The 144,179-nt window shown below is 40.8% G+C and overlaps 1 protein-coding gene and 1 long non-coding RNA gene across 2 annotated transcripts; one reads left to right on the forward strand and one right to left on the reverse strand.

Moving 5' to 3' along the window:
- The first annotated feature begins 19,173 nt into the window (after window positions 1–19,173).
- Window positions 19,174–38,577, forward strand: cndp1 (carnosine dipeptidase 1). The gene is made up of 12 exons (XM_006796006.2): window positions 19,174–19,311; window positions 19,598–19,708; window positions 21,684–21,827; window positions 22,491–22,653; window positions 29,664–29,752; window positions 30,304–30,501; window positions 30,587–30,671; window positions 34,844–35,004; window positions 35,367–35,531; window positions 35,625–35,766; window positions 37,451–37,598; window positions 38,222–38,577. Exons 2-12 carry the CDS (start codon window positions 19,598–19,600, stop codon window positions 38,298–38,300), a joined length of 1,485 nt encoding a protein of 494 aa, XP_006796069.1. The 5' UTR covers window positions 19,174–19,311; the 3' UTR covers window positions 38,301–38,577.
- A 5,330-nt stretch (window positions 38,578–43,907) lies between these two features.
- On the reverse strand, window positions 43,908–70,391 carry LOC102799611 (uncharacterized). The gene is made up of 3 exons (XR_437106.2): window positions 70,007–70,391; window positions 58,388–58,451; window positions 43,908–44,267 (listed from the first exon to the last, which is right to left on the reverse strand). It is a non-coding gene; the product is annotated as an uncharacterized LOC102799611 (long non-coding RNA).
- Window positions 70,392–144,179: the final 73,788 nt, after the last annotated feature.

Here is a 144,179-nt window from a genome sequence, read left to right on the forward strand (position 1 = left end):
AATTAATAAATTCAGTTCAGTTTTATTTATATTTCACCCAATCACCACAACAGTTGCCTTAAGACACTTTACATTATAAAGTGACCTTTATAACAGGTTACTTGTTCTGACCTGTCTCCCCAATGTGATGTTTGTGTAATGTATGTATGGTTGGTACGGGGCCGATTCCATTGCAGGTAACTGCATTTATTAATTCATAAATACCTTACAATTATTCAAAGACCTTCAAGAAATCATCAAACTAGTTAATGTTAAAGAAATATTCAGTTATTATCATTTTTATTATTTAATATTATTTTAGTAACAGACTTCTGACTCTTAGTCAGCCTTTCTACAGGGCTCGTAAATTTCTCTTCAGCACTGTAGGACAGGCTGACTAAGAGTTAGAACTCTGTCACTAACTAATAATTTTTTTACCCCTCTTTTTAAATCCTTGGTTCCTTGTCCTGTGATTCTCAGATTCTGACAGTTAATGACTCAGGTGTTGACTCATTTAAACTAACCTTTTGTAAGGCAGAATAAATTAATATGCTGGTCAATTATTAAACAGGAATTATTTAACAGGGACTTGGAAGAGATATCAAATATTTATAATCATGCATATTTCACTGTTTTAGTCTTTGGTGAAGTTGTAGATATATTGTTCTTTGTGATTGTTTTTATATTTAAATAATGATTTTTAGTTTGTTTGGGAGCAGACAGTCTAAGGACATAACAAGACTGAAACTCTGCTTCCTGCTCCTGGTTTTGGGGGGTTTAATAAATTTTGACAGAGTTCTAGAAATGAGAGCTGCACAATCTAAAGTGGGATGGATGCAGTCTCTCTTTACAAGACCAGGTTTTCCCCAGAGAGTTTACCAATAATCTAAATTATCTAATAAAGCCCACATCAGTTTTTTGGACACCACTCAAACAGCTATCAAAGTAAATATTTGGTATAATCACCTTTATTCTTCACAACTTGAAGCTTCCATATCATTTCTTAAAGTGTGAAATTCTCCCAAAAAATTCAATTCAGAATTTGTGTAGTTCTCTGGGTATGATAGTCTGCCCACACAAGTCTGAGATTGTCCATTACTGTAAATTGTACCACAACTGCCCAATCTAACCGGCAGTATAGTTTTTAACTAATGTGGAATTATGAAAAGATAATAATTCCACATTATTAAAGACATTTCTCTACGTAAAATAACCAGATAACAGAAAATCATTTATACTGAAATTTCCACTGAAATTTTAAAAAATGAACATGAATTATAACCAAAATGTCAGGTATAAATTTCCAGTTTATGAAATGTTGCTTGCCTTACTTTTGAAAATAATCTCTTATCTTCCTCCCCAGTGCTCCCTCTCTTATATTTGTCATGCAATGGCATTCTTTTTCTTCCTGAAAAATACAGCAACTATACTTATAGCTAAGAAGACAGACTGTGTGCTAAAGTGCATGGAACTATTTGTTTGTGTTAATTTTTTTTGAAGCTTTTTGAAGTTACATACCACCTGGGCAGTGTTACTCAGTTTTTAAGTTTTTTTTAACTTTAAGCGTCTTGAGGTAACTGTTGTGAAATGTGGCTATATAAGTAAAAACGAATCGAACTAAATAGAATACTTGCTCATCTTTGCTAGAGCTATTTAGATGCTCAAGTACCATAACTACAAATTTATAGTGGCATAAACACATGCTGTTGTCATAACATGGGCAATAATAAATGAAAATAACTGTGCACAGGAGACTAGCCTATCAGACTAGACTTTAGAGTTGTTCACTAATGGAAAAGTGAACGTCATTATATAATGAGGTACAGCTAAATGTTTTCTAATCAGTATATTATACCTTTAAAATAAAATGTAATCAACTCATTCTTTGAAGTTTTTTTGTTTTGTCACTGGTGTCACTGTCTCTTGGTCTGCCACTTTTTGATAAGTGTTAACCTGATCGGCTTCAAACTTGAATTGATCGGCTGCCTGATAGGTCCACAGTTGAATTTGAGGTTAACAGTCTAATCATATTCTGATTATTAAAAATAACCTACTTTTCTTGTCACATAATAAAAAGGCATACAATTCTGTATTCACACAAAGTTACACAGTTCAAATGTATATGAAGGTATAATACACTGATTAGAAATCATTTAGCTGTACCTCATTATATAATGACTGAAGCTTTTGTATGCTCCCTATCTCCTCCTAGACAAGTGGACCAATTTTGATGACACTTTGCTCAAAGACTACCAACTTCTGCATTTTAAAGAAATCCCATAATGAAATATATTTGTTCAGTTCAACTGTGCACCGAATGAAACTAAACGCCAGCATTCACTCATGCTCTGGAAGTGTAAACAGCAGTAAATGCTAAATATTGAATGTTGTGGTGCAGCACCCAGGACCGACAGCCCACAATGTGCTTTGAGGTAGCAGCCAAGAAAGGTGTAGTTTATGTCTATGGACAGTGAACACCCGTGTGCACACCTGTGTGGAGCAGTGCGCTTGTATTCAAAAGGTTTCCCCATGTAACGGTCTGCTAGAGGGTGTAGGGAGCCATAGCCCCGTCCCCCAGGGCATGAAGCAGGCATGGAGGAGATTCAGGTCCTAGACATCCAGAGGTGAGAGCCCAAGGAGGACCACAGAAGGGGCATCCATGCCACCCTCCTGGGAAGAGCTGAGCCCCAGACGAGGGGTCACCCAGCAGCGATGGAGCAGAAGTCAGAGGGGGCTGCACTGGCGTGCCTGCCGGCTCTGCTGGCAGCCAGCTGTGCCAGAGTGAACAGAGCCGCAGGCCTAGAGGCCGGAGGCCTGAGGGCCCCCTATGCCCCGGAAGAGGCCTGACCAAGAGGAGTTAATATTTTCAAAAGAAAATGTCACCAAGGTTCAGACATTAACCAAGCTATCCAGCTTTGTGGTGCATCTCCTCCCGGTGTGCGATTCATCATGTATTTCTGCAATGTGGTTAAATTCTGCAGTGCTTCATAAATGTCTCCTCCACTTGTATATCCATCTGTTATGAATGTACAACATGTTTCTCCTATCAATTTGCATACTCCTCCTTGCGATGCAGTTATCAATTCCAAAGTCAGTCTGTTTTGCAATACCATTGTCCTTATGGCCTTTTGCTCCTCTGCTAAAGCTGTCCCAAGGGTCTGGGTCCAGTTTATGTGTCTCAGTAGTGCATATCTACATGAGTTCCAACTTTCCCAACCCCGATCAATGGGAACAATCCTTATAAGAACTTGGCTCCGGGTCCCCAGATACGAAATTCCCAGGGACCTCACTCAAATCCGTGAGCCCTGTGCTTGCACTCTGTACGTCTCTCTTTGTCTTTGATCCTGGATGGTGTTCAATTCTTTCCATGAAGAAAACATGATCAGACAATTTCATGAGTGCACATAGACCACCCCACTGTGCTGGTAAAGATGGATAAGCCTTATGTCCACATAAGAAATACCAGTCTGCTAACACCCTCGTACCTCTAGGTGTTGGTGCGATCGTTGAGCATTTGGTCACATTCTGTCTTCCCTCAGTAAGTGTCGTTTGGTATGAGGAGTCAAATGCACAGTCTGCTGCTCGCTGTATTTCATCACTCGCACACCTGGCATTCATCAGACACGTCAGGCACTTAATTCTGTTCAACCGAGGGCAAAAAGAATAGGTGGCGTTACACAAATTCCATGGCAAATCCCCAACTTGGACTGACCCATTGCCTTTCATACTCATGAGTAACTGGCCTGCTTCCAGTTTGTTTAGCAGTATTATGTCCGGCAGCGGGTCAGATACTTGGGATCTGGCTAGCAGGTCTGTCGTACCAGAGCAATCCGATCGTTAAGTCTGACGTCACTCGCCGTGTCTGGACCTAAACTCCGCTGCAGGTCCATATATCAAACGATTACTATGCCATTACTGAGAGTTGAAAAACTGTCTAAAGTCTTTCATCTTTAATAAAATGATCACCGTTCTGCTTTACCAGGTGTAACAATTGAGTTTAACATCCAGGCATCCATGAAAACGGAATTTATGACATTTAACGGAGTTAGAGGTTAGCAGGAAGTTAGCTCACTAGCTTCTATCTAAATACAATATAGCATGTCCTATATGTATGTCCTGACTGGAAACAAATTAAAACGTACAGCTCTGTTATCACTTCCAACAAAAATGACAGAAAACTAAACAGCAGTGACGTTTGTAGGGTTACTGAAGTTTGGCTAGCTGGTAATAATGATGTCCTACGTGACCGCTAGGGACACAGCTATGTTAGCATAATATAAACAAGCTAACTTTTTTTCCACTCGATAAAAGTTAACGTGAGTGTTCTCGGTGGTCAGGAACAAATGTAATCACATGGCAGGATGCTGTAAAAGGACCAAACTTCAGCCAGGAGAACAACTGAGATAATCCATCCACAATACAAGGTTAGTCATTCATATACTGCTGCATGGGCTGGGCTGTAGTTACATCCTAAGGTTTTAAAAACTGAGCTTAAATAAATGATTAGCGGTAATAAAAGCCGAGGGAGGTCAACAGTGATCACTGACTGTTTTAGGAGCTTTTTGAGATTAAATAGAAGAAAATACATAACATTAAACATGTTAACAACACAAAAGCCATATTAAACGCAGACTACTTTAGGCCCGTAAGTAGGATTCGTCACGTCATCACTTAACGACCGGATTGACCTTCCCAGCTACTGGTGAATCAACCTTCCATTCACGTTCAGGGGAGTTTAAAAGTTGGCAGTGTTCCAAGTATGTCTTACTCCTGGGTGTGGTTTGCTTTGTCCCAGTGCGCTCCTGTCAACCCACTCAGGGCTAACAGGCTCAAGCAAGTGCACAGCACATCCCTAGCCATTCTAAATGGGTTCTGGATCTGTTGGTTTCTTCACCAGGATTGAGATGGAAGGCCCTAGAGACTTTCTCCCCCCCTTGTACCCTGGACTTTTCACCATTACCCAGAGTCGGCCAGGAAGTGTGTTACCTTCTTGCAGTGCGCTTGATGTATCCAAATGGGCCTCTCAACAATCTTCACTGCTCTGGGCATCGTTAGCAGCACCTCACAGGGACATTGCCACTGCGGACTGGACCAGCAGTCTAAGTCTTAGCCTAAGTCTTAGCTTTACTGTCCCATTAGTTCTTTCTACCAACCCTGCACTTTGTGGGTGATATGAACAGGGATGTTTTAATGTTATCCCTAGATGCTGTGCCATTAACCCAATCACTTCATTTACAAAGTGTGGGCCATTATCACTATAAATGGTCTCCGGAATCCTGTGTTCCGGGATTATATTCTTACATATTGCTTTGGCAACCGAAATAGCATCTGCTTTCCTAGTTGGGATGATTTCTACCCACTTTGACAAGAGCACACTATCACTAGACAGTACTTATAGTTATTACAGTTGGACAGCTCTATAAAGTCCATGTGAATAACTTGAAATGCGTGACTGGGTCTGGGGAATTTCCCTCTCTTAGGTCTCAAATTACCCCAAGAATTGTGCTTGCAACATATAATACATGACCTGCAAAAATTATTTTTTTTTAAAAAGCATTAAATCCTAGAGTTTGAAAAAGCATTAAATCCTAGAGTATGAAAATATTGCTCTACTGCTGCCATCATCCCCCCAGTTGAGACATGGCTCAAAGTCGCAGCAGTCTTATATAAATTCTTAGGCAGTATTGGTTTATCACAACAGATAAACATCATCTTGCAAGCTTGCTCCTTTTGTGAACCACAACTGTTTGTCTGCAGTAGGTGAGTGGGACTGCATGTCTGCAAAAAAAAAAATTGGAATGTCTGCTGATGTTGCACTGCTAAAATGTGAACACCATGTGCTCCCATAGCTGCCTCTTTTGCAATCTTATCTGCTAAGGCATTCCCTAATGTGACTGGATCTTTCCCTTGGGTACGTGCTGCACATTTATAAAACGGCAATTCTACTGGGCAATAATACTGCTTCCAGCAGATTTTGCAGGAGTTTGGCATGTTCTACAGGTTTCCCTGTAGAGGTTGTCATACCTCGTCTTGCCCACTGCGCTGCCAAGAAATGTAATGTAGTAAATGCATATTGGCTATCAGTGTATATTGTCACATTTTGTTTCTCTGCAGCTTTACACGCTTCTGTTCATCCCTGCTGCTTGAGCAGACATGGAACATGCTAATTGTCCTGCACAGATAACTTTCTCACTATCTACTACAGCAAAACCCCATTTTAGCCTGTCCCTCTGCTGTTGTAAAACTCGAACCATCAACAAACCAAACCTTTCCCTCAACGAGTGGCACATCTGTTATCATTTCTCCAAGTCATTTCTTGGTTTACACTCCTTCTCCACATGCCCTCTACACTCATGAGGAGTACCCTCTTCCTCCATCAGCAAAAGGGTTGACGGATTCAGAGTTGTGCACCACTTTATGGTTATGTGTGGTTGTAAGAGTAGCAGTGGCATTAAAGACAAGTGTCTTGCAGGTGACAGAAATGTCATTTTAGTTTGCAGCAGTAAAACATCTATCTCATGTGGAACTAACAGTGTCAAAGGGTGAAATAAAACTATTTCCCAGAACATTGTACAGCTTGAGCCGCTGCACATACTGATCTCACACATGGAGGTAAAGTGCAAGTCTTACTGCAGATATCCAAGCTATCCATAACTCGTTACAGCTTAACAAATAGCGCCTTCTCTGACATCTAGGTGGCGAGCCAAATGCGGCACAATCCTGGATGTCTTTACGTTGTCAAGTCCTATAATCGGCTACCGTCACTATGACAACTCCCGGGTTTTTGCGGTTGACTGTAAATAAGCGGTAAAATCTCAGTAGGGTGGGTATTGTCCTACTGTTACATTGTGCATAATTGGGGTTGCTTATATCTCGCCTGTTGCTGTAAATGATTTTTTGATTCACAGCCTGTGCATTTTTTTAGTGTTTCAAATCACATTTCATCCACCATTAGATCAAACCTTTTGTATAAGCCTGATTGTGATTAATTTAAAAAAAACGTAATTTTAGACATGCTCGTCTAAGGAGCTTGGAAAGAAAAGCGCCTTCAAGCAACTTCTTTAAGTTGCTTGAAGGCGTTTCACCTCTCATACGAGAAGCTTCTTCAATTCTAAGAGTCAAATGGTGGAGAGTCCCAGATTTAAACCCACTGCACTGTGCACATTGAAGAGAATGGCAACCTCAACATTGAAGCCCCCACACACGGACCAGTACCTCCTCTTTGACTCCCATCACCCTCTGGAACACAAACTTGGAGTAATTAGGACCCTACACCACCGGGCAGAACATGTTCCCTCTAAGCCTGAAGGGAAAAAGAAGGAACACACACATGTAAAGGAAGCACTCAAAACGTGCGGCTATCCTAAATGGGCATTTTTAAAGTCAGCAAAGAGGCACAGAAAAGAAGATCAGACACCAGCGAGGGAGAATAAGAAAGACAGATGCAACAACATTGTCATCCCCTATGTGTGTATCAGAGAAACTCAGGAGAGTTTTCTCCAAGCACAACATCCCAGTGCATTTCAGACCCAGCAACACACTCAGACAAAAACTGGTTCACCCGAAAGACAAAACTCCAAAACACAAACTTAACAATGTGGTGTTTGCTGTACAGTGCAGCGAGGAATGCCCAGACCTCTACATTGGAGAGACCAAACAGGCACTTCACAAGCGCATGGCACAACACAGAAGAGCCACCTCCACAGGACAAGACTCAGCAGTCCATCTGCATATAAATGACAAAGGTCATTCCTTCAAGGATGCCAATGTTCACATTTTGGACAGAGAGGACAGATGGTTTGAAAGAGGAGTGAAAGAAGACATTTACGTCCACTGTGAGCGACCATCTTTAAACACAGGCGGTGAGTTATGACACCAACTGTTTGCCATCTATAATCCAGTTTTGAGATCCTTCCCAGACGCCTTAACGCCCACTCACATCCTGGGCCATCTGACCTCAGGAAATCACATGATAGGGTGGGGCCAGGTTTCACAATGAGCTCACCTGAAATCCTGGTTGATTGTGACCCACACCCGTTTTCACACCTTGGCTCATGGGATTAGGTAGAGGATCACCAGGGTGTCCTTTGTCCCTCTTTTGGTGGATACTCCCACTGGGTTTAACTCTGGGACTCTCCACCATTTGACTCTTAGAACTGAAGAAGCTTCTCAGATGAGAGGTGAAACATCTTCATGCAACTTAAAGAAGTCCAGACGCTTTTCTTTCCAAGCTCCTTACACTGCGATGACCCGGATGACTGAGAATCTTCACAGACATTTAGACATGCTCAGTGTTTTATGAAAAGCCACGATAGCAGAACAGGTATCCATCCATCCATCCATCCATCTTCATCCGCTTTATCCGGGGCCGGGTCGCGGGGGCAGCAGCCTAAGCAAAGAGGCCCAGACCTCCCTCTCCCCAGCCACCTCCTCCAGCTCATCCAGGGGAACACCAAGGCGTTCCCAGGCCAGCCGAGAGATATAATCTCTCCAGCGTGTCTGCCCCGGGGCCTCCTCCCGGTGGGACATGCCTGGAACACCTCACCCAGGAGGCGCCCAGGGGGCATCCTTGTCAGATGCCCAAACCACCTCAGCTGGCTCCTTTCGATGTGGAGCAGCAGCGGCTCTACTCTGAGCCCCTCCTGGATAGCCGAACTTCTCACCCTATCTCTAAGGGAGATGCCAGCCACCCTTCGGAGGAAGCTCATTTCCGCCGCTTGTATCCGCGATCTCGTCCTTTCGGTCACTACCCACAGCTCGTGGCCATAGGTGAGGGTAGGGATGTAGATCGACCGGTAAATTGAGAGCTTCGCTTTTACACTCAGCTCCCTCTTCACCACGACGGACCGGTGCAGCGTCTGCATTACTGCAGCCGCAGCCCCAATCCGTCTGTCGATCTCCGGCTCCCTTCTCCCATCACTCGCGAACAAGACCCCGAGATACTTGAACTCCTCCACTTGGGGCAGGACCTCATCCCCGACCCGGAGTGGGCACTCCACCCTTTTCCGGCTGAGAACCATGGCCTCAGATTTGGAGGTGCTGATCCTCATTCCCGCTGCTTCACACTCGGCTGCGAACCGCTCCAGTGCGAGCTGGAGGCCCTCACCCGATGAAGCCAACAGAACCACATCATCCGCAAAGATCAGAGATGAGATCCTGAGGCCAGGATCCAATGTTGTGCCGTGGACTAAAAAAACTATGCATGCTTAATGCTATGTTGTGATTAATACAAAATGTAAATAACTGAGTTTAGATATCTGAGGGGTTATTAAAAAAAATATTAGTTCTCTTTATGCATTTTATAGTGACCTTAGAGCATACCACCCTGAGCACACCCAATTTTGTCTGATCTCAAACGGAAAGCAGACAGTCAATCTTCAAGCTGGCAGGAGTTAAACATACTTAAAAATCCATCACTTTTTTTTTTTTTTTTTCTCGTTTGGCTCTCAGCGAAGGCGGTCGCATTTTTCTCCTCTCCTCCTTACCCTTATCTTCCGTGCTTAGCCTCTGTGTCCTTGTCTTGTCTCATGTACATTACTTTCCCTGGAACAGTCTCTCACTGTCGTTCTCTAAAACCTAAAAGAGAATTATGGATTTGATCAACTGGTCTCTGAATGCTATTGACACCCTTTTCTCAACGAGAAGTCTGGGCTCGGGAGAGCCCAAGTGCCCTGGAGGGACTTTCCCTGCCGGATACACGATGGACGGGTGGCAGAACTGGAGGGTCATGTGCCTGGCGGGACTGTCGATCGAGGACGCTGAAGATATTTACCTATTCGGAACCATGATAACAGGGTTCTTGCTGATCGGAGCTGGCATGGCCCTGACTTATCGGAGAATTGAGAGAGTGGAACCGGCTGTTCAAACCCCCCCCCAAGGCTGCCCGCTGGAATCGAAGCGACGGGACGAGGCGCGACCTCTCACAACGAACGCAGCATGGTTAACACCTTGGAGACGCTTACAGCTGCTGTGAAGGCTCAAAACAACACCATTGAGCGTATGGTGGGATACATCAGAGAGGGCCCTGCTCAAGATGACACTCTTGAGCGAAAGTTGGATCACATCGCAGAACGGATCACTGCAGTTGTGAGGTCTCAGAATCAAAAGAATGACAACACCACGGAACAGAAGTTTGATACCATCATGGGGAGGCTCGCGGCTGTCCAACGGGAGATCGAGAGACCAGCGTCTGAGTGTTAAAGAACAGCTTTGAGAATTCTCCTGAGCTGCTCGCATGAAAAGAAAATCAACAAAATCGACATCATAATGCGGACACCACCACGGCGCCAACTGCACAGGCCCAAGGCTGAAGCCGGACAAACACTCCCTGATAACGACTGTGTGATGACTATTCATCCCATCCAAGGCCACCTGGATTGGCTGGAGGACTGTTTACTTAGCCTGATAGGGCGAAGGACACTGTGTCAGCTGAACTATGGACACGCACACACATACACTTACACTGATAAGCACTCACTCATCCCCCCTCCCCTTCCAACGCCTTCAATGCTTGTTGCCTCCTGGGAACACGAGGCGGGTCTGGGCCCGCGCTGCAGAGATGGCGCCGTTGCAGGATTGCTGCTGTGTTGCCTGGGATTACTCCTCACCCCCTACCCAACCCTGTGGCTTGTTATGTCTTCACAATGTTGTGCCGTGGACATTCATGTGCTTTTTTGTGCAGAGGAGTTTTTTTGTTTCCTGTTCTCGTGCTGTCCTACCATGGAAGCACAGCATTAATGGAGGTCTCTTTTTTTCCTCTTGTACCTTCCCGTTGTGTGTACATTTCAGTGTTTTTCTGTAACGCTACCGATCTCCGACTTGTATCCCCATGTAATGTTTGTGTTCTGTGTGTAAGGTCGGGGGGGGGGGGGGGGGGGGTGTCCCATTTCACTGCAGAGCAACCTGTGTGTGACAAATAAAGCTTTCATTCACTTGACTGTCTTAGGTAATTATAGGCCAATCTCTAACCTTCCTTTTATCTCAGAAATTCTTGAAAAAGTAGTTGCAAAACAGCTAACTGGTCATCTGCAGTGGAATTGTTTATTTGAACAGTTTCAGTCAGGTTTCAGCACTCACAGTACAGAAATAGCTTTAGTAAAGGTTACAAATGACCTTATGGCTTCTGAGTGGACTCATCTCTCTGCTTGTCCTCCTAGATTCGATTCGGGAGAAATATAGCCTTTCTACTTTTAAGATTATGTTTTAAACATTCCTTTTTGTTAAAGAATATAGTCAGCGCTGAATCAGATGCACCAATAGGTTTAGGGTGCTGGGGGATTCCCATGATACATTAAGTGTTTTTATTCTTCAGTCAACTTTTTCACTCTCTGCACCTCTCTGCATTTAATCATTATCAATCTTTGACTCTCTTCCACAGCGTGTCTTTGTCCTGACTCCTCCTCTCAACTCAACCTGTCGTAGCAGACGGCCACCCCTCCCTGAGCCTGGTTTTGCTGGAGGTTTCTTCCTGTTAAAAAGGAGTTTTTCCTGGGGACGCTCGTGTGCAGCTATGGAGTAGACGTGTTTTCTGTGCTCTCCGTGCCTTCTCACTCATAAAGTTGCACTTTAAGTTTATTTCTAGCTGGGTAGTTTTAAAATCTGTTTCGCGGACTGTCGGAGCCGATCTTTTGTCATCATGCCGAAGAAAGATGAGACCCAGAGGGATACGTCCAAGGCGAGCCAGTCGGCGGCAGGTAATGATGCCATATTAGCGGCTATCGCTAACCATGGAGCTGAGCTTTCCAAAATAACCTCGCTCGTGGACGGGTTGAAGAAGTCAGTTGAGGGCCGTCTCGATGCAATTGATGCAACGCTAACTTCTCTCCAGAAGAAATATCATGAGTCTGAGCGCCGGTTTGAAGACCTTGATGAAGCTATGTCCGCTAACGATAGCCGATTAGCAACGCTGGAAGCATCGTGCAAAGAGCTACAGGTGGCTAACACCCTCCTCAAAGCTAAAGTCAACGATCTGGAGGGGCGCTCTCGCCGACTCAACGTGAGGATTGTGGGAGTTAAGGAAGGGGATGAGAAAGGCAGCCCTACCGACTTCGTTGCTAACCTACTTCCAGAGCTTTTGGGTCATGAGAACTTCAGCAGGCCGATAAAAATAGACCGAGCCCACCGTAGCCTGAGACCGAAGCCACAGCCCAATGAACGACCACGTGTCATCATCGCTAAAGTCCACAACGACCGGGATGTGTTTGACATACTACGACTCAGCAGGCAAAGGTCTCCTTTGCTGTACCGCGGAGACAGAGTTTCCATTTTTCCTGATTACACTGCGGAGGTCTCGGCGCAGCGGCAGGCCTTTGGTGGTGTGAGGAAGCGGCTGACCGACGCCGGTGCTAAGTGCTCTCTTCGCTTTCCTGCAAAGCTCCAAGTCGAATATAATAACACATCGAAGACTTTTATGTCGCCGGAGGAAGCTGCACGGTTTGCTGACTCCATTGGCTCTGCAAATGACTAATAATTCACAAGTGACTTACTAATTTCATGACTTGTTTACACATTTGCGCATTTTCTGCAGTAATGTTCTCTACCCAGCTATGTTGAATGTTTTGATCCAACATCTTTGTCCTCAGTTGATCAATGCGCAATATAAAGGTTTTTTTTGGTTCGCATACTGTGATTTACATACCTAGAGTACATTTCTTTCCCGCACTGAAACGGTGTACAGTGCCTATTTTGCCTATTGGGTTTTGCTTCTACAGTATTTGTGTTACGTTCTGATATTGGGAATATGCATATGTTTCTGTATGCTATCTCATTTCTGCATATTTGCAGTTTTGTTGCACCAGTTAAAAAGTTTTATATCCATCTAAATATTTGAGTTGGATCTTTCGTACTTTGTGCACAAATTTGTCTTTTATGTTTGTTAAATAGATTATATGTGGGGCGCACGGGGCTCCACGGTAGTTTTTGAGTATTAGCGTTCAGTCAGGCTGGCCCTGGTTCCCGGCTGCCTCCCTGTTGGATATTGGGGGTGTTCCGCTTTCTTTTTTCTGCGGTTTGTGGGGTGGGTGGGGGGGTGTCTACATGTTTCTAAATATGTGTCGTTTTTGTTTTTTTGATGTAAGTGCCAGCTCTTTATTTGTCAAATGTCAAAGCCTTCATTTTGTCCTTCCACATCGTCGTACATCATCCACTTACTTAAGCTTAGGATGAGCCACATCACTTTTACGACCTGGAATTGTCGGGGTATGGGCAAAGCTCTTAAACGTGGTAAAGTATTTTCGCATTTAAAATCTCTGTCATCTGATATAATTTTTTTACAGGAGACCCATATCCAACCTTCAGAGCAGAGGCGATTAAGATCGGTATGGGTGTCACAGGTGTACCAGTCCGCCTTTTCTTCCAGGGCAAGAGGGGTTGCCATTCTTGTTCGCAGAACTATTCCTTTTATATTCAAAACTCAGATATGTGATCCAGGTGGGAGGTTCATACTTGTTACAGGTACGGTCAACTCCACCCCTGTAGTCCTCTTGAACATCTATGCCCCTAATTTTGACAACCCTGACTTCTTTAGTAAAATATTCAATCTTGTCTCACAATACAATGACCATAATATCATTATCGGTGGTGATTTTAATTGTTATTTCGATCCATTGTTGGATAGATCCTCTGCGTCCCTGGCCCCAACCTTGAGAGCTGTTTCTGTACTCAATACTCTTACTAAATCTTTGGACTTGGTTGACATTTGGAGGCACCAGCATCCGTTAGAAAAGCAATACTCTTTCTTCTCCCCTGTCCATGGCAGTTTCAGTAGAATTGACTATTTTCTTATTGATTCCAGGCTTATTTCGAAAGTGGTTAGTTCCACTTATCACAGTATTTTAGTTTCGGACCACGCACCTCTCTCAACGGTAATTGACTTTAACCTATATACCCCCCAATACAATTGGAAATTTAAACCCTCTTTATATCTAAATGACTCTTTTACGGTTTACCTATCTACTAAAATCGCAGAATTTTTACAATTCAATGATAATGGTGCAGTTTCAGACTCGGTTTTGTGGGAGTCCTTTAAAGTCGTTATTAGAGGTCATATTATTGCTTATCAAGCTTCTCAGAAAAGGGACAAACTCAGGCTGCGTACTAATATTGAGGCAGAGCTGGCTGTGTTGGAGGAGAAGTATCGCGACACCGGGGCTGCTGACACACTTGGTACCATTCTCAAATTGAAATATGACTACAACCACATGTTGGGGGAGCAGGTCATGAATTGTATTCGTAGATTAAAACAGAAGCATTTTGAGCTTGGTGAAAAGGCTGACAAGGTGCTTTCCAGACAGCTAAAGGGCATTCAAGCTGATAGGGCGATACACAGAATTCTCTCTTCAACTGGCCAGTTGTTGTCTGATCACAAGCAGATAAATGACAGATTTCGCAGTTTTTATTGTCAGTTATATACGTCTAGTACCACGGCCACAGTTACTGAAATCACTAATTTTCTTAATGCTTTAGATATCCCGACTCTTCCTGAGGCTGCACGGGGCTTACTCGATGCAGACTTTACGCTGGAGGAAATTAGAAATGCAATCTGCTCCTTTCCTAACGGAAAGGCTTGTGGTCCGGACGGTTTTGGGATAGAGCTTTATAAGACACATATTGACGTTATCGCTCCTCTGCTACTTCGGATGGTAAATTGCGCAGTGTTAAACGGCTCATTCCCTCATTCTTTCTACGATGCCCATATATGTCTCCTCCTGAAAAAAGACAGAGACGAAACTAATGTTTCATCCTATCGTCCCCTAAGTCTTCTCAACTCAGACCAAAAAATAATTGCTAAAGTCCTAACCAACCGGTTAAATAAGCATATAGGCTCTTTAATTCATCCTGACCAATCGGGTTTTATCCCCAATAGATTCTCTTTTTCTAATACTAGATGTCTCTTAAATGCAATGTACTCAACGACACTGCCCAATTCTGCGGTGATTTCACTTGATGCCCAGCAGGCTTTTGATCAGGTGGAATGGAGTTATTTGTTTGCTACTCTTGAAAAATTTGGTTTTGGGTCGAATTTTTTGAATATGATTAAGTTGCTTTACGCTTGCCCTCGTTCCTCGGTCCTTACCAACCATGAGAGGTCGCTCCCGTTCCTCTTACACCGTGGGACAAGGCAGGGTTGTTGCCTCTCTCCAATGCTTTTTGCTTTAGCTCTTGAGCCGTTGGCCATTGCCATCAGAGCCAATTCCCATATCTCTGGTATAAATTGTGGCGCGTCAGAGTACACCATCGGTCTGTATGCGGATGATATCATATTGGCTCTTTCAGACTTAAAGATCTCCCTTCCTCCACTTCTTGAGCTGATTGACAGCTTTGGCCACCTATCAGGGTTCACCATAAATTGGAAGAAGTCTGTTCTTATGCCGCTGTCGTCTGGTCTGGGCCCTGATTTCCTGTCGAGTTTGCCCTTTAAGGTCTCCCAGGATTATTTTTCATACCTGGGTATTAACATCCCTAGGAACTCAAAACTCCTCTTCAGGCTTAATTATTTGGTTCTAACTGATGAGCTCAAGTGTATGATAGATAAATGGAAACATCTCCCACTTTCAATGATTGGCCGTATCAATATAATCAAAATGGTTGTGCTCCCTAAATTCACGTACCTATTCCAGAACGTTCCTATTTTTCTCAGGTCTTCCTTTTTCAAAGCGTTGGATGCCATTATCATGCCTTTTGTTTGGGCCTACAAGCCCCCTCGCATCTCGAAGTCTCACTTGCAGAAGCCCTCGGACGAGGGTGGTCTGGGCCTTCCAGTTTTCAGACATTATTACTGGGCCTGTAATGCCAGAGCCTGGGTCTTCTGGAATCTGCCTATAGTTGGTGAGGCTGTGGGATGCGGGTCCAGCCCTAAATGGCTCGAATTGGAGCTTAGCACTGCTATCGAGCACACTGGAGCATCCTTGCCAGCTATCTTATTCTCAAAATCGGTTATTAAAAGTACATGTGATGACTTTATTCTTTGCAACTCCATAAAAATATTGAATCAAATTAAGAGAATCTTGAACCTCCCGGTAGTGTCAACTTTTGCCCCGATCTGCCACAATCCTAGCTTTACGCCTAGTACGATGGATGCTGCTTTCAAACAATGGTCTGTCAAAGGATTGATTGCTATAAAGGATCTTTATATTGACAATCATTTTGCCTCTTTTGCTCAGCTTCAGACAAAGTACAATCTCCCTACAAGTCATTTTTTTCGGTATTTACAAATTAGGAATTATGTCAAGCAAGCATTCTCAAATTTGGATACCATCCCCATACAGCATGTCTTTTACAATATAATGAACGAACCTCCCACCTCAAAACACTTAATTTCTCGGTTTGTTAACCTTTTTTCTTCGGCACCCCCCTCTTGCCATATTAAAGAGGCTTGGACAAGGGACACTGGTTTGGTTATCACTGACGATTTATGGGCTGAAGTGTTAAGCCGGATAAAACTATGCTCTGTTAACGCCCGGCTTCAGTTAATTCAATTTAAGGTTGTCCATAGACTGCACTATTCCAAAACCAAATTGAACAAGATTTTTCCTAACATTTCCCCCAAATGTGATAAATGTAAACTTGTGGACGGTACTCTTGGCCATCTTTTTTGGTCCTGTTCTACGCTTACAGCCCTTTGGACTAGTATTTTTAGTTTCTATAGCACTGTTTACGATAGGCAACTGTATCCTGACTGTCTTATGGTGATCCTGGGCTGCTCCAGCGACTCCTTGGCACTTCCCTTTGCTGTTCAACAGGCCCTCATGTTTGGTATGGTGATTGCCAAACGTCTGATTCTGGGGGAGTGGAAATCTGCCTCCCCTCCCTGCTTCAAGAGGTGGCTCGAGGAGATGGTCTCCTGTTTATACCTGGAAGAAATTCGGTTCTCTACATCTGATTCCATGGAGAAGTTCAGGAAGATATGGGGGCCCTTTATAGACCACATTAAGAAGGACAGTTCACGCCCTGGGTCCTGACCACGTTGTTTTAACTGCTTTCATTCTGAGCTGTTGCCCATAACTGTTGTTGCATAATTGTTATCGGCGTCTCCTAGCGATCTTGTGAATTTGATTTTGTGGATTGGACTCACTGGATTGTGAGTTGTTTGACATGTATACCAGTTGCTTTTTTTTCCCTCTCTCTGCTGTCTTGATAAGTGCTGGCCGTGTACCCTGTTGTGGGGTTTGTTGCTGTGTTTTTTTTTTGTTTGTTTTTTTTGTTTGGTTTTTTTTTGTTTGTTCCTGTGTTTTGTTTTTGATTTTTTTTTTTTTTGTTGTTATTGTCATTATTGTCTGTGTTCCTCTGTCCCGCTGTTTGTGAATGTGTAAAAATTTTGAAACTTGCATAAATAAATACATTTAAGAAATGCAAAAAAAAAAAAAAAAAAAAAAAAAAAAAAGGAGTTTTTCCTTCCCACTGTTGCCACTGTAGCTGGATGATTGCTAGTTTGTGCTATTGCTAATTTTCTTGGTAGGCTGTCCTGAGCATCATTGTTTACTAATACTCTGTTTGTCACCATCATCAAATTTGTCAGACAAGGAGACTTCTTTCATGTCTCTTAGGAGAGAGAGTATTGACAAGAGTATTGACAATTTAGTGATCGTAGATCAAACATAAATTTCGAAGTTCAGGTATTTAGGGTAACTTACTTATTGTTTCTCACATTATTGTGGGTGAAGTTTGGCCCACTCATCTTTATGATGTTGCTTCAGTTCAGATCAGTTGAGGTTTGCTGGCATTTAATTCGGCTCTCTCCTGACACAGCATTTCAGTCAGGTTGAGGTTTGACTGAGCTACTGTAACACATTGATTCTTTTCATTTTCAGTCATTCTGTTGTAGATTTATTGATGTGCTTGGGTTGTTTTCCTGTTGTACGACAGAGTTTTAGTCTGTGAAACAGATGGTGTTACATTTGACTCTACATTACTATGGTATACAAAGGAGTTGGTTGACAGAATGGCTGTACAGACCCTGTGGGTGCAAAACAAGCCCAAATCAGCATGTTTGACCAGTTGGTAACAAGGTATTTATGTTGGTGTGCTGTCTTTGGTTTTCACCAATCTTGGCGCTGTGCATTATGGCCAGACATCTGCATTCCAAAATGGCATTGTTCCAAAAATTATGTGGTCTGTTCATATCCTTTGCAAGCCTAAGCTGTGTTAATGTGCATATTCTTTTTAAAGAGAACAGGCTTTCTCCTGGTAACCCGTTGAACAAACCATAAAATATATTTAAGAGATGTAGGTCTGGTTTTTTGCTTTTTCTCTGATCGTTTTTCTCTGTCTTAAATCTTTTTCACTTGTGAGTAATCTATCTTGAATTTAAAAGTGAATTGAATTTCTCAGTGTAGAATTAGATAGTTCACATTTTTTCGATATGACCTTTTCCACAATGATGGGAACAGTTACTTCTCTAAGATCACTGGTAATGTCTTTCCTTGTTGGTATAGTGTTTACTGAGTGCTCCACATCAGCAAACTGCCAAAACTTTCTTCTATAGAAGTGCTTGCTGATGAGCAGTTAATCAAGTGCATAGCAGCAGCTTCTACATACCCTCTTAATTCCTATGCAAGCAGTAGGAGTCTGCTTAGTTTAGGGCTACATTAAAAAAAAAACCTTCTTTTTGACATGACTGTATCAGCTCATTGTGGAAAATAAGAAAGACCATAAAAGCATTAATGCATATAGGTAAACAAAGTAAGAACTGAGAAGTTGGCAGCTGTCTTTGGCTTTCTTGACCCCCCCGCCCCCCCGTACATTTTTATTTCAGTGTGACAACTCCTGAGTCTCTTTTCCTGTCTCACACTGAGACACACAAAAAGAAACAGGATGTTGTGAGCAAGGACAATTTATCCAATGAACAGGAGGTGGTGACGGGATTAAATATGTTCAGACAATCCCAGCTTAGGTTAATAATGTCAGGTAGAAATGGCTGACATTAAGTTAACCACAGTGGGACACCAGGCTAATATGGAACAACAAAAGCTTTGCTGAGCTCTGTTTTTGTCCTCACGGCTGGGTTTGCTTGGAGATTCCAAAACACAAACAACTGGCCTTTCACATGCTCCTTTGTTCCCGCTGACCCTGCATTCCTAAGGTCCACTCTTCGCCCACAGGTACACATACTTGGAGTCAAATCAATAGATCAGAGTGTAATTCCTGCACTTTTCAGCAAAAAAAATCACTTTGTCAGCTGTCCTGGCTTTATGTCAACAAATATTTCACTGCTTGACCCTGTGGCTCGGTAGGAGTGTGATAAGAAGGGTGGGTGTATAAAAATCAAGTCAACAGCACAGGACCACAGTCTGCGAGCCTGAGGAAACTATCTTACACATTTCCAGCAGAGAAAAGGTAAGACACAAGTTAGCGGACAGTAACTTTCAGAATGCTTGTAGGTGAATTTTATATCAAACTAAATTAAAACATGCATGATTTCAGGATACAGTCCTCCCATTCAGCTTATATTCTAAACTGATGGGGAGATTAACAAAAATGTGACAAAAATTTAAAATAGGAAAGTTTTAATCTGTTGTGTTTTGGCTGTGGGAGCTTTCAGAGTACACACATCTAGTGTAATAAAGTAATAATCTTTTTGTGTGTGTGGTTTTGCTGATTTTGTTTCTGACTCTTGTAACAGATGAACCCTCAAGTCCTGCCTTCCATCCTGCTGCTCATTTCTGCTGCCCATGCTTTCCAGTACACGGAGCTAGCGCAGTATGTTGACAGCCACCAGGACGAATATGTGGAGGTACAAATATCTGCTCCTTACTCTAGCAGCACTGAACTCTGAATGCTAGAACTGTTGTAATCTATGCCGTTAGGTGTATTGGGTTTAGACAATTTACTTTAACATCTGAGCTTGTGAGTCAAACAAAATCTCAATCATCATCAATAATGACCCTAGTGCCAGCCCTAATCCTAACCCTACACAGATTCAAAATATATGAGTTTTGGTTTTATTAAATTATTCTGTCAAGCTTATTTATTGTCATTTCATATGGTATCTACAAAAATACACAGACTGAAACTAAAATGAATATTGCAGCCTATATAACTGCAATAATCAGTAAAAAAATAAAAGTACTGTATAACAATCAGCTTGCCAAGATACTCAGCAAACTCAAGTATAAAACAATCACACTCATTCCGCTAGCAGCGGTAAGCTCAGAGAGGGATTCAATTAGATCAGCTAAGTGTTTTTATGAGGAGAATGTTGTATGTGTGTGCCTGTCACAGTCCATTTGTTGGTCTTGCAGTGTGGCTTCTGTCTGTCAGTGTGTCATACAGTTTGACAACCTTAAAGACCTTGGCCAAAAAATGGCCTCCATCTCCAGTTCATGCAAATGCATAAATGTATCAATATTATCTTCAAACCAAAATGTAATTATTTTTATTAAAGAAAAACAACAACAAAAAAACACCCCCAATCGGCTGAACTGACCCTCTCTCTCTCTCTCTCTCTCTCTCTCTCTCTCTCTCTATATATATATATATATATATATATATATATATATATATATATATAAAAGCTCCCAGGCCTCTGGTAGAGGACCCGAGCTTGAAGGATAAACCGCCCGCAGGGGTGTGCTGGGTGTTTATATGCATATTTGGCAGCTACATGGATTATTTCAACTAACTTAATTTCAGTGGAGACTAGGACTTACAAACTGCATGTACACAGTCTCCAATCAAATGTAATAATTAGCATAACTAATAATAACAATCGTGAAAAGCAATCTATGTTGTTACAAAATTCTCCCATTGATCTCAATAGAGCATACTTATAGTTCCATATTTCACTCTAGACCATTATTAGACAAGAAGAAAGAATATAATTTAATACCAATAGATAGGCCATTAGAATTAGACACCAAATAAAAAATAAAAGTAAGGCTAATTTGCACCTAAGCGTGCTGTATATAATCACAAACTACAAAAGAATCTGCATGTGATATAAGTGTGACTCCTTGAAGATTGTCGGGGCTGAGGTCAAAAGTACACTGTAATGATTCTGGATCACTTTCTTTACTCAGCATCAACACGGAAAGACAGTAAGGTGAGGTGCTGACTCTGAAGTAACAACCACAACTTTTACCTGTACAATATCAGCTGTTGTTGAGAAAAATAATAATACTCTGATTACTTGAATATGAAAGCAGTTATTCCAACTAAGACATTAAAATGTATTTTTGTCAAAATTTTGACAAAATTTAAAACAAAAACATCAAATAAAGGCTCAGGAGTTAGGAAAAAATGGGGTAGAGTAATCTCCAAATATCATGAATAGTACTTTTAAAAGTTTTACTATCCATTGGTATGCACAAATACATCCGCTGAAGCACAAAGCAAGTTTGAAGAAGAAATTAGCCAACTCTCACATTCAACTTATTCCAAGACATTGCAGGAGACTTGAATAAACCATCAACAGTATTTCACACTTTTTTTTTTTTACATATTGAACACAGTGATTTTCCACAGGGAAATATGTAATATGTAATGTCTTATGAATGAGTGTTGGTGGCCAAAGTCAAAAAGTGGCAATATAGCAACTGACTATTTCTGAATGTCAGTGTTGCAAATAAAATATGCCTTTAGAATCAAGTGCACATTTTGCAAACTGGACACTAGTTGAGGGCAGGAGTATTAAATAACATAAAACTCAGTGGCAGGTGGATTAGATCAAGTCCAGTGATGATGTTTTGGATCTTGGTTGTGTGTTTCAGATGCTGAGGGACTGGGTTGCAATCGAAAGCGACTCCAGCAATGTCCAAAAGAGACCAGAGCTGCACCGTATGATGGAGACTGTGGCTCAGAAACTCCGGCTGATGGGGGGGACTGTACAGCTGGTGGATATCGGAGAACAAGAAGTCAGTGAAAGAACCACCTATCTTTGCAATATTACCCCTCCCTACTCTTTAGAAGTGCTTGTTGATATTGGAGCTTTGTATCTAATTGTCAGTCTAATTGGCTGGTAAATGTGGTGGATTTCTCACAGAGGTCAGCTCATTGGCAAACTTCAAAAAAAGCAGGAGAGGGCTCAGGACTAGCTTTGCCTTCTTATTACTGACTGGGCCACAACAAAGCCGCTTTCCACACTCATTAAACACACTGTGTGTGTGTGTGTGTGTGTGTGTGTGTGTGTGTGTGTGTGTGTGTGTGTGTGTGTGTGTGTGAGAGAGAGAGAGTGCGTGAGAGTGAGAGAGAGAGAGAGAGAGAGAGAGAGAGAGAGAGAGAGAGGCCATACTAGAGGGCCTAGCTTTTCACCATTAACCATTAATTAGGTGCCACCCAGTGTGAACTGTTACTGTACTATAATGCCTCCAGAAAAGCAGATCTTCTGGCCTCCTGGAGGAGTATCCCTTTTATAGTCTTACACAGTGCATTCTTGAAATTCCATTGATATGTGAGAGAGACATAGACCAGCTGAATACTATTGCAAGCGTTTTGAACACACTTTAAAATCAAAATGATTGATAGATTGATGGAAAAGAAATTGTGTGCTGATCTCGACTGTTCTGTTGTATGTGCAGCTTCCTGATGGCCAGACTTTAGAGTTGCCTAAAGTGGTGACGGCTCAGTTTGGTAATGACTCCAGCAAACACACGGTGTGCATCTACGGCCACGTGGATGTCCAGCCAGCAAAACTGGAGGACGGCTGGGCAACAGATCCATACAACCTGACTGAGATCAATGGTAAGAGCCTTTAAGCTAATTAAAAATACAAAGGAATGCTATCCAAACTCACAAATTTCATTTGATTCTAAAAAGGAGGAACATGTCTGGGTAAATGTCAGGGCTCTGCGTGCGGGCAGGTGGATATGTGGATCCAAATGCAGGACTCGAAAACAGAATGCAACTCAAAACCTCAGCTTTATTGCTGGCATGAAAACAAAACATGAAGTGAACACGGAATGCAGAGACCAAAAACACACAGGCTTATTTTGAGGGTACGACGCGACACTGAGTAAGGGCATACACAGTAGAACTGAACACATTCACCTGAGACACAGACCTTCACGATAAAACAGGAAACAAGAAACCACTAAACAAGGACGCAGACTGAGAGGCAGACAGAATATAACACATGGAACTCAAACAATACATGAGACAACAAATCCTTAAACACGAATAAACAGAAACATGGAACTCTAATAATCATCATCATCACTACAAGAGAATAAGAAAACAATCCATAATGCAAAAACACACCAAAACATAACCACTCAAAATACTGGGTCAAACTGGCCCAGAACCGTGACAGTAAACCTTTGGTGAAGTACAAATGCTGCACTTGTTGCCTTCCTAAGATGATGACCAGAGGGGCAACTGGTTTCCTGTTCAACAATGTGTGGTGCTGTGATAAAGAATAGAAAAAGGGAGCTGATGTCAGTTTCATTAAAGGAAGGTTTATTCTTCACAAGAGCTTCAGGTATCACCACACTAACTGCAAAGAAATGGCCTTATGCTTCAGTCCAATTTACAGTACATGGCCACAGTTTCCTGAGCTAGAGACTGTATTAATCTCTCAGCACAACTTTGACAAAGCATAAACAAAATGTTGCTTAAATCCATTGACAATATCACATCCACAATAAACACATTTGTTTTACAAAGATAAACAAAATACAATAGTGTACTTCATTTTTAACTACATTTACAAACATCATAAATGAACTCATTTTTAAACATTTTAATTCTCGTTTCAGCACTAAATTATTTATGTGAAATGTATTTCCACTGTACTGACAATGTAACTTCCATTTTTTATATATAGCTATTTTACTCTTTACAAAAAAAATGTCTTTGACATACAACAAACACATTCACTGTTGTTATACAACCTGCAAACTATATAGAGTGCAATGCTCCTTTAACAGCGTTCACTACTACTATGCAGTCACTATTGATCCATAAGTTTCCTTATAATTGTCTTTGGTATTAAACCACAAAATTTTTCTTCTAAACACAACATTAACCAGAAAAATAAAACACTGTATAAAACTCATTGAACAGAGAGCATAATACATTAATGGTTCAGGGTCCAGCAGTCTCTCAGAGGTTAGATTAGCTTCCCCCCACACACACACTATTCCACGTCAGCCAGGTCTGCTAGAATTAGCATTATTTAACCTGCAGCCTTAACCCATGATTCAGTCCCAACTCAAAACGAACCCATTTCTTTAGCGAGTTGCGCTCATTACCCACATAAACAACATCCTCTGTTTGTAAGGTCTGCAGTATACATTCATTTAAATGCATTTACTAACCTGTAATAAAGAATAGAAAAAGGGACACATGTTGAGCTGATGTCAGTTTCACAACAGGAAGGTTTATTCTTCCTCTGTGCCCCAAAACGCTACTCAATACCACTGCGCACAATGCGCCCTATAGCGGCTGGATGGAGAATAGCGTGTTTAAATGACAGGTACACAAATACAATCATAATGTGTTGGGCAAGTTACTTTGAAAAAGTAATGAATTATAGTTACTAGTTACTTCTTCAAAAAAGTAACTCAGTTACTGAGTTACAATATTCTAAAAGTAATTAATTACTTGAAAAGTAACTATTGCGTTACTTAAAAACATGTTTAACCCTCTGGGGTCCAGGGTATAATTGGCCATTTTTGACTTCTTTGGATTTTCCCTCTACATTTTACCTTTAAAAACTACTTACTTTGCCTTGTTTGGTATCATTCTTTTCAACACAACTGAAACTCACGTGTCTGAATTTACAGTTATGTTTTCATTTCGACATACTGTATTAACACAATTGATCTAAAATCAGACAAAAAACATAAAATCCGAGTAGAAAGTTGTTGTTTTTTTTACTGTAACAACCACAAACATGTTTATTGAATCAGATTTCATAACTTTAAATATAAATTGTCAATTTTAAAATCATATGAACAAGTTTTACAAACAACAAAGTTATTTGCAGCCATTTACCTTTTACCCTTTTTTAAATAACCATTTCAACAATCAGGCATTCTGCATTCAATATGATGCCACACAAATTATTTGTGCCACTCCAAAAAAATAATTTCTGTCCACTATAAAGGAGAACATCACAGCCTGATACCTGCAGGTCTGACAGCAGCAGGTGTATCACTCCTGTTTTCTACCTGGAGACAGCAGTCACCTCATTGTTCTGAAACACAACACAAAACTATCCACAACACTACACACTAACTACACAAGACAACACATTAACTACACACTGCAAACACGCTAAATGTCACAAATCTCTCACATCTCAAAACTCGCTCTCTCTCTTTTTCTGCTCTTTTTCGCTCTCTTGCCATCACTCCTAAAAAATATCACGTTGCCATATCATTTTTGATTGGCCAACATGGTGCATTTTTCCACCAACACAAACAGGGCTTTTTTGTTTTGTTTTTTTATTTTTTGGTCATAAGCAGAAAGTGCTTGCTATCGCTGTCCTTAGACGTTAAACGTGACAAAACTATTCAGAAAAAAAAACCACACGGCGTATATATTGTTTATCATGACTCTGGTTTTAGTGGCCTATCAACACAATTTAAAAACTGGTATATATCACCTTGTTGTTTTGTAATCTTGAAGTGGTCATGTGATTGGCTTACCACGACTACTTTATTCTTCCTCAGTCAAACAGCAGCACTCATGCGATTGTTTTGCCCCTGTCGCTACCCGATTCGTACCGGAAACCCGATCCGTACCACACATGCGCAAATCTTACGTCACTTCCTCTCTTTGCCAACACTGCAACAGTTAATCAATCAAAGCTTTATTCGCCACATGCAGGTTGCCCTGCAGTGAAATGGGACCCCCCCCCCCCCCCCCCCCCCCGACCTTACACACATAACACAGACATTACATGGGGATACAAGTCGGAGATCGGTAGCGTTACAGAAGAAAACACTGAATGTACACAACATCGGGAAAGTACAAGAGGAAAAAAAGAGACCTCTACTCATGCTGTGCCTCCATGGTAGGACAGCACGAGAACAGGAAACAAAAAAACTCCTCTGCACAAAAAAGCACACAAATGTCCACAGCACAACTTTGTGAAAGACATGACAAGCCACAGGATTGGGTAGGGGGTGAGGAGTAATACGAAGCAAACACAGTAGCCGCCCTGCACAGCTCCACCATTCCAGCGCAGCACACAGACGCGCCGTGTTCCCTCGCAGGAAACAAGCATCGAAGGCGTTTGGAAAGGGAGGGAGATGAGTGTGTGCTTATCAGTGTAAGTGTATGTGTGTGCGTGTCCATAGTTCAGCTGAGACAGTGTCCTTCGCCCTATCAGGCTAAGTAAACAGTCCTCCAGCCAATCCAGGTGGCCTTGCATGGGATGGGGAGAATAGTCATCACACAGTCGTTATCAGGGAGTGTTTGTCCGGCTTCAGCCTTGGGCCTGCAGCTTGCGCCATGGTGGTGTCCGCATTATGATGTCGATTTTGTTGATTTTCTTTTATGCGAGCAGCTCAGGAGAATTTTCAAAGCTGTTCTTTAACACTCGGACGCTGGTCTCTCGATCTCCCGTTGGAGAGCCGCGAGCCTCCCCATGATGGTATCAAACTTCTACCATGTCACTCAAAGTTAATGTCTTTGAGTGACACGGTTAGCGCCCAGTTAGCTCCTAGCATTTCTAAACAGCTCTGCCTGCTTTTCGACTGCACGGACATTTAAAGAATGGATAATCCATTTACAAACAAATTCAAGCTTTTCTCCTCAACAGACAGCGTCCCCCGATTGAACAACAGTGCCGTAAAATAATAAGAATGGCGCCTAATTACAGACTTAATAATACTGACTTAGTAATATGTCATGTGAAAATTCATCAGCCAGATTAAGTGTTTACTGACAATTGACAGTGATAGCGGACATCATCATCACTATTCCAACAATCCTCTCCACACAGACAAGCATAAACACACTCGACTATCACTAAATCAAATTTAACACGCATTTGTAACGACGGTAGTTCATTTTACAATATGGTTCATTCGCTCAGTGAGCAGGTGGTGGTATCCTCGTAGCCTGGGGAGTAAACTGCCATTAAACGAAACAGAAGAAGAAGAAAACATCTGCACATGTGCGGTATGGATCAGGTAGACCCGATTTGTACGGTCCGACTTTGCACATGTGCAGTAAGGATCGGGGAGTCCTGATCCGTATCTATCTTTTTATTTTTCGTTTTTGTCTACATTATATTGAAATGCTTCATTACTGCAAACAATTTAAGAGATACTTATTGTTCTTAACATCTTAAGAGATACTCTGTACTCTACTTCCAAAATGCTTCGACCGGAAGTAGACACCTTTCACACATGTGTGGTACCGATCAGGTTTCCGGTATGGATCGGGTAGTGACAGCCCCATTAGCTCCAGATGTTGTGCCAGAAAGTGATCATGATTGCCGTCCGCAGGAGCGCGCAGCTGCTTAAAGCTGTAGCGCTCAGATTACTTACAGCGATTTCCGTGCAACTGATGTAAGCTGAACACAGCTTCAACCGTCTGTTTGTTGAAAAATAGTAACGTGACCGCACCGATTTACTTGTTAGTAACCATAACGGCGTTGTAACGATAAGAATAGTAATTAGTTAGATTACTTGTTACCAGTGTTGGGTAAGTTACTTTAAATTAGTAACTTAGTTACATTACTAGTTACTTCTATCAAAAGTAACTCAGTTACTTCAAGTTACTCGTTACTTTCAAAGTAACTAGTTACTAGGGAAAGTAACTTTGGTTTTACTCAGAATTCTCTTGTGCTTCCGTCAGTAAGGACATCTCCTGGTTTCATCTTCATGTTTCCCTCTCACCAGATAACCAAACGATATCATGACCAGCAGCTTTTACAGCTGTGGCTCCAGCAAACATCAGCTGATAGTAGAAATTAATATTAAATAAATTCTAACAACAGCTGATCAAGCTTAAACGTGCTGCTGTTGTTTAACGCGACCTCCACTGGTTTCTTCTTTCTGGCGCAAAGTGGGTGATAAACAAACGAGAGAGACGGGACTTGCGACAGAAAGCTGATCAATGATCAGCTGATCATTGATCAGTTTCATGATTGAAGTAGAAACAGGAGAGGGAGGGAGAGAGAATGAGAAAAGAAGAGGCAGCTGCAGGGTAAAGAAACAGAATATCTCCAGCTTTGTGTCTTTTTCATTGTGGCTGAAGTACGGGACAAACTGTGTTCCTTTTCACCTCAATATGAAACACATAATATTTTCTCTGAATACGAGACAATTCCGTTTTTTACGGGATGGTTGGTAACTCTAATAATTAACCGTATGAACAAAATAAAGTTCAACATCAGTAACATCATAGCACCCACCTAGCTGTATAGAAACTCCGTCATGCTAGCTAGTACCCAGTACGAGAAAGTCAGTATAACAAAAATAAACTCCACCTAAACTTGGTTTATATCTGACCCAGATAGACTGCAGGTCACAACTTCTTACCTGAAGTTCAGTTCACCTGATACTCGGACCAGTGGCCACCCCCTTTCCCTCATCCACCTGCTGGCCTCCGCCACTTGCTAATGTTACAGAATCTGTGGAAGCTCCGCGACAGCTACCACACGAAGTAACAAATAACGACCCTATCTAAATCCCAGTAACGATTAACACGTTCCTGATTTTGGCATAATAACTAGTTACCGTGCTCGTTACCACAATAATAACGTAGTTGCTGTAACACGTTACTTAATAATGCGTTAGTCCCAACACTGCTCATTACTGAAAAAAGTAACGCCGTTAGTAACGCCGATATTCCCATCACTGATCATACCAAAAAACTTTTTCCCAGTCTATTTCTGATACCAGATTTTAATAGAAAGCTATTTCCAACTTTCTACACACTAAACAGCTAGAATATTCTCATGTGATGAAATGGTGCAGCCAAAAAAGCATAAGAGAAGCATGTACAAGGAAATTATGGGTGCTCCATGCCAACTGTGTAGGGATAACATACAAATAGTAAGACAGCAGGAATAAATAACAAACAGGATAAATATATGCAGTTAAGAGAAATATATACAAACTAGAGGAATATACACAAAACAAGAGAAAGACACACATTGGAGTACAAAGTTGAAGTAGTGCAAAGAACTTGGCCTGAGTATAGTCCACATATGAGTGGCTTGAGTGATGAGGGTTACTCAGACCATGACTCGGATTGGTGAGGTGAGTCGGGAGGGTAATAAATACTCATCACAACCAATCAACCCGTAGGGCACCTTTGGGACTGTTCATCTAGATGTAGCGTTTTCAGTGGGAAAAACGTTTTGTCACTCATCTTCAAGATGAGCGACAAAACGTTTTTTTAAGACTTTTTTTAGACTTCTTCAGTCTTAACTGACTGCAGCTTTCTCCAACCTTATAAACAGTACTTTTGCACAATGGCTGAAACTAGCACCACTGGTGAACAATGAGCAGTTGAGTTTCTTGGGGAAACCTTGAGCTGAGACTGAAGAAGTCACTTGGATGGCTTACGAAACTCTTCTCCCACTGAAAATGCAATGTCCAGATGAACAGAATCAACTTTTGGGGTTTTATGTAAAGAGTCAAAATGATTTGGAAGGTGATGCTTTTTTCATATGAGGCTTCATGGATGCATGTAGATACATTTAAAAAAATAGGATGAAAAATAGAATGCAAAAGTTTTATCTACATCACTAATAAATACAGTGATATTGAATTTTTTTATACTTTTAGGCAATCTGTATGGACGAGGAGCATCAGACAACAAGGCCCCAGTTTTAGCCTGGATCCATGCTGTGGAGGCTTACCAGGCTCTCAGTATGGTAAGAGACTGAGCTCACCATATTGTTAGATAGGCTTTCATGTCCCAGCTGAATGGAAACATTTAAAATGCAAAGAGTGGGAACAGAGAGAGATGCCTTCGGCAGGCTAGATTCAAGAGATAACTTCTATTGCTGTAGCAGACTTTTTTAAGCTGAGTGAAGTACTCAGCAGATATATGGGGAACAAAGTGCGTACCCTCAGGCTAGTGAGACAGCAGAGCCAAGTCTAAGGCAGACTAACTTTCCGTGTCAGTGCTAGTTGTGTGGAGTCACTAGAGCAGTCTGTTCCTGCCATCCATGCTGCTTTGTTGTCATGTTAAAAAATATGGCGCTATATGCACACATCAGAAGGCCTCAGCCACATGCTGAGTGCACTGTGGAAGGAGAAATGCGTTGGTGTGGACGCTGAGAAGACTGATTCAAACAAAGCTAATCACTCACAATGTCAAAAAGACAATTTAGGTTTTCATGGAAACAATAATTTTCTGCCCAGAAAGCCTGTTTGTTTGCTTCCTACCAAACATCATGGAGCTGTTCCCCCCATTCACCAGGATCTGCCAGTGAATGTGAAGTTTGTCATAGAGGGCATGGAGGAGACGGGCTCTAACGGCCTGGATGCCATGATCATGGCCCAGCGAGACACCTTCTTCTCAGAAGTGGATTACATCATCATATCAGACTGTGGCTGGCTCAGCAGACGCCCCGCCCTCACCTATGGCACCAGAGGCAACTGCTACTTCTTTGCTGAGGTGGTGTATTAAGAAGCATCCATCCATCTATCCTTTATTCAAAGAGTCACACTCCAGCCTTTGATTTGTGCTGCCATGTTTGCAGGTTGAAGGACCGAAGCAGGACTTGCATTCTGGTGTTTATGGAGGGACTGTGATTGAACCAATGACCGACCTCATTGGAATTCTCGGTGAGTCTCATATTTGAATGCGCGTAAGCGAGCAGCCTTTGTTCATGAACCGCATAATTCAGTCAAATGTATGAAGAGCTTCTCTGAATGTCCAACACATCAGACCTTGAAGCAGATGGGTTACAGCAGCAGAACTGGGTGCCACTCTTCAACCAAAGAAAATTGGAAAAACGTTGCCAGTTCTGATGAATCTTAATTTCTTCTGTGACATTGATGGAAGTGTCAGAATTTGGCATTAACGACATTAAATGATTCTTAATCCTGCCTGTTATCAACAATACAGTATTTCAGTAGATACTGCCCTTAGTACCAGTGGAGCATAGTTTAAATGCCGATCTTCTGTTCCCTTCTTCTGCTTCCGGCTGCATAATGCACCATGTCATAAGCTCACATCATCTCACACTGGTGTCATGAACATTATAATAACTGAATTTTACTCAAATGGCCTCCAAATTCACTAAATCACAATCCAATAGAGCACCTTTTTGGGATGTGGAAGATTCACAACACTGTGAAATGCCATCATGTCAATACAGCCCAAAATCTCAGGAAATTCATGAAGAATTAAAGCAAATCTGGAGGCAAAAGTGGGTCCAACTAGCAAGAATCACCTAATGAAGTGGCCAGCAACCTTATCGTGGTGGAGGGGTTTGTGTGTCCCAGGGATCCCAGGGGCTATGTTGTCTGGGGGCTTTTGCCCCCTGCTAGGGTCTCCCATGGCAAATTGGTCCTGGGTGAGGGACCAGACAAAGAGCGATTCAGAAGACCCCTATGAAAAAAACACAGAGGGAACAGTTTACCCTGCCCGGGATAGGGTTACCGGGGCCCCGCCCTGGAGCCAGGCCCGGGGAGGGTGCCCGAGGGCGAGCGTCTGGTGGCCGGGCCTTAGTCCATGGGGCCCGGCCGGGCACAGCCCGAAGAGGAGACATGGGCCCATCCTCCCGCAGGCCCACCACCCGCAGGAGGCGCCATAGTGGTCGGGTGCATTGTGTGCCGGGTGGCGGCCAGGAGCGGAGGCCCTGGCGGACTGACCCCCGGCTGCCAAGACTGGCAATAGGGACATGGAATGTCACCTCTCTGGTGGGGAAGGAGCCTGAGTTAGTGCGTGAGGTTGAGAGGTACCGGCTAGATATAGTCGGGCTCACCTCTACGCACGGCTTGGGCTCTGGAACCAGTCTCCTGGAGAGGGGCTGGACTCTGTCTCAGTCTGGAGTTGCCCCTGGTGAGAGGCGGCGGGCTGGGGTGGGTATTCTAATATCCCCTCGGCTTGCTGCCGGTACGTTGGGGTTTTTCCCGGTGGACGAGAGGGTTTGTTCCCTGCGCCTTAGGGTCGGGGAACGGGTCCTGACTGTCATCTGCGCTTATGCGCCGAGTGGCAGTTCGGAGTACCCAGCCTTCTTAGAGTCCCTGGGGGGGGGGGTGCTGGAAGGTGCTCCACCTGGAGACTCTGTTGTCCTACTGGGAGACTTCAATGCTCACGTGGGTAACGACAGCGAGACCTGGAGGGGCGTGATTGGGAGGAACGGCCTCCCTGATCTGAACCCGAGCGGTGCTTTGTTATTGGACTTCTGTGCTAATCACAGTTTGGCCATAACGAACACCTTGTTCGAACATAAGAGTGTCCATAAGTGCACGTGGCACCAGGACGCTCTAGGCCGTAGGTCGATGATCGATTTTGTAATCGTATCACCAGACCTGCGACCATATGTTCTGGACACTCGGGTAAAGAGAGGGGCTGAGCTGTCAACTGATCACCACCTGGTGGTGAGTTGGATCAGGTGGCGGGGGAGGACGCTGGACAGACCTGGTGCACCTAAACGCGTAGTGAGGGTGTGCTGGGAACGACTAGCAGAGGCCCCAGTCCGCGAGATCTTCAACGCACACCTCCAGCAGAGCTTCAACAGCATTCCGAGGGAGGCGGGGGACATCGAGTCCGAATGGACCATGTTCAGCGCCTCCATTGCCGAAGCTGCTGCATTGAGCTGCGGCCGCAAGGTGGTTGGTGCCTGCCGTGGTGGTAATCCCCGAACCAAATGGTGGACACCAGAGGTGAAGGGAGCCACCAGGCTGAAGAAGGAGTCCTATTGGGCTTGGTTAGCCTGTGGGACTCCGGAGGCAGCCGACAGGTATCGACAGGCCAAGCGGAATGTGGCTCGGGCAGTGTTCCAGGCATGTCCCACCGGGAGGAGGCCCCGGGGCAGACCCAGGACACGCTGGAGAGATTATATCTCTCGGCTGGCCTGGGAACGCCTTGGTGTTCCCCCGGATGAGCTGGAGGAGGTGGCTGGGGAGAGGGAGGTCTGGGCCTCTTTGCTTAGGCTGCTGCCCCCGCGACCCGGCCCTGGATAAAGTGGATGAAGATGGATGGATGGATGGATGGAAATGGCCAGTAAGGGTATATACTTACTGGCTACTGGCTACTGGATAAAATCTACTTACTTTTTCTGTGTTCCAGCGAGAGTTGCTTCTCATCCTTTTAAAACTGTTGTTTTAAAAGTACTCTTGGTTCATCAGCAGAGTACCAGTTATCTCTTCATTCCCCCCCCCCCCCCCCCCCCCACCCCCGCCCAAGCTAACATCCAGTCAAGCACCGTTTTATTACATTAGACTTAAATAATCAAGGAACTGATCTAACAGCCAATTGTTCATTGAGTGGACTAGTTTCAGTTATCATGCAAATGTACTGTTATATGGCGGGGAAACCTGCAGTCAGCTGCAGAAGTCAGTTGGATGAGTGACAAAAACTTTCCCTCACTGAAAATTAACAGAATCAACCATTTTTTTTAGGATTTACCTACCTAAATGATTGAGCATGCATCAATACATAGACTTAAAGAAATTGTAGAAGCTAAATTGTTATCAGAAAATATACCCAGTACTCTCAACGTTGCATTTCCAGTACCCTGGAAGCAATAACTACAAATGGTAACTGGAGGAGCTCTCTGCAACAAAAAATCTTTTTCCTACCTTCAGGTAACACAGAGATTGCTAATCAAGCGTTCTGTCTGTTGCTGACAAGTTGCTGTTTCATTGATTTTGTTCAGCAGGGTTTATATGAACCCAGTGGTGATAAGGTTAACCCTTGGTCCTTTCAAACATTTTGAACTCACTGTGATAAGGAATCCCACTATTCCAGCCAGAAATGTGAAATGAGACCACATTTCCAGAAAGATTGTCTTCTTAGGGTGCCATTTTAGCTCAGTGCGTTGAGCAGGCGCCCACATGCTACATGGCTGAGAGCGGCCAGCCCGGGTTTGAGTCCGAAGTGCGGCCCTTTGCCACATGTCTCCCCCTTCTCTCTCTACCCCCGCTTTCCTGTTGTTTCTTCACTGATCTATCTATGAAGCCGAAAAAGGCCAAAACAAAAGAATGTGTTCTTGGAAGACTGTGCTATATCAGCATTAGGCAAAAACAGTTCTGACAGTACCAGATCTCCTGGAGACAGAAGATTGAGTTAGTGTGTGTTCATGGTAGGGATGCAACGAAGAAGATGGGGATTTTAATAGTAAGAAAATGCTCTTATTTCATTTCAGTTATCATGCACTCATTAATTTTGTTCATTAGATCGTATTTAGCACATTCACAAGCAAATTCATGTTTTGTCAAACTGACAAAAGTCAGGTGACAATAAGCAGTGCTGGTGTCCAGTCACATCTAACAATATATTTATCATCTTTGTCCTGTGTCTTTTCAACAATGCAAGACTTCCTTGTTGACAACTCCAGCTGACATTAAATTTAATAAAAACATTCAGTAAGCTACATTCTCTTGGATCAGGCATAAGAGGCATGCGTAATAATCAGTGGGACTCCAGCATCAGGAGGATCGGGTCTCATCAGTACGTATTTAACCCTGTGAGGCCTAAGTCAGTGTCAAAGATGAGAAGTAAACCAAATATAAATAAAATCTAAGATTTGGTTGAAAAATGTTAAAAGTGTTCGCTGATTTGGGAGTGGGAGAATTTTGTTACATTTTCAAATGTCATATACAGTAATCAGTAATCATAATAGAGATTCTTTTTTAGTCCTTACAGCGTTGAAAGAATCTTCCCTACTGAAGTCCTTGAGCAAAGCATCAAATAAGTATTTGCAATAAACCAGTCCAGTCTTATCTTTGTAAAATCTAAGTTTAGTTCCATTAACAATAGCATCATCCTATTATTACTTCATTAGACACACTGATCAGCCCCAGTGGAAAGATCCTGATTCCTGGGATCAGAGAGGCTGTAGCTCCCCTCTCTGATGAAGAATGGAAAATGTACCAGGATATCCAGTTTGACATGGACAACTACAAGAATAAGATTGGTGTCAACCAACTCATGTACAGCAATAAGGTAATGTGAGGCATCCTTGGTATCAGAAGACCATTAAGAGCAGGTGAGTACAATCCAGAATTTAGATTGTCATTACCCTTGCTTCCAATGCTACTGTGAAGAACCTTTTTAACTACTGTTTAAACAAGTCTCTCATATGGCTTTATTTCTTACGTAAAACATTACCAGAACTAGGATGATCCTGAAAAAATAGTTCATCTATTTGCTTCTCTCCATGAAAGTGCTTGGTCATAGGAGATCAACGCTTACAATCTTGTGAGATCTTTACAGGATAAAACTCCTTAAAATGAGTGTTGTTTTCATTGACCATATATAAGTAAAATATTTAGTGGAAAATAAAGAATTATATCCCTCTCCCAAAGGTGGACTTGTTGGCTCACATGTGGCGCTACCCCACAGTCTCCATCCACGGTATTGAGGGGGCCTTTTCAGACCCTGGGACTAAGACTGTCATCCCTGCTAAGGTTACTGCTAAGTTTTCAATTAGGCAAGTTCCTGACATGGACCCTGCTATGGTCAAGAAACAGGTAAAATACATGAAAAGTATGTATGTGCTCTGTTCTGTTGCATTTACTTTTTGTAAACTGCTTCTGCTGTTTTCTTGTTGTGCTCTTCTTCAGGTAACAGACTACCTTCACTCTGTGTTTGCCAAAAGAAAGAGTCCCAACAAGCTCAAAGTCACAATGGTGATAGGAGCCAAACCTTGGCTGGCTGACACTCACCATCCACTCTACGAGGCTGGAAAGGTTGCTGTTAAGAGAGGTATTGACCGTTCACCTTACTTTAATCACCGGTGATGTTGCTATCAGAATGTCGGGTCTCGGGTTTGATAAACTGCAGATAAAATTTCACCAAAACTGGCTCTTACAAGCCAGTTTTGCACACACATGCCACACATATCTATAATGTCACACATATCTGTAGTAAAAAGTCATCTTTCAGAAAAACTACTGTAACTTCCAATCAAAAGTCAGTCAAACTCTTGACTGGAAGACAGTCTTGATTGGAAGTCAAACTCTTGAAATTACTGACAGTTTTTACCCAAATAATCTTCATTTTCATATGTTAACATTACTAGGCAATTTTTTTCATTTTTCGGTCATTTGAATAGACTTTAATGAAACGATAAAGCATTGGGACATTGTGTTGATACTGATTTTCCCTGTCCCACAGCAGTTATAAATGACTTTTGTTGGCATAAGGCCACTCTGTTTTGACAGGAGTACATCCTAAACCTAGTGAAACTAGTAGTAATAATAACAACGGTTTCTTAGTTATGATTATGATCACATTGGTGTTTTGGATGGCAGTCTTCAGTTTCCCTTATATAACAGTCTCCTCAAGGCAAAGGCTCTAGAGTATTAACGAAAACTGATGACATCAAAGGAACAGTGGGAATGAAGAACTCTTTTTAATAGGATGAAACTTCCAGAACCAGTTTCAGGGAGGAGCAGTCATCTGCTTTTTCATCATATTTGAAAATGATTCTTGGTGGTTATAGTTATTGTTTAAACTAGTGCTGTCAGCGAAAATCTCGTTAAAATGATGTTAACGCCATAACTGCATTAACACGGCAAATCTCCGTTAGTGAGTTAACGTAGATCGCCCCGTGCAAAGGCTGCACAGCGTCAACGTGTTAGCGCAGTTAGCTTGTTAATCCGTTAGCGCTGTGCAGCCCCTCGCACGGGGCGAGCCGCGTTAACTCGCTAACGGACATATGCCGCATTAATGCAGTTATGACATTAACGACATTTTAACGAGACTAACACTGACAGCACTAGTATATACACAAAGTATTGTAGCGTCTGTTGTATGACAGAGAACTAGGCGACAGGAGTTAGAAACTGACATGATATAGGTGTATGTACTAAAAAATCTTCGATGAGATCAAATCCCAGTGACCTTGATCTCAAGGGCAACGTCAGAGGTCATGTTTTCTAAAATCTTGCGAATGCAACAACGTAGGACCTAGGTGACTTAGGATTTAGAAATTGATACCATGGGTGTATCTACTAGGAGGCTGAGGGGTAGCACTATAAGGCCACCAGTATTTTACACCAGTAAAATACAAAACCTGGAGCTCTTAGTTTAGTAGAAACACAAGAAATGCATTTTCAGTGGTTTTGACACAGCCTTAAGATATTGGCTAAGTTTTAACTTTTGTATCCTTTTATTATTATTATAGCTTCATTCCTTTGTAGTGTGCTTTGTTGCATGTATATCCTGCAGGAGTTTTGAAAGGTTACCAAAGAAACAGTGTATGTTTTCACCTGTCCTTAATTGTTTAGTATTATAGAAATATAAAAAAAATGTGAGACAATGTAAAGAAAACAAGTTAGTCTTTCAATTTTCACAATTAGTCATTCAAACATGCCAGAATAGTTCCCACTTTGTGTTCATGTCCACTTTACTAGCAGAAAATATTCTGTCTTTGCTCTACCTTTAGTTTTCAACACGGATGCTGATCTAATCCGTGAGGGTGGAACCATCCCAATTGCCAGGACCTTCCAAGATGTGACGGAAAAAAGTATCATCATGATGCCCATCGGAGGCTTTGATGATGGTCTGCACTCTCAGAATGAGAAAATGAGCAGGTTAGACTGTACTGTCTGTACACTCCTGCAGTTTTATTCATTTCACAGGAATATTTAAAGAAATTAGCTTGTACTGAGTCTTTCTGAGTGTTTAACACAATATTTAAGAGAAAAGCTTGAGGGAGAAAGCTTTGCAGTCTGTTAGAACCATCCACAACTGAAAAATAATTTAACTACCATAGAGACACCATACAGGACCTGGACACAGGAAATTATTGTAACACTGAAACATTAAGCAGACCCAAGTAGACAAATTTTAGGGGCAGATTTGTTGGAATCCAGCATAAGACAACAAGGGTAAATGGGCAGATTCTGGAGAAATCAGAAAAGATGGTTAAAAGCAGACTTCTCCGATTATAAGGTGGATGCTGTGAGACTTAAGCAGCAGATATAAAGACATACTGGTCTGTTTCCAGAGGGCTTTGTAAGTCTTACAAGCTGCTGGCAGCAGAAAAGTGGAACAATGCTTTGGGGACCTCTAAGAAGGTGTAATGTAGCCATCTATTGCTGCAAATAATAGTGTATGTGAATTTATTGTATTTATGTTAAGGAAACTTGGAAATTTGCAACCCAACAAACAGGACCTTTAACTCTGCCAACCATATTTTTTCTCTCTCTCCTAGGTACAATTATATTGAAGGAACCAAGTTATTCATCGCATACCTGAATGAAGTGTCCCAGATTAAGAGGACTAGTGTGTGATGTTTTATGGTATGATCACATGACCTCATCAAAAACATTCCAGCTATAGAAAAGTGTGTTTTGATATTTTTACTGTGCCTTTATCTTTATTTCATAAGGTTTTGAAACTTGTGGCACATTTATTGATCTGCACCTCAAGTCTGTCTATCTATTTTTGCATTATCTCATGGTTATTTGGCTGTTTCCATCTCTTTTGCCAGTGTTTATGTTCACATAAACTTAGGCAGCACTGTGTGTATGTATGTGTGTCATGTAGTAAAAGCTGGACAATACAATATTACGAATACGTCTTATTATTTTATAATACAAAATGTTATTTTATGAATGTTAATAATACGAGAGACATATACAAATACAGTTTCTTTAGTCATTAGTCATTTATTCACTCCTGAAAAATTCACTCTTATAGTATGTCATTCCTTAATCAAATGATTAGTTCATTACCAGGCCTCTGGAGAACTCCAAAACATGTTGAGGAGGTAATTACGCCATTTACAGTTTTTCTCAGTCGCTTTGGTGCGTTTCTCACATCACTATTAACATTTGCACAGCACTTTAGTGTATTTCTCAAAATAATTGGTGCAAACTGCAAAACCTAGTGGATAACCTGCAAAAGCAGGTCACTTGCTCAAAATTGATAATCCATTCCTCAAAAGCAAGTATTCATGTCAATGAAACTGCCAGTGTCATCAAAATGAGAAGTCGTGACACCATATTTATGAACAAGATAGTCAAATGGCTTGTCATGTTTTCATTATGACAGTGTACAGTATTCTCTCAGTGTTTTCCAATGCAAGAAAAGGTCAGAACTTGGTGACACTACCTGAAAATGCTCAAGAAAATGCTCCACCCTCTCCATGACTCTGCTGTGATGTTGTCACATGCTGCATCCATGGCTGCTAGCAGGGCCATTTGCACATGTGAATGCCAGTCATAAAACTTCCACCTCCAGGCAGAGAAAAACTCCTCTATCGGATTAAGGAATGGGGAGTAGGGAGGGAGCTATTGAACCAGCATTCTGTCATGTGCTGCAAACCACTGTCTGACCAGATGTGAGTAGTGAAAACTGACATTATCCCACACAACAACATACTTGTTGAGTTGGCCTCCACCCCTCTCATTCTCAGGGATTATGTCCCTGTAAAGAGTGTCTAAAAAAGTCAGGAGATGTTGTGTATTGTATGGGCCAAGAAGGGGAATATGGGTGAGAATGCCATTGTCTGAGATGGCTGCACACATTGTAACATTCCCTCCGCGCCGGCTTGGGACATCAGTGGTTGCTCTCTGTCCAATGCGATTTCTTCCACGCCTTCTGCCTTTGGCCAGATTGAAACCCGCATCATCAAAGTATATTAATTACAGCGCTTTGAATTTCTTTCAACTTTATTGCATTGTTTGCAATCACCATTGCACAAATGGCTTCATCTTGCTGCGGGGTAAAAAAGGGCCCTCTTCTACCTCTGCGAGGTTGTCTTTCAATCCGTTGTGGTGCAGATTACAGTAAAATTACAATAATGTACACTAAACATGATATTACGAGATGTTGGATTACTGTCCAATACTATACTATACATACCTGTTCTCCCTACGAAATGTTTAAATGATTAAATTCACAGTGGTTCTTCCAACACCCTCCGACCAGCCTCATCCATTGTGAGGCCGTGATTGACAACATGGTCAACAAGTGTTGCCCTAATTTAATTAGGAATCTGCCTATATATGGCATCTTTTCCCTCTTCCCCTTATTTTGTCCCCCCCGCATCCTCACCCCTCTTCCACGATGCTGACCTTCCATTTCTGTGTCACAGAATTGTAGAAATGGTACACACTATGTCCTGCTCGGTTCATATATGCTTGCCAATTGAGGGTTCATGGGATTGATCCATGAGTGACTGTGAACAAGTGGCTTGTCATTGGTTACAACTAATACTTTCCACACCTCCTCATCAGTGAAAGCTGAAGTTCACCTGAGAGAAATTGTTCTATTTAGGAGACATTTCCAGGAAAAATAATAACAAAAGGTATAAAACTTTCTGGGCAGAATTTGATAACTAAGTCACCAATTTTGTATGTAATGACTCCAGGAATTAAACTATTAGTTTTATTGGGAACGACTATTCAGCATCCGAAAGTAGAGTTTATTAAGCAAATGATAATGTTATAAAACGGCAGAGAATTGTATGAAAGCAACTGATACATGTACAAGAGCATTTGCAATTTGTTCAGAGGAAGGAGAAATTGCAACTATGATGTGTACAAATGACTAAATGTTGTGGAGGTTGCACTAATGGTTTTGAGAATTTTCTGATCTGAGAAAAGCACCAAAGCAACTGAGAAAAACTGTAAATAAACTGTGTTGGATCAAGGACACATCTAAAACCTGCAGGACAGCCCTTGAGGCCTGGAGTTCCCCCGCACCTGGTCTAGATTGAGAGCGGCTGCAAAGACACATGCTCTGCTCCAAGCAGTCGATGTGCAGACTGACAGTCCAGGCATTGTCTGAAGTTCCCCATGAGTCCCGTTGAGATAAATGCACATTCTTCATGCATCTGACAGCTGGCGTTGTTCACTAAGATCGCGGCAAATTTGCTTAATGACTAAGACTATGTCTTAAATGTAACGTTTAGCACAAGAAACAGTTATATTTTTTTCTTTATAGTTTTAGAATTTAAAAAAAATTAATGTCAGTAGTTCACTGTAAAATAGACTCAATAATATCCAGTCAAATAGATTGGCTTTATTAATTAGACACATGGATTTGTGTCTTAAATCTCTAGTACATATACAGCATATCTGGCCCACCAGAGCATTAAACCACAGGTGACACAAGTAACACCAACTGTCAGCCACCTACTCTTGAGATGCCTTTCCAGGCACCTCAATCCCCATTCACATCTTGTGTCAGGTGATCTGAATGGGTCATATGATAGGGTGAGGTAAGGTCTCACAATTTCTTCACCCAAAGCCTCTGCTGATAATGACCCACACCCTTTTTCACACCTTGGCGCATGTGGTGAGGCACATGATGAATAGTGGGTCAGTGACCCTCTTAAGGGACAACTCCTACTAGGGATTAAATACCTGGGACTCACCAACACTGGGTTTCTGATCCAATCCAATCAAATCCAACTTTATTTATAAAGTGCTTTAAAATACCCAGCACGGGACCAAAGGCCTGTACAGTAAATAAGTTAAGAACAATAGAATAAAACAAAACAGCAAAAAATAAAACACATAATATATAAAATTAAAACAGCCCTTTATTAAAAAACAAGAAACTTAAAGAAGGCCACTCGCTTTCTTTCTTTCCCTTATACCAGGGGTGGGCAACTCCAGGCCTCGAGGGCCAGTGTCCCTGCAGGTTTTAGATGTGTCCTTGAACCAACACAGCTGATTTAAATGGCTAAATTAGCTCCTCAACATGTCCTGAAGTTCTCCAGAGGCCTGGTAACAAACTAATCATGTGATTCAGGTGTGTTGACCCAAGGTGAGATCTAAAACCTGCAGGACACCGGCCCTCGGGGCCTGGAATTGCCCACCCCTGCCTTCTACTGTCCAGTGGTTCCCAATCCCAGTGAACAGTAACACACACACACACACACACACACACACACACACACACACACACACACACACACACACACACACACACAAAACGTTGTGGTTGGTTGTAGCCACACTGTGCATTATGGTCAACCACGTCCACTTGTCTGTCCAAACATTACTGTTCCAGAAATCTTGTTAATTGCAGATGTAACAGATGTAACTTTGCAAATCTAAGCTGTATTGCGATCTTCATTTTTAGCGAGAACAAGCATCCTGGAAACCATTCCTAACAAGTCAGTTTAGTTTTTTCTAATTGCACTGTCATGAGCTTTAACATTTAATGTGTTAACTGAGGTCTATAGACTACCAGATGAGTTTTTATTGTGCCTTGATATGAAAACTCTTAAAACTGACTTTCTTTATGCCATGACTGTACTGTAGCAATACAAATTAAATGAAAAGACAATACAAGACTGCTATGAAAGTAAATGCTGAGGAACATGCTTAGTCTACTCCCTATTCTAAGAAATGTTAAATGTGAAATTGATTGTCTTATAGTAAATGAAAAAAGTAGAAAATGAAAGAAACTCCCAATGACTTTAGATCAATTAACAAATGAATTTGTTCAAAATCATTCTTTTATTCTTTACACTCTTATGCAATACTACTTACACCAGGACATTCAGAATAAACTGACAGTCTTGCATGAAGCAACCCTACAAGCATTTCAGAGAAGAAAAAAGAGATACAAAAATATATACAAAAATTCTCTAGCCACCCCTCATTTCCTGATATTTTGCTTTCAATTGGCTAGACTTCCATTTTTGGTTTTTATTTTTTTATTTTTTTTATTTCTTTGTTTTCCAGGCTTTCTGAAAGTCCCTCAAAGCTTTTCTTCAGACATTGCACTGGATCATTTTCTGAATTTTTGGATTTCTGAATTTTTTGAATGTTTTTAAGACACTTGCCTAAAAAGGTACAAGTGAAAAACCATTGTTGTGTCTACACACAACAGACAACTTAGCAATGAACCTATTTTACGCAGACATATTGTTATTAGAACCTACCACCCTGTTTCTTTATTTAAAACTGTGAAAAATGCCAAATAAAATACAATTTGACAGACAGAAAATAATATTTCCAGAGGTGGTGAAAGCTTGACATGAGAGGCGGTAAAGTGTGTCCTGTAAAAATCTGAGGAAACTGGACAAGCAGAGCACAAAAACATAAGTGGCAGGGCTGAAACAGTTAAACTGATTCTGAAAGTCATGCCCTTAAATAACTGGAACAAATCCAACAAAGACCTAATACAGAACCTGAGAGATGCACCTGACACCTGGTGATCCATCTACTGTTCACTGAAGTGTGGGATCATGTTGAAAGAAAGATAGTGCAGAACAAAAGACAGCCAGCATCCAGAGAAGAACTTGTAATGTCATTCAATGAGCCTAAAGTTATCAAAGTATTCCTGAAGAATACTTCAACAAATAACAAGAAAGCTTGTCTAAGAGAGTTCATGCTGTGTTGAAGAATAAATGTGCTCAAAGCAAGGATTGACTTTCAAGCTTGTTAGAATTGCAATGAAATGTAGGGTGGCCCAAGACTTTTGCAGTCCAAAAGTCGTAAAGTAGATTACGATCCATAGTCTAAATAGTTTAGTGTGTAACATGGCAATGTCATGTATATATATATATATATATATATATATATATATAAATTTTTAATATATACATTTTTTTTTCAGTTTCAAAAGGGCACAACAGTGTAGATGATAGTGATAACAGCAAACTGTTCCAAAGCTGGTAGGTAACACAATACTATTGGTAATAAGTCATAAGTTAATAGTTATTTACTGTTTAACAATGAAATGACATTCTTTACAAACTTGTTAGTAACTCGTACATTTACACTTTGTGTTTTGCTGTATTCTAATGTACAGCATTGTGCAGAGACATGTGGTGGATGTGTCCTAGCAGGAAGTAGTAGGGAGGAACCCTGGTGTTGTGAAAAAGCCGTGCGTGACATTTCAGCGGCCTGATTCACAACACCAGCTGACCCTCCCCACCCATCAGTGCTGTGGTAGCTAATGGAAGCTAATCTTCAGTGACAGGACCAAGTCAAACTGTCAACCAGTATTTTTGAAGCTTTTTTGTTCATCACACGGTGGAGCCATTAAAACCATTTATTTGCATGAGAAGCTGGTTGACTGAGAATACTCACCTTTCCTCTCCACTCTTGCTATACAACTAACTGCAGCAGCAGCAGATGGTGATTAACTAACAAACACAGAAAGGAAAGCGGGGAGCACTTTGCACACAGTACACAGTCTCCACCGGGGGGCACCCAACATCTTTCCTTCTTGCCTCCACACTTTGAGGACGATGATCTGATGCTGGCAGCTTGCACACACCACGACTTAACCTGCAGATAATGAGGCAGAAACAGGAACATTAATTTCATGCTGGAGGATTAGCTTTCAATGCAAATGTAGTGTTTGAGAATTAAAGTTGAATAAGCAGGTTGTGACCCACGGACAGCCTTAAACATCACACAGGACTCGGCTACATAAACACATCTTTAGCCAAAAAAAAAAGTGTGTGACTGCAAAGTGAAATGCTAAGCAGGGTCCTTGGATGTAACAGTGCTCTATTTATTGCCTATTTTTAAAGTGCTTTGGAATTGAGGTTAGGGCCATGATGGAGCTGAGAATAACTTTGGTTTCACAGCGGCAAGCCTTAATCCACCTTGAAGCAGCCCGCTGTGTACCAAAGCTCAGAGTAATGTCACTGTAAAGTAGGTTTACAGGAAATGATCTGCATGCAGGCCTTTAGTATAACAGGGCATATTAGGAAAATCAGTTTCCTGGTATGTCTGTTTGTTGGAATTGTTAACAGAATTGTGTACAGGCTTTGTGCAATTGTGCAATGACCGGGTCCTAAAGAGTCATGATGTTTAAGAGCCAGGAGCAAAATAGAGTTAGATAGAATTTGTCAGTCTATGAAATATGAAGAATGCCATCAAATTTGTGTCCTGATACTTTGGTATCAAAATCCAAAACATAAAAATATTACTGTTAATCAAAGTTCAGCCATTCGGGCATCAAAGGGAAAAACCTGATCTCCTGACCACTAAAATGTGAGTGTTTGGTGAGTCTGTCATGCTGTGCCAAGCTCTTTTGTTCCTCTTTTATAACGGTGTGCTTGATTCTTCTTATTTATGGCAGCAGCTAGTCAGATCTGGGATGTGTCATGTGCAGTATTTATATTTCTGTTATTAATGGGATGCCTTTAGTCAGCTCTCCCACAGAGCTCTGTTAAAAATCCAAATGCTTGCCATCTTAAACGGCACTTGGGCATTTTGGCAGTTACCCAAAATATTTCGCCTAAGTAGGCACTTCACCCCAATCTAACCCTTCTGGGACAGACAGAGACCCAGAGGCGTCATACTGTAGAAGAAAGTATCTGTCCTCATGATGGTGTTCACTCAATTAAACTGTGTGTCTTGTTTTATCTGTCAACTTGAGAGAATTTCTTATTTAAAAAGTGCTCTGATTGTCTTGTTGCTACATTAACTGAAGTGTATCAGTTTATTGTGCTAACATAAATGTGAATGCTTAAAATCATTGTTTCCCCCTATACTGTCATTTAAACCTCTGGCTGTCCTAACAGACAGGTTGCCTTTATTCCTGGAGCAGACTAACATTTATAACAAGATGTGAGCTAAATGAAATCTTTACGGCACCTAAGACCTGATTAAAACCTCCACATTTCCTGGTACTATAAACTTTTACAAAATACTGTACCAAAGTTTTAAAATCACGCTCAAAGCCCAATCATTGTAAAAAATGTTTTGGTTATTACTTTATTTACCTTGACCAACAAGGGGCAGGTGAAAAACCCAAATATACAGACGATTTGTCACCTAACCTAAAATGTTACACTTTGGGAGTGAGAACGTGTTGGACATGCATTAAATAAACAAATATCAATTTTACAAATATGTGTTTCATTGTTTAGAAAATTTGTTTCTCTGTTTAGGAATAAATATCAAGTTTACTTTGTTATGCTATTTATAGCTGTTCATAAATGTGTGTTTTTGTATTCTAATTGTTATATATTTAAAAGGTAATAATTTGTTACTGTAATGCATGCAAAAAAAAGTCATAATAAAATAATGTGGCAAAATAATAACAAAGTATAGAACATGCTGTTGTATTATAATGTATTATATTAGCCTAGGTCACCATCAGTGTGTGGTAACTGTGGACCTGGGCACTGCATCTATATTTTATATTTATCCATGTTGTAATTCTAATAGAACAATGTGATTTATTGAGGATGGTCAAATCTGATCTTTTCCTGGACTACTCATGTTGGCATAAATTATATTTTGGTCTGGGGGTGGGGGCACCTCACTCCACCGGTTTGGGCCCTGCTGACTGGGGCTGACTACACTGGGCTGTTTGACGTAACAGATTTTCCTGGCAACCTGACTGTGTCGCCCCCTTTAGGCCAAACTCTGCACCCTCACAGCGGGCGACCTCACAGGATGAAGTTGCACCCTGTTGTTCTGAGGTGCTGTGCTGGACAGCAGTCGAGAGGGACAGTTTACAATACCATGGGAGGTGTGCAGGAGGTGTTGTGAAACTGGGTTGTAAGTGTAGCCTCTGACCACTCCATTAATCACAGGTTTGTCCTTTTGCCTGACTAATCCATGACGGGTCATGCCTGCACTAATTCTTCCACAAGCGGCCATGTCACACTGAACATAATATCCCAGCATTTTTTCTAATCCCTTTTTATCAGGTCTGCTGGCCTTTCTGGTCAATCTAATTGTGACAAAGCACACATAAGGGCTTTTGTGCTAAAAGAAAGTTCTTTTACGGTTTCAATTAAACGCCTCGGCCAGCCCAGCGGAAGCCTCTTGGCCCAACGCCAGTGTCCTTCAGACAAAGAATGTCACTGCACATAATAGATAGAAACACTTGAGTGAGGAAGGAGGAAAAGAAGTGCAAAATGTGGGGGGATTTTTTTGTCTTTTCAGAGGGAAGGAACACAAAGATTTAAGTAACAATCAAAACTAGCCTGAGGGATTAGGAGCCGGAGAAAGCTGTGTGTGTGTGCGTGTGGAAATAGAGGGGGAAGCTCAGTCACAGTTCAGTCACAAAACGCTATTGGAGGAAAGATAGTTTAGATCTAGCATTTCAGTTTGAAGATTTTGGGCAATGACTTTTTTAAAAGCTTCCATTGATTTCTGTTTTGTTTTATGTTCCAGCAAGTCCGAAAACCTTTCATATTTTACCACAGCTCACAGGATCTTTTCCTTTAGAACATCCAAGTGCATGACTCCAGAACTCTTTCCTTCTCTGACTGTCCAGAATGATTTTAAGCTTTACCACCCAACTCTCTCAGCAGCCTTTACATCACCAGTTCATTTGGACCGAGTCACACATACGACTGCACAGAGCTTGTGAAAAAGTGGATCACAGTGCACTTTGTCAGAAAAGGCACTGTGACTGACAGGTATTTGTCTGTACACATCAGTGTGTGTACAGTTGCAGAGACTTCAGTGCCAATGCTGTTAGTGTGTGTACAGAGGCAGAAAGTGAGGGTGGTGGAGGTTTCCCTGTAGTGAATGATCCAGTGTTAAACCAATACTTCGTTGTAATATTAGGAACTTCTAATATTTTGACATCTGCTAAGAATTGAAACAACAGATGCATTAAGAGAGCAGAAAACAGAGCTGCCACTCTTTTCTGGTTCCTCTCAAAGGTCACTTGTTCTAATGCAGTGGTTCCCAAACTTTTTTTGCTAGGCCCCCCTTTGTTTTACAAGAAAAATGCCCCCCGCGCGTGCATGCACAAACACATCCTCCAACCACACACACCCATGTTTTGCTCCATTGCGATTTATTTCACACCTCAAACATTTAGTAAACAATTAAGCAAATACAAGTAATCTGCAATAACTTACAGGTAGTAAGAAAGTAAACTACTAACTCTTTTACGCTACGTCCACACCTACAAGGGTATTTCTGAAAACGCGACTGTTTCGTCCACACGTAAACGGCGTTTCAAATCACCAAAAACTGAGATATTTTTTAAAACTCCTTTTATGCGTTTACGTGTGGACGAGGAATACAGGGTTCATCATGCAACGTCAAAGGTATGTGTCTTTTTGCACGTCACACTGTGCGCCACATTATTCTTTACATGAGATGAATTGCAGAATGACAGATAGAGACAAAATACTGTTACTGTTAATCTGATTATCTTCAGTTTTTACACGCTTAAATATACACACGCAGTTACTGTCCCTCCGTTTAGAAAGGCAGAGGCGTCACGATGTAATTATTTTACGTGTAGTTGGTTTTTTCCTGTGTAATAATATTCAACATTGCTATCAATACATTTTTCAAAAAATGCCTCTCTGTGCAAAATGGGTTTAAAAACATAAACAGCTGTAGGATACTGTTTGTCCGTGATTTAGACAGGGGGAACAAATCGTGGCAGGATCAACCTGATGTTATTTGTATCCCACTGTAACTTTGCTGTATAAAGAGCAAACATCTCCAAAATGTCAGGAGTAGTTAGTCATTATAAGAAGTGTTTGTGAACTAAAAATCAAGAATGTGGGATACTGTTTGTCCGTGATTTGGAGAGCCCAGTGCATGCTCCCGACGAAGGAAAGACCAATTATGCAGGGGAGACCTACCTTGGCACTTGTGCGGGTGAAGCCAAAGGCAAGATATGCTTCACCATATTTTCTAGTCTTTGGCTTAAAATGAAGTTGGTTTGGAAACATATTCAGCTATGCTTCATCTCCTACTTTGCGTTTGTGTGGGCGCAAGCTTGTTTTTTGGGTTTTTTTCCCTTCTCATATCTCTCTCCCGCCCCCCTCCCCCTGCAATGGCTCTGCGCCCCCCCCCCCCAGGGGGCGGGCCCCACACTTTGGGAAGGTCTGCTCTAATGCAAGGAATAAAAAAATTCCAAAAAGCATGCTTCTGTGAAAGAGACATCTGTTTCACTCTTCTTCTGTTCTTAGCTGTTGGTGTTTATCATTGCTTTATTTAATCCTTGAATATTAAATGTTCAGACCTTCTTAATCATTTTGACTTTCATGTCTTATTACGTTTTGCTGGGAGGTTGATGGTTAGAATGGGAGCATTTCTTTAACAGTTTTCTTTACTTTACATATCTAATATGCAAAGTAAAGATATCTAAACAGCTTTAGTTTTATATATCTAATATTTTTTCTTCACATTGTTTATTAAGCTTTTCTATCATGGCTTTTGTGGCAGCACGCTATGCCTCCACCTGGTGTAAAATTTGCTAATCACTGGAGTCTGTTTGTCTGTTTATGACAACAATGCCAAGGTAATTTACTGGTTAAGACAGGTTAAGACCTTAAATATCTGAGCGATAACTCTAGTGATGAAACAATTAGAACCCCTGGAAATGGTGGGAAGGAAAAACTCCCCTTAAACAGGAAGAAACCGCCACCAGAACAAGGCTCACGACGGGTTGCCTTCTGCCACGATCTGTTGGGGGTGATGGGAGGAAGGACAGGACAAAGACACGCCATGTAAAAGAGCCAGAGACTACTGATAACTAATGATTAACTGCACGTGTATAGACACGTAGTGAATGAAGAAGAAACACTCAGTGCATCATGGGAAGCCCCAGCAGCCTAGGCCTATTGCAACGTACACCGTAAAAAAAATAAAAAAATAAAAAAATAAAAAAACTTAATATTCTGGTAGCTGGGGTGCCAAAATAATACCAGAAAATACCAGAAAATAACTTTCCCATGAAAATATGGTTATTTTCAGTAATGACAATACAGTTTGTTGCCCTAATTTTACATGGGATTTTGCCTTTTTCAAGTGCTTTTAAACATTAAATTAGGAACAATTTAATGTGATTAAACAATGAAATTATCAATAAACAAGGTCAATGAATGCGGCAATATGAATAATAATACTTAAATGTACAGAAATATACAGTTAACAGTTGGTTTAAATAATAATTGATTGCATTCATATAGCGCTTTATGAGACCCTCAAAGTGCTTTACAATTCTACTTTATAATTCCCTTCTGGCCATCACCAGTAGGTGGCAGGTGAAGTGTCTTGCCCAAGGACGCAACTCCCAACTCTTGAGCCACGCTCGCCCTAAATAGCAATAATAATAATTATTATTTGATGTAAAAAAAGTTTATACAAATCATTTTATATATTTTTCCATAGCATTACATTTGAATTTAACAGTTCAATCTTTCAAATAACGGACAAATATTTATGAAATTATGATACATTTGTGAATCTATTTTAACAATCTAAATATGCATATGTACGACAGATACATTTAAAAAACAAGAAAATTATGTTTTATTACATTTACAGTGATTTTACGTTAATTTACATTTGAAATGTAAAATCACAGTCTATTTATGTGAATTCAATGATATTCTAGAAGAACAGTACAAAACTGTAAAATACTTTTATATTACAATTTTTTTTACAGTGTATCTCTCTCTGTATCAAGCCTCAGCTGTCTGCCTGAGGTGGTCACTGACTGCACTGAGTACAGGACAAAACCCTCTTGGTGCCTCTCATCTGCAAGGCTGGCAGCCCCTCTGTGGTTTTCATTTTTATATTGAATATTCCTGATTTTTTTTTGCATTTAAACATTTTACTGAATGCAACAAACTTCGGTTTTATGGTCTGAATCCCAGGCCTTGAAATTTCCAGCCCTTGACAGAGCTTTAGGTCAGGCAGGCCAAAAAGTCAAGCTTCACCACTGTCCTGACAGATCTCGGTGCCAGCCCACAATGCAATACTACTGACTGACATCCTACTAATAAATCTCCTAGTGGCTGTGTTATTTAAGCTCCCTCTGTCTGTCCACTGCTACAGCAGGTGTTTGCATACCACTTTGCAACCCAGCTCCACCCTTTCTGCTGCACCTGACTTAATCAGAATAATTAAGGACAGTCCTGTTGTGTGCTGGGGTCTATCTGCTGCACTCTCTGCCTTATGCTTTCCATGGAAGGATGGGGGCGGGGGTCCCAGAATAGAAATAACAACCTGCCTTTGACAGATGGGTGGTCCTGACTGAACCTAACTTTAGGGAAAGATTTCCCATGGTCTAATAGGACAATTAAAGCTTTGGTTATTAAAAATACCGCGTAGGTTCATGTTATCATCAAAGTTGTTATTAAAGGTTTGGGCTTAACTCTTTCCCCTGTAAACACAAGACAACAGAGACAACAACTCTGTATCTTTAATAACGAGTTGTGACACCTTCGTATGTATTAGTTAAGATGTGGTTTGACAACCATCAGAACAGTTTGCAGGTTAGCTGCAAAGGCAGAAAGCACCCTCACTAACCTCAGTACCACTCAGTTGAGAAAAGAGCTTCAAGTGATATGTCTGATAGTCTTTGAAGAGGTAGAGTCCAAGCCTTCCCCACCTCCTTCCTTCTTCCCTCAGCTCCTGTAAGAGACGTCTATCCTTCATGCTGCTTTTAGACAGCTGTGCTTACGCTGCATTACGCAGAGGGGAGTGTGGGGAAGACAGAAGATGGAGAGGAGAAACAGAGAGTGCCTGCTGGATAAAAGCAAGCTTTTTGTTTCCTAATGGATCCTTGCCCATTTTATTCAGATCAGTCATGCAGGCAGTGGCTGACATTGGCATCATTGATTTAACATCATTCATTTCAGAAGGAGGAGGAGGAGAACGAGGAGCTGAAGGTAGCTGACACTTGTGAGAAATGAGGAGAGCAGCAGGAATTCTGCATTAACCCAGTCATTCATTAAGTCGCATTCTTTTTTATAAATATGTCAGTTTAAAGCATAACCAGAATCTTTTGATTCCAGCGTACCGCCATTAAAGGCCTGTTCATTGCTCAAGCAGATGTTTCCTATTTTAAGATTTAACTGTGAATCAAATCCATTATTCAACTTTAGTGACAGGATGAGAGTGTAGAAACAAAACTGTTTCTCAGCTATGAATTCAAAAAAATTACCAGAAAAAAAACACAAAAGGAATTTACAAACAAGCTCGTTCACCCTCATCACGGCCGACTGAACGTCAGTGAGAAATCTGTAATCTGGTTTGTGAGAAGACAGAGAGGCTAGGCGATCGGCACGCAGCCAGACTGAGTCCGGTATTTTCAGCCTCAGAATAAACTCCAGTCTTATCACAGGCGGAGCAGCTGGCTGCCGAGCAGGACAGGTGACGGAGACAGATACTGACAGCAGCCCGACCTGCCAATCTAACGTCTTTCCAGATTCCCAGAGCGAGGAGGGAAACGTGGAGGTGAACTCCACTGCTGCTTGAAAGGAGCTGCACAGTTAAAGTTGCAGTCTTCTCATGAGTCACAGAAAAATGTAGCTGATCTACAGATTGAGCTGCATTTACAGCTTAGGAAATGCAAAATGTGACTTCCTGACATGTGTCATCTAATAGGATCGAGGAATTTGGAACAAATTCTGAGTGACTGGTACCACATGTTCAAAATGTAGTGACAGAGCCTGATCTCAGAAGAAATTCCTTTTGATACTCACCAAAAATATGTTTTTGTCACTATGATGTTGTAGAGTTTGACACCAGAGGGCTGTTTCCACATCTTCATCTGCTGAAGAAGGGAACATTCCTCTGTGCTCACCTCAACTCCCAGTTTGACACGTGGATCTGCAAGCAGGATTTTGTGACATCGCAGCTAATTTTACAACATTCATGCTCCAGAATTTGGGGAAGGTAATTCAGCTTTTATTCACAAATGTATCTGCAGGGAATCTTGGGAAAAAAAAAAAAAACCCAGGCATTAAGCAAAACTATATATTGTTTTTTAGCCTCTCCCAGTGGATGTGTCTGTTTCCTGGCGGTTCATTTTCAGCATCCTTATCTTGTATTTTCTGTTAATTTAAACTGTGTTTAAAACGCTTTCAGTGCTGCAGATCATCAGCGCAAAGGAGCTCTTAACATTGATGTGGGAAACACCTGGAAAGAGCATTAATGCTCTGAAAAACACCAACTGAACTTTTTAATATTTGTTTTTCCTCGAGTCAGAATCAGTTTTCAAGGTCAGAAAGGTTTCATTACTTTATGTTTAACTAATTAGAAAAAAGTGACCATTTAAAACCATAAAGAATTAAACTCTGAATGTTGCACTTAAGGCATCACAAAGACTACACAAAGCATAAACACACACTCTTGATAATTCCATCAAAACTGCCACTCACACGACAAACGTGACAACCTAATGCAGTGACTGGAATTAGAAGAGGTGAATCCCCACAGAGGGGTAACTTGTGTTTGCATCCACCAGCTTTGTTTAAAACAGTCAGTTAAACATAAGAAAGCTGTTTTATGGAGCAAAATTAGCTATACATGCTAAAATTTAAGCAGCTGTTTGGTTTTAATACTTACCTAACCCTTAATTTTCTCTCCAAAGTAAATGTGGCAGTATCTCCAGGTCATATCAGGACAGTGGCAGAGCTTCAGGAAGATTAATTAACACCTATCAACAGCAGACTGTCTCTTTCTGTGCTGGTAGATCTGGTCTAAACTTGAACCAGGTCTTACCAGACTCTATAACTGCAAATGCAAATGAAACATCCCCCATCCCCCTCCCCCAGTAGTTTTCTTTGACTTTGCATAAAAATCTGGACTTTCTTGTCAAAGAAGGCAACTTTTAGTGCTTAATTAGTTCATAAAATCTTGCAATGTGTGCCAGCCCTGAAGCAGGGTCCCCACGGCAGACCAACAACAGTCTGCTCATTAGAGGAAGCCATTGGTCTGTGTCTGTTGCTCTGCATGGGCTGCTATCAAAGTCTCTGTGGTTTAGAGGATGCTACAGGAACACACATGCTCAAATGTAGGTACATGTGCACAGCACTCTGAAAACTGAGATTTTTTTCTTTGTGCCTACAAATCCTAAGAAAAGAACCAAAACCAACTAACAAATATATCTTTTTCCGTTTTGTGCCAGAGAGCTCACAAAAAAAACATGTCAAATCTTTAGTTTTTAAATTTGTACACCACATTGTATTTATATTAATGCCTTTACCATCTCTAAAAAAATTAATTTAACTGATGTGGATATCAAACTGATTGTTCTGTCAGTTCAAATATAATTTACAGAGCTACACTGAAGGAGGACACTATTTTGGTTTAAGTTAGGAAAATGGCTCAGCAACAGGGCTGTTTCTATGCAGCATAGCACAAAGAGATTAAGATAATGCAAAAGACCTGGAATATTTTACTATTTTAACACTGGAAACAAAATAAAAATGGAAATATACTGGATAATAAGATGTGAAATATATATGCTTCAACAGAATTAATTATATAAGATGAAATGCAAACAGTTCCAAATTCTGCAAATTATAAGCATACTGTGGACTTAAATAAATATAGTGTTCTAAAATGTTTAAATATATGTGTACACTGTAAAGAAATTGTAATATAAAAGTATTTTACAGTGTATTTTACAGTTTTGTACTGTTCTTCTAGAATATCATTAAATTAACATAAATAGACTGTGATTTTACATTTCAAATGTAAATTAACATAAAATCACTGTAAATGTAATAAAACACAATTTTCTTGTTTTTTAAATGTATCTGTCTGTCTGTATCTGTGCATATTTAGATTGTTAAAATACATTCACAAATGTATCATAATTTCATAAATATTTGTCCGTTATTTGAAAGATTGAACTGTTAAATTCAAATGTAATGCTATGGAAAAATATACAAAATGATTCGTATAAACTTTTTTTTTTTTACATCAAATAATAATAATAATTATTGTTATTTAGGGCGATCCTGGCTCAGGAGTTGGCAGTTCGCCTTGTAATCAGAAGGTTGCCGGTTTGAGCCCTGGATCGGACACTCTCGGTCATTGTGTCCTTGGGCAAGATACTTCACCTGCCACCTACTGGTGATGGCCAGAGGGGAATTATAAAGTGGAATTGTAAAGCACTTTGAGGGTCTCATAAAGTGCTATATGAAACAATTATTATTTAAACCAACTGTTAACTGTATATTTCTGTACATTTAAGTATTATTATTCATATTGCCGCAATCATTGACCTTGTTTATAGGTAATTTCATTGTTTAATCACATTAAATAGTTCCTAATTTAATGTTTAAAAGCACTTGAAAAAGGCAGAATCCCATGTAAAATTAGGGCAACAAACTGTATTGTCATTACTGAAAATAACCGTATTTTCATGCAAGTTATTTTCTGTTATTTTCTGGTATTATTTTGGTGCCCGAGCTGCCGGAATGTTACTTTTTTTTTAGGATTTTTTTTTTACGGTGTAGATGATTATAAAGAAAAGCTGAACGGCAGTATTAGCTTTATTTAACTGGAAAAATCTGGTATGTTTTTATCTTTTCTTGAGCTTTGCTGCCTTAATGTTTTGACATGTCACCTATATAGGTGACATGTCAAAACATTAAGGCAACAAAGCCTTTTTGGTAGGATGAGCAACCTTTAATCGAAACCCTGCTGCATCCTGTTTAATGAAATTAATTTTAAAGCATCTTATGGGTGTGGAAATGGAACCGGACTTTGTATTTATATACTGCTCTAGTCTTAGCGTCCACTTGGCTGTACAGAACTTTACTGCACATCCTGATTTAGAATCACCAGTTAGCCTAATGTGGATGTCTTTGGGATGTGGGAGGAAGCTTGACTACCTGAGGGACTCCCACCTTTTGCTTTAAGAGGACAGCGCTAACCAGTATTTACTGTCACTCTCATCCCTCTCCCTGCTGTTTTTCTTTTCCTTTTTAGGAACCGTGTGTCAGCACTCTGACAGAGAACACCAACTATACCACCATCTGTGCCTGCAAGTAAGAGGCACAATGCAACAAAGTGGTGTGTCACGGTGTCGCAAGGCGAGGCCATGGAGCCACTGATAATTTCATGATGGGGGAGCTATTGTGTTGCAGCTGCAGAGAGGGGGAGAAAAGAGAGAGGGACTCTGGGCTGGACACTTCGCAGGCGTGGCACCACAGCAGCAGCAGCAGAAGCTCTGAAGCAGCTGGCATCCACAATTAGAAAGACGGGAACAGAAAGAGACAGGAAGGAAGCTATGAGACAGAGGTGAAGAAAGGGAGGGTAAGGGAAGGTTAGGAGGGATAGAAAGCAATGGAAGACAAGCACTCTTGTCACACACACATGTGAGAAATGTTCACATCTGGTTCTCTCCTCTCTGTGTACAGAGCACCAAATTGAGTTGTCATCTGCAAGAGCCTGTGGTAGCGAATCACAGATGAAATTGTTGCTTTCCCTAATTAGCTCCAGTGTGAACTCTGAGGCCCAGCATCCCAGAATGTGTGTCACTTTTATAATCCTTCCCGCAGAGCAATTTAAAATGGGAGGTAACTACCTTTAGGCTGCACCGTGGCTGGAGTCATTTCCAGGCCACATTAAATGATAAGATCTGTAATAAGGCTGAAATATAGCTTAGCTGATTGAGCCAGGTGAAGGAGACAGCTTTTGTCATATTAATCCTAATGTGAAAATGATGGAAGAAAAATGAAGTCAGGGATGAAAATGATTAATCGTGCAAGGAGCTGGATGTGCCAGTTGTGTAACAAAAAAGAGAAAGGAAAAGAAAAAAATACATTCAAGCATTTAAGCAATTATGTAATTTGTTCCATGCTTCGAAGAGTGCAAATGCAAATTGAATACAGTGACTCACAGCCACGAAGCAGGTGCACGCGAGCAGAGGCAGGATTATCTGATTGAATCCAACCCAGAACTCAAAACTAATTAAAACATTCTCAGACACAAGAGCATTATCTCCTGGTCTTCATGAGCAAGTTTGTTGTGTGTTTAGTGTCGATTTTTCGAGCAAAGGAAGAACTTTCAGGGATAAGAGTGAAAGTGTGGGATTATTCGGAGGAGAGAAAAGGTTGCTATGGCGTTCCTCAAGAGCTGTGCAGACAGTTTGCTTTATCCCTCTAGTTAACTGAGTAGGATGTCTGCCAAGCTCCCCAGGGATCTGTGTGTGTGAGAGAGAAAGAAAACAGAGCTAGAGGAAGGAGAGTAGTTCCAGTGGGGCATGATTTGCTGAATGGACTGACAGGCAGAGACTTTATGAAAGTGGTCTGTCACAGCGGACACACAGCTACGCCAGAGGACTGCTTGACGTGAAGCTCAGCCGGCTGGCAGAAATCATTTTCGTAGTGTACATGTTAGAACTGACCAACACTGCATTATGTAGCTCACACTGTGTGTAAAGAACCAGAGCCTATTCATCATATTTTGTCATTGTAGACATCAGTGTATGTTGACAGAAGAGAATTTAACTGGATTTATGTCTGCCAGCAGGTACAAGTAATAAACTACTCCACCAGTGAAAGTAGCAGAATATATCAAAATTCTAAAACGTAAAAGACGTCAGCGTGCAGTAAGGCAGTTGATGTCTGGTTAATTGAGGTTTAATGCTTTTGGAGCAAAAAGTTGTTTTAATGTGAGAAAATATTATTTAAAAAATAAAAATAATAAAAATACAAGGTTATTATTTATCTTTATTCTTCAAAGATGCTTTGCTGGACATAAATTAGTCAGCACTTAGTATGGCCATCATACACCCCAACCACCTCCTACTGACTGTGATGAACTTTATGAATATGTTGCTTCATTCATTCATGAAAAAAATTCTCCAAAAACCCATTTAGTTAGTAATTACATTTCTTATCACAGAGTAATTGAAAAACGTTTATCCATATATGAAAATAAATGAGCACGCACTCCTTTTTATAGACATGTTAGGAAATAATGGTCCTTTGTTACTGTGTCACTATGTCTTTTTTGTATATATATAAAACACAATTTATAAGACCTTAGCATAAAAATAAGAGACTCTAATTAAAATAACTGCCTTTTTATCATAATCTTTGGAAAAATATGGATAATTCCGAATGTTAGAGTCGCCTTTAAAATAGCTGCCTTGGTGCATTTCAGCTGAATCATTGAAGTTTCCAGGACGAGGAGTCGTCCTGCTGCCAATTCACACTATCAGCCACAGTGGCCTCCTAATCAGCAGTGGAACCAGCCCGACTGAACAAACAGGCAGTTTTATACCGAGGAGGCATGCAGAGTGTGACCTTGACCTGACTGCCAACCAGAGTAACCAGTGGAAACCACAAAAATGCAAATGCTTTTCATTGATTTATGGAGCTATACTTGTTAAATGTAATTTATTTTATTCAATTAAAATATAATAAAATTAAAAATATAAAAATAAAATATAATAAAAATATTATTATTCAATTTGGACCCATGATTAGGTGCAATTAAATTCAGACACGGGTGGAACAGCATTTTTTTTTCTCTTTTCTCACACAGTTTGGTTACAAGGTGTCACTGCAACTGTTACATCTGAAAAGGAGAAACTTGAAGTATAAATTTATTGCAGTCAAATGAGTGCAATCAAAGCCAAATGAAAGTGACCTTCATGTTCACACGGCTGGAGCAAACAGGCAGTAAACAGACTCATTTGCAGTAATTCCTACCTCTCAGCTGATTTCAGGTAGTGTGGAAAAGCTTCTGCTCTCCAAATAAAGGCTGACGGCCGGCCTGTGGGAGGAAAGCAAATGTCAGAGTAATTAATTTGTTTTCCTTTAAGAATAATAATACAGGGCCAGTGGTGTGTGTTAAACAGGCTGGACTGGGACTCCTCACACATATAGAATCTTTGTATTAATTAACTGTAATAAATCATATAAGCATGGTCAGCGACTGCACACAGGCATATGATGCATGTGCTTTGCATCCGTGTGTACATATACATGCACCTCCCCATTGGCCATGTCTGTCCTAAGCAGCGCTGCGGCGCTGAGGTCCGTTTTGTGTTGATAGCAGTCTCGTTAATCATGCACACGCACAGCCTGCAGCTCCATACCTATGATTATCAGCATCAATTGGCTCAGAGAAAAAGCAACTGCCGTCTTTGGACCAATGGAGGCAGAGGTTGTTGGGGTGTAACAGACTGGATGGTTATTGATTTAAGTGTGAGAGGAGACTAAATGGAATCTGAATATTTTTCCTCAGAGATGAGACAGTTATTGGTGGTGCTGGGTGTGTCAGCAAGACACAGTCCCCAAAAGGATGGATTCAGTTTTGCACTCAGAATATAATAACTTCATATTAATTAAGAGTCTATAATAATTAAACAGCTTGATCACAAAATTCCCTGCAAATATGTTTTTGTACTCTTATTCAATTCTGTTGATTTTAATGTATGCATTAGATTCTAAACCAGTCTTGCAAAAGCGGTAAAACATCACTTTGATTACACTGAAAAGTTCCAAAATAATACACCTCATCTGGTTGGTTTTTTTTTGTTTGAATTAATTATTATTATAATTTTTAATATAACAAAAGTTGTGCTGTCATAGCAGATTACAGAGGGCTAAAATATATTTACCACAACATGGAATTAAAGATGGTAAAAAAATATCATCAATTCAATTCAACCTTATTTATACAGCGCAAAATCACAACAGCAGTCGCCTCAAGGTGCTTAATAATGTAAGGTAGACCCTACAATAAAAAATATTGTGTAAAAAATTAGAATTTTTTCATGATTTCTTCATAACAGGTATCTGAAAGATGATTACCTGCTTCTGTGACAGGGTGCAGCTGCAGACTGTCATGATATCAAATTTCCACAGCATGATTATTGCATCCAAAATGACTCACAATAATGATTTCCTTAAAATGGCAGTAGAAAATGTAATTACTATATATACACTTATACTGGGGCGACCGTGGCTCAGGGGGTTGGGAAGCGTATCTGTCGCCGGTTCGATCCCCGGGCTCTCTGTCCTGGTCGTTGTGTCCTTGGGCAAGACACTTCACCCTACCGCCTACTGGTGTTGGCCAGAGGGGCCGATGGCGCGATATGGCAGCCTCGCTTCTGTCAGTCTGCCCCAGGGCAGCTGTGGCTACAACTGTAGCTGCCTCCACCAGTGTGTGAATGCGAGAGTGAATGAATAGTGGCATTATAAAGCGCTTTGGGTGCCTTGAAAAGCGCTATATAAATCCAATCCATTATTATTATTACTGTGTAAAACTCATCTTTAATATGTGTTTGTCTATTTTTTGGCAAATGAATTTACTCAGAACTGTAAGGAGGTGGAAAAAGACAGAAACTGTGCAAAAGCTATAGAATAATTACATAACTATTTACAATTTTATCAAGTATTAATATTTACTAAATCTGAAAACTAATCTGAAAATGTTACTTTGAAGGAAGAAGCGTCTAAATAGAATTTTAAATTTTAAGCTTCACATTATGAAGTGAAAAGTATGGTGGATAATCTTTACATTATGGAGCTACTAAAATATAAATTCTTATGTTAAATGATAAATACAATTCACTTTTTCATGCTTACATCATGTCATGTTGTACTTGATGCCACTGATGCAGGGATTTATTTCTTTTTTATATTTATTGTGTTTTATGCATATTCTGTTTATGTCATTCAAAATCCTATGCAACAGAGTTATTCATTCAGGGTGAATAATAATAATGAACTATAACAATAACAATAAATAATAAAAGTCATTAATGTAGTTTATCGTTGTTTGTAAGCACATTATAAAGTGACTGTTTGCTATTACTCTTGTGTATGTTTGGAAATAGGCTGCAATCACAAAAATCGATTACCAGCATTAACAAAATGGATATATTATGCAAATAACATTCATTTAAATACTTAATCACCTATTAGGCTTCCATACATTGCGCTTTAATTAATTCGGCTTACAAATGCATGAATGAGGCCCATTTTGCTCATTGTCAGCTCAAAGTCATATGCAGATCATCTGACTGATCACACAAACTGATATTAGTATTTGTAAAAAAAAAAAAAAAAGGAAAAAAAAGAAAAAAAAACAAGAAGAAGAACCAAGAAGTTGTTTAAACCATTTATAATTATCAACAACTCTTAAATCCATGGTTAGGTTAATGCATCCATGTGGATAATGTTGCTTTTATCTGACTTTGCTAACAGTGTTGTTTGTATTTTAGGCAAACTGAGCCTTTAATTCCTGTGAAAGCCTGAACTGTATCAGTCAGTGAAATATAATGAGGCGTCATATGGCGCACTCAGGGGTGCGTTATGTTCACATGTATCTCTGTTACCATCAGAGTGAATGCTGTACTTTGTGCTACAATAGTCCCTCACCTCCTCTACAAAAAAACCAGGATATGGAATCAGGGCAGCCTAAAAAAGAGATGGGAATAGAAAAGATGAGCACAGAGGCTCCAGGGTCTGGTCAAAATTACCTCGGTCTGCTCCTCAAATGAAAGCAAATGTGTCCTCAACGCCCCGCTAAAAGCGTCAGACGGAGGCTGCTGGAGACGCACTCACACAAGGCCTTGAATAGTATTAGCTTTCAACTGTGGCAAAAACTTTTTGAGCACTGATTAACAAACTCGGGACTCACGTATGTCCGTGTATGAGAAAAGGGCCACTTTTGCTCTCTCCTGGAGGTGATTCAAACTGTGTGAGAATCTGGAGATTTCGAACAAATCACAGCATCTGAAGAGAAATGACGTGGAAGGACGTTCACATCTTTTAAAGCCTCCCCTCCGAGTGGCCTATCAAAGCTCTCTGATTTCAAGTTTCTGTTGGGATCAAGAGGCTTTTGAGACAGCTGCACACGCTGAGGAAGGAAGCGGCACCTGGTTCACCTATCCTCGCTCTCACACCTCCTGCCTACACACCTCTAGCAATGGCCCAAAACCAGCAGACCAAAAAAAGAAAAAAAAAGAGAGACTCAGTTAGACCACACAAGCATAAATCCTCTTTTTCTCACAAGCCTGCACACACACACACACACACACGTATCCTGTGATAAAACCCACTAGCAAATTCTGTCACTCAATTAATGTCTCGTTTTATCTGGTTTTAACATACCTGCCATCCTCAGCTGGAATTAAAGCCTCACCTCTTTCTCCCCCCTCTCTCCCCTCCCCTTCATGCACACACTTTCTCTCTCTCTCTAAGTAGCTGCACACAGTGTGCAGGATTAAGCGCTGTGGTAATAACTTCCATATTGAAAAAAAAATGCAGGGTTGGGCTTCCTCACGTTCACAAAGACTTCTTAGAAACAGAAATGCCTTACACTTTGTATATACCCACAGACTTCGTGTCCTCTGTGGGTTTTACTTCTTGTTTTATCGTGGAGAAACACCAGCTGCGTTTTACGTTTTTTTTGTTTTGTTTTTTTTTAAGGATTCCAAGTGGGGCTGATGCCGTGAACTATCTTGTACAGGGTTTTCCCACAGTGTTTTGCAGTTCAAATGGCGGATTGGAAAGTGCTGACATTCTGGTGGCAGATACTGCTCTCTTGCCCGCCAGCGCCATAAATCCCCTGTTGCGAGGAGTGTGGTGTGAAATCCATTTAGCACAGATTCCTGCAGAAAGCTTGTCATCTCATTGAAAAGATCCCCCCTGAAATATGGAAAGAAGCCTTAACTACAAAACAGAAAAAAAGTAGGATGTTCTTTTACTGCCACAAAATCAACCCCACCACCACCCTCGAGACCAAACCTTTGTTTCTTCTTCAGTGTAATACACAAAAAGAAAAGCTGGTAGTAAACAAAGATGGCTGCCGCGTCTCTGTCATGGTGGGGTTAATCTTTCATAAAGTCTATATGCAGTATGCAGCCCCCCCCCCCCCCCCCCCCCCACCGCCCCTTGTGCACGGCACAGTAGCACTAACAGGTGTAAGTAAAGCTTTAACATTTCATTTACTACAGCACTTCTGCTCCCGTGCCCCGACAATGCAACGGTGTTTAACCTATGGCTGATTTCATCAGACACGCACGCTGGTGCACCAATCACTTTCATGCCGGGTTATCACTGAATGCCCCTTCATCGTTCAGGCACCATATGGAGGCAAAAATCCTGCTCTTACTCACGATCCATATGCATCAAACCTTTAAAAAAAAATCCTACCCACAACAGACACTCTGGCTTCAGTTCTGAATACAAAACTGGAAGATGAAAAAAAAAACATTGATCGCTGAGAACTGTACATTCAGTGTAATGATTCATGTCGGGTCTCTGCGAGGATGCCGGTGACAGTCGACTCGCATCACCTCAGGACAGGAATGGTCTCAGAGTGAGCTGATGTGCTCTGTAGAGTCAATAGCTCCTCTTTTGTCTGAGGGGAGACAAAAGTCTCTTGCAGCTTCTCTTGGAAGCAGCTTCATTATTAGTGCATTTTATAATGTCAGAGAAGAAGAGTGCAGACGTTTGGAAAGAGAAATGCAACCAGAAGCATTGTTTGATTATAGAGGCAACCTCCAGCATCAGCACGTTGTTTAGTTTGAGCCAATCAGAAGTGGTCCTGATGAGAGTGTCTGACTGTGTGTGTGGAGGGGTGTACTCTCCATTGCTATTTCAGGTCTGAATGTCTTTGTGTGCAGCTATATGTCAAACAAAGGGCCGCTATGCCTGCCCCCCACCCCCACCCCGCCAGCCAGTGGGGGTGGGGGGGCAGAGATGTAGTGTGTGTGTGTGCATGTGTGTGAGATTTTGGAGTGGAGGGGGGTGTGCTGTCTGCGGGGAGCAACCAGGCGTGTGAAATTACTCCACACTGCCTGTCTCTTTCCTCTTCCCCCTGACGCCTTTGTGCTCTGTTTCTTTTCTTTCCACTGTCCTTTTCCTTCATCTCATTCACGCTCGCCTCATCTCCACGACCCCTCTACCTTTCACCCTCTACTCCCTTCTAATTCTCCCACCTCCCGCCATGCTTCCTCTTCCTGTCTGTGCCTCAGATGTCATTCCACTACACAGCCAGGAGCTAATATTAGCCTGCAACAAATGATTATGGAAAGTTTACTGCCCATTACAGCTCCTTTGATGGGAGACAGTCTTTGATATGGAAATGCCGCCACTGCCACCATGTAGGATGCACACATATGCACTGCATTTGTGTGCTTCTGTGTGTGTGTGTGTGTGTATGTGTGTCAGACAGAGCGAGACAAGCGTGGGAAGACAATGAAAAATGGAAGGTGTATCCTCAGGGAACCCTGTCGTAAACCGTTTGGACAAATTGGGACTGAGGGTAAACTGTCTCAGAGGGTTTGTCGCAGCCCACAGCTAATATACGCACACATGAAACTGACACATGACAAATGGTAGGTGTGGATGATGGAGTTACTGTGAGCCAATAATCTCTTTAATATGTTCAATCCCGCTTAGACACACTAAGTACCTAAGTGCTCAAAGTGGAGAGGCAGGCAACGTGAACAAAGAAAGATGAGCATACAGTTAAGACATGTTAGGGTGACAGATAGGAGTCAAATATCTTCCAGGTGTGTAGAGAAAATATGAAAATGAATTTCAAAACATTCTTAAAGTCCGTAGACTGAAGGAGTCCACAAAGATAAAGAAAAAGGGCTTACCTTTCAGTTCCACAGCCACATGTGAGAGTCCATCACCCTTCTCACACACACACGCGCGCACACACGCGCACACACGCGCACACACAGTCATCATGCATGTGCTCCCACGCGCTCATACACACTGTGTGCAGGGAGGGAGAGACGAGAACCCATCATTGTTCTCATAACCCCTCCCACACGGCTGCGTAGCTCTGTCTGGATGGATACATGTAGGAGTAGCACTCTCCCGCACACACACACACACACACACACTTTCTCACAGCGTCTAGTAAAAAAGAAACATGCAGCATCAACAATCTATCTTCTTGTACCCTCTCTTTACTCTAGGAATTCCAACACATACACACACACGCACTTCCTCCACTCTATATGCTTACAGCACACAAAGACTCCCACTCACACACCATGTGATCATGTGATGCGTGTGATGCACAATGCTTGTGAGAGCATGTGGTATATTTCCACAGTTACTTTGTCTACATTGCGCACATTTCCTTTTTGCACCCTGCTGTGATACAGCAATGTAGGATGTGTGTTTTCCTCGCACGTACACACTGTGTAACATGTGACTACATAAGCGCGTATTTGTGTGTTATCCAGTAAAGGCATTATGGGTGAGGATAAACAAACACACACCCTTACAAACCCTTGTTTGGCGAGGCCACTTGGGCGAGGAAACTGCTCTTGTGTCCGTTCAATTAGTCCTGAGGGGCAGTAAAGCTACCTGTACTTACCCCCACTGCATTATTGATGGATGTAATGGTGCCATTACAAGGATAGGAAGCTGCTGATGTTTTAACACAGGGCTAATGAGGAAGCGTTAAGGAATTAAAGTCCGCTGGGCCAACTTGGGCATTTTAAATGGAGATGAGCAGGAAGCAGAGTGGAGTGTTTTCACAGAGAATGAGGGTTACTAAAAGAATGGTGGTCCAAGCCCTAACACAGCTCAGCTATTTTCTAGGCCTTTATAAAAAAGATAGACAGCTAATTAATGTTCTAAGATATGGCAGTTTGGTGTGATAGTACTGGTCTGAACCGAGCCACTGTGGTTTATATCCTGCTGACCGAGGCGTTTGAGTCCAGCCAAGTCGTCAACTTAGCCGTCTGTATTTTTTGAATGTGCAGACATGGTGTAAATCTTATAGACGTAAATCTTAAAAACAGCAGACGGCTACCTTTTAGCAAAGTGGTTGTGTGTGACAAAAAGCCGAGCTGGCTTCCTGTTCTGATCTGCATACCGGCTGCATTTGTAGCAGGCAGCACTGCTGTGGAAACAAGACAGGTCGTGAGGGTCAGGATTTTATCCAAGCAACATTTACAATCTGTCTTACTAATTAGAAAAACACACACACATGCAAGAAAAGACACTTTGCTCTCCCATGAACACACCATACAGTGTTGATCCAGCACCAAAGTGCATTATGTTTTTTTTTCATGGTTTTTATTTAAAATAAATCAGAACACACCTGCTGAAGTTTGTAAATCGTATTTTTGCTTTGGCTTGATTTTTTTTTAATTATAAGATGAAATTAATTAACGTCCTATCTGATAAGCCTTTGTACTTTCCTCAGCAGCTTTGTTAAACAAGTTTTCAAATGAAGTGTAATTAAATAAAATAAAAGGGTGCAAATGAAGTCACATTTGTAATTATTAACGCTGCAGTGAAAGTGAAATTTAGACAATTTTGCAACATGTCTGCAAGTACAGATGTGTTGAAACACCCATTTAAAAAAACTCTAATTGGATTTGTGGGTAAGTGTCTTTGTTATCAACTCTGTGATGGAGAACAAAGGATTTCAGCAACGTGCACGAATACACGTCAAGTAAGCGTTGTCTGATGTGCCTTCTACTCTGTTAACTGTACAGTACACCTACCTGTTGGTAATTTTCACTACTTTTTCTTGCAGGTATTTTCTGCAAATGATGGAAACATTAAGAATGAATGAACATTTTTACTATTTTAAAAAGGCTTACATTTCATATCCATATTTTCTGTATATTTTAGCGTTTTCTTATGTCTTACTATTTCTTTTTAGGTCAAGCTTGTTATATACATTTGAAATAACAAATACGTATTAGTAGGAATTATGGTATTATGGTTTATGGTAAAGAAACCAAAACAAAACAAAACTATGGACAAGGATGTGAATGGGAATGAAGTGGAGTAGAGTATAAAGTTCACTTAGTGCAGCTTATATATGATAATTATTGCTCGCTCTATTACAGATACAAATGTTAGTTTGTTCTCAAGGAAACTTGACCCTTGTACCATTGTCCATTTTTTATAACCAAGATAGATTTGAAAAATCTATATAATTGTAATTGTCCTTCTACTAACTAGTAGGTATATTACCTTTTTGTTAAAGATCACATGCAGGTGAAATCCAGTGAGCAGTGAGATTTCATCAGTAATGTAATCTTTGAGTATATTTCTTCAGTTTTGTGTTATTCCTTCATAATGTGTTTTCACCTGTAGAGAGCAGTGCAGAAGCACTTATTTACTGTCTGGGATTTAATGTGAACACAATGAGATCTGACTTTGGAGCCATGAAGAGTTAAAGTTTGTCACACAGACATTTCACCTGCAGGCATTAATACGTAATGTGTAAAAATGTTTTAAATGAATAGTATTTATTAACATCAGAAAACTTTGAATAACAACTGACCACTGGCCCTACAGTTTTTATCAAAACATTAAAAAATCGAATACATTTCCTACTTTGAAAACTATAAGGCACAATAATTACTGTTAAATGTCAGGAACTTCTTTGATAGACTGAAAAACATTATAAATATATTACAGGCTTTAATTGCAACCATAATCAAGCAGCGCTTTAAAATAATGTATGAGTATGTGAGAGCTTCTTTGATGGTCTGCGTTTTCTCAGCTTCAATGCGATCCCGGTGGAAGATATGACTCTTTATAGTACACCGTGTTCCATTACACATGCCTTTCCACCACTCCATGTCATTCTCTGAAAATGCTTTTAATAAAACTAACAAAGCTAAAGGAAAAGAAAAAGGATGCAGACAAATTTCGAGAGGATTAAACACATCTGAGTGGCACAAAGGCGTTCAGTCAGTGAATGCCACACCCAAGGCCCCTCACTCAAGCACAGTATATGGATACCAACTCCTTTTCCTTCAGAGGCCATCTCACTGACACACACAAACACACACACACACAGCAGCAGGGTTAGTGGCCAGTCTCAGTGAAATACAAGTTTCCCCGTGTATGATGACACCGCTGTATTCTCTGAGATGGCCTGGCCACCGAGGCTGCCGCCTCACAGCCTCTTGACAAGAGAGCACAAGGATGACCAAACAGTCAGCGAGACAAGCAGACTGAATTAGTGCAGATCGAATCAAATAAATCAAACAAAACTAATCAGATTTTTTTTAGTATAAATGCTTGGTTTGGATTAATTTTTTATTGGGTTTTAAAATTGAAATGCTACGTTTTTAAACCAGCTTGGAGCTCCGCTCTGGTTCCAAACACCTGTCACGACAAAGCAGGGAAACAATAGGAATTAATGAGAAATATTCAAACGTTTTCCAATAAGTGTTTGTGTGATTCACAGAAGAGTGGAGGGGGTTTGCAGTACACCGCTGCATACAGCAACTGCTCCGTGTATTTCAGATATTCAAATTATCTCTTGCTTGTGCTCGCTGGCATGTGAGAGCACAGAGGCTTCATGGCATAAAAGCTGGACAAATATACAAACTCATAAGCTATCAGTATCAATGCTTTGGGCAATTATTAGCACATAAAAGAAGCTTTTAGATATATGGGGGGATGGGGGTGGGGGTGTAAACTGATCGTACTATGATAGAGTATGAAAAAGAAAACACGATAAGAGGAAAAAATATGTTTTTGCGTGTGTGATATCAGCTTAGATAAACGGAACCTGTGGGGGAGGGCGGCGGATGAGGCAGGGTGGGCTGGTGCCACATGTACAGTACCTGCTCTATCTTGGCATAGTAATGAGCTACCCAGCTCTGTGTACTCCTCTCTGTGCCATTCTATGCAAATAAGGAGATCCCAAGGCCACGAACACGATCATTTAAACATCTTTGAGATATTTTACTTCACCAGAATTGACACTCAGCTCAGTTTAAACGATGAAAAGACCTTGCGGGGGTTTTTAAAAAACCTTTTTTGTTTAAAACAGCTTTCTGAATGCATCTAACACCAGCAGCTCTGAGCATGTGCAAGGCTGAATTTATCTGTGGATTAATGAATGAAGCACACGGTGTCAGAGCTGCGTTGATACTCTGTCAATATCAACACAAGCTCCAAGCTTGTTTCCAGAGCTTAGACAAAAAAACACTGACCCCGCCTTGTCTCTCCAGTCCTGCCATGTTAACAGCTGTTTCTTTTACTCTTGGTGAATAAATAATAAACATTAAGTATTAAGACTTTCAGTGATACTAAACCAAATAACAATGTGAATGCTTACATTGTGAACAATGAAAAAAGAAAACTGCTCCAGGTAGATAACAATCATAATGATCTCACTAGACCAGGTGAGCCTCGTCCACAGGGTCCCCACCCACTCAACTTCATCAGAAGCACATGCACAGTCTCCATGACAACCACTTACCATGACCCCCCCCCCCCCCTCCCCATCCCCTTTCACCATGACGACCTCTGCCACCCAGCTGTCCTCCTGAGGCCTGTAACCGAGCTAATATGGCTGCTGCTGCGGAGCGCCCAGCGACACTGAGAGCACCAGCCCTCTCCTCCTCCTTTCCTGTAATTCCTCCACCCCAGGGGGTTAAAGCAACTCAATCCAAGGACTCATTCAGACAATAAAACCCACTCTATCCTTCAGTTCCACTGGGTTTAGTGACCCATTGCCTGCCAGCATAGGAATCAATTTGATGTCCAGTGCTGCTAACTATCAGCCTAACAACTCCTTAGAACTGGCAAGCCTCTCTCACATGAAAAACTCTACCCATGATTCCTCTCCCAGCCAGAAAATTTTCTAAATGGCTTCTGTAACCTGGTTTGGGTCTTGCTTATTTTGAAACTGAGCTCAAATGAGAGGTTGATTGTGTGCTACAGGAATGTGTAAGTGCACTACAACTACAATCCAAACACACACACACAGCTTTTTAAAACATCTCTTTGTGTCGGGGGGGTTGCATAATGATTCCATGACAGCCTGTCAGACATCATATGAAATTGATTCCATGCAGCCAAAGCTCCCCTCACTCTCTCTACACCATTGTCCCCTGATGACTCCGCTCTTGATCAATCCTATTATGTGATAACATGCTACAGTATCCTAACAAAGACAAAGAAAAGTACAGATCACAAATGGAGGCATCGTTAATGTCCGTTAAACGCTGTCACAGTTGATTTTGCATTCAGAAGTTGGTACCTTTCAGATCTGTGAGATCTTCCTTCGTTAAACGCGCGATAAAGCTTCTGACCTGCAGGGCTGGCCACATCAGGAGAATGTTCCTACCGACTGGAAAACCGTTTAACCTAACTGGAACAGCATTTAAGACTTTGTTGAAAGATTGTCAAGTGTCCACTAGGTATGAAATGTAGCCTTTAGGCCTTTCCGAATGGAGAGCATATCCATACACTGAGATGCTGTAGTGTGTAAACGCCTGAGTGAAAGTGTGTGTGTGTGCGTGCGTGTAGAGCGGTGGATGTCGAATGCATGCATGTGCAGCAGAGTAGTGTGTGACTTACCCCTGGCTGTCCCTGAGGGCTGAACATGCTCTGACAATGCTGACGCTTCTCAGCGTCCCACTCCTCCGACAGCTTTCATCTACAGTATGTTCGCTATCACTCAAAACTCCCTCCTCTGCTTCCTGAACACTCTTTTTTGTTTCTATAGTGTTTATCTTCCCGTGCTATATCTTCATACTTCCTGCCTCTTTTTCTACTACGTTCTTCTTCTTTCTCCTCATCTTTCTCTTACTCTCCTACTTTCAATGCTCTGCATTTGGAAACTCTTTATTCATTTTCTCACTCACTTTCTTCTTTACTCATCTCCTTCTTTTTTCCTCCCGCTCTTCTTCTCCTCCTCTCTGTCGCCCTCATCAGTGCTCCAGGAGCTTGGTATCGCTTGTCTCTCGGCTGGCACAGAGAACAGGCAGACACATGGGAGGGCTGTTTTGTAATCCAGCAGGTCATACCACCCTGGCACAGGAAAAGGGGGGGCTGATGGGATGCACAGAGGGAGGGGAGGGGGGAGGGAGGACTTAGAAGGCCTATACTACTACCTTCCAACCTATACCTTTTCTGCATCCCTCCGTCTGCGAGCTGATGGTCTCTCCCTTTTTTTTCCCCATCGACGCCGAGGTCTCGCCTCACTACATCCTCTCTGTGAGTTTGAGGTTTTAAGAAGGAGATGAAGGAAGGAAAGAAGGAAGGAAAGAAGGATGAGGGAGAATGGGAGTGGAAGGAAGTGTGGGAATGAAAGGAGGGATGAAAAGGAAGAGGAAAAGATACTGATGAATAGAGGAAAGGAATAGGAGAGGGATGCCTCGAAGGGTTGTAGACTGAATCAATGAAGCCTCTTCAGGAGATATTTTTTAAGTATAGGAATCAAATGTATGATAAAATGGGAACAAGGAGAGCAGTCATGATTTGGTGATGCAAGGAACAAACAGATGAGCAGAAAGAGAGCGGTAGAAAGACAGCCAAAGAAAAAGACAGAGGTTAGGACTCAGTGGCTAAGCGGCTGTCTGCCTCGCTGTGAGCTGTCATCTCTCCTGCAGTTGGTCAAATTGCTGTCCATTCATCCTCACTTTCACCTCAGTCAGTTCAGGAAGATGCTGCTCTTCAGCAGTTACAGTGTGATTGATATGACAGATTTGCCAGATCCTGCTACCATTTTGAGCCTGGACATTATACCTGCATTTAATGCTACTTATGGAGCAGAATTGGGGAGAAATTTCCTTATCTATTATCTTTAAGTGATGGCGTATGAACCCTGCTTCCAGGTCCAAACTACTCTGCATTTATTAAGGCTGTTCAGTTTTTGTCTTATTCTATTTAATCTGAACAAGCCCCTAAAAAAAAGTCAGTGATCAGTGTCGGCCTCTCTCGGTTTTTATTACCAATATTCATCAGCAGCATGTTTTAAAGCTCAGTTTTTAAAACCTTACGCTGTAACTACAGTCCAGACCATGCAGCAGTATTTTACTGACTAACCTCGTATTGTGGATGGATTATCTCAGTTGTTCTCCTGACTGAAGTTTGGTCCATTTACAGGATCCTGGCGATCACAGGATGCCTGGATGTTAAACTCACCTGGTAGAGCAGCCACACTGATCATTTTATTAAAGATTAAAGAATTTAGACACTTTGTAACTCTCAGTGATACTGCAGTGTTTGTTTCACTTTGGGACCTGAAGAGGAGTTTGGACCCAGAAACGGCTAATGACGTCAGACTGATAGGTGGATAAATGCCATAGTGTTAACTTGTGGCAAACCACAAAGTGGAACTCAGTCTCAATCCCTATAGAACAGCTGATCTGACCAAAGCCAACATTAACTAAGCTAATACCCTTTTGCACATCCAATTGTCACACCTTGATTAAATGTATAGAAACATGCTATTTAAACTGCTTTGGACTGTCTACAGTTGCTGTGCATCTGCAAGCTGCTTTGCAACCAACCTCCATCCTAGCTGCTCATTTTAATGCTGCACCTGACTTAATGTCATATGTGGTCTTATTCCAGCAGGTTTAAAAACCAGACTCTGTCCATCAAAGTCCAAGATGTGAGCTGTGAAGAGGGTTTCATATATTGTTTAATGATTCACCAAACTCTCACACACCTTTATCCTTCACTGATCAGATTCTGCTTGCGAGACTACTCAGACAGAACTGAATACAGTGATTATAAATAAGCATAAAAATTGGACTACATGACAGTTGCCAATTTTATCCATTAGATATAATTTTAATCTCATATATTTGACCGTATTTCTAATGACCCAACCTGTTGTCTCAATTATCTCAGTTGTGTAGGCACTCTTTTGAACATAGACCACTTGAACATAGCATTATGTCCTCAGTGTTGCTTTATCCTTAAAATACTGATTCTCACATTGATATGTAACTGCTTGCATTAATTCATGTAAGCATATTTTAATCAGTTGTTAATGACCAAGCTTGGCCTATATGTTACAGTAGGCTGGGTTTAATTGCTGGGGTGAGACATGCTAATGTGTACAGTGTGAATGACTATGTGTGTGTGTTTGGAAGAGGGAAGGTGGTCTGATTGAATGAATACCCACCAAACCATGAAGGAAGGTGACCAGAGTGTGCATGTGCTTGAATAAAAAGTCTTGAGCAGGAGTATTTCTACAGCTGGCTTGACATCTGTGCCCAGCTAAGGGTTCACCTCCTCTCTAAATGAAGAGCAGCCTTCCAGGGTGGATTGGAAGAAATTTTCTAATCTAATTCTTATCTATTGCAAATGCCTCATTATTACTAATATAAATTATTTAAAGATAATAAATATGAATATTTTCAGAGGCGTAAAGCTGTGACAACACTACAACACTGAAGTACAGTCAAACTATGTAAAAAGGAGACAATAAAACCATATATTTTTATTTAAGAACAAGAAAGTGAAAGGGATTATCCGTGAATGTAAGATACAGTATGGTGCTGAGAACACATAAGCAAACATTATTTAGAGCAAAGCTGTTTACTTCTATGGTGGTTAAAAGGAAAAAGCTCCCAGCGTCTGCGGCAGCGTCTCCTTTTACATCTTAAGCAGAGACGAATGCAAAGATGAATGCAGCATTTTGACTGAAGGGATTTTTCTTCAACCATTTGAAAACACTCATTCCAATTCATTTACCCAAATACATCAGTCACCACAACTATGTGCCACCTATGGATTGATGCACATGCTCAGCTATGGATGAAGTCAGTTAGTTTTGCCTGTGAGAGGAGGTATCGATCGTCATCCACATGCAATCACAATGGACTGGGAAATGAGCCTAGCCCACACCACACTAACTGACATCATTCAGACCTTGTATATACATATTAGACTTCATAATTTCTCTTATTACTTGAGATCCTAAAAGGGTTTGCACCGCTGTAATTTTTATGCTAATTTGTTCAAATTAAAAGATCTGATGACTGAGAGAAATTAAGGACTAAATTTACAGAATTGAAACAACTGAAAACTGTCACAGTCTCTGGTTCTTTGACCTTCGGTTTGGATGTTTTTATGAGTTTATGTTTTCTTTTGGTTTCAAGAATGATTTATCTATTAGTTTCATTTTTAAAGAATTTATGATTCCTTTGATTGTTTTTCTTTTCCTTTTTCTGTTTTAGTTTGGGGTTCTTTATAGTTGTCTTTATAGTTCTTCTATATAGTTCTTAATAGTATAGTCTTTATATGAGTTATGTTTTCGTTCTGTTCCTTCAGTGTTCCCCACTTAATGCTGCTAGCAAAGACCCAGCCTACAGGAATTTTTTTCATCAAACTTGGTACAGTTAAAGCTTAAAGGGAACATATTCAATTATTACCAATTTCGAACCACTTGAAATGCAATAGGAACATTCAAGTTATAAGAAAAGATGGAATGGCAACAGCCTCATCCCACATGTGGTACATGTGGTCATCAGCTATTTGAACGATGACTGTTATACATATCTTTCAGCTCAAGGTCAAGGTGAAGGTCAAGTTTATTTATATAGCACATTTCCAACCAGTCCATGCTGCACAAAGTGCTTAATAGAGCACTTTGTACAGATACAAATACCGTGCAAAGCAACCAGTATTTGTATCTGTATATGTATTTGTTGAGGAGGGAAAAGTATTTGTATTTGTATTCGAGTAAAATTCAAAATAGGCGTAAAAATCCAGTTTTTTTGTATTACACTAGTGTAAGTATTCTTTAATTATATCCATTATAATAATTATGGATATGCAATATTAGTTGATGTTTTTCCATAAATCCAGCACTGAACATGTAACAAGGTACGTCATTGAAAAGAAAATAACATAACATAACATTGGCTGTTATGTTATTTATGTTATTGCCAGATGGCTCAGCAGCAGCAACACTCTTCTATTTGGTTCCCCAAATCCATGTGGGGAGTTTCAGCTAAGTTAATGAGTGACAACTACACAAGCATTGTTTTAACCTTTTTAACCGAACGTTAACGTTACTCTGTCAACAGCCTATTGTCTAAATTACCAAGCTAACATAGCTACATAAACAGAACGAACATGAGAGCACCTGACTGCAGAGGTCAATAATGCAGCGCAATGGAATAATCTCGCGATATTTGCGAAAGTTAGAAACCGGAACCCAGTTCAGGTACAAAAAAATAGATTCAACAGAAATCGTGATGCAGTTCACTCTTTTTTCGCTCAGCCGAGCCTTCTCTTTTGCTGTGTGGAGCAGCCCGTGTCAGTCACCTCTTTCACACATCACTCACTCATCCGGTCATGTTCTCATAAGGAAATTTAGCTTTTTGATATAAATTTTTTCCTTGTTCCCGAATACAAATATTTCCGAAATATTTGTTCGACACATTATTTGTGCCTTTCCGAATACCGTATTCGGGTTCGGCTCTACCCCTAGTGCTTAACAATGTAAAATGCCACTAAAGTAAATAAAATGCAAAACAATGATGCAGGAAAATATAGAAAGACAAATAAGTCAGTAAAAACACCTAAAACAACAACTAAGGCTGTTAAAACCAAAATGTTTAGGTCAATGTGTGTTTAAACCAGACCTTAAAAATGTGTCTTTAGTAATAATTTAAAATGTTTGAATGTTTGTGCAGATCTAATATCAAGAGGAAGGCTATTCCAGAGTCTGGGACCTGCCACAGAGAAGGCTCTGTTGCCACCAGACTTAAGTTTAGTCTGTGAAATAGTTTTGACAAGGACCTCATGGTTCTTTCTAGAGCATAAATAAATAGGAGCTCATATCTTTCTGTTATTTTTAAAGATTGAGTCACCTATAAACCATAAGCCTAAATACATTTACACTGTCACCATGAGAGGAAAAGACTTTCAACACGACAGGTCAGACACTTTAACCCCCACATTAATATCAATTAGGACAAAAACAACTGACTGAAAAGAGGAGGAGGTATTTTACCTCAATGGAATAAACAGCCACACCCGCTGTTCAGAACAACTATTTGTGGCCTTTTGTGTCGAACACGGTTCTTTGGATATATATATAGTATGCAAAGATTGCCTTCTATACGGTGGCTGGGAAGTGCAAATCACATTTACAACATCAACAACAAAATAACATTTCCGAAAACACTTTTACATTAAAAAAAACAAATAAATAAATTGACAACAAAATAACATTTCAGAAAACAGTTTTACATAAAAAAACAAATTAAAAAAATGACAACAAAATAACATTTAAGAAAACACTTTAACAAGTCTGCAACAAATTAACAAGTGTCTCATGACAGAAAGGGATTGTCTGAAATACCGGAAGTGGCTTACTCCATATTTGTAGTACAGAAAAGTGATTTGTAGTCAGCTAAACGAGGGCTTTTCAGGGAAAGTTGTGTTCAGTTAATGTTTGAAGAGATTTTACAAAAGAGTATGGGTGAGAAAATGATGTTCAGATTTTTAAATGTCACGGGGATTTTCTTAAGAAAATATCCAGGCCTTAAAACCGTCATGGTCCACACTCCAGCCCAGCAGGTAACCGTAAAGCGCCTTTAAATTAGCGGCAGAAGAAGAAGCAGCAGGATGTCAACAACTGTCTAGACACTAACTCCTCACAGCGCTTTGTTACATTTATTACCCTGACGGTGCTCGCTGCACTACATGGATAAATGGAAAATGTTTTGCCCGTTTTGTGGCGTTAGCTTCAGCCTCTTCACTCCTTTTTGTGCATCCCGCGTTTAGCTGCTGCTGCTTCTTCTGCCGCTAATTCAAAGGCGCTTTACCGCCACCTGCTGGGCTGAAGTGTGGGCCATGATGGTTTTAAGGTCTGGATATTTTTTAAGAAAATCCCCGTGACATTTAAAAATCTGAACATCATTTTCTCACCCATACTCTTTTGTGAAGTCTCTTCAAACATTAACTGAACACTACTTCTCTGAAAAGCCCTCGTTTAGCTGAATACAAATCACTTTTCTGTACTACAAATATGGAGTAAGCCTAATCGTTGAGTCACTTCTGGTATTTCAGACAATCCCTTTCCGTCAAGAGCCACTTATAATTTGTTGCGGACTTGTTAAAGTGTTTTCTGAAATGTTATTTCATTGTCAATGTTTTTATTTGTTTTGTTTTTTTTATGTAAAAGTGTTTTCGGAAAAGTTATTTTGTTGTTGATGTTGTGAATGTGATTTGCACTTCCCAGCCACCGTACTTCTGTCTGTAATGGAGTGGAATGGTAAAGTCACACCAGATAGGAAATAAAAACTTGGCAATTTTTAAAACTGAAACCCTGTGGCATGTACATGCAACGTATATAAGAACATGTGATGATGTACTGTGATCATGTAGTTTCTATATACGAATACAAATAATAAGGACTTTTTATTTCAAGTACGTATTTTAATCAACCACCATATTATCATAGTATTACAATTGTGTCGCTCTCCTGTGTTAAGTTCAGTGATGTTTCTGCATTCCCCATTTAGTTACAGTTCCCGCTTCCTGTTTTATTTTGATAGTCACAAGTTGCTGGTGTTTTGTATTTAATTATGTTACCTTGTCCCGTTGTTCATGTGTCTTCTCCTTGCTGGGCTTCGTCTGAGCTTTCTAAGCATATTCTGGGTGTTAGGAGTCTTTGCTATGTTTGGGATTTTGGATTTTTGGACCACAAAGAACTAAAGCTTATTTTAAGATTATTCCTGCATTTGGGTCCATTAAACTTTCCTGCCATTCCCATAAAAAAGTACTTAACAACTTAAAAAACTTCAGTATTGAACATATTTTCAATTTCACATTCACCAATCTAATCATGTTTGCTTATGAAGTCATGTGTGCCTAAATGTCTGCAAACAATTGTGATTAACCATAATCTAACCATATGTGTTAAACTGGGTTACAATTCTGTGTAGCTTTGAAGACTTTAAAAAAAAAAAAAAAATTCTGTGATGTACACAGTTCTGCCGTATTGGTATATTACCTGAAGAAGAGCCAAGCTGTAGACAACAGAAACTGGCAGTTTTGTTAAAAATATTGGACTTGTGACCTTAACTATAGACAGAGAGAGGAAAATCCAATGACAATTCAATAAAAGAATCCAAAGTCGAACAGTAACCATCCAAGAACCATGAAAGCTCACCTTCATTTCCTGGCATCTTAGTCCCTCCCCCAGAGACGTGAGCAGATGAAGAAGAGGCATGAGGGGGTCCATCATTATAAACATGACATTTGACAAAACTGCATCATAAACATTTATGCTTGTTGCCCACCTATAGCTGTATTTTGTGATCTGAGACATAATAATGTAAAACTAACAACATTCACAACAGCGGTTTTATACTGTTACATTACGCACATGCAGAATCACGGAACCGTACAAAGTCTGATTAACTTAAATAAATAAACCAGCTTATGAATAAAAAGCCATTTAAAGAGGCCTCCTCCTGCCATAGTTTGTATATTCCAACAGTGTGCTCTTTTGCATTCTGAAGATAATAAAAAACTCAACAAACTCATCAGCAAAGGATACATCTTATGCACCCTCGATAATAGTTCCTTTGGCAAGAAGAAGGAGACAGACAAAGGACAGAGGAGATGAAATAATGTGGATTCACATGAGGGAGATGCAGTGACAGCAACTTGACAAAGACTGAGCGAGAATGCACATTAAATACACACATTAGGAAGTGTAGAGACACAAGGAACAGACACTAATGTGGGTGGGAAAACAACAAAGGAGGAAAGTAAATCACAGAAAACCACATAAGAAACTAACCCTTTTGGAAGTAAGCAAAAGGAGGGCCAAAAAGAAATGAATACACTGCAAACACGGAAGAACACACAGACACACTCCGCAAAACAATACATATATGAATTAAAAACAGAACCGCAAATCAGTGAACTACAACTGGAAAACAAAGAAAATTACTTCTGTTTTAGAAACATGTCTACATAGCTAGTAGACATGTTGTAGGCATGCTGTAGGCATATGTGTTATGCCTACAGCATAACTACCTATCATTCTATCTACAGATATATATCAGTGTTGTACTCAACACAAAAGAGAAGTGCATACAGCAGATTCCTGCAGTTACTGGCACCATAAGGCAAGGCTAATGGGCGCCAGGGCTCATATCGACAGGCTGTATGATTGACAGGTGCACAAAGAAGCCCTGCAGTCAAGGCTGAGCTCGCTGCAGCCATATTCTTCACTGCCCCATTTACATGCCGCCATGTGGAGTAACTTGCAGCTCGGAAACCGATTTTAACCACTATGCTTGTGTAACAAATTGTATCATTAACCTATTTTAGCTTCATGAGCCGCATGTTAAGCTAAGTAGCCTTCTTTGACGAGGATGCCGCTGCTAGATGCCACTCAAAAATGTGAAGTGTTTTTCTAAAGCCTTAATTTCAGTCACACTGCATTTCTGCGACATTCTGTTGCAAAAGAAGTGCTGCGGCTCAGGCACAGATATCAACATCTTTCTATGCTGCATTTTAAAGAACATATGACAGAACGTGTACCATCCAGTTATGTTAATGTGCACATTATTATCCATGTGCATTTTCACGTAGCTGTGTTAAGAGTGCATCAGTTGATGTCGTGTTCTGTACTTCTGCCTGTGTGTCGGTCAGGGAGAATGACAGAAGCGAGACAAAGCACTTATGCTCGTATCCACAGACAGTTTGTTGTGTGTTTGAGACGTTTCGTGAGTGTGTATACTTCTAGTTGTAAGTGTATTGTATGCAGCACTGTATGTCCATGATATCCATAAAGCCAAACATTGTATGAGAGCATCCAGACGGGATGTGGTGTGTCTGCTATTCTGATTCCTGAGCTAACAGATGTGGCATATCTGCACATGCACAGCCACCACATAGTGAACATGCTATGGCAGTTTTAGAGATCCTCGTTTTGTCTGCAATATGAAAATCAGCTGTTGTTATTTCCTCTGAAAAATTTTTTTTTTTTTAAATATTTAATTTTGTTGTTGTTGTTAAAGAAAAAAACCTTATTACCACACTGCCACTAATTGGATACAACAGTCTCACATAAACATATGAAAAATAATGCAGGCTGCGCATTGTTCCAGCAGTGGGGGTGTACAACTGACTGCAATATTTCTCTTTGCATACAAACTGACATGAACAATACACACCATAAATATGCATATTATGGTGCATTATGCCACATGTCAGTCGTTGCTCCTACAAAAATGGCATCAAGTGAAAAAGAGGGGTCAACTGCATGAACAAACTATGTGCATGCACACAAACACAACAGCATTTTATAGAACTGTGCAGCACACTCTCAGATTCTGAAACAGCTGGTGTTCTTTGCACCACCCCCCTAAGTGGAGCTTCTTGTAGCTATCTTATATTACAAAGGTACACAGATGGCACACTGGTCGCTGCTGTACATTTGAGTGATATGTCAAAGCAGCCACCATATTGTTTAAGAGGAGCTGGACTTGGTAATGCATTTATATCTAAATCTATACATGAGCAATAGTCACAGGTCCACAAATCTTTCATAGTTTTTTTAATAGGTATTTTTAAATGAATGGTTATTAATGCTAATGATTAAATTTGGCATACTCATAGACATTTTTGTGTCTTGTGTTGATAATAAAATACTAGTTCTAAAATAGGTTCAATTAGGTTAAACATTGAAGTTAACTGTTGCTAAAACTGCCAACTTAGTGCCGTGTAACAGATAGTAATCTGTTAACAATCCAAGATTACAATGCTGAATGTAAACAGGAGTAAAACTATAAAACCTTTCATCTCCACTGCCATCGTTGCTTGTTTATGATGGAGTAAATCCACTTTGCATGGACAGAGCCTGGGCATATGCAGGGCATTACCATGGCTCTATCCATAGCTGTGATGCAGCAGTGTTTGAAAAAAGTAATTGTCTTGTATTGCTAGTGTAACCTGAATGTCTGTACTTTGGTAAGGACCAATACAAATCCTGTTTTCCTCATTTTTTCTGGAACTCTGATGTCCGAATTCTGAGGTTTCCAGTATAAATACCTCAGCCTTAGGTCTTAGGTCAGAATCTAAACCTCGAACAGAACATATGTGTCATGTGAATTCTTGAGGGTTTGAAATGGTTTGGGTTTGTGAAGCCATTTCACCTCTCATTCCAGAGGCTGTGAGCGCACTGAGGAGTGCTTAGACTCTACATAGGAGAGACCAAACAACTCCAAGCGCACTTCACAACAAAACAGAGCCGTCTCACCAGAACAAGACTGAGCTACACATCTGCACTCTTTTAGTGATGCTAATTTTCACATTTTGGAAGAAGACCAATAGTTTTTTGAGAGAAGTAAACTGGCTCATTTCCATTTGTACCCATTTTCCATTAGCTGGTAGGACCTGTTACCAGGTACTTTTTTACCTGCTCAGCTGGGGTTCCACGTGGGATGAGTCATTCTGGAAATGTGATGTCAATAGACTGCATGCCATTGATTGGGCAGTCAGTGGCATCACTCGATGAGACATGAGAGGGACTCTTTTACTAAAATTAAAACCGCCATTTTTGAAACCGAGGAATGAGTTAAATTGCTGCAGACAAACCATTTCCCTCTGTGGTCCACTGATGAGGTGGCAGGTATAGCATTGCCTCAATGTCTTCTATTGTTGCGTTGTTTCTTTTGCATACAAGTGATGTCAAGTGACCTAAGTGACCTACAACTGAAACCAAGTTGAGTCAAGCTGAGTAGGTACCAGTGGAAAAGAAGCTGAGTGACACTGGAAAACAGTAAAAAAAAAAAAAAAAAAAACACCTACAGCAAAAGTGATTACTGCATGATCATGTCTGTTTGGTAAATGCTACTTTCATTATCTGCAAAGGACATAACAATGGATGTAATCTTTTTAGTCAAAAACTGTATTTTGTCAGTATACTGCATGTCTTAGTCAATAAGTGTATGCATGGAAAATAATGTGCTAAAATGCTGACTAAAGTACACAACTTCTATCAGGAAATTCTGAAGGTAATGTAGCACGTAGCTAGTGCTGTTACTTTGTGACTGCATAGTATCACCATTGCTTATCCTTGTTTAGACCTCTCAGTATTGTCTTATATTGATGTAATAGCCCTGTCAATTATCTTTATCCTTGCCAAATGTTTCTGGCTATCAGTAGCAGAGTTTCCACCAACAACCTGCGGGTCAGTCATACCTGTGGCTGTGATTGTTAACTCCGGCCGCCACCCATCTAGTATGAAAAGATAATCCGCAAAGTTGTTTAATCAAATATTTTATACCAATTGCCCTTCTTAATGCAACCCTTCCTATTTATCTTGGTTTGGGACCAACATTAGAAGTGCACCTGCTTGTAATCCCCACTGACTAAGTTCAATTTACTCCACAAACATTTTTTGGTTATCCTCCAAATCTTGAATTGTACTCATAAGTAGAGCATAAATATTTCCAAATCTGATTGAACATTAACAGGAGGGTCGAAGTGCTCCGCCAGCACAGTGAATTACCTCCAGGCACAAGAGATGAAACAAAAATCACTTAAAATCGAGTGTTTAGAGAAATCTCAAACTTGGGCATTTGGCTTACAGGTATTACTTTTACATATTGCGACCCCATTAGTGGAAATTTATCCATGTTTAATATGAGTTTCCGTTACTGTAACAGTACCTTTACAAATGTCAGAAAAAAGCAGAACCAATTAAGTTCAATTAAATTACAATTAAAGCTGTGCTAGTATAACAGATTGTCTTTTTAACTGCTCAACCTCTATACACAGCTATACCAAAATGAAACCGCCACAGCAGTTTTGTGGGTATTAACACCAAATGACACCTACAACCAAATTATAGACTATAGAGTACATGAGTCCATGTTAGCAAACTAGTCCAAGTATTAAGTTATGTGCGTTAATTATTTTCTTCTCTGCAGTGCATTAGCTTGTGCATGTACCCACATTTTATCTCATTATTATCCAAGAGATTAACAGTGATGAGGCCATTAGGAGGCTGTAAACCCACTCCTCTGTCTGTTATGATTACATAAGCTAGCCGCTATATTATCATACCCAACAATGCTAATGGGATGGAGAAAAGAGTAAGATGCAGAATGATTCTGTGAATGCTGAAATGACAGCTGACTTGTGTGGTTTTCTTATATTTTCCAAATGTGGCTTTTAAGTAAACAATTAAGTGTGTTGGTAAATTGGTCACCCTTGTTTATTTCCTTTACCACTGTGCAGCGTAAAAGGCTTTCTTTCATAGAAAAGAACCATTTGTACCATTAAAGACATGCAGCAGCTTTACTGGAGCCTTAATGCAAACACAAAATATCTGCTTTTAGTGGGAGCCTTCCACATCTGTTTATCTGTAGCTCAGGTGGTAGAGCAGGTCATCTACTGATCGGAAGGTTGGTGGTTCGATCCCTGGCTTCCCCAGTCTGCATGCCAAATATCCTTGGGCAAGATACTAACCCCAAATTGCTCTCCGATGCATCCATCGGAGTATGAATGTGTGTGAATGTTACTTAGAAAGCACTTAGAAAAATGTGCTAGTGTGAATGGGTGAATGTACAAGTTGTGTACAGCGCTTTGAGTGCTCAGAAAGAGTAGAAAAGCGCTATATAAGAACCAGTCCATTTACCATCTGCTGGTGGGGGTTTATGCAGTTGACTTTTTCCCTACCTGTCTTGCTTGAGGAGTGAGAAAAACATGGGTGCTTGAGAACATTATTACTATTATTATTAACCAAAACAAACTATGGTAATTAAATGATATTAATGAGCAAATCTGTCTTTCTATCTTTCCACTCTCGTCTTCATTTAACACACTTTGGTCTTATGGAGCCATCATCAGAAAGGGGTTACAATATGGTAGTTTTGAAGGAAATTTTTCTCATTAATATGCAAATGCAGGCATCAGGGTGATCCAAAATCTAATCAGATTATCTCCTCTATAGGGAGAGAATTTCTTGCCATGCAGTTTTCTGGAGTTATCTTGCACGTGATGTGTGTGTGTGTAGATGTCATATTACAGATGTAATGATTAAGAACAATTAAGACATGCAGTTTAATTTTCAATAACTTTGTGGCATACTTTATAAACTTAAGTGTGTGTGAGAGACAGAAAGAGTGGCCAACTGTACTTAATTTAAACCACGTCCCCTAATCTCTATTTTGACCTTGTAACAAATGACTGGTGGTGAGTTCAGTTCAGTTAGATTCAGTTTTATTGATTGTATACAGTACTGGCTGACAATTCCACCAATTGCCATTTCGTATTCAAATACTATGGAAAGCAGGAACTCCAATTTGCACAGCACCAGATGCATTTTTATATATAATGCTTAGTTAGTTTTAGCTGTTAGAAACCTTCTTAGCTAACCTGTACAAGTTAATCCTACCTCTATGGTAGAATATACTAATCTAAAAGGGTAATTGTTATTACCTGCCTAGTAACACTGACTGAATAACTATTTGGCAAAATCGGACATGCAATATACAATAAGGTTGAATGGGAAAATATTTTCTTACAGAAAGACAGAAACAGAATGGCTTTCTCTTAGCAAAGAAACAAAAGCTTCACATTTGGATGTGAAAGTGACAAATGGTGGATTTTTATACAGGGCACTAGGGTTAGAGTATTATGTTAGACCACTTTTAAATTCATGTGTAGACTCTGCTTTATTTAGTTTCAGGACTAATACCCAGTCCATACACAGGTTCTGCTCAAGTGACAGTATGCAAATGGGCTAATAGTTATAAAGCACTTTTCTACTCTAATTGAGAACTCAGTATGTTTATTTACGACACATCTCATTTACACACATTTATATAGAACTGTTATTCTGTCCCTAAGTGCTTTACCTAACAACCACATGCACTGATGAATGTATCAGAGGCATCACCCTAGTGTACTTTGACATGCAGACTTGAGCAGCCAAGCTACCAACCTTCTGATTAATAAAGAACCAGCTCTCAACCAAACAAGATCCAGTGATTTGTCATTGTGACAGATGTGTTTCACCTTGTCCAACATGTGCAATGTAGAGAAGGTGGGGTTTAGCACATTAGGAAAGAACGCTCTGACGATGATGGAGAGGGGATGATAGCTCTGACCATGTCTGACCGGTGTAATAAACAGAAAAGCTCACCAGGTGCAGGCTCAACAGCACTTTCAAATCAGCAACTATGAGAAATGACTCAGTTGAATAAATACAATACATTTAATTGTCTGTATTTTTAGCACTCCACTTACATTTTTCAGTAATATTTTGAATCTCTCTGAAGAAATTGACAGTTAACTATGTGGCACAATGCTTAAGCTGATCCATCAATCCATCCATTTCCTGCCACTCATTTGGGCCGTGGCAGCAGCAGATGAGCGCAGAAGCCCAGACTCAGCCCTTCCAGCTCATTTTCTGGGGGGAAACTGAGTCGTTCCCAAACCACCTGAGGTATATACCTCTCTGGCAAGTCCTGGGCTTGCCCCAGAGTCTCCTCTGTGAAGGACATGCCCGAAACACCTCTCCTGTGTGGTGTCCAAATCAGACGCGCAAACCAGCAGAACTGGCTCCTCTCGATGTGGAAAAACAGTGTCTCTACTCTTAGTTGCTCTTAAATGAACAAGCTTCTCTCATCTCTAATGGAGAGCCCAGCTACCCTTTGAAGAAAACTCATTTTCATTACTTGCATCTGCAACCTCAGTCTTTCGGTGACTACCCAAAGCTTGTGACCACAGTTGAGGGCAAGAACACAGACTGACTGGTAAATGTATCTAACAACTTTTACGCTCTGGCTGCTCGCCCAGGACTAATTTGCCTCAGGAGCCCTACCAGAGGTAAACTGCCCCAAACAACAAAGCTCCTGAGATTACTGAAACACATAAATCCCTCCACCGTGATAAGGTGGTGATTCACGGAGGGGATTTAGCTGATTATTTTGCTAATTAATGTCTGACTTTTTAAAATCAAGATTTTGGCCTGTGTTTCTGAGTTAATGAACAACTTTCTATTTCAGAGATATGGTGTCCTCACAGGACAGTACAACAAGCCTGTGATATGACTTATATAACTTGATGCTGTATAAAAGTATAAAGCATTTAAAATGAGCTCTGCCTGAAAGGATATGCAGCACAAATATTAATTTATTTAACATTAATGGTAAACATTTTTCTCTGCAGAATAATTTGTAATCATCATCATGATCATTAATTATTTAGTTTTACTTTTGACACTTTTTACAATAATATAGTTTTATTTTAGTGTCTTCATGTTATTTTCTTTTCCTGTAGGAATGTTTTAAAAAGTCTTCCACCACTAAAATTGTTTTGGTAATTTAATAGATATTTATTCACCTGAAGAAGTAATGATATTTTACAGCTCTTCAGCCAGGAAGGAGTGCAGAAAGGTGAAAATTTCCACATAGAGTGCTGCAAGGTGCAGGAGTCTGCAAGCTGCAGGAGTCTGCAAGCTTATTTAAAACAATAAAGGACAGGAAGCACAAATGGTATTTTTTTGCATTCTCTTCTTGCATTTCTTTGTGCATTATGTTATCTTAAAGTTGTGATTACAAAATTTTGTCTTTCCCCCCATATAGATAACATTTGACAACCTCTCCAGTATCCTTAAAGATGAGATTTGATACTTCATTAGATATCAATAAAGACATGGTTTGCTGACCATTAGAATAACTTCGGATTTTTCAAAGGGTAGCTGCATAGGCAGAAACCACCCTCACTAACTTCTGATGGATATTTTGGCCTGAAATATGGCAGAAAACACTCAGTTAACAAAAGAGCTTCAAGCTTTACTCCTGGTAGGCTTTCAGTGGGTAAAGATTTATGGTCTTGAATTTTTCGATATGAAATGTTTAAGATTTCTTATTTTAAAAGTCAAATTATTTTTAGATTTGAGACCACACTGACATAAAATCAGATGGAATTTGTCTCAAGTTAATTTTGAGCCTTCTTTATATGGTTCTATATGTTTGTCCTTGTTGTATACAGCTGCCAGCTCTCATGATTCTCCCTGAAGGAAGATAAATAAGTAATATCAAGGACTCTAAGCTGAGGACTGATGCTGTGAGTAAAGCAAAGCCTTATTATGTCTGTTTGTTAGACTATAAAAGTGGAGAGACAGACTGCACACAAAGCAGCAATATGGACGAACCTGGGCAACATTTTAGTACTAGTCATGACCACAATTTGACACTCAAAAAGGACCCTGGAAGAGTCACATTACACGTTTTGAGGTAATAGTCATCTGCACATCAAGAGGTTAAAAGAGAAAATATACAGAAATAAAACCTCATCACTGATATTCATCAGGGCTCGACTATGAACCTACAAGAGGCACTTCACAACATTTTCACAGAGTGGCTGAGTCATACAGGACACACATGAGAAAGGCTTGTAAAAGCTCCAGTAGGGGGTTTCAGAAAGTCGAGGCCACTGGCATACCAATTAAAGATAAGGAGAGACAAACTGTAGCACCATGAAGTGGATGTCTTTGTATGTTTTCAGATTGTCTCATATCCAACATGGCTGCAGGCAACAAGCCACTAAACTTGTAATTACTTTCTTTTGTGAGTCAGATTGCATGTTTTTGTATTTTGCTAAATTCATCATCTCCAAAACCACTGCTATGTGGACGTATGTTAGCATATTCATATTATTCTGTGGAAGACAAAATGGTGAATCATGAAATGTATATTGAAAGCTGGATATGAGGCACTGAGACAGGGAACATTTAGCTGCAGCTGCAGTATAAGCTAGCAGAAGGCAATGTGAAGGTGTGTAGTTATTCATGATGAATAACAGATAATCAAACTCAGTCTAGGTGGTGCCAGTGACATCTTACATCTTACTGACTGAATATAAATTAGAGATGGGATTTATTTCATTTTTGTTTAATTCAAAGTGTATTATTAAATTGGAAAAAAAATTACATATAAGAGACAGGATAGAATATACCATAGTCCTGCAGAGCTGTAAAAAAAATCAAAGCACATGGTTGGCATCAACTGACAGTGCTAAATATATTCTTCAAATGTGTGCACAAATGAATGGATAGACAACAAATATTTCAGCTTGCCTTTTTATGGACACTGAGACTTGACTTTAGTTCACGTGAGACACTTATTTATAACTTCTCAACCATAAGTGGAGAAGAATATGCAAATAAAAAGCACATTTACTCAGTCCAGAATCCATAGTTCACTGCTGTGGACACAACATCGAAGATCTACAAGCACCTGCACCTCCACCTGTGGAGAGAAGCCTTAAGTTATCACAGGACTATGCAGGCTTACGAAAAGGGATTGCACAGAATTTAAGACAGTAGTACAGCCAGGTGCTGCTAATCAAATGCATTCAAATCAGTTATCATCATCAACTGTGCAAAGGTCAAAAGCAGAAGCTGGTTGAGGGCATTCAGGTGCGTTACTGTGCAATACTCAGAGACACCCCCCCCCCCCCCCTCCAAAAAAAAAAAAAAAAAAAAAAAAATATATATATATATATATATATATATATATATAGGGGAGACCGGGGATAGTTGTAACGTGGGTCAGTTGTAACACTTCCAATTTCTCCAATCAGGGCTAAGTTTCAAATGATGTGACTCATTCTGTGCATGCCCAACTCAGTTCTGCTATCACATGTGAAAAATCAGCACATTTTGTCAAACACAGACAATTTAACACGAAAAAAAGTAATTTGTATGCCAAAAAGTACGTTTTTCTACTTTATTTCAATTTCTAATAGCATTATCTGCTTTGTAGTTAAACTCATCAAACTTAAATTATGTTATTTGTATGCCTATGGGGATACAGTGGGGCAAAAAAGTATTTAGTCAGCCACCGATTGTGCAAGTTCCCCCACTTAAAATGATGACAGAGGTCAGTAATTTGCACCAGAGGTACACTTCAACTGTGAGAGATAGAATGTGAAAAAAAAATCCATGAATTCACATGGTAGGATTTGTAAAGAATTTATTCGTAAATCAGGGTGGAAAATAAGTATTTGGTCAATAACAAAAATACAACTCAATACTTTGTAACATAACCTTTGTTGGCAATAACAGAGGTCAAACGTTTACTATAGGTCTTTACCAGGTTTGCACACACAGTAGCTGGTATTTTGGCCCATTCCTCCATGCAGATCTTCTCAAGAGCAGTGATGTTTTGGGGCTGTCGCGGAGCAACACGGACTTTCAACTCCCGCCACAGATTTTCTATGGGGTTGAGGTCTGGAGACTGGCTAGGCCACTCCAGGACTTTCAAATGCTTCTTACGGAGCCACTCCTTTGTTGCCCGGGCGGTGTGTTTTGGATCATTGTCATGTTGGAAGACCCAGCCTCGTTTCATCTTCAAAGTTCTCACTGATGGAAGGAGGTTTTGGCTCAAAATCTCACGATACTTGGCCCCATTCATTCTGTCCTTAACACTGATCAGTCGTCCTGTCCCCTTGGCAGAAAAACAGCCCCATAGCATGATGTTTCCACCCCCATGCTTCACAGTAGGTATGGTGTTCTTGGGATGCAACTCAGTATTCTTCTTCCTCCAAACACGACAAGTTGAGTTTATACCAAAAAGTTCTACTTTGGTTTCATCTGACCACATGACATTCTCCCAATCCTCTGCTGTATCATCCATGTGCTCTCTGGCAAACTTCAGACGGGCCTGGACATGCACTGGCTTCAGCAGCGGAACACGTCTGGCACTGCGGGATTTGATTCCCTGCCGTTGTAGTGTGTTACTGATGGTGACCTTTGTTACTTTGGTCCCAGCTCTCTGCAGGTCATTCACCAGGTCTCCCCGTGTGGTTCTGGGATCTTTGCTCACCGTTCTCATGATAATTTTGACCCCACGGGATGAGATCTTGCGTGGAGCCCCAGATCGAGGGAGATTATCAGTGGTCTTGTATGTCTTCCATTTTCTGATGATTGCTCCCACAGTTGATTTTTTCACACCAAGCTGCTTGCCTATTGTAGATTCACTCTTCCCAGTCTGGTGCAGGTCTACAATTCTTTTCCTGGTGTCCTTCGAAAGCTCTTTGGTCTTGGCCATGGCGGAGTTTGGAGTCTGACTGGTTGAGGCTGTGGACAGGTGTCTTTTATACAGATGATGAGGTCAAACAGGTGCCATTCATACAGGTAACGAGTGGGGGACAAAAAAGCTTCTTACAGAAGACGTTACAGGTCTGTGAGAGCCAGGGAATTTCCTTGTTTGAGGTGACCAAATACTTATTTTCCACCCTGATTTACGAATAAATTCTTTACAAATCCTACCATGTGAATTCATGGATTTTTTTTTCACATTCTGTCTCTCACAGTTGAAGTGTACCTCTGGTGCAAATTACTGACCTCTGTCATCATTTTAAGTGGGGGAACTTGCACAATCGGTGGCTGACTAAATACTTTTTGCCCCACTGTATATTCTGTGTAGGTCTTTAGTGCTAATGTTTTAGCCGTTGGCTGTAATGTTAGCTAGTTCATGGCTATAGGAGTCTGGGTCAGTTGTAACAGCAACAGTCTGGGTTAGTTGTAACAATAATGCAGATGTTACAACTTACCACACTATTACTTTAACTCATATTAAACAAGTTGGGGCAGCGGCATCAGCAGAGAGAGGTTCACTGGTCACCTTTGTATATGCGGTTAATGCCATTGGCAACACAATTCCTCCACTGTTTGTGTTCCCACACATACATTATGCAGACCACTGTGTAAGAGATGGACCAGTAGGAAGTACTGGTAGTGGAAATAAATCAGGATGGGTGCAAGAAACAGATTTCCTCATCTTTCTGAAGCACTTTGCAAACCACACCAAGGTAAGCCATGATAAAAAGTAATGGAATTGCGATGCTGGTGAACAACTACATTTTTTCAGCTTCATTGTTATGTTCAAAATTGGTGCAAGAGTTGTAGGTTATAATGTCCACTGAGCCAATGAGGCCAAACTCAAGGAAGACCAACCAAAATTAATGAAATATTCAGTTGCAGAAAATTCCATAATTTGTCTTTTTTGGGGGGTTGGAATATGTTCAAACGCTAGATTTCTGCACACACACACATAGCTACATAAATGGCTCTAAGTGCATTCATGTGTTGAATAAAAAAGATTACATGTTAATGTTTTGTTAGTACCCTTATTTCATTGTGTTACATTTCACCCCAGGATATGTTACAACTAACCCAGACTATGGGGTTAATTGTAACATTTCACTCTTTGTGTTTGAGGCCATATCATGCAATGGGTAATTGTGCAGCAGAGAAAATAGCTGCACTATTTAATAGCCGAGACATGTAAATACTTTGCATTACATTTTGAATCCACTACCTTAAAAGAACTCCAATTTACAGACAGAAATGTCAAAAATGTTACAACTATCCCTGGTCTCCCCTATATATATATATATACAAGAGATACACTTCAGACTAGACCTCAGTTAGCACATTAAATGTTAAAGATCATGACAAGTAAAAGTAAGAAAGTGAGTGCGGTTTGTCTGGAAGTGTTGCCAGGAGAAAATCTTTGGGTGATGATTTGGGTTTGTTTTGCAGCCAGAGGGCCTGGGAGCCTTGCAGTCATGAAATCTCTATGCTTAAGTATTCTATAATCAAATATGTAGCCATCTGTCTCACAGCTAAAACTTGGTCAAAATTGGTTTGTGCAACAGGACCTGTTGCAAATCTACAACAGAGAAAAGTGAAAAAGAAATATAACAAAGTGTTGCAATGGCCCAGTTTAATTCCAGACCTCAACCTCATTGAAATATTATTGTGTCTTAAGAGAAGCTTTGTATAGATGCCTATAAACCTCAATGAAATCAGGTGTTAGGAAGACTGGGACACAATTCCTCTACAACAGTGTGACAGGCTGATCAAGTCATACTGAAAACAATTACTTTGAGCTGCAAGCGACTGAACCATATTTAGGAAAACAGCATACCTAGTTTTTGTTAAATAAGTAATGACAAGTAATGTTCTATGTTTTTGCTCATCTGAGGATCTATTTATCCATTTTCAAGACTAAGGACTAAATTGAGTAGGGTGTACTTTTTTAACCTTACCTGTACTTATTTGTACTTTAAAGTAGCACCAACAAGTTCACCATGTGGCATTTAGCCTTTAAGGCAAATCAGCATGAAAAAATATTCATCTGGTAAACATAAAATATTTTTTATTCAAGATGCATTTAGTACACATGCATTTAAATTATACTTAATTAATTATATTTAACTATAGTTTTGCTGTACTTAAAACTGTAGTTACTGAATATTACTCAGTATAGCTGGCAGTTCAGTGTGACTGGAGACAGTGATAAAAAAAAAATACGCAGTGAGGTGCAGACAGTTGCATCAGCAGCATCCTTTCACAGGAGGAGCTGTTACAGGACCCGAGGCTGAATTCCCCTGGACTTTAACAGCGAGTCACAGCTTCCTTTTAATATTATCTGTGTTTGTAACTTTCTGTTACACTAGCTGTGCCTGCCAAAGTGAAATGGCTTGTGCACAGTCGTGCTTTGCAAACACCCCTGTGCGAAGACTGCAGGTGGAACGTCCCAGTATCTCTGAGTCTCCGTAGTCATTAATATGACAGCCACCAGACACCAGTCACCAGCTGTCCACTTGTCATCTCCCTTACCTCCTTACCTTTGGGTGAGTCAGCCTCCCCTCTCAGCCTGTATCTTTTCATCTCTCGTTCTCTCTTTCTGTGCACCGAATATTTTATCATTATCAGTCATACACTGTGATTCGGCACAAAGGCAGTGATCAGTGTAATTTAGCATTGTCACTATAACAATAATCGGTCTCATAATCATCAACAAAAAAAAAAAACGTCATCATGACTCAGGTCACGATGACAAAAGGCTTAAGAATACACTGGCCGATTTGGTCGTTGTGTAATTAAATAAAAGTAGGATATACTCATACTTGCAGGAGCATTGCCCCACTGTGACATATGTAGTGTATTCAGATGGGTGAGACAAAGATCCAAACCATGTGTTTGGTATGTTATCAGCTCATGCCCACGTGGCCCTCGCTACATTTCATCTCAATGAATTCAAGCCTCAATATTCTGACATGTTGTTCTCCCACAAAAACGGACAGGTTTGTAAGTATAAGAATTAATAATTTATCCTGGTAGATAGCACTGAATTATTCAGAGTACTGGACTATTTGACAAGTCAGTGTCAACATTTACCAATGTAAAATAGTTTGTTTGTTTTTTTCTTTACTGTCTGACTAGTCTTTGCAAAACACGGAGTAGATAAAAAATGAATTATAGCTGAATTTTCTTTGCATTGTTCCTTTTTATCACAGGATCATGGCGAAACTAAAGCATGTACTTTGTGAAATCATGGATGATGATGGTGACATATTACGAGCAGCAGTGGCTAAAGCTAGCAAGCTAACTAACATGTTAGCTAGAGCCGATTAGTCACAGAGCTTTTTGAGCTCATAAATCAAAGTTAAAGTCAGAGTCTGCCATAATCTTACTTCACACTCTTGCACGTTGATGTACTGCCCCTACACTAACAACTGAATAGAAAACATTTGGGCTAAATTTTCTCCAAAGAACATCATCCCAACTCTCTGTGAATGTAGCCATGGCCATTGATCAGTGGTCTTTGATCAGTGGGTTTTGGTCAGTGGTTGTTGATCAATGGTCATGAGAATTTGCATAATTAAGATTAAGGAACTGACCTCCCAGCCCATTGTTCCTTCAGTGGGCTGGTTTCAGTCATTATGCAAATGTACTGTTTATAAGATTGGGGAAACCTGCAGTCAGCTGAGACTGAAGAAGTCACTTGGATGAGTGACGAAACGTTTCTCCCACAAAATGCTACGTCCAGATGAACAGAATCAACTTTTGGAGATCATACTACCTAAGATACATAATGTTAAAAGATCCATCCATCCATCCATTCGCTTCCGCTTATCCTTTTCAGGGTCGCGGGGGGCGCTGGAGCCTATCCCAGCTGTCATAGGGCGAGAGGCGGGGTACACCCTGGACAGGTCGCCAGTCTGTCGCAGGGCCAACACACAGGGACAGACAACCATTCGCACTCACATTCACACCTAATGGCAATTTGGATTTTCCAATTAACCTATCCCCACAAGCTGCATGTCTTTGGACGGTGGGAGGAAGCCGGAGTACCCGGAGAGAACCCACGCAAACACGGGGAGAACATGCAAACTCCACACAGAAAGACCCCGGCCTGATGTTGGAATTGAACTCAGGACCTTCTTGCTGTGCGGCAACAGTGCTAACCACCGTGCCACCGTGCTGCCCATGTTAAAAGATGAAGTGCTAAAAATACTATAAATGCTTGAATTTAGCAGTATTATTCAGATGTAATTGTGGAATAGTGATACAAGGTTTAAATATGCAGTCCTCATTCAATATAGCACTCTATATTGAACTCTCTTTTCTGTACCTTTCACGGCCATAATTACACCTCGCTATTGATGGAAATGTTATTATAAGTGGAAACTGTTATTTAAAGTGAGGCCAATATGACATGCATGCTATATAAATGGGGACACAGAAACTGGGTTGTAAAGACAGATTTTACCAGGAAATTGGTGAGGGGTCCCATTTTTCTAGTCCTCTTTATAAACAGTGTTGTTCTCAATGCATCACTGTAAATACAATGATATATTTAGATATAATGTTAAAACATATAAGAACATGCACTGAAATCTGTTGTGCTGATTCTAGATGCCACATTGTCTACTGCCTGTCATTCCTTAGTTCTTTTACTTGGAAAAGGTGAAATTAAAATAAACATCACAGCTGATTCTTGTGCTTCAGCACAGCTACCATATTGTTATATTGCCGTCCAATCTGTGTCCGCCAAATATCCTTAAAATGCCCAGGGAACATTTTTTTCAGTATATACAGAATCATATGAATTTAAAGCTTGACGTAAATCCATCCATGAACATGAGCAGCCCTCTACTGTACATTACACAGTTTTGTTTAATATCAACATGGTGAAAAATAATTGGGCCTAATGTGAAGTTTAGTGCTTCATTAGAGTGATTATCTTTCTTATGTGTACACACACATCATAATTGCAGTATATAGTTATGTATACAGTGTTTATAGAAACACTTAGTTGTTCATTGAGAAAATCAATTTTGGAAAGCAAAGGCTTTTAGTAATGTGTCGAAAGTGCTGTGCAAATAAAGAGTGCTCATTAATTCTACGAGAAACACTCTGTCCCTAATGTGTATGCATAATCAATGAAATCAAATATTTACATTTAAAAACATAGCATAAAAAATATTTTGTTTTAAAAACATTTAGTTTTGCTCTTTGAGGGCAGTCGTGAATTGAAAAGCCATCATAAACCAAGAGCCGCATGCTTTCGTGACATGTTATTTTCTCTTTAACTGCAGCATTAATCAGTTGCAGCAATCAATGTCATTCAGCAACTTGTGATATTTTGCATTTTGCTGTTTCATGCTTGAATGTGCATCAAGAAACACCATGGAAACAATCAATCAAGTCTGGCAACACACAGGGCTGCAAATTACCCCACTGCGAAGCACACTGAGTTTGACTGCATCCATATTTTTCATGATCTAAACTGTCAGTTCATTTTAGAGAGACAGCAGCTCCATCCCTCAGCTATTGTGAGCACTGAATCATGCCTTAGGCTTTACAACAAGATATCCAAACAATGAGAATGAATAAATTATTAAGATATTACTGCAAAGAACATTTTTTTTATTTGCCTTCACCACTGAAATCATGGTACTTAAAGGTTTGGGGACGCCAACATTTAGAAGCTGTGCACAGTAATCCATCAAATGACTAATTTTCTGGAAAAGCGTCATTGTCAGTGGATGGGAAACTGACTCAACAGAGAGCACAAAAAGTTGATCTGCAGAGTCATTGCAGGCAGCACAGATTGAATTTCTCTTGTTTTGTTCTGTAATTTAATATACCATATTAAAGCAGCACCACATGTACATTTTATTAAGGAATTTCCCCTGGTGTTGTGTTTCATCTGTTTGTGATTTTGAGAGATGGGAATGCTGGATCAGTGCAAAGTCTGGCTCCCTGACAGTGAGAAACGACTGAATCACTGGGCCGTCTCGGTGGCACAATCAAGTGTTGGAAAACACACACTCACACTTACAAACATGCATATAGTTTGCTAATATGCATGCTACTCTTGTAATGAAATTCTTAATTCTTACCTTCTCCAATTCTTATCATTATATATAGTAATTCTTGAATTGCTCTATGTGGCTTTGTTATGAGGCAAATTTTATCTTTATCTTTTCTAGTGTTTTGGTTCCTGTTTCTGTGTTCCATGGTTGCTGTTCCCTGCTAGTCAAGTCCACGTCTGTTATGTTTCCTGTTTTACTTTGAAAGTCTGTGTCCTATGTAAATGCATTGAGTTTTCCTTCCCCTGTCTCGTCTTGTCAATTACTCCCAGCTGTGTTCTCCTTCTGTGTCTCATTCCCTCATTATCCCTCTCTGTATTTAAGCCTTGTGTTTGCCTCTGTTAGTTGCTGGTTCATCTGCGTAACTCCCTCTGCCATCCTGTGTGGTTTCCCCTGTATCTTTCTACGTCTCCCTGCATCTCTGTTTCATGTCTCAAGGTTTCAGGTTTGTTTTTGCTTAGCTTTTCCCAGTTTAGGTTATTGTTAGGTGTTGGTTTTTGTCCACCACATTCCTGTTTGTTTCGCCCTTCATATTAAAAAAGATGGCTCACTTCGCTCACTTCAGAAGCTGCCTGCATCTTGGGTCCTTTAATAATTCACACACAGCTTGCCCCGCAAACCGTGACAAATGCACATATACATCTTACTAATTATTCCCCAACACAGCTGCTAAGCTAAAATCCAGTTCACAACTGGATCCACCTCACAACTGGATTTTAGACTGATATATGGTAAAAAAAAAAAATATCACCCAGGCATATGTGTTGCATGGACAAAGAGAAGCTGGTCAATTACCTGGTTCATTTGATGTCATCCAGCCAAATTTCCATATGTGTTAATTTAATACGACAAAAAATTCATCAAAATGGCAATGATTTGATAAGTGGCAGAAAGTACATTAACATGTGTTTGTAGACCTTTGGACTTACTGTTTGGACTACCAACATATGGTATGGCACTGAATTTTATTTGTTTGTTGTGCGAATCAATGATTAACATCAATACGGAGCTTTTACAGGAGATTAAATGATATATGAGATTAAAATGATGATGTATGTAAAATGTTAAATTCCACAGCTAGTTTTGTCTTCGCCTCATGCCAAACTAAAAAATAACTTACAAAATTTTATTACAAAATAAAAAACTTTATGAGAATCACCTGCTTCCAACTCCTGTGAGTCATAAGTAGCTTCCTCTTTGTTGTTGCAGGATTTCATTTGCTTTGTAGATTCATCAATCAAATTCCACTAAAATCTGCACAGCTTGTGACTTTGTGGTGACTCAGAGTTTTTTGGGTGTAGCATTAGCAGCAAGGAGCAATGACAGAGTCACTATGGAATTACTTTTGAAGTCTGGCACATATTGCCAGTCTTGGCCAGTCTTGGCAGCCGGGGGTCAGTCCGCCAGGGCCTCCGCTCCTGGCCGCCACCCGGCACACAATGCACCCGACCCCTATGGCGCCTCCTGCGGGTGGTGGGCCTGCGGGAGGATGGGCCCATGTCTCCTCTTCGGGCTGTGCCCGGCCGGGCCCCATGGACTAAGGCCCGGCCACCAGACGCTCGCCCTCGGGCACCCTCCCCGGGCCTGGCTCCAGGGCGGGGCCCCGGTAACCCTATCCTGGGCAGGGTAAACTGTTCCCTCTGTGTTTTTTTCATAGGGGTCTTCTGAATCGCTCTTTGTCTGGTCCCTCACCCAGGACCAATTTGCCATGGGAGACCCTACCAGGGGGCAAAAGCCCCCAGACAACATAGCCCCTGGGATCCCTGGGACACACAAACCCCTCCACCACGATAAGGTTGCGATTCACGGAGGAGACACCCCGAGGGACACGACCGTGTCCCTCGGGGTGTCCTGTGGGAGGTGTTGCGGGAGTATGGGGTGTCTGGCCCATTGCTACGGGCCATTCGATCCCTATACAACCGTTGCAAGAGCTTGGTTCGCATTGCCGGCAATAAGTCGGACTCGTTCCCGGTGGGTGATGGGCTCCGCCAGGGCTGCCCTTTGTCACCGGTTCTGTTCATAATTTTTATGGACAGGATTTCTAGGCGCAGCCAAGTGGCGGAGGGCTTTCGCTTTGGTGGCCTCAGGATCTCATCTCTGATCTTTGCGGATGATGTGGTTCTGTTGGCTTCATCGGGTGAGGGCCTCCAGCTCGCACTGGAGCGGTTCGCAGCCAAGTGTGAAGCAGCGGGAATGAGGATCAGCACCTCCAAATCTGAGGCCATGGTTCTCAGCCGGAAAAGGGTGGAGTGCCCACTCCGGGTCGGGGATGAGGTCCTGCCCCAAGTGGAGGAGTTCAAGTATCTCGGGGTCTTGTTCGCGAGTGATGGGAGAAGGGAGCCGGAGATCGACAGACGGATTGGGGCTGCAGCTGCAGTAATGCAGACGCTGCACCGGTCCGTCGTGGTGAAGAGGGAGCTGAGTGTAAAAGCAAAGCTCTCAATTTACCGGTCGATCTACGTCCCTACCCTCACCTATGGCCACGAGCTGTGGGTAGTGACCGAAAGGACGAGATCGCGGATACAAGCGGCGGAAATGAGCTTCCTCCGAAGGGTGGCTGGCATCTCCCTTAGAGATAGGGTGAGAAGTTCGGCCATCCGGGAGGGGCTCAGAGTAGAGCCGCTGCTGCTCCACATCGAAAGGAGCCAGCTGAGGTGGTTTGGGCATCTGGTAAGGATGCCCCCTGGGCGCCTCCTGGGTGAGGTGTTCCAGGCATGTCCCACCGGGAGGAGGCCCCGGGGCAGACCCAGGACACGCTGGAGAGATTATATCTCTCGGCTGGCCTGGGAACGCCTTGGTGTTCCCCCAGATGAGCTGGAGGAGGTGGCTGGGGAGAGGGAGGTCTGGGCCTCTTTGCTTAGGCTGCTGCCCCCGCGACCCGGCCCCGGATAAAGCGGATGAAGATGGATGGATGGTCTGGCACATAGTAAATAAAATAAAAATATGAGACAATATTTAATATACAACATATGGGCTCAGATAAACAGGTCAAACCAAATTTTATATCCTGTGGAAGATTCTCTACTCTCTATTTTGTCACTAAATGCTTGGATTAATACTGAATGATGTTAAAAACTATCTACAAGCAATTTGGTTTGGTTTCACACACTAATGTTGCAAACATGAGGCCTGCAATGAGTGCTAGCTTTGCTTGCATTGATAACCGAATGTGTCATCTAGCATATGGTATATGTACATAATAATAATAATAATAATAATAATAATGCAGATATCATAATATTATATATAATTGTGTAATTGTTGTTTTTGTATTCAGCAAACATTTAAGCATTAAATAATGGTCCGTTGGTCGTCTTTTCTCGACATCTGAGTTATAAGAAATTGTTCCAAAAAGTACTGATCTCTAGATTTCAGTTCACTGCTATCTCTTAACTGCTAACGCATTACTTCAACATTTCTGGTAGGTTTATATGAACAGTGAGAGACAGAACTGTAATTGAAAAATCCAGAAAAATGCATTTCAAAACAATATATAAATTTAAAAAAACATAAATTAATTGCTGTGACACAAATGTGGACCCACACACACACACAGCTTGTACATTGCTACATGCTTTGCTATAGGCACTGTTGATGTTGCTGGACCAGGAGCAAATTTTTGTGAAGTGAATAACTGACAGGGACCTCCACAGATTTTCCATGGGTCTGGAGACCGACTAGGCCACTCCAAGACCTTAATATGCTTCTTCTTGAGCCAATCTTTTGTTGCCTTGGTTGTGTGTTTTGGATCATTGCCATGCTGGAATACCCACCCACGACCCATTTTCAATGCTCTGACTGAGGGAAGGAGGTTCTCACCCAAGATTTGATGGTACATGTCCCCACCCATCCTCCCTTTGATGCAGTGCTGTTTTCCTGTTCCCTTGGCAGAAAAAGACCCCCAAAGCATGATGTTTCCACTTCCATGTTAAATGGTGGGGACTTCTTCCTGCTCCAAATACGGCAAGTTGAGTTGATGCATTCTCATTCCCAACATGTAATATACCGACAATTAGTCACAGCTCGAAGAGTCTCATAGTAGCGCGAAAGGTACCCTTTCTCTGGATTCTCAACTGAATCTAATAGAATGTCGGTTGCGGCAGTAACACATGCTTAGAGCAGAGACTGACTCCAGCTGTCCATTCCATCCCTGACCATAACCTTAACCCTATCAGACAGTGTTTTACAAAGTGATTCATGATCAGAACGTAAAACACATTTACATGTATAAAGTCATTCCAAACGGCTGGCATGCCTCCGAACACGTAACATACCGACGAAACATAATTAGACTACTTTGAATAGGTGAAAATGACTAAAAACTAACAATGCCTTTTATGAGAGTATACAGGTAATGAAGGTCATACATTTGATATTTTTATTTTATTTTTTTCAACACAACTTATGTTCTGCAGGGCGTAGAAATGTTGATAGGAGCAACATCTTAGCGCAAAGAAAAAGAAAGAATCCCGATCCATCATCATGTAGCTTAAAATCAAAACTCCATTCATCACTGCTAAAAGCCAGAAAGTGTAGGGAGTGAGGGAGACGTTAACACAGAGAGAGAAGGAAGACAAAGACGAAACGTTGATTCACAGAAAGAGAAAATTCGAGCAAGTAAAGAAAGAGACAAGGGAGAAGTGGTAGACACAGAGATGAAGAGAAAAGGAGACACAAAGAGCGAGGGGGGAGGTGCGGCAGACTTAAGGCTGAAACCACTGCGGTGTTTAATTGCTGTAAAATAGGCAGTAAGCTTCTTCCCACCTACTCTTAGTGTTGTTAATATGCTGTTAGCCTCTTCTCCTCCTCCTCCTCACCACCAGTCCCCTGACACACACACACACACCCTACTTACATCCATCCCTTAATGCACACATGTATGCAGAGACACATTTAGTAGCTGTGACAGCACTTACACCTCTGTTTATGTGTGTATTTATGGAAGGTCAAAGGGTTCATATCCACCTGCTAAGGCTTTTAGCTTTACATAAACAAATATGCACATATATGTGGTTTCTTGGCACGTGTGTGTTTCTGTGTGGCTCTAGCATTAAGCAACTGGGGCTTTGAGAAGCTCTTGACAAGTTTAGTGAGGAGGCTGCTTCCTGGCTGAGAGCAGCCGTTATGCAACGGAACTGCCGCTCCTGTCTGCATCCACCTAAAATCTCCTCCCCACTCTCTGACTTCCACAAAGACACACACATAGACGGACGCACATTCATGCACTTGTATTCAGTTTTTTTATTCCATCTGTCTCCTGTCTCCTCCTCAGATTTCCTCTCCTACCCTCTCCTCACTCCTGCCCGCTCCCCTGCATGTTAACTGAGTGAGTGGATGCTGAAGGCTTTAATCAAGGCAGCACAATGCACACCAGGCTGTGTTGAAGATCACTTTCCATCAGCAATGCGCCGCTCTCTGTTCATCTGTCGGGCTACTGTTCCCGTTTTGCTGGTTGAATTTTTTTGCCTTTTTGTCAGAAAGACTCAAATCTTCACACCAATGGTGCAACAGCATTGATAACCTGAAGGGTTGTAAGCTACTGTGGTGATACAGCCATTTATCAGGAAGAAAAATGGGCTCCAAATAATGAACATATTGAACCATTTATCAACAGCTTACAGTTCTAACATTTCATTAATACATGACGGAAAACATGAAAAGTGCAAATCCTTTGCTGTCCCACCTCTACACACACACACACACACACACACACACAAAGATGCTTCACTGCATTATCTTTATTTGTAATTTGGGTTGTGCTTTTAAAATAGCACACAAAACTATTTTTAGACAACTTCACTTTCAGGAAGAGCCTACTACGGAGTCAACTGTCATTCATTGTGATTTTCTCACCATGACTTCTCTTTGTTCTTTTTTTCCCTCAACTCTACAACCCCTAACGCAGTCTTCTAAACAATTAGGCATACAGGCTACTTTTTAGTATATACATCAAATACATTTTGAAACAAATAAAAACTAAGCAAAAATAAATAAATAAATGCACATATGTGCATGATGTGCTCAGGGTCCCAGTGAACAATATAATCAATATGCAAATGAATGACCAATTAAAGGAAAAAAGCAACATGAAGTGTTCTTATTGCAGGGAGTCTGTACTGCACAATGTGCTGGGTGAGGACTCAGACATCGGACAGACAACCAGGGATAACGCCATATTAAACTAGTGATAAAAGTATAATAACTAGGGGTGGGGGAAAAAATTGATTCTGTGTAGTATCGTGATATTTTGTTTGCTAATAATGTATCGATACAGGGACAGCAGAACTCTGACTTCAGAGCATGTTGATCCTTTTTCTGAGCAAGAATCCTGACATTCCTTCACTGTCCAAATGTGTTTAACTTTTTTTTTGGCAGCAATAAACATGACAGTTTACTTATTTTAATTTAAGACATGTTTTATTTTAATTAAGTTTAAAACTTTTTATTTAATGTAAAATTATATTTTGTTTTAATTTACTTTCAAATTCTTCAGTTGCTGAAGGGGCTGCATAGTTTTCATAAATTGCATAGTTCAGAATAGCTGTAATTGTACCAGATGGTTGCGTTCAGTTAAGTTGGACTAGACTGTAATACAAACCGTTCAGTTTGTCAACAATAAAACTGAAATGAGAGAAAGACTGAGTGTGAGACTTTGATATTAGATAAAATGAATATTGATAAAGTTTACCTTTATGTACAGAATCTGAATATCGCAAAATATTTAAAAAAAATTGCAATAATATCGTATCGTGCGTTAAGTATTGTGATAATATCGTATCATGGGATGTATGGTGATTCCCACCTCTAATAATAACAGTGATGAAATCTGTGTTGGTGTAAAAATTGTTAGCAAAATAGACAGTGAAACCTCGAAATGATGGTGTAAAGCCTAGATTACACTCCTTTATGGACATGGTCACAAAAATCAGACATTACAGACCTTTGCACTAACAATTTGATGCTGAAATTTACATCACTGGGACCTAAGCAGAAGCTAGTGACTTGTTAAGTATCCCTAGTAGTAAGTAGTCCCTGCGTAAGTGTGCACACTTACGCAGAGACTATTTAAGTGTGCACACTTAATCCTGCGTGCTTAAGTGTGCACATTTAAGCATACAGGAAGTGGACGGGGACCTGAGCTGCATCTGGAGAAAAACCACGAGTACAGAAAAATGTTTACTAGCATAACAAAGCAGTAAGATACATTAGTACAGTGCTTAAGGATAACACTCCTTGTGTGTCTGCTGGATAGTTTAACTATTGTCTCTCCCTCAGTCTGCTGTGCAGATGTCCATGTAATTTGCAAGCGATAACCACAGACATCACACTGTTTATATGGTTTTATAATGCAGTGCCTTCGATTATAAAGCCTCACTCAAAATGAATTGCCCATCTGGTTTCATGACAGTTTTTTATTTTGAATTCTGCGTTGTGTAAATGATTCTGTCATTTCTTTTGTGGCTTAGTTTGTCTACATAATTAAAATAGCACTTGTTCAAATTATTTACATATTACATTTTTAAATATTTGTATGCAGTTTTGTATTATTCGTTTTGTCTTGTATTATATGTCAGGAATAAAAGGAAAACTGTACCCGTATTTGTAATTTTACCACAGATTTTCTTCAAAATTGCGCCAGTCACAAATTACACATGAACAGCTGTATAAAACTAACTACACTTTTAAATCTATGATCGTCACTTGTACCCAGACACCAAACAATTCACTGAAAGAGTCCACAGTGACAAGTAAATCTGTAGTGTTTAACATAGTGGGTTCAGGAATCCCACTGGGAGGTGCTTGTCCTTTAAATAACAATTAGCTGTTGTTGTTCATGAGACTAAAGTCATCTCACTGTGGTAATGTAAATATAATATGGCCAATATTATAGTATTGTCAGATTATTATGATATATATATATATATATATATATATATATATATATATATATATATATATATATATATGTGTGTGTGTGTGTGTGTGTGTGTGTGTGTGTGTATATATATATGTATATATGTATATATATATATACATATATATACATATATATATATATATATATGTATATATGTAGAGGCTGAAAGTACAAACATCACTAATGTCACACAACTTTGCCGACATGTGGCCAACAGCAATGTTTTAATGTTCTTCGTTATTAAACATTCGCACATGAATAAGTGACGTCATATTCAGTACTTACTTTTGACAGTTCACTCTTCGGCAGCTCCCTTCTGCCGTAATTTGCGGCAAAATTATCCACACCCACCACCGCGCTATGAATTGTGGGATATATGGGACCACGCTTGATATTTGGGGAAATCGACGGCGCATTTGGAGTATGCATTTGAAGTACACTTTGAATTGGGACAGCCGTCGTCGCGTGGCGGTGACGTAATCGCACTTAAAATGCGTACTTCAAGCGTGCAGACCCTGAATTGGGACACAGCATGTGTGTACCTCAACTGTGCGTAGGTTGAATGCTGAGAGGTTGACATGATGGCCGGAACAGCGATGCCACACCATGTCGAAGTTCACCTGAAAAAGAAGTAAAGCATAAAAGATCAAAAGTACAAAAATAAAAATATCATACAAAGCACAGAGTGGCTACAGTGACACTTTTTGTTTGTTTCAACCTTCAGTTTTTCTTCAGTTCTTTCTATGTTATAACTTTCTTCTTCTACAAAAGTACAAGCAAGAGTAGCCGCTACTCTTGCTTGAGACACTGTCTCCATCTAGCAACAGATGCTCACTACAGGTAGACAGGCTGTTCGTAATTCCCTACAGTCTCCCAGCGCAGTGCCAGCAGAGAACCATGTTGATCTCATGAGGCATCTAAGGGAGGACAAGTGATGCAACCCAGCTTAACTGTGGTGCTCACCGCCAGCCCTAATCCATTTGGTCCCTGTGACTTTGTCCCCCACTATGAAAAGAAATTCAAGGTGGAGGGTTACCATTTTGACAACGTAGAGGAAATCCAGCAACCATTTGAAAGTGATCAAAATGGTACTTCCAGCTGAACAAAGGCATTTTAATAAAGGAAAAGTGGCCAAACCTAAATCTATCCAGAGTCCAGAGCCAGCTACAAGCCAGCAGTGATGGCATGATCAAAGGATCAAAGCAGTTATGAGGAAAATTATGGAGATGAGGGGAAAAGAGAAAAGGGCTGGTTTCCTGTTACCTGGCCAAGTTATTAAAGTACCAAAAAAATGATGTAAGTAACCGACATTTGTTTTGTTACATAATTATGCTGCACATGTGACTTGGGTGTATAGTGCAGCTTGGGGGAAATTGTTTCATCATTTCATTTATTGTAAAAATGACAATAAATTTGCATTGAAAAAAAGGTGTCTTTTGTTTTTAAATGCTGTCAGTTACAGTTGTTTGTATTGTATTGGCAGGTCACCCTGGAATTGGCCAAGGAAATTGGAAAAATAATAATTAAAATCTTTTTCATCCATATAATCATTTTTCCTCTCCTCTACTGTGGGTTTCAGTTTTTCATGTTTTATTGTATCTTTCACACTGTGAATATTGCTTTTTATGTTTTAGGCAGATAATTAATCAGAGCTTTTTTCCTCTCTCTGTATAATGCCCATTGTCAATTATGAAGTTGAACTAGTGCAATTATTAGTGAATAGAAACTTCAATGTGCTTGCAGTCTTGTGGAATATAATATAACTAATTAAAGTGGCTAAAATCCCCAGTGAGGTGACAGCTGTGTATTCACACTGTACTGCACACAAACTTTTGCTGTTCTTCTGAGAGAATATTTGAATTTGTGTTAGTAAAGCACAAAAAGTTTCTTTAACCAACTGGCGCGGCTGTAATCTGATCTAAAAGTTCGAACTTGTGTTTTCCATTCACGGTCTGTTCTACATTATCTACGACATAATAACATAAGACTGAATGACAACAATTCATTTGCTGATGCTGCATGGCGTGTCCTGGGGACAGGGAGTAATTCCTGTGTCATTGTGCTTTCGTGACACTTCATCTTAACCTAAACCATGTGGCCATTTGTTGCACTCATCAGTGTCTAACCTCCAGTCCTCCTCTCCTTTTCTTTGCCCCAACGCCCAATACATCTACTATCTCTCTCTGCTCTGCAGCCTTCACTAACGTTTTTTCTCATCTGCTGCTGTAACAAAAACGAGCCTTCCTTCTGAACAGAGAGCCATTTCAGAGTTAAGTTCCAGTCTTTAGTGGACCTCTCCAGGGACAAGCCTCTTATTGTGTAACATGCCGTCTGCTGTTACACAGCTCTGTGCAGGTAGAACGCAGGTAGGTGCAAACCCCATTCAATGTATGAATGTTTCAAGAGCCCATTAAAAAAAATACTCCCGTGTATGTTACCTTTTTTTTTTTTTTAAATTGATCACAGAGTTGATGACTTGACACTAGAGAAGTGGAAGGATGAAGGGATAATGTACAATAGTGGTGTGAGCTTTGTGGCATCTGCCCAACAAACAGGAAGTGACATTTTTAAAGATGCACTTCTCTTAAATGATAAATTCTTAAATGCATCATGAGGACTGTAACTACAGAGATAGTTTTGATTTTACGTGTTTTGAAAATGTTTAAAACTAGACTGTACCAAATTAGACAAGCATATATTAATGTTCTTTTTGAGAGTTATGGTTTCGGAATATGGCAGTGCAGTTAGGCCTGGACACAAAACTAGCCTGTAGTACTGTGTAGGTGAGCACTGAGTGTTTCTTCTTCAGTCACCTTCTTCAGTTTCTCATTCATGTGTTTAAACACCCCTCTGCATTAAATCTCTTTAAGTTTCTCCTTCCCACAGTCGCCAAAGCGATTGCTCATAGGGGTTCATATGATTGTTGTGGTTTTCTCTGTTGTATTATTGTAGTGTCTACCTTACAATATAAAGCACCTTGAGTGTGCAGCACGGTGGCGCGGTGGTTAGCACTGTTGCCACACAGCAAGAAGGTCCTGAGTTCAATTCCACCATCAGGCCAGTGAATGTGAGTGCGAATGGTTGTCTGTCCCTGTGTGTTGGCCCTGCGACAGACTGGCAACCTGTCCAGGGTGTACCCCGCCTCTCCCCCTATGACAGCTGGGATAGGCTCCAGCGCCCCCCGCGACCCTGAAAAGGATAAGCGGAAGCGACTGGATGGATGGATGAAAACTGAGTGCAGTGGTATTTTAACCCAGTTTATTATCTAAGTGGATCCTGATGTGAGCCGACTATAGGTCTGAACTGGTCAAGGGTGAGTCTTTCCAGGGTCTTCATGGCAAGTCAGTACCACAGGTCTGTAATCCTGGAGGCCACCGGGATGTGATGTCTTTGGTACAGGAACGAATTCAAACTCATTATGAACAGGTTATCAAAGACTCCACAAAGCTGGGGGGCACAGGCCTGGAGACAGAGGAACTCAACCGGAGTCGTCTTCCCATTTGTTTTTCTCATTCTGATTAAATTCTTCTCATTAAAAGTTAGACTGCCACCTGAGCCAGATGATACTAGTTATACCCATGACCAAGTGAACAAGGAGTCCACCTACAAAACTGCAGCTATGATATAGCAACGCCAGGCTAGACGATGGCAAAACCGCAAAACCGCAAAACCGCGAAACCGCGAAGCAGGCAAATCAATCAGGCAAACACTCTCAGGTAAGACGACAGCTTTTCAGGAGGACAGATGACCAAAATAGTGGTTGCTATGGGTTATAAAGCCATATACAACCTTGACTGAATTTGATCAAGACTGCAGAAGGTGTCGAACGTGGGCAGCTGACAGGGTGCAGCCATGTTCATCCATCCGTACATTTTCTATTGTCTATCAGACCAGTTCCTTGGGGCACCTGCCTCAGCAGAGAAGCCCAGACCTCCCTTTCCCCAGCCACCTCAAACTCATCTAAGGGAACACCGGAGCATTCCTAGACCAGCTGAGAAATGTAATCTCTCCAGTGTATCCTGGGTCTGGAACTGGCTCCTTTCAATGTAGAGGAGTCACACAGCCATGTGTCCATTAGTTTTACGCTCCCCATTTTGAAACGTCAAAATTATTATTTTTGCTGCTACCTTGATTTAGTCACTGGAGCCAGTAGTGACTCCACTGGATAAAAGCATGAAGTGCAAAGTTTATAGCTAACATTAATAATCTTGTACAGGTGTACACACATATCTGCCAATTAGTTTTAAGTAACTTAAATGTACAACCATTTCAACAACCAAAGCTCGAGAGGAAACATGTTACTAAACACCACACCTTATATTTGTCAGATAATTCTATTAAAAATGCTCCCAACTACTAACAGCACAAACAGTAAACAATGAGCTAATGTCCAACTACATGTCTAGCTTTCCCCAAGATAGTTTTATTTTAATGGAATCAAGCATTCCATTTTTCTTCATCACAGTCAGTTTTTCTAGTCTCTAGTTTTTCTTCTCCTTATGTGTTTTAAATGTATGGCTGTTTTTTGGACTTTGCCTTTTTGCTTGCCTTGATTGTTTACTCTAACGATGACTGTGTACCTGTGTAAGAGCTCTGGCTGAATTGAAGGTTTGGATTGTATTGCATTTGGCTCCTCTTCTCTTGTTTGTTACACAAACTGTCTGCTGACGCCAACATAGTTTTTTTTGTACCAGCCTGGAAACATCCTTTTTAATTAAGCACATAAGAATCTGTGAGGATTCACTTGCCTTTGGAGCCAGCCTCGAGTGGACACTAGACGAAGTGAAGCTTTTTAATGTAACATTGTCCAATATAGTTTCGCGAAAAAGTCTTTTTGGCTGACTTGAATATCTCCTTCTTACTCATCTGCAGTACCCCTGACAAAATAGACAACAACAACTTGGTCTGAACCAGTGGAACACAAAAACCATATAGTAATATTGATCATTTTCTTATGTTACTAACAAGCTACAGTTTCCTTCTAATCTCATCACTAGTGTCTAAAATGCAATCTGATATTCTAACCTGCTTAGTCAAATGTATGTCAAGCTGATGGAACAATGCTTAATACAAATACCAATTTTCTCCTGCTCTTTTCCTACTCAATAATGGTCAACTAGTTTGATACAAAAGATTGTAATCATCGCTATAATGTCTAGGGACAGGCACTGAGCGTGCAGAGCGACTGGCGGGGCTGCTGCTGCAAATGACAAGACTCATTTTAGAAAATAGGCAGCCTGCCATCCGCAGTGAATCCTATAAGCTTATCAGGCTCTCAGAGGTACGGATGAGTCAAATTCTTTTTCATCCATAAGAGCTTTGCCTTTGTATATTATAGTGGTGGTGTATTCATGTCTGCATTTGCGCTTATGTGTATCGTTTTATCTCTAATCCTATCACGGGTGTGTGTCCACCTCAAAACAGCTAGATCACGTTTACACTCTGTAATGACCCCCAGACCAGCACTTCCTCCCTTCTTTAAAGCCCCAGCACTACTGCCAACATATTGGCCTGTTTCCAGCCGCATGTTACGGTCACTATAACACCACTTAATGTGATCCAAATGCTGTTAATGACAGGGTGAGTATTCCCAGGGTAGAGACAAAATTTGACACTACAAGCCCAACTCAGATGGAAAAAAGTGCAGAGGAATTGTTTCTGTGTTGGCACCATTAAAGCTCTGAATCAGCTGTCCATGAACAGCATTTATGCACAGCAAGATGTTGAATTCTCTTCAAGCTTTCTATTTGTTCTTTATGATAGTGATGCGTGATGGGCTCGGCCCGACTTGAATGAAGCACATGTGACTCACAAATGCACAAAATGGGCTAGAGCATCGCAGTTCCTCTCGGAAGAGTGGTCCCTGGACCTCAAACAAAGCCCTAACAATGCAATCAAAACATCATTGCTTGCTTCAAAGCCAGCTGGTATCAAATGCCTCATTGCCTCCATGCCTGTAAGTCCTGTCTAAATACGTGCTGCCGAACTTGCTCCGTTTTTTTTGGTTGGTTGTTTTTTTATGGCTCTCCTCTTTCTTTCTCACATTCTCACTTATTCACCATTTGCATTTAGCGATCTGAAGGAAGATAAATAGAATATTTGGCTCCTCGTCAAAGCTGTGGTGCTGAGCGAGCTGCGGCAGTACTACTGCCGCTGCCGCCACCACGCCCGTGATTTGTCGCCATTTCACAGCAGCCGGGGTAGCTATTTTGGTGAAATTATGGGGCTATTGATTGCAGAATGAGAGCAGTTTTACTGAGAGCAGCAGAGCAGGACCAGAAGCAGGCTGAGAGAGCAGAGTACTGCCACTTTATTAGCTTATAGGGTGTTAGCTCACTGCCTCCACCTCCTCGTCTGTAGCCTCTTCTTTCCTCTTTTATCTTCTGTTTTGCCTTTTCTTTCATTTTCTTTCTTTTTTACCTGCCATCTTTCCTCCCTCTCATTTGATTTGACCTTACATAAAGTTTCACAGCATATTCTGGCCTTCATTTTCTAAAAGATCTTCTTTGAAAAGCCATTAGGATTCATTTGAGCCTGGGGACATCAGCTGTGTCTGTCTCTTCTCTCTCACTGTTGTTTTCCTTTTCTTCCCTTTTCTTTGTCTACTGTCTTTTAGTCAAAACACCAAAGCTGCAATTTGTGCATTATTCCAAAATAAATGTTACCTATTAAACCGAGTCTCTTTGCTTTTTCTCCGCCTTTCTTTTTGTCAGGGAACACAATTTCGCATCACGCCTCAGGGTCAGCTGAATCGCAGAGACACAGACTGATGAGAACCCTCGCACAGAGCCAAACACTGGAGGTTATTACTCCCATATTTTTTTAGAAAGTGCTCCAACCCAATCACAGTGTGTGGTGTTTTCTGTTAGGGGCTGGAGGACTGCTTAGGGCAGCAGGGAAGCAGCCAGACAGACGTGCTCCGTCAGTGTCAGATGCTGAAACTCAATTGTCTGTATCCTCCCCGATATTGCATAACATGCAGTGAGAGAGCTGGAGCAGCCGCAGTAATTAGCCCATTAACCCTAATGTGTCTAAATCATCTGGACAGGGAAATGGCTTACTGTAGAGCACAAGCAGGCTATTTTGTGGAGTAGCCTCAACCTGAAAACCCATATTATAATAGGGATAAACCACTCTTTGCTCTATGTCAATTCCTGTTCATTATTCCTCTACAATTGCTAGAGATGATTAATTAGTCAAGCAACTAGTCACTTAATGTGTAAGGACACAATTATTTTTACAAGTTCTGCAAAAATCACAATAAAGAATTATGTCAATGCATCTTTCAGTCTTTTCTGACTTCTATCTACTGCTTTAAAGCCCACCTGTTCATAGATGTATTGTTAGGGATCCTTTTTGGTCACAGACTTTGTGTTGTAATTCTGGTGGCATGATGGTGTGTTTGGGATCCAGTGACTAGTGTTCATGACTGTAAATGAACATCAACATCAGGCAAGGCAACAAACACCGTTACTGGATTCTCAAAGGTATGCATCTGTACCTTTCAGCATCTGTGTCATGATGCATTGGTTTTAAGCAATAGTGAGACGAGACTTCAGTATTGACTATTGACTGTATTAGCAGAAAAAATCTATTTAAAATGCAACAAATCAAAAGTAGTTTTTGGTTAACAAAACAACAAAACAGCTTTAAACCTTACCAAAAATCAAACCGACACCTCACTAAAACAAAATGTAAAAAAATTGTTGGTTTTTATGATAGGTGAAACTATCCATATGTACCAATTCTTTAAGCATGCTTTGTAATGCTGTCACAGAGGACAATTTTACATTAATATATTAGGGGACATTAGAGGTACTGCAGATTTTGGCTTTAGCTTCTTTCATTTTTCAACCCTACAGGTTGAAGATTGGATGAGCCTGTCTTTGGATTTGTAATGTCAAGCCTTCATTTATTCTCCCTCAAGTTCCTCACCATTCTTAACAACAAACAATTTTAGATAAGGAAAAAAAATACTGGGACTAATTTTTGAGGAAGGCCCAAAACCAATACCGCTACTTTAAAAATGCACAGATTTCGAGCCTCATTGGCTTTCTGTCTCCATTAAACTAATTTTTGGATCTCAGCATTGCAGTTTCAAGAAGATGTTATTGATAGTGACCAAGAAAAATCAAACTCCTGACTGATTGAGCAGCAGCCGCAGTTTAACGTATTTTGAAGGTAAAACTTCAGCTGTAGTTTACCCACCAATGTATTTTCTCACTCAGATTAACAACTGCATGAACCTTTAAGCCGTTGTCTGAAAAGACCAATGAAACTATTTCCCTGCAGACAAACAACAAATTGGCAAGCTTTACCCTGAAATAGATGCAATATGAAATCTGATGGAGTTATCTAAGCAAATAAATCCTATTAGCTGAATGATATAATCAACTTTGAATTGCATATTGATCGGCACATCAACAGTGATGTAGGTGCGTCTACTGTAGCAGAAAAAAGATGATAGTAAAACCTATTTTCCTTTAAGTATTATTGCACTATAATCCCCCCACCCTTCTAATATTACAAGCATGCACACATTTCCCCCCTCTAGTAATGCATCCATTTCCTCCCCCCCCCCCCCTCCTCACGCTCCTCTTATTTGGGGTGTGTCAATCCATCTCAGCGTCTGGTTGGGCTTTTGGCGAGTAGTGGGGGGTTTCCCATCGCACTCGGCGGCGGAGCTGACCAGCCAGCACTCTCGCTCATTACCCCCATGCTTCTTCTTCCTGAAAATGCATTTTTAAAGCACCTTAATTGCATTGGGGAGATAACCCCGTGGGCGCAAGACAGGAAGCCTTAGCCATATAGAGCTTTAAGGAGCTGGATGGGTGGAGTGTGTGTATTGAGATAGGGAGGGTGGAGAGCTGATGCTCTTTGCATCAAATCAATGGCCCATCCAGAGGCTAATGCAGCTCTGGGCAACTCCTCAGGAAGCATTAAGACTATTAGTGCAGGCCTGGCAGGAACACACACACACAAACACACACACTATTTTTCTCTGTCTGTGATGCACACACAGAGATGCATTCACACTATTTAAAGATACAGATGACACATCTGCTCATGCTAGTTGTTGTGCTGTATCTATGTCTACGTGTGCATGTGTGCGTTTGTGTGTATTTTGTTTGTGTGTACAGTGACATGCAGACAAGGCAGTGAGGCCAAAACTCAGCACACCAGAGCAGCTTTACATCTGCAGGGTCAACACTCACAGCAGGGAGCGGGCTGTAGTTGGATTTGTGTGTGTGTTTGTGTGTGTAGCTATCTTGGTTTTGTGTGTGTATTGAATTTGCCTGTATGAGCAGAATTATAAAACCTAGCAAATCGGTGTGCGCTCACCATTGAGTGTTTCTGAGCCTTGCAGTAAACTCAAAATTGAGCACGCATTGATGCCATGTGTGGGGGAATGTGTGTGTGTGCTGAACTTGCTACCAGCCTGCGTTTTAGTGTGCGTGTGTGTCTGATTTAGATCCTGACTGGATTAACCTCCAAAGGACGATTGTTTTTGGGGAGAGCCCAGTTTCATTACTTTCCCACACAGCTAGAAAACAAGCTTCACTTTAAAGCTGAAATTATGTAGGCTGACAAAGTTTTGGCAATATTTTTTGATAGTTGCATAATTAATTTTGTCATTTTTTGAGTGGCCACTCAGTCAATTTAATGTTTACTTTTTGGCTTCAAGGAATAATTGTTCAATATTTTCTTACAACATCATTGTCAAAAAAATTCCTCTGACATATAGAGAGCTTGGGAATCGCAATGCATTCTGGGTAGTTGTTGTTTACACAAAGTCAAACAAAGATGTACACTAGCAGGTAATAACATAAAAACAAACACTGAGAAAACTTCCAAGTGACCCTTGACAGTTTCAGCAGAAAACTGCACTGCAATAACATCTTTACATGTTTGACCTTGTAGTTGAAGCTGTACTGTGACCCTTACAAATAAAGGTCATTCAAACGTTAAGCATTTTACAATATTTATAATTTTGTACAATATTTCATTACATCACTTTGTGTTCTAGTACAGAAACAGGTGCAGAAGTCTCTTTACTCTCCATTAACACTTTTCAGAGGTAGCAACTTCTGAGTGTCCGAGGTGTAACGATGGTACCCAGTCACACGCAGTTGGATTTCTTAAGGTTCCCCTTCTCCCGCAAAAAAAAACAAACATGTTAGTTATGTTGCAGCATGCCTATAGCAGTCATTCTAACTCACAAGCATCCTGCTTATATTTTCCCCCAAACCCTAGGATTAGGATTAGGGGTACGGTTCAGACTTTGGGTTGGGGTCGTTGCTGTTGACTTACTCTGACTTGGATCTCAGAGGGTCAGTTGCCTGAAACTGTCACGGCTGGGGCAGCAGCCATGTGATGTGTGGGAAAGAGGACTCAAATGCAGCACCTACTGAGTTGCGAGGGTGGTTTATTATAAATGGCTGAACACAAAGAGGGGATGGCAAAACAGAACTTAGGAGAAACTAAACTCTCGGGCGATCGTGGCTCAAGAGTTGGGAGTTCGCCTTGTAATCGGAAGATTGCCGGTTCAAGCCCCGGCTTGGACAGTCTCGGTCGTTGTGTCCTTGGGCAAGACACTTCACCCGTTGCCTACTGGTGGTGGTCAGAGGGCCCGGTGGCGCCAGTGTTCGGCAGCCTCGCCTCTGTCAGTGCGCCCCAGGGTAGCTGTGGCTACAATGTAGCTGCCATCACCAGTGTGTGAATGTGTGTGTGAATGGGTGGATGACTGGATATGTAAAGCGCTTTGGGGTCCTTAGGGACTAGTAAAGCGCTATATAAATACAGGCCATTTACCATTTAAACTATAGAACGACAAACCTGAACACGAAGGGAGGACAGCAGGGAGAGCACACAGTGGATTCACAAAGAGTTTCCAGGAGATGAACACGGAGAAATACAGATTGACACGGAGTAACACAGACGACGCGATGAGGAACACAGGCAGACAAACACTATAAATACACAGAGGGACACTGGGAAATCACACACAGGTGGAAGACACAGCTGGACCTGATTAACCTGACAAGACAGGGGAACACTAAACACACCCCAAAACACAAACCATGTGTTTTGGGATTTTTGGATGCTGGGTTTCTGGGTTGGTGCTCCCCAGGGCAGCTGTGGCTACAATGTAGCTTGCCATCACCAGTGTGTGAATGGGTGAATGACTGAATGTAGTGTAAAGCACTTTGGGGTCCAAAGGGGACTTAGGGACTAAGTAAAAGCGCTATACAAATACAGGCCATTTACCATGATTTGAGTAATTCTGCTAAGACACAACCCATACCAATCACACAACCTCCTTTGTGGAGGTAAGAAAGATCGTAAACCTGGAATAAACGGTCTCAAGATGCAGGGCCTGCTGATATTCTACTATAGTTGTGCAAATTTCGTACATTTAAAATTAATTATGCATATCTAAATGATACGCACTCTTGGTGGCGCTGTCACTTGGTGTTCGCTCTAGTATCACTTCCTGTTCCTGCTGAAACACAGTGGTGTTTCTGAGTAGCTTATCTGCTTAGCAATTTAATTATCCATCCATCCATCCATTCGCTTCCGCTTATCCTTTTCAGGGTCGCGGGGGGCGCTGGAGCCTATCCCAGCTGTCATAGGGCGAGAGGCAGGGTACACCCTGGACAGGTCGCCAGTCTGTCGCAGGGCCAACACACAGGGACAGACAACCATTCGCGCTCACATTCACTCGCACATTCACACCTAATGGCAATTTGGATTTTCCAATTAACCTATCCCCACAAGCTGCATGTCTTTGGACGGTGGGAGGAAGCCGGAGTACCCGGAGAGAACCCACGCAAACACGGGGAGAACATGCAAACTCCACACAGAAAGACCCCGGCCTGATGTTGGAATTGAACTCAGGACCTTCTTGCTGTGCGGCAACAGTGCTAACCACCGTGCCACCGTGCTGCCCCCAATTTAATTAAAAACTTTTAAATACATTATTTTTTCATAGTATAATCTTCACGTGCTTCATCTGAAGCACACTTTCTGTGTACTCTGTCTCTGTACTGTTTCGCTAGCTTAGCTTAGCTCGTAGCCGACTCGTTAGCACCATGGCTACTTCACCTGTCCCTCCTGCACTTTCTTGCTCATTGTGTCAGATGTTTAGTTACTCCTCGGCCTCCTTTAGCAGTAATGATATCTGTAACAAATGTAGCATATTTGCAGCTCTGGAGGCCAGGATTACTGAACTGGAGACTCTGCTTCGCACCCTTCATTCACCCGTAGCTAGCCAGGCCCCTGTAGATGGTGCAGCCGAAGATAGCTTAGGTCCCGCTAGCTGTTCCTCGGCAGACCCCAAGCAGCTGAGGAAAGAGGGCGGCTGGGTGACGGTGAGGAGGAAGCATAGTCCTAAACGCCCCAGGTACACCGCCCGTTCATGTGTCTAACTGTTTTTCCCCACTCGGCGACACACCCGCTGGGGGTCAAACTCTGGTAATTGGTGATTCTGTTCTCAGACATGTGAAGCTAGAGACACCGGCAACCATAGTCAATTGTCTTCCAGGGGCCAGAGCAGGCGACATTGAAGGAAATGTAAAACTGCTGGCTAAGGGTAAACGTAAATTCAGTAAAATCATAATTCACGTCGGCAGTAATGACACCCGGTTACGCCAATCAGAGGTCACTAAAATCAATATTGAATCGGTGTGCAACTTTGCCAAAACAATGTCGGACTCTGTAGTTTTCTCTGGTCCCCTCCCCAATCAGACCAGGAGTGACATGTTTAGCCGCATGTTCTCCTTAAATTGCTGGCTGTCTGAGTGGTGTCCCAAAAATGATGTGGGCTTCATAGATAATTGGCAAACCTTTCCTGGAGGAAACCTGGTCTTGTTAGGAGAGACGGCATCCATCCCACTTTGGATGGAGCAGCTCTCATTTCTAGAAATATGGACAAATTTATTAAACCCCCCAAAATATAACTATCCAGAGTTGGGACCAGGAAGCAGAGTTGCAGTCTTACACGCCTCTCTGCAGCTTCTCTCCTCCAGCTCCCCCCCCCCAAAAAAAACAAAACAAAACCCATCCCCATAGAGACTGTGTCTGCTTCCAAAAAGACAAAAAACAAACTAAAAACCAGCAACAAACAACTTAAACATAAACAATTACAAGGAAAGAAGAATACAGTATCCACATTGAACCAAAGAGTAAAACAGTGAAATGTGGATTATTAAATATTACGTCTCTCTCCTCCAAGTCTCTGTTAGTAAATGACTTAATAATTGATCAACAAATTGATTTACTCTGCCTTACAGAAACCTGGTTGCAGCAGGATGATTATGTTCGTTTAAATGAATCAACACCCCCGAGTCATTCTAACTACCAGAAATCTCGAAGCACAGGTCGAGGGGGCGGTGTGGCAGCAATTTTTCACACCAGCCTATTAATTAATGAAAGACCAAGACAGACTTTTAATTCATTTGAAAGCCTGATGCTTAACATTGTCCACCCCAGCTGTAAAACTCAGAAACCAGTCTTACTTGTTATCATCTATCGTCCACCTGGGCCTTACACAGAGTTTCTGTCTGATTTCTCAGACTTTATATCTAATTTAGTTCTGAGCTCAGATAAAATAATTATTGTGGGTGATTTTAACATCCATGTTGATGCTAAAAATGACAGCCTCAACATGGCATTTAATCTGTTATTAGACTCAATTGGCTTCTCTCAAAATGTAAAAGAACCCACCCACCACTTTAATCACACTCTAGATCTTGTTTTAACATATGGCATAGAAACTGAACATTTAACAGTGTTTCCTGAAAACCCTCTCCTGTCTGATCATTTCCTGACAACATTTACATTTACAATAATTGATTACGCAGCAGTGGAGAGTAGACTTTATCAAAGTAGATGTCTTTCTGAAAGCGCTGTAACTAAGTTTAAGAATATAATCCAGCCACTGTTATCATCGTCAATGCCCTGTACCAACACAGAGCAGAGCAGCTACCTGAACACTACTCCAACAGAGGTCGATTATCTTGTATCTAGTAATGACTTCATGAACTTCTTCACAAATAACATTTTAATCATTAGAGAAAAAATTACCAATAATCATCCCACAGATGTAATATTATCTACAGCTACTTTCAGTACCACTGATATTCATTAAAGACATTCGTATAGCCTCTGACAGTGGACTCATCTCTGCGCTTGTCCTGCTAGACCTCAGTGCAGCGTTCGATACTGTTGACTATAATATCCTATTAGCGCAATTAGAACATGCTGTAGGTATTACAGGTACTGCACTGCAGTGGTTTGTATCATATCTATCTAATAGACTCCAGTTTGTGCATGTAAATGGAGAGTCCTCTTCACACACTAAGGTCAACTATGGAGTTCCACAGGGTTTACAGGTATCTAACCAGATTCTTACTCTGGATGGCATTACCTTGGCCTCCAGTAACACACACAGGAACCTTGGAGTCATTGTTGACCAGGATATGTCCTTCAACGCACATATTAAACAAATATGTAAGACTGCTTTCTTCCATTTGCGCAACATCTCTAAAATTAGAAATATCCTGTCTCAGAGTGATGCTGAAAAACTAATTCATGCATTTATTACTTCCAGGCTGGACGACTGTAATTCATTATTATCAGGGTGTCCAAAAAACTCGCTGAAAAGCCTTCAGCTAATCCAAAATGCTGCAGCAAGAGTACTGACAGGGACTAGAAAGAGAGAGCATATTTCTCCTGTTTTGGCTTCCCTTCATTGGCTTCCTGTTAAATCCAGAATTGAATTCAAAATCCTGCTCCTCACATACAAGGTCTTAAATAATCAGGCCCCATCTTATCTTAATGACCTTGTAGTACCATATCACCCTATTAGAGCACCTCGCTCTCGCACTGCAGGCCTGCTTGTTGTTCCCAGAGTATTTAAAAGTAGAATGGGAGGGAGAGCCTTCAGTTTTCAGGCCCCTCTTCTGTGGAACCAGCTTCCAGTTTGGATTCGGGAGACAGACACTATCTCTACTTTCAAGATTAGGCTTCAAACTTTCCTTTTTGCTAAAGCATATAGAAGCCATGAATCAAGCCAAAGTTAGAAACCTAAGAAAACTTTTTTTTTTTTTGCCAATGTTTGTAATTAGGGTGTAGATAGGTACACAAAGCTACATCATCTGGGGCTGAAAAAGAAAAGCAGCACTGAGGTGCTGAAAGATGCAGTTCCAATAGTGGCCACTTGAGGCTGGGAATCATGGGTGTCCCATGTTAAAATGTCCAACTTTAAACATGGATAGTTTCTGTATATGATAACTGAACTCTTTCTCAGAACTAAACTGCTTCAGTTTTGCTGAGGCTTAAAGTCTGGGTGCATGTCCTCTTTGATGAACTCTTTGGCTTCCACTATGGCTGAACTGAACCTCTCAACTGTGTTTGTGCTCATGGTGCCTTTTGGAGTATTTTTTTTTATGACAAATAGTCTGGCTTGCTAACTGCTACAAACCATCCACAAACCATCCACTTCAGTTTTGCTGAGTAAAATGCTAGTATTTTATTCATCTGTTTCTTTGCTTTAAAAGAGTCTTCACGTGACATCAGAGCTACTGGGACATGCACACATGAAGGTCAAAACAGTAGTGCAGTCCTTTGCTCTTCAGCCATCTTATGAACGTCTTTGAGTTTAGCCAAAATGCCGGATAGCTGCTGCCTTTTCATGTTTCTTTACAGCGGCCAGAAGGGCGTAGAATATGGCACCAACATGTGAACACACCCCTCCTGACCCTGCCTTACAGGTCAAATCACGCCAATCCCTGCATTTCCACAGTAACCTAGTCTGTCAATGGAGGCTCATTTAAACTGTAGGACTGATTTACCTTACATCTGACAAAATACTTGGTCCTCGTTACTGTTATGACACAACGTTAACGTGATGAATTAATACTACCGGAACTGTTCTGGCTCTACACTGTAAAATTCCAAGTCAACAAAATATAAGATTTACACGTGGTCATTCATTTCAGCAAACAACAATTTCTTGTTCTTCACCTCTCTGACGACAACCATATTTACCCATCCAGATCGAAAACGCATGTAGATGTCCGTACTTTGAAAGCTTTGATCTTGGTACCAGTGTAAGGTGATCGAGCCATATAAGACGCCACTGAACTGGAGCTCTGGGAGAGACATTGATTTAATTTAAATGTAGATAAAGCTGCCAGCGAAAAGTATGGCTCACAAGTCCCAAAATCCATAGTTTCTCTGAATGCAGCTTGCTAACGTTAGCCCAGATTTGTGACTCCAAAAATCCAACATGGTGGCCATGTTGTTTTCTTTGCAGGGTCCTGAAATCAGTGTGAGATGTCCATGTGGCTACAAACACATTTTATATATAGTCTATGAATGATAGAAAATAAAATCTAAACCATAGCAACATTACATTACACCTGTGATATCTTTAGCATTGAAGGTGTCTTTATTTGGTATTCAGTAAATGTATCTCCTCATCTTTGTTAATGCTACATTTTTTTTTAACTACCATTTGTTGTTACCATGGCAATGATTCCCTTCCCTAGGTTTCATACTGTATGTACATTGTGTTACTGTAAAAACTGTGTTTGTGTGGATCTGTATGGGTTATGTGCACTTCTATACCGATCTAACAGTGTGTGTGAGCGAGAGAAGGAGAGTGCTGGGAGCCTAATTGGGGCCAAACTATTAATTGTGGAGCAGCACTATAGTGTCTCATTCTCTGTTTAAGCTGGAATTCTCGCTGTCCGGTAAGCACTTCATAGACACTGGGCTGAGTGAATAATTTGTTTCTGCACGTTGTGCTGGTGGGTGTTAGTCATGCCATTTGCATCTGGAATATTTCACATGTGCTCTCTGTTGGTAGATGATCACTCCTTGTCGGAATCACAGCTCAGTACTCCTCGAGTCAGGGGTTGTGACACAGAAAAGTACACAGCTGTTAAATATGGACACTGACTCACCGGCACATCAAGTTAATAGTCTGGAGCTTGCACACATAAACCTATACACACAACTGATGGCGCTCTGACACTGTCTATGGCTGTGTCCGAATTCAGGGGAAGGATACTTAAAATGGCATATTTGGATGCAATGACGTCACAGCGACGCGACAAAGGCTGTCCAAATTCAAAGAGTACTCAAAATGTGGCAACAAATGCGTCCTACATTTCCCCAAATTTTAAGGATGGGTCTGATGTATCCTTCATGTCCTACTATATCCCAGGATTCATTGCGGGTCCTAGAGGATATTTGTTTCTGATAACGATGGTTGTCGAAGCAGTAGAGGAAAACACTTTCAAATGTAAGTATATGAAAATCTGGTTGTACAAAAGTTAAATTGTTATAGTGGTCGTGTTGTTAAGCTTTGGGCATCTGCATAGACATGTTTCTTTTATTTAAATAACTGTAAACCAGCTTGTATGTCGGGTCCCGCGGTATTGCCACTTACATACAGCTAATTTTGATTTTTTTGAATTGGTGATATGTTGTGGGGAACAAAGACCAAACGGCTTAATTTATTAAAACGTGGAGAAAAGGATCACCTCTTTACTGGGATGACGAATTGGGCCGCTACGGCATGGAGGTACAAGAATAAATCAATGTTATATCATAACATCATATTCATATGAGTACGGTCCTATTAACCTTCATGCTGTACAGCAGCGGTCCCCAACCTTTTTGTGCCACAGATCGGTTTATGTCAGATACGGAGCAGCCTTTAAGGTATCGCGGATAAATACAACAACATAAAATGATCCGACCAAGACAAAAACTGTGGTATTTTGTAAATATAATAATAAACGTGAATGTACTGTGCAGGGGCAATTCTAGGATCAGAGCTTTGGGGGTGCTGAGCACCCAGAGAGCTGCCCAGCCAGGCAAGATAAACTTTACACGTCACGATGAGACTTCTTCCCTGTCTCTGTCAGTCCCTGCATCCTTAAATGTCTCCAGTTGTCCCGAGTTCTCGATGACTGTCTCCATGGTGCATTTAAACCCCTGTTCCTCCCTGTCCTCATCGTCTGTTGTCTTCGTCTCTGTTATCAGTCATCAAAATTTTACCATCTCTGTGCAAGTCTGCAAATTTCTTTATTAAATCATAAGATTCATAAATTCATCACGTCTCTCTGTGCCTGGGTCCTCGTCTCAAAACATGACATCACTGTTTTGTACATTTTAACACAATTTAATCCCCACATTTGTGAAAGAAAAGCAAAATACTTCTTTGAAAAGTCTGTAACAAAACCATCAAATCTGATAAAGGTTATTTAAATGCTGCAAACGAAGAATGGATTTGAATTAAAAAAAATAGATATCCTATCCTTAATTACTGGGGGGGCAATAGTGAGTAAAAAGTAAACAGTATAATACAGATACATAAAAAAAAACACTCCCAAAACAGAATAAATTATTACAAAATATTAATAAAAAACTATAAAAATGGAGGCAACTTTGCCTGTGGTAGAATGGACACAATGTATGAAAAAAATCTTTACTGCAGATACTAATTTGACTAATTTACTAATACAAATTTTGTGTTGTAAGATTTATGAGTTTCATGCTTGACATTTTCTCAGGTGGTACACGTATGGACTCCAAATGTGGTCATAAATATTTTGTACTTGTAAATCAGGATTTGTATGTGTAAAAAGAATTTGTGTGTGTGTGTGTGTGTGTGTGTGTGTGTGTGTGTGTGTGTGTGTGTGTGTGTGTGTGTAAAAAAACTAAAACTAAAAAGTAAATAAAATAAGTGCCCCTCTGACAGCCAAACCCATCTGTTCTCTGATTGGATTATTACATCTGTGACTGACATGAATCAGATGAACCAATCAGATGAAAGGAAGAAGAATAGGGTCAAAATTTGTACTTGTAACTTGCAGAGATTCACATGTTTGTTTGTTTTTTGGCTAAGTCCACACACAAATCTTTTTTACACATACAAATCCTGATTTACAAGTACAAAATATTTATGACCACATTTTGAGCCCATATACACACTGTAAAAAGTTTGAGAAATTGTGTGTGATCAGCACAATTCTGGAGAAGATGGGCCTGCAGGGGAAAGTCACCCCCTTGCAGGCCAAGTACATATATGTTATCAAGAAGATAATTCTTAAGAACACAAGTTAATAAATGTGCAATTACTAAGAATTGTTGTGTTTTTATTTGCCTGCTGTCATTTTTGATTTCCTCTGCCTTTGGGATTGCAAGTATCCAGGCTCAGGAGAGGGAGTCAGTGGGAAACCCACTGCTGCTACTTGGACCTGGTTTGCCCCCATGGATGAGGTGATAGGACAGATGCCTTCCATTAAGCCTCTTGTCCTAATTTCCTCTTTAGTGTTTTAAGTCATCTATTTAAAAAAAAATAAAAGACTCAACACTTGTTTCTCTCAGCAGCATTACTGAAGTGACACTTTAACAATGCTTCATATCACAGGCTTTATGATGAAAAAACATGTTCTCTCATTAGCAGATGTAGCAGAATACATTTATTGCAGTGTATGAGCTACACTTCTTGTAAAAAAACAAAAACTGATTGGAAATGCATTAAAAAAAAAAAGCTCCTGCCTTGACCTTCCTTCGAGGAGCACACACACACACACACACACACATAGTAACACAAACACAGAGAGAGAGAGAGATCATTAATACAAAGGATTGCAGCAGCTTTTTGGATTTTCACTCTTTGATGGATTTAATATGAACAGCCACATAAAATTCCAATTTTTTGCCTTTGCTTCAATTAAGATGTGTCTTTAAAGCTACGATACCTTTCTTGTTCAAAATGTTTACTGACACAGTAAAGACGTAGCTAGGGAACTCAGTAAGTATGAGCAGCAATAGCTTAGGGACACTTTCTCAAATAAAGAGAAATCATCTGCAGTTCATAAAAAAAGTGCCACATTAAAAACAAATCCGCAGATCCGCAAATTATGGATACAGACTCTTTTCAGCTATTGAGGTATAGTTTATGCACTTATCAGCATACAGTTTAAAGGCTTGCATTAGAGTGCATTGGTGCACAGTAGGCCTAATGGTCCACTGTTGCTGGCTACTTCAGAAAATAGGCGAGACCCTGCTCGACTGGTACATCTGTGGGGCTTTTACCTTGTCGAGGAATTACAAAAAGAGCTGATACCGGTCACTTTAAACAATAGGTCGGGTCCCCGCTCGATTGGTACACCTGTCGGCTTTTACCTTTTCCTAAGGAATCCCAACAATTAAATGATACCCACAGGGGGCTTTTGTGTTCCTGAACAAATTCAAACAATTAACCGGCTGTTGAAAGACGGATGGGGCTTGCGCGACTGGTTTTATAAGTATCACTGCAGCATTTATTTCTAAAGGGACTGAATGTTATTTGTGACCATCTATTGCGTTAAAAACGAGCAGACTTTGTCTCCCTCTTGGATCAACATTCCGAAATCCCGATTTTTAAATAAAATGATCGCATCAACCCGTTAAAGAAACCCCAGTAGATGCGTAAAAACTAGTTAAATTAAAACTAGTGGTTTGATTACATGAAACGTTTCTGAACAGTCATGAAGGCTGAAATTACCCGTACATAAGAAATTCCCACTTGTGCCATTTTTAAATAAATAAAATGCTTGCATTGCTGCATGCTGTGACATCAGAATCATAAAATTAGTGTAATTAAGACACAATTAGTTTGAAAGAACAATACTGCCTGCTTATAGCATTTATTTTCTAAAGGGGCTGAATGTTATTTGTGACCATTTACTGTGTTAAAGAACTAGCTGGCTCTGTCTCCCTCTTAGATCAACATTCCGAAATCCCAATTTTTAAATAAAATAATCACATCAACCTGTGAAAGAAACCCCAGTAGATGCGTAAAAATTAGTTAGATTAAAACTAGTGGTTTGATTAAATGAAACGCTTGTGAACAAGCTGACATTACCCATTCAGAAGAAATTCCCATTTGTGCCGTTTTTAAATTAAAATGCTTGCATCACCGCAAGCTGAGACATTGTCAGAATCACAAAATTAGTGTGATTAAAACACTATTACCAACACTTTTGACTAGATGTAAATAAAAAGCATTCCAGCTCTGTTAAGGCGCACTGTGAACCAAAACGGCTTCCACCCCTCCACGCAAAAACAAAGAATTGCTTTTAAGAACACATATGTCTGCATAACTGAATGTTGAGACACGCCAAAGCGATGAAAATAGTTTAATTGAAAACCCTATGGTTTGTTTAAATTAAAACCCAGTTAAAAACACATGACGCCCTGTGTGTTTCCACACATGAACTCGCATTCCCCTGAACACACCTGAACGTGCATGCGCACACTCACGAAACCGGTCAAACAGGTTGTCAAACCGGTTTGGTTGGTCGCCATATTGAACTAGTGCCATCGTAATACTACTCACAGGGTTTGCAGGGCTGGCTCAATCAACAGCTGCCACACCACTAAGATGTCTTCAGAAATATGCAAGCAGAAGATGGTAGATGCTATATTATTAGTATAATACTTGTAACTCTGTAGGAGACAACAGTTTGATAAAGTGCTATGTAAAAAAACAAACAAAAGATTAGATTCTATACGTTTCAAAGATATTTAGTTTATATATTTTATATGATACAGTACATGTGTAAGAATGACCAATGTGCCAAAAAATGAGCGTCTGCCAAAACTGATTTCTGGTTTTTGCCCTAAACTGCAAACTAACCTGCCTGCTATGAATAACTTGCTGGTCTATAATACGTGAAACATATGTCAAAATGTATCCCTCATTAATGATATCAAGTCACTTTGAGCCACCAGCAACATTCCTGTAACAAGGTAGAAGCTGCAATCAGTTTTTGGCAGTGACTTTTATATATCCTTTATTTATCCAGTTCAGAAACAATCTTGTTGACATTAGAAATTTATTTTTTAAGAGTAATCTGGTCAAGAGGACAGCAGACAGCGCAACAAATATATCAATTGTACCTACATTATAACCAGAGTTATAAAGATACTTGAACAACAGGTAATTATTGTATATATATAAACACCTTTGTAAACCATGTTCACCAAAGTCTATTTACCAACATACATAAAGATATTACACACGGAAACATTGGAAATCAGTTTTGGCAGGCAAACACTTTTTGGCACAACGCTGGCAATAATTCAATTATCCGTGTAATTAGCTAAGTAATTCCTAAATGCGTGTAGATTAAAGGAAATTATTTTATCTGGATATGATTGTCTCTGATGAGCCTAAGGTACAAAACGTGCGGGCAACGACTATAAGTTTTTCTAGCTCCTCGAGAATTAAAATTGTCCAAACAACGGAGTAGGGGTGGGTTTTGATAATCGATTAATCTATTAAAATCGATTCTGGCTTGGATAACGTGATATCGATTCATTATAATCCTGAATCGATTTTTTTAATATTAATTTATTTTGCCAAAACGCCAGAATCTCAGGTTAAACCTCACAAAATTTCAAGAACCACCAAACAGCTAAAACACTAAATTAGAGATTACACAGATTCTGCACAAAGATGTAAACACAGCTTGGACCGCAGACGGATCAGAATCAGTGAGATGTCGCCTTTCTCACCTGACGGCACGGACACAGTCGGGTCTGAAAGCCGACAGCTCGCTGATTCCGATGTTTCGGCGGGTCTGAGCTTTGTGTTTACGCCCTTTTTGCGGTGATTCTAAAGCTGTTAGTTTTATCTCTCTCCAAACATTATTGACCAAACCAGCAGCAAAAGAAGATCCAAACTACGCTTCACAAAAACATCGTCATGAATTCCCTCTGACTTTTGCTGTTTTGCTTCCACCACGATAAAATCACACTTCATGCACAGCTCTCTCTCTGGCTTTCTCTGTATACTTCAAGAACAGTTTCCCGTCTAAAAATCTGTTTTCTGCATTATTCGCTTGCTTGTTACGCACAAGTCTACGGTTGTTTACAGCGCTGTCGGCCACTGTTTTTTTCCTTTTACTTACTTCTGAAAAGAAAGCCTAATTTCTGCTGTTCAATAGGCTTCTCTACAAATGTAAACTTTTTAAAATTATGCAAAATGCAAAATGCTTAGCCGTGTCTCTAATAAAACGGCTGTAACTTTGCTCTGGTTCACTTCAGCAGCATCAGGTAATGTTCATATGTTGATTAATGGTTTTCTTTCGTTTTTGATGTACTGCAGAATATTTTTATAAAATCCCAGGCCAGGAAAATCACCTTCATGTTTTTCTGTGTTTTATCTTCAGCTACTTTGACACAAAGGCCTCTGCTGTGATGCTCACACCTTTGATAAAGTCTTGCCAGTGTCATATTCCTTTTTATAGATACAAAAATATGTAAATGTACTGATCTGAATTATAATATTTCTGACTGTCTGAGGCAAAAATTTCCCAGATTTAAATCGAATCAATCGAATTGAATCAAATCGTGGATCGAATCGATTCGGGACCTTGTGAATTGGAATCGAATCGATTCTAGAAATCAGTGACGATACCCACCCCTACAACAGAGCAACATTTCTGGGTCTATTTTAAAGTTTTCGCGCTGTGGTGCTAGCGACCGGAAAAACACGCAAGTAAGGGCGGAGTTGAAGACTAGGAGGCTGTCCACAGCCCATCTGTTATGTTGGATACTCATTGTTTGTTCAATAAAGTTTCTATGGGGAAAAAAAGGGGGGGCTGTCCACAGCCGCTCACTTCCTGACTACCCGTACATCTAAGGACACTACCTTGTGACGTAGGTAGGTAGTGTCCTTATTAGCATCCTTCCCCTGACTTCGGACACAGCATGTAGCTATTATTTCACTTTCCTTCAAGTGTCTACTTTTTGAGGTTTTACCTTAAAAAAACAACCTCTCAGTCAACAGTTCCCCTGTCATATTCTCTGTCTGTCTCTCGAGGAAGGTTAATTGTGCACAATACATTCTTTGCTGCACATTTGCAGCCAGTGGAGTGAAATTTAGTCACACATTCATTTGATGCAGTGCTGCTGTGGATGGTAAAATCATAGCCTCCTGGTAAGTGTAAAGCATATACAATTCATATAAATTTAAAGAGTTTTTAAAAAAAAAGAATGTAAAGAATCAAAACGAATAAAATGTCATATTTCAAATTCACTTGAATTATTATCACAACAGTCAGGAGGTAGTTGCTCTACCACTCTCCTCCACCTCCAAAGAGAAATATTTGTCATTCAACCTAGAAAATAGGAGGAAGCCAGCATATAGTATATACTGTAAACTTGAGTATTAAAATATTTACATGGATGTGAGAAAGCAACTGGCCTACCACCACCTTTGCTTCTGGGCATGATCTGATCTAAATTAATATCGTTTGACATCACAGCTATTAGAGCAGCCAGAGTAATGTTGTAATGTTCCTGCTGCATGAGATACATGAAACATCGTGTATGGAAGCAACTTTAATATTTTATCTTGTGTTTTTTGTTTTTGTTTTTTATGTCTGTGAAGGTTCTCAGTCATCCAGGTCATCGTAGTCAAAGGAGCTTGCAAAGAAAAGCGTCTGGACTTCTTTAAGTTACTTAAAGACGTTTCACCTCTCATCCGAGAGGCTTCTTCAGTTCTAAGGTCAAATGGTGGGGAGTCCCAGATATAAACCTGGTGGGAGTGTCCCAAAAGTTATAGCTTGCCTTCAAGACTTGGAAAAGGACAAAATCATTGACCGCCTTACTTATCACCGCCTTTACCCAGGGGATGCCATACCCTGCATTTACGGACTTCCAAAAATCCACAAGGAAGCTGTCCCACTCAGACCCATAGTCAGTAGCATAAACTCAGCCACTTATAACATTGCAAAACACCTGGCTACCATCCTTGCTCCTCTCGTGGGGAACACCCCACACCACATCAAGAACTCCACCGACTTCACTGAAAAGGTCCAGAAACTTACCCTGGATCCAGATGAAACCATGGTGTCCTTTGATGTAGTCTCTCTCTTCACTTGCATACCCACCACAGAGGCAGTGGAGACTGTCAGAAAACGACTACAAGAAGACAGCTCCTTGGAGGACAGGACCAACTTCACACCCGATCAGATTTGCACACTGTTAGACCTCTGCCTCACCACTACATATTTCAAATACAACAAAGGCTATTACAGACAAAAACATGGCTGTGCCATGGGCTCCCCCGTGTCACCTATTGTAGCCAACCTTTACATGGAGGAAGTGGAAAGGAAGGCTCTTGGCTCCTTCAAAGGAAGAGTACCCAGCCACTGGTACAGATATGTAGACGACACCTGGGTCAAAATCAAGACACAAGAAGTGGAATCCTTCACTGCGCACATCAACGCTGTGGATAAAAACATCAAGTTCACCAGGGAAGACACAAAGGATGATTGTTTACCTTTCCTGGACTGCGCTGTGCACATTGAAGAGAATGGAAACCTCAACATCGAAGTTTACCGGAAGCCCACACACACAGACCAGTACCTCCTGTTTGACTCCCATCACCCTCTGGAACACAAACTTGGAGTAATTAGGACCCTACACCACCGGGCAGAACATGTTCCCTCTAAGCCTGAAGGGAAAAAGAAGGAACACACACATGTAAAGGAAGCACTCAAAACGTGCGGCTATCCTAAATGGGCGTTCTTAAAGTCAGCAAAGAGGCGCAGAAAAGAAGATCAGACACCAGCGAGGGAGGATAAGAAGGACAGACGCAACAACATTGTCATCCCCTATGTAGCCGGTGTATCAGAGAAACTCAGGAGGGTTTTCTCCAAGCATGACATCCCGGTGTACTTCAGACCCAGCAACACACTCAGACAAAAACTGGTTCACCCAAAAGACAAAACGCCAAAACACAGACTTAACAATGTGGTGTATGCTGTACAGTGCAGCGAGGAATGCCCAGACCTCTACATTGGAGAGACCAAACAGCCACTTCACAAGCGCATGGCACAACACAGAAGAGCCACCTCCACGGGACAAGATTCAGCTGTCCATCTGCATCTTAAGGATAAAGGACACTCTTTCGAGGATGCCAATGTTCACATTTTGGACAGAGAGGACAGATGGTTTGAAAGAGGAGTGAAAGAAGCCATCTATGTCCACTGTGAGCGACCATCTTTGAACAGAGGCGGTGGTTTACGACACCAACTCTCTGCCATCTATAATCCAGTTTTGAGATCCCTTCCCAGACGCCTTAAGGCCCACTCACACCCTGGGCCATCTGACCTCAGGAATTCGCATGATAAGGTGGGGCCAGGTTTCACAATGAACTCACCCGAAACTCTGGCTGATTGGGACCCACACCCAGTTCCACACCTTGGCTCAGGCGATTAGAGGAACATCAGGGGGTCCTTTTGTCCCTCTGTGGGGGGACACTCCCACCAGGTTTATATCTGGGACTCCCCACCATTTGACCTTAGAACTGAAGAAGCCTCTCGGATGAGAGGTGAAACGTCTTCAAGTAACTTAAAGAAGTCCAGACGCTTTTCTTTGCAAGCTCCTTTGACTTTTTGTTTTTTAGTTTTTATTAATTTTACTCTTCCTGAGCACTTAAAGCACTTTATGCAACTTGCCTCTTTCGTCCATTTAAACAAACACTTTTTACTACGTTACTCTGATGGATGCATCCGATAGCAACTTGGGGTTAGTATCTCTTCCAAAGCGCAAACCACCAGCCTTCCGATTAGTAAATGACCTGCTCTACCTCCTGAGCTACAGCCTCCCTATGATAACATAAAAGATGGGTGGTCAGCGTATTCCAGAAAGTGGACACATAGTAGACATTACAAATGTGTGTCAAGGAAGCCTGGAATTAAACATTGAGCTATTACTGTGGAACCCATTCATTATTTTTGCTACTCACACGTATATAATTAAGTAGATCTAAATCTAAATGGAGAAGTCTGTTATTTATAAGGACAGACTGTTTGTTATCCTGTTCCCATTTTGCTCACTGAGGTAAATTTGGGATTTTGAGATATATAAATAATACTATCTCGACCTGTTGTTGGGAAAGCAACCTTATTTTATTTGTTGCCCCCTCCTGCACAGCACATTGGGTGTGTCAGTCCAATAGAGTGCTACCGTTTTACCACAAAGATAATATTTTTGTATCTGCTTCACTGCTTCACTTTCAGTACACCCTGCCCACCTCAGAGGCAATTCTCTCTGATAGTGATCCCGCAAAGGCCCAGAAAAGATTAATGTTGATACTTTCCAGTGTGTTGCATCCATATAGGACAGCATTTCCCTTTTCAGGTGATTACCTATCTGTTCAGCCATCTGAACAAGATGAACAGGTATGTGTTCCACAGGTATGTGTATCTGCCGCCTCTAATGAGTGGCATGCATTGTCAGACCATTGTTACACATGCCAGATCCACTGGTGAACTTGGTGATTAAATCCCAGGCAACCAGTAGCAGGCCCCTGGAAAATAACCCCATGGACTTCTGTGCTCTCGCTTGCATTGTTTATATATCGATTCACTTCTCTGCCCACCTAAACACAATATATTTTTGCACAGCAGTGCATCATGGTCATTTTAAAGTCAAGACACTGCTGAATCTGTTTGCAACATTTATAGCCTCAGTAAAGAATCTGTCCAGAATGGCTGGTGGCCTAAATACTAATGAGCATCTGTGTCGGAGTAATAAAAAGCATTTCTGCTTACATTTCTTTTAGTTTGCTGGCTTGAATGCTCTGACCTTGTGATATGCTGTTGATGATCAATGCATTCTACATCTTTTTCAGCATACTGTTTTGCATAATAACAAACAGGTGCAACTGATGTTAAACATTAAAAAAGGCTGAGTGTATATTCTACGCAATGTGCATAATAAAGTAAAATCATTTAGTGCATATGAAGACTGTTTAAGATTTTTAGTTCCTGACATCCCTTTAAGTTGTTAACAAAAAGAAGCGCATGAAAATAAATCAAATAAAGCCAATCTCCCCTTCAAGATCAACTTCTTGGGCTTGTCCATTGTGCTTTCAGTGTGTTTCTACTTTTAGATTTTCCAGTGGAAGCACTGTTTTATTCTCTTGTACTATTATATCTCCAAACCATGTGAGATCTCCTCCTGTGTGTCATATGAGTCATCCTTTAAGTTGCTTTTTATTTACGGAGCAGATTCTAGTGAGCATTTAGGTAAGAAGCAGAGTTTATACAGGAGTAGAAATGAGTGTATCACAAGGTCAGCCTAGGTTGAGTGATTTGGTGGCAAAGTTAGACAGGGAAGTTCAAGATTGTTCGGACATGTGCAGAGGAGGGATAGCAGATATACTCGACAAAGGATGCTGAAGATCAGGTTTCGGGTAGGAGGTAAGATAAAGACCACAGAGAAAGTTTATGAAGCTGAAAGACAGGTTTTAATGTCTGTATGAGTTTGAGGTCCATAGTTAAAATGTAGAGCTTATGGTACAAGTAATGAACAGTGCTGAGGAAGTTCTATTGACTGAGTAGGTAACTCCTTCACGCCTGAGGCGTCACATATAGAAATGGCTATCTTCTTAGCTATTTATACAATCAGGTTTGTGGTAGGCACAGTTGGTAAAAGTACACATAATACTATTAAAAATACTTTGGTAAAAGTTGAAGTACTGATTAAACTTCTTGACTTAAGTAAAAGTTAAAAAAAATAGAGGCTCTGAAATGTACTCAAAGTAATAAAGTAAAAAGTAGCTCTTTGGAGGATGTTTCTATTTTTATTTTTGTTTTGTCTATTTTTGTAGCACAAGGTTCAAAGCTAACTGAACCTTGTGCTACATTAACATGATGATACAATAATATCAGTAGATGGGAATACAAACTTTAACTATACTTTTTAAAATTCTAATTATACTGTGCTTGAATCTGAAGAAAAAGAAGGAAAATATAAAAATCAGACTGAGCAGTTGCAGTCGCTCAGTGTGGGGAAAAGAATCACACTCACAATAATGTCTATTGAGAGCTTCAGTAGATTTTCTTAGTGTACAGGCTGTGATCAGCTGACCTGCTGCTCTTTGTGGATGTACACAACTCAATTCAACCAGATGTCAGCAGATGTTTCATGAGTTGTCCTGGCTGAAGTCCATCCTCTACACTGACAGTACACTGTTTATGCTCACTGTTTTCTAGATGGTATGAAGTTGGTGTGATGGTGGAATTCAGTGAATGAAATTCAGCATCATCAGCTAAAAATTCATATGAATCTCTGCTACATTTAATGTAACCTAACTCCTGACCATAACCACAGTCACTGCACTAGTCACACACAGTGCAGCAAACTAACCTGGTTATCCTGCACTGCACTGCAGAGGATTGTCATGCAACTATTAAATAACACAGTTAGTCTACCTCAGTTTGATTTGCATGTTTCACAATATGAAAAAAAACATACATGTCACACGTACAGACCCAATATCTGATTTAAAAACATGAGGACTTGCATGTAAACTTTGAATGAGCAGTCCTTCCCTTTAAATCAAAGCTCTCGTCTTCCTCTCCTGTCTTTCTTATCTTTCGTTTGAAACGCATCGTTTTCTCTCCGTTTCGGCCTCCACACTGAGATGGCATTTTGCCCAAGGAAGAACGCGTTTTGAAATGCTCTCGAAAACACATACATTTAAAAACGAAGCTGTCCCGTCGCAGTGTGGACACTCGAAAACGCAGACTTTCGAAAATGAATAGCTCAGTAGGTAGAGTGGTGGCCCCATGATCAGAAGGTCGGGGGTTCGACTCCACTGAACGGCTACCCCGAGGTACCCCTGAGCAAGGAGTACCTCAGGGTAGCTGCATTGGTGGCTGCCCACTGCTTCACGGGGTGAATGGGTTAAATGCAGAGGAGCAATTTCCCTATGGGGACTAACACTTACACACACACACACATTATCTAGATCCTTTGAAGTAAAACCTAACCACTAAAAGAAACTTTTCCTATATTTTAAATCCTGAGCCCTAGGCTGTTTTCTTTATTAAATCTCCTATGGTGTAAGTCATTGTTTTAATAATATCCCACTGGTTTGAGAAAGTGTAAAATGGCTCCACCGATTAGGTTTCAGGAGGACAGAGAAAAGAGGGAAAATGGGGCAAATAAGGAAAGTAATATAACAAGTTTTGCATGTGTTTAAATTGGCTCATTTTATCATCCCACAGATGATATTGTATTAGATGCATTACATAAAAAGCACTGTAGAATACACTGGGAGGAAAAACACCATTATACTTGTACTGAATAAATTATGTACCTACAGCCTACAAGAAGTAACCATATTTAGACAAAAAGGTCATGTGTTAAGTTATTGGCAAGTTTGGTTAGCACGTTGCATCCACAGCTAGAGACTCATTTGTCCATACTCTTAATTTTAACCCTTTGAAGCCTACTTGTTATTAGTAACAACCACAAGCCTAGGCCTGAACACAAACCCTGTGTTTTGGGGTGTAGCAAATGGTCCTTATTAACTAAAAAAAAACATTTTTTTTTTTTTTAGTTACGACAAACAAAAAAATTGAGATGACATATTCTGATGCTTAGATTTTTTTTAGAGTCAGGCTTAGAGTTGGGTGTCAAATCTGTGTTACCGATGATGACTTAGATCTCAGAGGATTAGAAGAGTTGGAAGAGTGTTGGAAGTTGAAAAAGGTTTATCTCAGTTTACCCGCCCTAGCTCGTCATGGTTATGTCACCTGTATTTGCATGAAGTCGGCTAATAAAAATTGACTTAGTAGCAATGTTGCTGCAAATTGCTACCAGTGTGTACGTAGCTTTAGCATTAGGGTTTGGGTCATGTCCCATGATGACTTAGACCTCAGGTGTAAAACAAAAAAGTAGATTGATAATGATCCTTCATATTCATACAGTTTCTGTGAATTCTTAAAACATTTTTTCATTAGTTTGCATTTTACAATTCAAAATCAATAGGCAGTATTGATGTTTTTTAAATTACAGAAACAACTAGTTCACACAGGGGGAGAACTGGCTGCTAGGAAGTTGGAAGGGAGTCACAGAGGGCTGGACTGTCTGCTGTGTGGTCAGGAGTTGCAGTGGATGTCATCAGCGCGAACATCTCTGTTTCCATGAGAAAACTCACATCCTGATATCAAAAACCACTTTGACCTCTGGCAACAGTAAACTTTGTATTCTACAAATCATTTTTCAGTGTATTTTATCCTCTGATTTGCATATCTCCAAAAAATATCTTCACCTACCCAACTCATTCCAAGAGTTTTATTTTGGATCAGTCACGTAACGTGTGAGGCAAAACCAAATGAGGGGTGACTGAATATAGTTTTTCATAAGCATTGAGGTTTGTCGGGATGAATGTGTTCGTGTTATTAAGCACTGCATCTGCTGCGGCACTCGGAGCATGTTTGGATTTCGGAGCTGTTAATCAGTCCTGCAGATCAAACCAATGTGGCTCTTAAATGAGTTATGTTGGCTTTGCAGTGATTTTAAATGAATGTTGATGAGGGTTAAAAACAAAGATAGTAGAGCTGCTGTCAGTTTAGCTGCTGGAATCGTTTGCCAGATTACATGAGACAAACTCCATCATCAACATTTAAATGCAATTCAAAGGTGCACTTTCCCCTCGCACGCTTGATTAGCTTTGTTTTGTCGCACACTTTAATATTGTTGAATTTTCTTTTACTTCTTTGTGTTCATCTTCTTCTTATACTTAGTTCTGTAAAGTAATTTAATAATAATCATTTGAGTTGTTAATAATTGCTCCTTTTGCATTTTAGAGTCAATTTATTGCTCACAGTTGGTTTACCTTTGTAACCCTAGTCATGTAACACTTTTGTGCTTGAGTTTTTGTGTTTTTTAATATATACTGAACAGAGTTTTGCCTGCACACCGTCATTCACCACCACTGCTGAGCAGCCTTCTAGCTGACTCCACACACACCTCTCACTCCACACCCTGGTATCCTTGAAAAAGGGTGAGAGTGTGATTACTGATACAGCAGCTGTCCTGCCAGCCTCCCTGGCACTGGCCCTCGAGCCTCCTGCACCACCCATGCCTTGCAGCAGAGGTATAGACGACACCTCTGCCACAAACCTAAACAAAAACATATAAGGGCATCAGGTTTGGGTTTTAAAAACACACATACACACTGATGACATACTCTGCTGGTCAAAAGTTTTAGAAAATCCCAATTTTTCCAGTTTTGTATTGAAATATAATATCTCATTGCATTCATTGAAATGAAAGCATAGTACAAATAAGCATTTTGAGTTAAAAAAAGAAATCGCAGAATCAATTTATAGACCAAAATGTATTCTAAACCTTTGACTCATCAAAGTAGCCACCTTTGGCAGATATAACAGCTGAACTATCTCTATTTTTAAGATTAGGCTTAAAACTTTCCTTTTTGCTAAAGCATATAGTTAGGGCTGGACCAGGTGACCCTGAATCCTCCCTTAGTTATGCTGCAATAGATGTAGGCTGCCGGGGGATTCCCATGATGCATTGAGTTTTTCCTTTCCAGTCACCTTTCTCACTCACTATGTATTAACAGACCTCTCTCTATTGAATCATATCTGTTATTAATCTCTGTCTCTCTTCCACAGCATGTCTTTTATCCTGTCTTCCTTCTCTCACCCCAACCGGTCGCAGCAGATGGCCGCCCCTCCCTGAGCCTGGTTCTGCCGGAGGTTTCTTCCTGTTAAAAGGGAGTTTTTCCTTCCCACTGTCGCCAAAGTGCTTGCTCATAGGGGGTCATATGATTGTTGGGTTTTTCTCTGTATCTATGAAGCGCCTTGAGGCGACTTTTGTTGTGATTTGGCGCTATATAAATAAAATTGAATTGAATTGAATTGAATTGAACTCACCCGTGGCATTCTTTCTACAATAGAAATCAAAGATTCTTCATAAAGTTCTTCCCATATCTGTTGCAGAAGTTCCCATAAATGTGCGGCACTTGTAGGTTGCTTTGCTTTGAATCTTCTGTCTAGTTCATCCCAAACCAACTCGATGAGGTCAGGAGTTTTCAAGCTTACCATCTTGTTCTTTGTTCCTGAAATAGATCTGACATAGCTTGGACTTGTGTTTAGGGTCATTATCTTGCTGTAGGATGAATCCCTGATGCTGTGGTAGCCATTTTGGTTCAGGGTGCCTCTTACTGTGTACAAGTCACCGGCCCTGGATCCAGCACATTCTCCTTTTTTTTCCATTTTCCTCTGTCATTTGCTGAACCCAGCTCTGCTTCTTTCGTTTCTTTTGGAAGTACCGTATACCATATATATGATAGAATATATTACAATGTTTTGATAATATAGGTTTAAAGATGTCAGGTTTAAGACAATAATAATCTGGCTCACTTTTTTAAAAATGTAATTCCTTCCATTTTTACTGACCTCTTGAAAGGGCTCCTGACTGTACATGGGGCTCTAGGTATCTGCTGAAAATGTCCATGTCCAATGGATAATTCAACCCAGGGTTATGGTTAAATAGGGTTAAAAAGGTTTAGTCAAAAACAGCATTAATGGTCAGCCAGTAAAGTACAGTCTGAGTATGAGTGCAAGCAAGTGGGATGAAGAAAATGGACAAAACTGCAGCCCAAAGATTGTCTGTGATAACCCTATCCACAGCAAAAGGTTAGTAATAACAACACTGCTGCAACATGGCCTCTCAGACCAGAAAAAAGTATTTTGTGTGTGTGTGTGTGTGTGTGTGTGTGTGTGTGTGTGTGTGTGTGTGTGTGTGTGTGTGTGTGTGTGTGTGTGTGTGTGTGTGTGTGCCTGTGTTTGCCTGAGTTCCAGACTGATAGATGAAGAGACAGACAGACACATGACATATAGGCACGTATCACCACCATCATTATCACATCCATGAAGATATCACCATGGAGACCCGCATATATGTGGGCGTGTCGCGGTGGGTGTTGGACGGCGCTGCCTGGCATGGCAGACATCAGTACACCTCCTCACCTATACAATATCATAGCCATCATGTATTATGGATTCCCCACCATCCCTTTGTTCTTGATTCCCTGCTGTCGATCGGAGTCGCGGCGTATTTTTAGGCGTGTTCATTCTTTCTATCCGCTTTCACATAACCCGACATAGCAGCTTCAAATTGATTTTGGCGTGCAAGAACTCTCCCGCTGCCTCTCTCCCTTCCATCCCTCTGCCTCTCTCCAGCGTTCCCTCTCCACACTTCTTCTCCTTAGATTCCCCCTCCATCTGTTTTTTCTCAGCCACCATCCCCATGCTTTCTATTCATTCTCTCAGCTTCTGGCACTTTGCAGACTTTTCAGTAGTCTTCTTTTTCTTCTACTCCTCTTCTGCTTTTCTCTCTACTTCCCCTGCTTTCATACTCCCTGTGCCATGTCACAGCAGCTGAGGCCTGCCATGAGCAGAATCTGTGGGTACCTGTGTGTGTGTGTGTGTGTGTGTGTGTGTGTGTGTGTGTGTGTGTGTGTGTGTGTGTGTGTGTGTGTGTGTGTGTGTGTGTGTGTGTGTGTGTGTGTGTGTGTGTGTGTGTGCACGCGCGCATGTTTGTGTGTACAATAGGACCAGCAGTCCTGTGGGGTGGGAGGCACAAACAACATCCGCAGGGCAACAAACAGTATTTTTCCACTGATGCTACACCACATTCAGGGAAGAAAGGAGGGATGTGGAAGGGTGGGGGATGATGGAGAGAAAGATAAGAACAGAGAGATAGGGACAACTGGATGGTGTTAAAAATACTGTTTTCTGGATGCTTTTTATGCGTTACCTATTTATGCTTGGGTTTGTTGTAGACATCTGTGGTGCTGTAAAATCTCACCAACGATGGCCTCTGGATATGCAAGTCTTACCAGGCTGCAACAGTCAGCACAAGACTGAGCAGCACTTCATAATACTGAGCCACTGAAGAAAGACATCACCTTTGAAATTCTTATGTAATCTTTGTTTTGATGTTATACATTTGATTTTTTGGTGACCTGAAACATCTGCCCTTTGAAATAAGTTTTGTTCCGTTCCATCTAATGAAAGAGTGGCAGAGTCAAATCAAGTCTCATGTGTCAACATTTCTGGCTCAAGCACATGTAGAAATCATTTGGTGGTTGAGAGGACACACAAAAAGTGGGTGGTCTTCAGTGTTAGGTGTAATGAGTGCCACAGTAAAATATCCCTGTACAAATTACATTTTTCAGTAATGCAGTAACTTAACATTATAGTTACAGAAATTAAGTTTCTAATTTTTATGTCAGTTTCATTTTAATGGAGAGAGACAGAGCATCATCCAGAAATCCGGAAAAAAGATTGTACATAAAGGTTATTAACTGATTTGAATGTGAAATAAGGATTTGATCCTTTATAGCCCAGCAAGGCCTCCCTGTTCAACAAAAATTAAGCTTTTTGTTTGGAGGAATAGAAATCCTGAATATGACCTGAAAACACCAGTCAAGCACAGAGGTGGAAATATTATGCTTTGGGTCTGTTTTTCTTTGCTAAGGTTATAGGATGATTTCACCACACTGATGGGGTCAATAAATTGGCAAAGGTATGAGAAAATCTTAAACCAGAACATCCTTCCTTAGTTAGAACACTGAAGATGGTTTGTGGATGGGTCCTCCAGTATGACAAAATCTATTGCCAAGGCAACAAAGGACTGGCTAAAGAATAAGCACATTAAGGTCATGGACTGGTCTAGCCTTTCTTCCAGACCTTTAGTCTTACAGAAATCTGTGGAGGGAGCTCAAGCTTTGAGTTTCCAAGAAGCAGCAAACCTGGTGACCAATGACAAGAAACGTCTTACCACTGTGCAAAGATAAAAGTATATTTTGCTGGGGGGCCAAATACTTTTTTCACTGAATGACCTGCAGATCAAGGTATGAAGGTACATATGTATATACATATATATATATGTACCTTGATATATATATATATATATATTCTCAGGCTGCCCTTAGCCTGAAAACAGGGACCAGTGTAGGGTCAGGCTTAGTGTCATGTGAGGCCCCAAGCAGGGCAATGGTTTCTGAGGAGGAAGGCAATGCAACATTAACAGTTGCTGGAGGGGCCTGCACTAACGCATTATGAACAGTTTCAGAGTGGACTGACTAGAAAACACAGTGCATGGTCTCCGGACAAGCAACAGGCAGCCACTACATGCTGAAAACTCAGTCACTAAAGGTTGAAGCACAGGTGAAATACTCTCTATATTGGCTGACTTATGATACAGTTTTTGTATATCTATGGTCTCAGCAACAGGAAATTCAAAATGCACACTAGCCAGTTTAGGAACAGAAAATACAATCTTTAGGTTAGGTTGTCTTGTTATAGTCTCGAAGCAAAAACCTTGTTTGTAATTTCAGCAGGCGTAGAAACAAAAACCTTATGATACTGTGGTTTGAAAATCGAGGACTCAGTCTTCTTAGCTAGATCAGCGGCAGAAAATTAATTTTTTTCACTGAAAAAAAAAAATCTGTTAGCCAGCATAGGAACTAAAGCCTCCAAAAATATACTTGTGTGATTAAAGGAGTGTTTGGGTCTGACTCATTTTTAGTCACTGGAGAGAAAGCTTTGGGAAACCTGGTGATGAGACGTGGGCTGTTCTAGAGAGTGCAGCATAGTGTGGTGGCTGTAGTTTAGGAGGTAGAGCAGCTCATCTACTAATCGGAAGGTTGGTGGCTTGATCCCTAAGTGCTGCAGGCTGCATCGCAAATATCCTTGGGACAAGATGCTATGAGTATGAATGTGTGTACATGTTAAATAGAAAGCACTTACATCGAAAAAAGTGCTTGTATGAATTAGTGAATGAGGAAAGCTGTATAAAGCGATTTGTGAAGCTGTTTCTTCTTACAATTATTACAAGGCAAGAAAAGTTTAAAACCTTACTGCCTGTCACCACAGCAACATTACTGGCTAATATGTGTCTCACTATATGTTGACTGACTCTTTGGCCGCTAGGGCGGAACAACCGCCATCTTTAGTATTTCTTCCATAGATTTCTATTCAGCATTCAGTGCCATGTCCTCTTCTTATGTAATATTTTTGGTAGAGGCACCATTTTAATACAGAGAGATCATTTGAAAGAACTGAACATGAATTATTGAGATAGAGAAATGTTTTAGGTGATTAGACTCTGATGACCCTTAATGGCAGAATTAAATCCTAGCAGTGACTGGATTAAGGACAGGACCCCGCCAGTGTTTAGATGCCAATAGTGGGGAGATGAAGATGGAAGCTTAGATGGAGTCACTCGGATGAGGTCTAGATGGGGAGGAGGTGGGTTGCAAGAATGACAAAAGAGCACTGAGATTTAAACCATGCAGGTGGGCAACAAGATGTTTGGACTATTTTAAGGATTAAGGAGTTTTGAGTTTGACAGCATGGGAAAGTGGTATCTTCTCTTCCACTTTCCCATTTTCTCCACCTCCACGGGACTCGGCTGTCCATCTGCATCTAAAGGACAAAGGTCACTCTTTCGAAGATGCCAATGTACACATTTTGGACAGAGAAGACAGATGGTTTGAAAGAGGAGTAAAAGAAGCCATCTATGTCCACTGTGAGCGACCATCTTTGAACAGAGACTGTGGTTTACGACACCAACTGTCTGCCATCTATAATCCAGTTTTGAGATCCTTCCCAGACGCCACTCACATCCTGGGCCCTCTGACCTCAGGAAATGACATGATAGGGTGGGGCTAGGTTTCACAATGAGGTCACCTGAAACCTTGGTTGATTGTCACCTACACCCGTTTTCACACCTTGGCTCATGTGATTAGGTAGAGGATCATTAGGGGGTCCATTGTCCCTCTTGGGGGGACACTCCCACAGGGCTTAAATCTTGGACTCCCCACTATTTGACCTTAGAACTGAAGAAGCTTGTCGGATGAGAGGTGAAACGTCTTCAAGCAACATAAAGAAGTCCAGACGCTTTTCTTTGCAAGCTCCTTGGACCACCAATAACAGTTGACTCTGGAATATTTAGCAGCGAGGAAATTTCGAGGTTGGAATTCACTTGCGAAGGTGACCTGCTATCACGGTACCACGCTTGTATTCACCGAGCTCCTGACAGCGACTAATTCCTTCACAAATGTTTGGAGAAGTAGTCTGCATGCCTAGGTGCTTGATTTTATGTGAACTAAAAACTAATTTTTATTGTTTTCTTCAGAGCTTGTTTTCATATAACTTTATATCATTATGTCTGTGAAGGTTCTCAGTCATCCAGGTCATCGTAGTCTAAGGAGCTTGCAAAGAAAAGCGTCTGGACTTCTTTAAGTTGCATGAAGATGTTTCACCTCTCATCCGAGAAGCTTCTTCAGTTCTAAGGTCAAATGGTGGAGAGTCCCAGATATAAACCTAGTGGGAGTATCCCCCCACACAGGGACAAAAGGACCCCCTGATGATCCTCTAATCGCCTGAGCCAAGGTGTGAAACTGGGTGTGGGTCCCAATCAGCCAGAGTTTCGGGTGAGTTCATTGTGAAACCTGGCCCCACCTTATCATGCGAATTCCTGAGGTCAAACGGCCCAGGATGTGAGTGGGCGTTAAGGCGTCTGGGGAGGGAACTCAAAACTGGATTATAGATGGCAAACAGTTGGTGTCGTAAACCACCGCCTCTGTTCAAAGATGGTCGCTCACAGTGGACATAGATGGCTTCTTTCACTCCTCTTTCAAACCATCTGTCCTCTCTGTCCAAAATATGAACATTGGCATCCTTGAAAGAGTGTCCTTTATCCTTAAGATGCAGATGGACAGCTGAGTCTTGTCCTGTGGAGGTGGCTCTTCTATGTTGTGCCATGCGCTTGTGAAGTGGCTGTTTGGTCTCTCCGATGTAGAGGTCTGGGCATTCCTCGCTGCACTGTACAGCTTTATATCATTATATATCATCAGTGGCATGAACTGAAAAATTAAAGAAAAAACTAATTTGTTTTTCAGTCTGGCAAATGTGTATGACAAAGCCCACTGGAGGAATGCACCAAAAACTAGATTACATAGCTATAAAAGTTTGTTGTTGTTTTTTTATTTTAAAATGCATCAGAAATATCCCATAGAAATGCTGAAACTGTCCATGAGTGGATTTTTACTAAAGCCCCTGACAGATGAAGGTTTGCTAAACCCAGGGCCAAGTCTGCCAAATATTTTCTTGCTGAAAAAAAAATTTCAATCTGTGAAACAACTTTTTTCGCACACTTGTTGTCAACTCCTCACACTGGTGTTTGCTGTCTCTGTTTGCTTTCAACAAACCACGCTCTCAATGCATTCTGTGAAGCAGCTGCCTGAATTTAAAACTGTATAACCACTCGTCATTTGAGCTATTCTACTCATAAGTCCACCACAAAACAGCAGTGCTGCTGTCTAACAGGAAGATTCCAGCAGAGGGAGATCTTTTTGGTTCTTTAGCGAAAGATTGAGCTAGTCATCTTGGCAGAAAGAATTTTTTCCCATTCCTCTGCTCGACAGCACTTCCGCTTTATTAGCGGAACATCATCAGTATTTTAAATTTAGCCGAGGGTTAGGGTTAATGAAAGGCCATAATGCAACCCTTTGAATCACTTTCAGACATTATGTCTGCTTCTTTTGCAATGAAATAACAAGAGAAAAAGGCCTAACCTGGCCCTGAAACTGCTTGTCAGTCAATTGTTCAATTAATTTTGAGTCTCTAAAAAGCAGAGACTATGTATAACACATGTATTCCCTAAACAGTCAATACTTTTGTTCAATCCCAATCCCCTCTCAGTTGATTGAGTTGAAATCCAATGTGGTGTCTCCGTCCAGCAAATTATGGACCTTACTGTAAATGCTAGATGACAGTTTACTTGTCAGACCAACTTTACAAGAAAGATGCAACAGGTTACAGTGTATTGCATTACACATTACTGATAATGGTTGCATACAGCCTGAGAGGCAATGCGATGCAACAGTGTGCCACAAAACATAAACCCATAAATGCTCATTAGCATGAAACGGATGAAACATGATGCAAAGTGACATGTCAGCTCACCGGCCGTCGTGCTGTTTTTCTCCACAGGTCGATGCAGAGATGAGACAAGAAACTCTTGGCTGTGAATTTAAATGCTTTTAAACAAAACCGCAAGCAGCTTGTCACAAAGTCAAAGCTTAAGACAAGAGATGGATTTGTGTTTGTGTGTCTGTGTGGACAATAAACTAATTCATTAATCTGGTTGACAGTTCTCCATGAACTGGGCAGTACTGCCAGTGGTGAGGAATTACAATGAGACAAACTATGCGTTGTTTGGCAGAGCAGTGATGCTCCCCTGACATCTCCAGCACAGTTAAAGCTGTTTAAAATGGCAAGATTGTGTTTTAGAGGAAGTGGAGAAAGACAAACATAAAAAGAAACCAAGAGAACAGTCTGGGACACAGCAATAATAGAGCACCAGAGAAGAATGGGCAAAAAGAATGGATAAAAAAATGCCTTATCAGCATCTTGAAATGTATTGTTTACGTGTTTCATAGCCAGCATACTGAGATACACAGAGAGAGCTATTGTAATTGCTTGATGTTTCATCTATGCTTTTTTGCCATATAACATGGGTATGATATTATATTAGTTGGATACACTATTAGTGGGACATGACAGGGTACGCCACGGTCCTCATCAGTCAAATGGAGGGTGTTCTCCAGCTGTAACACATCATAGCAAATCCCAAATTTGACACAAAGTTGAGGGAATTCCACACATTGATTTTTGGAGTCAAAATGCTCCAAAAAGACTCCTAATGCTAGCAAGCATGGTTAGCCAGCTCCATCCA

This window comes from Neolamprologus brichardi, chromosome 11, assembly GCF_056152115.1.
Source record: "Neolamprologus brichardi isolate AB-2024 chromosome 11, ASM5615211v1, whole genome shotgun sequence".
Taxonomy (NCBI): domain Eukaryota; kingdom Metazoa; phylum Chordata; class Actinopteri; order Cichliformes; family Cichlidae; genus Neolamprologus; species Neolamprologus brichardi.

Excerpts from the sequence above, each read along its gene's own strand:
- cndp1 (XM_006796006.2), top strand. The coding sequence starts at position 19,598 with ATGAACCCTCAAGTCCTGCCTTCCATCCTGCTGCTCATTTCTGCTGCC. Across the intron at positions 35,005-35,366 it reads AACTCATGTACAGCAATAAG|GTGGACTTGTTGGCTCACAT; the intron begins GTAATGTGAGGC and ends CCTCTCCCAAAG. Across the intron at positions 35,767-37,450 it reads AAAGGTTGCTGTTAAGAGAG|TTTTCAACACGGATGCTGAT; the intron begins GTATTGACCGTT and ends CTCTACCTTTAG.